The sequence below is a fragment of the Dermacentor silvarum genome, chromosome 3, assembly GCF_013339745.2.
Source record: "Dermacentor silvarum isolate Dsil-2018 chromosome 3, BIME_Dsil_1.4, whole genome shotgun sequence".
Taxonomy (NCBI): Eukaryota; Metazoa; Arthropoda; class Arachnida; order Ixodida; family Ixodidae; genus Dermacentor; species Dermacentor silvarum.
Window position 1 is genome coordinate 119,782,632 of NC_051156.1, and position 136,760 is coordinate 119,919,391.

General features: G+C 48.4%; 4 protein-coding genes across 5 annotated transcripts; 2 read left to right on the forward strand and 2 right to left on the reverse strand.

The window, feature by feature from the left end:
* Positions 1-18,506: 18,506 nt before the first annotated feature.
* LOC125943962 (histidine-rich glycoprotein-like) lies at positions 18,507-20,850 on the forward strand (the record flags this gene model as incomplete). Its single annotated transcript, XM_049663589.1, has 4 exons — positions 18,507-18,955; positions 19,379-19,810; positions 20,126-20,170; positions 20,576-20,850. Coding segments are annotated over 4 exons (978 nt in total), but the record flags the coding sequence as incomplete, so codon positions are not given.
* A 5,482-nt stretch (positions 20,851-26,332) lies between these two features.
* On the forward strand, positions 26,333-35,139 carry LOC119445749 (elastin-like). Of its 2 annotated transcripts, none has more exons than XM_049663588.1 (3): positions 26,333-26,632; positions 31,824-31,924; positions 34,552-35,139. In XM_049663588.1, the coding sequence occupies exons 2-3, from the start codon at positions 31,840-31,842 to the stop codon at positions 34,980-34,982; spliced, it is 516 nt and encodes a 171-aa protein (XP_049519545.1). In that variant the 5' UTR covers positions 26,333-26,632; positions 31,824-31,839; the 3' UTR covers positions 34,983-35,139. The 2 variants fall into 2 exon arrangements, with proteins under 2 accessions (XP_049519545.1, XP_037565963.1); XM_037710035.2 differs by having other exon boundaries at positions 26,338-26,632; positions 34,444-35,139.
* Positions 35,140-41,544: 6,405 nt separating this feature from the next.
* LOC125943963 (uncharacterized) lies at positions 41,545-47,423 on the reverse strand. The gene is made up of 2 exons (XM_049663590.1): positions 47,170-47,423; positions 41,545-41,742 (listed from the first exon to the last, which is right to left on the reverse strand). The coding sequence occupies exons 1-2, from the start codon at positions 47,392-47,394 to the stop codon at positions 41,644-41,646; spliced, it is 324 nt and encodes a 107-aa protein (XP_049519547.1). The 5' UTR covers positions 47,395-47,423; the 3' UTR covers positions 41,545-41,643.
* A 6,820-nt stretch (positions 47,424-54,243) lies between these two features.
* On the reverse strand, positions 54,244-80,342 carry LOC119444721 (sodium- and chloride-dependent GABA transporter ine-like). Its single transcript, XM_049664719.1, has 7 exons — positions 80,174-80,342; positions 79,337-79,468; positions 68,767-68,945; positions 66,680-66,750; positions 61,530-61,900; positions 58,423-58,523; positions 54,244-54,492 (listed from the first exon to the last, which is right to left on the reverse strand). Exons 1-7 carry the CDS (start codon positions 80,340-80,342, stop codon positions 54,244-54,246), a joined length of 1,272 nt encoding a protein of 423 aa, XP_049520676.1.
* Positions 80,343-136,760: the final 56,418 nt, after the last annotated feature.

The window sequence follows — 136,760 nt, forward strand, 5'->3', positions numbered from 1 at the left end:
TCGTGCCATTCATTCGACTTCTTCCCAGCAACTGGTCTTCTGCGCTGCATATGGTGCCAAAACAAGAGCCTGGTGACTGGCGGCCTTGTGGTAATTGTCGGGCACATCAATGTGGTGACAACGGCAGACCAATGTCCCCTCCCTCCACATCATGATTTCAGCGCCTCGCCTCGCGGGAACGACCATCTTCACTATGCGGATCTGATGGCCGCTTATCACCAGATTCCTGTACAGCCGAGCGACATCCCGAAGACGGCCTTAACAACACCTTTCGGCCTCTTGAATTCTTCGTATGTCGTACGGACTGAAGAACGCGGCACAAACGTTCCAGCGTTTCATGAATGAGGTCACTCGCGGGCTGCTCTTTGTCTTCGTCTATTAGACGACATTTTGGTCGCCAGCAAAACCGGAGAGCACGAAAATCCCTGCGCCTCTCCTTTTCGAGCGTCTTGACGAGCACGTCTGGTTTTGAAAGCCCAAAGTGCATTTTGGTGTTGAAGCACTAGATTTCCTAGGTCATCAATCACCCCGCAAGGCATCTTGCCGCTCGAACAAGGGTACAAGCTTTAGTAAATTTCCCACGCCTACCTCTTGCCGCAAGTTGCGCGAGTTCTCGGGCTGATCAACTTCCATAGGCGCGTCATCCCATCTGCGCACAACATTCTACAGCCGCTAACTGACTTGCTGCGCCGAGAGTCCAAGAAAACGCCCGAGTTTCACTGGTCGCGGAGCATGAAAAAGCGTTCCAGACGCCAAAACTCAGCTTGCCTCCGCAACACTTCTGATACACCCGCTTTCCGACTCGCCCAACGTGGCTCATGGTTGACGCTTCAACGACAGCATGGGAGCAGTGTTGCAACAATACGACGGCAAGGACTGGAAACCGATAGGTTTCTTTTCGAATGTCTGAAACAAGCGGAAGTGCGCTACAGCACCTTTGGAAGATAGATGCTGGCCATTTATTGCTCCGTAAAGCATTTCCGTTTCTTCCTCGAAGGTCGCACTTCCCACATTTTAACGGACCACAAGCCGCTGACATATGCGTTCAAGAACAACAGTTCCTCATATTCGGAAGAGAACTGCGCCAACTTTCATTCATTTCCGAATTTTCCCCCGGACATCCGCTAGATAGCGGACACTGAACATCAAGCAGCCGACGCACCCCCCTTATCGACAACGTTTCCGCGTCCGTCGACTTTGAGGCATTAGCCGCTGCCCAGCGGGAAGACCCAGAGCTAACCGAGATGCAGCAGAATCCACGGTCACTGTGCTCGCAGAGATCCCCCTACCATACACAGACGATGGTCACATGCGACACATCGCAGAAAGCTCCAAGACCCTTCGTCGCCGTCCAGTTTCGGCATGCAGTGTTTGACAGCCTTCACGACCTCAGCCACCCAGGAATCCGCGCGACGCAGAGGCTCGTCACGGACCGCTTTGTGTGGCCAGGAATTAACGCCGACATTCGACACTGGACGAAGACGTGCCTAACATGTCAAGCAGTCTAGGTGACTCGTCACACGCGCACAGCACTCCAAGCATTTCGGCCACCAGAGTCTCGTTTCGACCACGTTCACTTGGACTTGGTAGGACTTCTTCCTCCTTCCCAGGGTTACAGATACCTGCTCACCTGTGTCGACCGCTACTCACGGTGGCCTGAGGCGACGCCGATTCTGGACATCGCAGCCGGGACCATCGCACAGGCGTTTGTGGCCACATGAGTTTTACGCTATGGCTGCCCACTGCGCATAACGACTGACCGCGGCCGACAATTCCAGAGCAACCTATTCTCTGCGCTGGCAAGGCTTCTGGGAACGCGGCTCCAGTACACCACTGCTTACCACCCAGCGAGCAATGGAATGGTGGAGCGTCTACACCGCCAACTGAAGGCATCTTTAACGGCCAAATTGGATAGAGAGCACTGGGTGGAGAAGCTCCCTCTCGTTCTTCTGGGCCTGCGTACCGCGCTTAAAGAAGACCTTGGATTCAGTGCAGCAGAAATGCTGTACGGCTCTACAATCCGACTACCGGGGGGAAAATTCTTGGTGAGAAACCAAGCCCTACGCCGACAATTTCAGAACATATGGAAAGGCTACATTCCTGGTTGGAGCACCTGAAATCCAACGCGCCACGCGTCAGCCGCAACCAAAGAGCGTTTTCCTTCCCAGACATGATTGTGGCAACCCATGTGTTCGTGCGACGGGACACAGTGAAAGCGCCGTTGACTCCTGCGTACGACGGGCCCTACCGTGTGCTGTCGCGGTCGCACAAAACTGTGACCATTCGTGTGCGCGACAGAGATGACGTCGTTTCCATAGAGAAAGGAATTCAACAAGAGGGGACACTCCCATAGGGCCCAGCGGCCGAATTGACTGCAGCGTGCCAAGCGGTCGGTGTCGATCACTTGCATCACTTCCGGTTTCGGTTTTGGGCGCGCGTATTTTGAACGCAACCTAGCACGCCGGCTGCACCCCCCCCCCTCCCATTTCCCTTTTTTTTTTTTTGCTCTTCGTGCAGAATCGGTTTATTATTAAGTCAAAATGATTGCGAATGATCTCGTAAAGTCCCATCGAATCTGTGCCACGTGCAATTTCACATAGTAGACGCAAGACCTTTTGTGCAATGAGGAAATATTTATTTTGCTCTATAAAAGCTCGTTCCGCGCTTTTCGTGCGTTCATCCAACGTTGTGACACCAGCAGGTAAGGCAGTAGTTCCTGTATGAAGCTCCACCGGACGGTACCAGCTGAAAAAAAAAGTAAATTACAAGCATGTTACATTTGCAAGCACGTAACAGCATGTTACAAGCATGAGTCATTTTGGTATTTAGACATATGAATACTGCGAGGCGAAACGTGCGAAGGCTGTGAATGGGCGGCATTACACACAAAAGCAATTCGCTTTTACATACATGGCGTAGAAAATACCCGACTCATCCCAAACATATATGAAAACATCTGATTTCCAAGCGTTCCCCAACTTCCGGGCATTATTTCCTGCACTTAGGCAGCACAAATACACGAGCGACTTCGCGTTTCCAAAACTCGGCCTCGGGCGACGCAACGGTACGCGACATACACAGAGACGGACGCAACAGGCACTCAAGACAAATGCGTGGGTGCAATGCCTTTTTTTTCAGTCCTTTAGAAGACGTAATTTTCGAATTACAAGTTTCTGATATGTTCGTCGTTCGCGCGTTCTGCCGGCGCCAGCAGCACACCCCATGTTATCACTCTTGGCAATCGCCCATCGCGTTTCAAGAGGCGTGAGTACCGAAAGAAAGTATATGTTGTTGCGGAGCCACAAAAAACGTCACAGACTTGTCCCTCTAAGATTCATTACACGCCAAACTAACTTTATCACCACGGCCGAGCTGCTTATCGCTAACTGCGTCACAGCGCGCTGTGCGGCCAGCGTGCCTCAAAAGTACCCCAGAAAGTGACGAAATTACTTTTCAGTAATGTCTGGCGTCAGAGAAAGCGGCACAAACTTCTCCTAGCAAGATGCACTAGACTACACACCACGGCTGAGTTCTCGCTAACTGCGGCATGGCGCCCTGTGCGGCCAGTGTGGCTCAAAGACCGAAATAAGTTACAATAGTCCCCTAGGAAGCGTGGGAACCACGTCTCAGCACGATTCATTTACTCAAATTAACTGCGCCAGGATGGCCGAGCTGTTTTTCGCTAACTGCGTCTTAAGTCTCGGTCCCGTGCCGTAAGCCTAATTGCGTCGTAGACTGTGAAACAAGATTTCTCACCTTGCCGTAGTCCAATAGTGCAGTGGTGTCTTGTCCCAGTGCAGAAGGAACGCAAGAATACGCCGAGAGCCCAATAAACCAGGTTACATTTAAAAAAGAAAAAAAAGAATGAGACAGACGCGTCGCCGCGCGCGAGCGCTCAAACGCGCGCGCAGCCATCCTCGCTGGCTTCGGGGGAGTGTCTGGCAGATGACGCATGTATCTGGCGCGTCATTGACCTGTGGCTGTGGTAAGGCAAGGAAAATGAGTCGCAAAGCTTAAGTTCATTTATACGCAAAACGTTTTAGTTTTCGCGGCAAAGCATTAAAAAAATAAATGAATACCTGTTAACTTAAGTTCACTTTCTTTTTTTTTTCGATGCTCGCGGCAGCTAACGTTCGGTGTCAAAAGCATAGCGTGACGTATGGTGACGTGTTTCCTGTTGCCAGTTTTTGCCGAGTGTCCCCTCTTGTTGAATTTCTTTCTCTATGTCGTTTCTCTCGACCGCGTAAAACCGGCTCACCTCATGGACTAACTCGCACATTTGCTTGTTTTTTTTCTTGCTCCGCGGTCTAGTGGGGGAGCCCTTGTAGCGGGCGTTGATGCCCGCTGATCGTGATAATTTTTATTTGTGTGCGCATATCAATTCATACGACGGCAGCGCAAGGCGCATACGCTGCCAACATGCCTCACGTTATCTCCGGCGCGCCGCGGGAGATATGCAGCCTACACGCCTCTTTTGTGTTATCGTTTTCGAAGCATGTTTTTCTTGGAAAATAAACTAGTTCTTGTCCCAAACTTCAAGGAGTGTAGTCGTCTTCTTTTCGCTCCTGCTTGGGGCGAGTATGCTACAGGCTCAATAGCTGTTTCGGTTGGCGATGTTGTCCGCCACCGCCACCGCCGGTGTCCGTCGCAGCTATCGCCAGGAATGATAAAAAAATAACCAGTCAGTTACTGTACGAGTCAGTTACTGTACCACTGCGCTATTTCACCGCTTGGTAGCTACTGCAGAAACATGCCCTATACAGGCGCCCTAGCGCACTCACGCGATGTGAGATACACACCGCGTAGCGTCGATACGTGCACACTTTGCATTGCGGCTGCATATTATTGCACCAGACGGCACGCTATGTAGCAGTTACACGGGATGGGAAATGCGCGCCGCGTAAAGTCGATACGTGCAAACTTTGCATTGCAGTTGCGTTGTATTCTGCCATGTGCCACGACATGTAGCAGCTGCATCGTATCGTGCCACGTGTCAAGGGATGTGACATGTGCGCCGCGTAGTCTCGATATCTGGGTTTACTCTTCGGTATAAACGTTATGGCGCCTCCTCGCAAGGTACGAACTGCTGCTGAAGAAGCTAATAGTAGAGCTACGTGCGTGGCTGCACCCAGGGAATGTCGAGCTCAGCAGACCACTGTACAGAGAGCAGCACAAGCCGCAGCTCACCGTCAACGCTGGGCGGACCGTTCAGTCAACGCCCCCTTTACTAGGATGCCTGGCGCGTTAGCGCCGAAGCCCCCGATCAACCCTATACTGTTACGCGCGCCGCTGCCGCGCAGCGGCGCTGTGTTCTGACACTATCGTGCACCCCACCAGCACCACCAGCGCCCGCGCAGTCTCTGTGGTAGCCCATTCAGAATGCTGATTAACGTTCTAGGTCTTAGTTTTTCTCGGCGCCCGACGTGCTACTTTTTATCATGTCTTGCAGCTTCATTTCTCGGCCTAATAACTGCAGTCGAAGCCCAACCGCACGGTATTGCTGCGTGCCCTTTTGCATGTCGATCAGTGCAAAGAGCTCCCTGGATCTTCTGTCTTTTATATCTCGCGTAATTAGTGAAAAAATTGCGTGTGCGAACTGTGTGGCTTTAGTTAAGAAGCCAAAGGGAAACTCTGCTATGTATGGGTTGATTTCCCACCAAGATATTAGGGGTGGCCTCTATTACCCGACAGTAGAACTCATTAGTTCTTTGTGGTCTGAAGAAATATGTAGAATGCTATCACACCAAAAATCTCTCCTGTAACCTATGGAGCAGTGTTTGTAGCACAGCGTGACTGTAATCGCAGTCTTACCTGTGTTCAAATGTGGATGCTGCAACGACTACCACGGGAGGTTTTTGTAGAGCTCATGTTAAAAAAATTCATGAAACCGACATCTGCATCTAATCCCATCAATATTGAAACTGCATTTAATAACTGTAGACTTTGATACTCTTTATTCCTTTAGTGAATTGATTATATTGGACTGCAGACATGAAAAACTATGATGACAGCGGTATAAATTGGGGAGCCTTTCTTCCCTATTCCTTGCTTTCAATAATTGTTTGCTTCCTTCATAACTATGGCATAATGAATCCCCTCATTTCCCTACCCTTGTTTGTGATAGCAAAGTCATTTCCTGTTTTGCATCTCCATTAACTGTCTAGGAGGAGGAAATAACTTTAATGAGTCCTGAGGAACCCCTCCTCACCCACTCTTTGTTTAGTGGTCGGCAGGGGTCGCGGGCCGCACCCACGTTGGGACGGGAAGCCCGTGAGCCTCCGCCCTTTCGTGAGCCCTCTGGACAGCCCGGAGCTGGGTCTGGTGGACGTCGCTTCGCAGGGCGTCCTCCCAGTCTTCTTCTTTACGGAACATGGTGCCGCTTAACGCGGAGCATTGCCATAGCATGTGCGCTAGCGAGCAGTAAGATTCGCCACAATCCGGACATTGCGGCTCTAACTCTGGTGAATAAAGGCTCAGTCTGCCTCTCGAGGGGAACGACCCTGTCTGAAGCATTCTGAATATCGATGACTGCGTGGGGGAGCAGGAAGGCCCTCCTCGACAGCTGATAGTGCGTTGTTATTTCGTTGAAGGTGAGCAGCGGGTCTCGGTGCTCCCCTCCCTCCCCGTCACTTCGCTCGCCACGATCGCCGCGGGGCGTGAGTCCTCGCGCGCGGTCGTGCGCCAGCTCGTTGGCGTTGGGAAAGTCGGGGTGCACGTCGGCCCCCATGTGGGCCGGAAACCATTTGACGATGTGATGACCCGCGGCTCCCTCGTTGCCGAGGACGGCCGCCGCTTCCCGCGATATGGAGCCCGAGGCGAATGCTCTGGCCGCCGATCGAGAATCTGTGTACACGTAAGGACGTTCGGAGTCCCTCATTGCCATGGCTATTGCCACCTGTTGGGCCACTTCGGACGTTACCCCCTTGACCGATGCCGCGTTGATGATCGTACCATCCCAGCGTATCGAGACGGCGGCGTACCGGTCGCTGCGCCCATACTGGGCCGCGTCTACAAATGCCGCCAGTCCCGGGCAGTTGGCGGTCGATTTCAGTAGTGCTCGGGCTCTCGCCTTTCGGCGCCCCTCATTGAATTGCGGGTGGACGTTTCTCGGAAGCGGTTCAACCTTGAAAGTGCCCCTGACCGACGCGCTGAGCGCGACCTTGCGTGCGTTGCACTCTGCCTCTGCATTTATGCCTGCTTCTTCTAGGATGCGTCTGCCGGCCCTGGTGGTCGACAGCCGCACGACCTGTGCCTTGGTCTGTGCTTCGATGATTTCTGCTAGCGAGTTGTGGACCCCTAACCGATCGAGCCGCTCTGTGCTTGTAATAATCGGAAGACCTAGCACCCTTTTGATGCTCTTGCGCATCAGTGTCTCTATCTTGGCCGCGTCTCTCTTGGTCCATTTTAACGCCGAGGCTACGTAATTTACGTGACTCATGAGGAAGGCGTGGTAAAGTCTGATGAGGCAGCTCTCGCTGAGCCCTCCCCTGCGGTTGGTCACCCTGAGGATCAGCTGGAGCATGTTCTCCGTTTTGGACGTGCGTTTCATGACGGTTTGCGTGTTACCGCCTTTAGCCTCAATTAGCAGCCCCAGGATTCTTATAGTGTCCACTCTGGGGATCGGCTGGCCGTCGGTCGTATGTAATTTGATTGGGATTTGATCGATCGGCGTCAAATTCCTCATGCCCTGTTTCGAGGGCCTGTAAAACGACAGTTCCGATTTGCTGGGTGACAGGAGTCCCGTTTTCATTAGGTACTCTTCCGTTGTGTCCAGCGCCTCTTGTAGAGCCCGCTCGACATCTGCGTCGGACCCTCCCTTGCACCACACCGTAATGTCGTCTGCGTACAGGGCGTGATTGACATTGGTCACTCTTGTCAGCCGGTCCGAGAGCCCTTTCATTGCTAGATTGAATAATAGTGGGGAGAGCACCGCCCCTTGTGGGGTGCCCTTCGCACCCAGCGTGTAACAATCGGACGTGGCCTGTCCTATTTTGATCGTGGCCTTCCTGTCTCTGAGGAAGGAGCTTATGTAAGAGTGGAATTTCCGGCCGAGCCCCATCACCGAGATCGTTTCCAGTAGAAATCGGTGTTTGACCGTGTCGAACGCTTTCGTTAGGTCCAGGGCCAGTATGCCCCTGGTGTCTCTGGTCATGCCGTCGATTATATGCTTCTTGTGTAGTAGCATTACGTCCTGTGTAGAGAGGCCCGGTCTGAAGCCCAACATGTTGTGTGGGAAGAGGCCCTCTCTCTCTATGTACCGCGATACTCGGTTATGTATGGCATGTTCCGCTGTTTTGCCCACGCACGAGGTTAGCGATATCGGCCGCATGTTCTCCGGCGCAAGTGGCTTACCGGGTTTTGGTATTAGTATGACCGAGGCCTCTTTCCAGACCTCGGGTACTCGTCCCGTTTCCCACGCTCTGTTGATTTCTTCAGTGAGCTTCTCGACCGACTTTCCGTCTAGCTTTCTCAACAGTTTGTTCGAGACCCCATCCGGGCCCGTCGCCGAGCGTCCGTTGAGGCCTTGTAAGGCATCCCAAATTTCTGATTCCGTGAAAGGTGCGTCGAGTTCTTCGACCTCTGCGCCAGCGTATTGTGGATAGTCGCCGTCGCCCGACGGGCTCAGTGGCAAATACGTCTCCGCCAGCTCCTTTAGGAGCTCGCTCTCCGTTTTGCCCCGCTCCTTTTCCTTGTGTAAAATCCCATCGATTGCCAATCTCTGATTACATTTGGATTGCCTGTCGTCTAACAGTTTCTTTAGGAGGTTCCATTTGCCTCCGGCTCGCATTTGTCCGTCTACCGACGCGCACACCTCGTTCCACTGTTGCTTGGAAAGCTCGATCGAGTGCACTTCGATTTCCCTATTTAGTGCAGCTATTTTGTTTCGCAGTCTGCGATTAAGTCTTTGCGTTTTCCACCTGGCCGTGATGGAATTCTTTGCCTCTAATAGGTGTGCCAATCTCGCGTCCATCCTTTCCACGTTCAGTTCGGTTTGGACGACCCTCGTCGCGGTGCTAACGTCCTCTTGGAGCCTTCGAAAGAGGCTGTCTAGGTCCGCGTATTCGCTTGTGTCTTCCTTCCTTATTTTGCGGAAAGCGTCCCAGTCGGTGACCTTAAATTTTCTCGGTGGTGCCGCCCTGATGGGGATCGCGCCGGCAGAATGTAGTGGTCGCTGCCGAGGTTCTCGTGCAGGTTTCGCCATTCGGCCCCTCTCACGTTTTTGACGAAGGTCAGGTCGGGCGTCGTATCCCGCGCCACCGACGTGCCTAGTCGAGTCGGATAGCGGGGGTCCGTCACCAGCTCTAGCGAGCACTTAGTGACTGCCTCCAATAGCCGCTCTCCCTTGGGCATTGGCCTTGCGTAACCCCAGGCTTCGTGGGGCGCGTTAAAATCTCCAGCCACTATTAGTGGGGCACCCCTGACCATTGAGGTCGCCTTCGTTATTATCGATGCGAACGACTGTCTGTGGTCAGAGGGCGAGCTGTGGACGTTCACTACGAATACGCTGTTTTTCAGCCAACCATTCGGTATGATTTCGATCGCGGTTGCCTCCGCTTTCACGGTGCCTAATTTCAAATCTCGTTCCTGGAAAGAGCATTTGTTCGCGACGAGGGTCGCCACTCTGCGTTTACCCTGTTCGAATTTCGACGAGCCGACCCGGTATCCGGGCAGGGTCACCTCGCTACCGAAAGTTTCTTGTAAGATTATGACGTGCGGTTTGTCCGCCTGTGAGGCAAGGAACTGCAGCAGCGGAGCCTTGCGCTTTTTGAAGCTAGCGCAATTCCACTGCCACACGACCAGCTCTATAGTTGAGTTTTCGCCATGATTGACACCTTGGATTTGTTTAGCACCTGCAGGTGCCATGTGTGCTTCGATACGTGTCACTCTTGCCGCGAGCGCTACCATGCTTTCCGCTAGTTGCTGGACCATTAGCTGCAAAGAGCTAATCGACTGCTGAATTCCCAATAGGATGCTACTGGACTCTGGTTCCGCCAGGTTTCTCTCCTCCGTCAGAGGAGGGGCCCTGCGTTTGACCGAGCGAACCGACTGCTCCCCTTGCGGGGTCGGTGTATTTTGCGACGCCTGCTGCTGCTGTTGTTCGACTAGCTGGGGAGTGGAACCTTGTTTCCGAAACGATTCGAAATCCGCCCTCATTTGCTGAATCTCCGCCTTGAGGCGCGCGTTTTCTTCCGCAAGTTGAGCTATTCTAGGGTCTTCCCTGTTATGCTTTCGCAATGCTACCTGCGTTACCTTTGGTTGTGGTTTCGGCTGCGGCTTTAGCTTGACCCGGTCCGCCCAGGTCGGCCCCTCTTGAATGCGTACTTGGGAGCGGGAGCGCCCCCTGGAGCGGGAGCGACCTCTCGATCGGCTGCGTTGTCGTCGTGTCGGCGTTGTCGAACGTCCCCGTCTGGGGGCGCTTGCCACTCTGGAATCGCGTGATATGCTCTCCAGCCGTTGTGGCTGACTTTGCAGCTGCGGTTTCTTCGCCTTTCTGCGTCGGGGCCTCCGGCGCCGCACGGCGTAAGGAACTTGGTATCGTTGCTTGCACTTGCCGTCCGCCGTCGGGTGTGGGCCCCCGCAGAGGGCGCACTTGGGCGAGCACTGGTGGTCTTCGGCCGGGTCGTTGCCTCCGCAGCCGCGGCACCTCTTCTTGTCAGGATTTGGGCAGACGTCGACTCTGTGGCCCAAGTCACCGCACCCGTAGCACACGTCGTTCTGCCGCCTGTATAGCGTGCAGCGTATTAGGCTTACGCCACACATGACATAATCCGGCACTTTCATGCCGTCGAAGAGCACTACCACCGTCGGGGTGTTTTTGATCCGCTTGGCTTCCAAGACCTTGGGATTTCTTTGATTCACGATCATGGCCTGAAGCTGGGCCTCGTTGATTTCGGGGTCCACTCCTCTGATGACCCCCTTGCACGTGTTGTCCGGCGCCGCAATGTATGCGGCCACTTTGAATGCGCCTTCTCTTAGGTGAAGCTGGTGAACTCCGGCGTATGCGTTCGCGTTCTTCTCGGTCGGCGTGGACACGACGAGAATGTTCTGGGCTGCGTTCGGGCAAACGATGTCTTCCTCGGTCTCGTTCGGCGTGAGCGAGGACGCCATTGCTAGCTCTTGCGCTAGGCGAATTTGACTCACTTTTTTCACGTTGAGGCCGTCTCTCAGCCTCACTATGATGTGAATGTGATCCCTCGGTAGCCGGGGGGGTCTCGATGCGGCGACGAGGCGCTTGAACGCGCTCTGCGGGCCGGCCGTGTGGCGGCCGCCCTTCGTCTCTGCTCGTTCCTCGTTGCCTCGGTCCGGAACGGTCGGTCCCGGTTTGGCCTTCTTGTTTCTGCCCATGGCCGTCGTCCAGCCCGGGCGATTCGCTTCTTGTCGGGAGATGTCCTCTCCCTCCACTACTGTCTCCATAGCGGGCATACTGCCGCGCACACGTACGAGCGAGGCCTGGGCCTGCTCGCTCCTCACCGCCGACGATAGGCCTAGTCCGATAGGGCTAGCCGAGCTGCGGCGTAGTCCGAACTAACACGTCTCGAAACTTGAAAAAGAGTACACTGACCGGCAAACATCATTCATCGGCGTGTTCCTTAGAAGAAACTGCGTCGAATTGTGCACATTTCGCTGCTAGGAATCACAAAAATAAGTCCGAAAACGTGTGCAGAAGCGGGAGCCAAAATATCCACGTCCGCACTGGTCGGCTTCTTCTTCTTCCTCCCCATTAACTGTCTATCTTTTTCATTTTCTTCATAGCTGGGACTTCTGCTAATATGCATAACAGTGTCATACTTATTCCTGCGATAAAATGTTTACATATTCTTCTTATTGCGATAGCAATTATCATCATCATCATCATCAGCCTATATTTTATGTCCACTGCAGGACGAAGGCCTCTCCCTGCGATCTCCAATTACCCCTGTCTTGCGATAGCGTATTCCAACTTGCGCCTGCAAATTTCCTAACTTCATCATCGTGGAGCGTGGAGCAGAGGTAGAATACCCGGCTTCAAATCTGAAGGTCGTAAGTTCGAATCCTACTCCAGTCCACCACACTTTCAGGCATGGAGTGGTGCCTGACACCGGCAATATATATATATATATATATATATATATATATATCGCCGAGAGCTAGTGGGGCTATACTAGTTCAGGTGCAACCAAACTAGGAAGGCCCACTAAGCTTCATCAAAGTCACTCCCTCACCAGAACAGGAATTGGCCTCCCTGGTGCAGTTTTCGGCCACTACCTCCCTCATGACTCCGACAATTAACACATGGCCCTCAGTTCCCAGTGGCTGCGGAGCACCTGACCAAGGCGGCGATCAGACCTGCTACGCGGCAGAGGGTGCTAAGAATCTCTGCCAATGAAAACTGAACCTGGCAACGTTCAACACGCGCACCCTCTCGAGTGAGGCTAGCTTAGCAGGACTATTTGAAGAATTATCAGGCATTTCCTGGGATATTATTGGCCTTAGTGAGGCTAGAAGAACTGGTGAGGCTTACACAGTGCTGACTAACGGCCACGTCCTCTGCTACAGAGGTCTTCCAGATAAGAAAGAATCCGGGGTAGGATTTCTAGTTCATAACAACATAGCGGGCAACATTGATGAATTCTACAGCATTAATGAGAGGGTAGCAGTCGTCGTAATAAAGCTGAATAGTAGGTACAAAATGAAGGTAGTACAAGCCTATGCCCCAACCTCTAGTCACGATGATGAAGAAATATAAGTTTTATGAAGACGTTGAACTCGCAATGAGAAAGGTGCAAACTCAGGATACTTTAGTCATGGGTGACTTCAATGCAAAAGTGGGGAAAAAGCAGGTTGGTGAGCAAGCAATTGGCAACTACGGCATCGCTACTAGGAATGCAAGAGGAGAGATGTTAGTAGAATTCGCGGAAAGGAATAGGCTCTGAATAATGAATACCTTCTTCAGGAAGCGCAGCAAGAGGAAGTGGACCTGGAAAAGCCATAATGAACAAACAAGGAATGAAATAGATTTCATACTCTCTGCCGCTCCAAGCATAGTGCAGGATGTAGAAGTGTTAGGTAAGGTTAAGTGCAGTGACCATAGGTTAGTGAGGTCAAGGATTTCTCTCAATTTGATAGCAATTATATGATCATTCAAAGAGGATTTCTGCCGTCGCCGTCGCCGTGAGGTTCAATATGACGTCAACGGCGATGAAATCATCGCCACGCGCCGGACGCTGTATGTGCGAGTGAAAAGGCGCGAGGGACGCGCGCTTTCACGGGGAGCGAACGCGCGTTCTGTGTCGTGCTCCCTGAAGGGCTGCAGAATTAAGCGTCTCTTTCCTCCTTTACATATAGAGGAAACGCGACTTCTTCCGTCGCGCCAAAGGAAGTGGGTGGACAGGAGCGAGGGAGGGAGGGGAGGCAACGTTTAGCTGCGGCACCAAATGCGTATTTATATAAAAAATTTGTCGCAGTTTCACCCTAAAGGCGAAGCACCAATTGAGATAGCAAATTGGTGGAGAGCTACACGGAGTAAGGATAGTAGTTTTATCAGCTGTATTATTAACTTGGACATGCAGCAGCACCAGCAACGCGCAGAACTGTTGTCGACGCCATCGGCGTTTTGCCCGCGTTCGCACGGAACGCGCGCGGCGTTTTGATATAAATATGTATTTGGTGCCGCAGCTAAACGTCGCCTGCCCTCCCTCCTTCCCGTCTCCCCACAGCCTTTCGCGCGACGGAAAAAGTTGCGTTTGCTCTCTATCTATGGAAAGGAGGAAAGAAACGCTTAATTCTGCTGCCCTTCAGCGAGCACGGCGCAGAACGTGCGTTTGCTCTCAGACGTGCTTTCGTTCCCAGTGAAAGGGCGCGTCCCTCGCACCCTTTCACTCGCACATATAGCGTCCGGAGCGCGGCGACGATGTCATCGCCATTGACGTCATACGGAACCTCACGGCGACGGCGACGCCGACAGCAGAAATTGCTTTGGAATGTCCATATAATTGCTATCGCAGTAAAACGTTGCGAGGCGAGAAGGTGGTAAAGACTTCCGACTCTGCTCGACGAGTTTCCCGTTCTGATCTCGTCGAAAACCTCCGAGCCACCCCAGAGGCCCTGGCAACAGTCACCAACGCCGCGCGCGTTTGGTGCGAACGCGGGCAAAACGGCGACGGCGTCGACAACAGTTCTGTGCGTTGCTGGTGCTGCTGCATGTCTAGTTTATACAGCTGATAAAACTACTATCCTTACTCCGTATAGCTCTCTACTAAGTTGCTATCGCAATTGATGCTTCGCCTTTCGGGTGAAACTGCGACTTTTTTCTTCTTTGTTCATAATTTCCTAATCATTATGTGCATGACGCCGTATTTGACCTCGCTTTGCGTTATTGCTTTGTGTTTTTCATATTGAATCAATGTATGATCTGATTATTACCGTTCTGTGACAATACGTGATCAGCAACATACCCTGTTAGCAAAGAGCCTGCACTTCTGCTGCAGTAAATAAAAAGTGTGCTATTGTTATTTTACTTCATTTACTTGCTCGTTTCGTCTTCAAAACTACATAATTTCACTCTGTTTAGCTTCGCAAATCTTGAAGCACAATATTTTTCCGTAGTTCAGCGCTGCAAACCTTCGGAGAGGGACTGGAGCAGTGACTTTCTATTGCGGAGCAAGCGGTGCGTAGTCTTATGGAGCCTACATACAAGCGCTTGCATGTAGGCTCCCTACCACGGTGTAAGAAGATAGGTGTTCCGACGGCGCGGCCGCGCTGGGGCGAGAGAGCGGCCACTTCGTGTGACCGGAAGTGAGCACCGCCGCTAGGGGCAGCACGCATTCAGGAGGCCTTAGAGAAGCGGCACAACAGTGGATAATTTACGACCTCTGTCAGCATTTAAACAACCATAGCCAAAGATATGCACTTTTTCGTTATTTAGACGCCAAATCCTGAGCAGGTAGAAGGTTTCATGCCACTTACAGTCAAAATACCGTCATTTCGAACACGAGGGAGACGCGTCGTCTGCTCGAGCAGACGGCGCGCTGCGCTTACCACTGCTCGCCGCGTCGGAGTCAATCGGAATGTCGGCATAAATATAAAGGGACGTTCCTCCAACCAAGTAGAGTCGTTTCAAGCAGGCGAACGACATATATTCATCGAAATAAAGCACTTCTGCCGCGCGTGCCCATAAAAGCGCCAGCAAAGCGAGTGAAAAAGTGGCCGCCAGAACAGGCGCTGCCCCTTGCGGTAGCGGCGTGCGTAGAGTCACATTAAGTGGCCGCGCCTCGCGCCGCCGTCGGATCACCTTCCTTTTTTACACCGTGCTCCCTACGTAGTCTTAAAACCCCTATATATAAAAAGCATAGAGTTTCATATTACTATAACTAGAGGGCAATGTGGCGCTGCGATCGTTCAACTATCATGGGAATGATGGGAAGTACAGGCTACGGATTGGTATTCTGTTGACTGGCAAACTAGTCTACAGGTATTTTTTGTCAGTTTTGGTTTCGCTAGTTTTGCTCCAAGCGCAGTTGCTACAATCCGTAGAACACAAACTTACTTGTGGTAGGAAAGGTTGCTGCTTCCTGGCTGTAGTCTGCTGTCGCAAACGGGTAAGCGCAAAGCCACGACATAACAGTTGCTGGCGCGCACTTCAGAAGAAGCGGTACGTCAACATAAAATATAGTGAAGCATGCTCGTAAGAGGCCACAAGCGTCCAAGATAGCACTGCAGCAGATGTGTTTAAAAGTACTCGAAGACGTTCATCAATCGTGACAGCCGATGCAGCCTTTCGAAAGAGCGAGAGAGTTCGCAAGTGCGTCTGCGAGAAAAGTTCACTTTCCCCGCGTTTGCAGCGAGCAGGCGTCGTAGCAAACGACACTTGTAACATTTTTCTCAAAGGCGCAAAACTTTTCTCATAATACAAAACATTTATTCCCACAAATATTTGATGAGTATTTTTTATATAAGCACATGCACGGTTGTTATTGCTGTTGTGAAAGTAAATAAATAATTATTCAATGGCGCTAAATCAGGCAGAACGATGCATACCCTGGTGGTAAACCATGCTTCAATCTCAAAGTCATACAAACTTTATTCAATGTATTATGCATTATATAAAACACAACATAAATAAAACTAATTTTTGCACGAAAATGTTTTAATACAGCTTCGTTTACTGCGCCGCATGCAAACGCCACCAGTTTCAAGACAGAAGTCAATCCGAAGCCTGTACTTCCCATCATTCCCATGTAGGTTGAGGCGACGTTCAGGAGAACCCCCGTAGACACTAGCGCCACTTTTCCCTCTAGGTTTTTTATTTAGAAACTCTATGATAAAAAGTAACGCCATCCACTTCCCTCCTCCTCCGTTCCACTATCGCGCTCGGCGCGACCAGCGCTATCGAGGCGCGATATCGACAGTGGCGCCGCCTGCGTCGGGCCTGCCGTGGCAGACGACAGCTCACGCGCTACCAGAGGAAATCCGAGGAAAACTTCGATCGCGCCCTGCGAAGAAGTTTTTTAGGCGCGATTTTGCTTCGTCAGTCAGTAACTGGTCTTAATAATGCCGTTTTGGAAGTAGCAACGCAATGATGCGAAACGGCGCAAATATCAAGTGTGCAGCAAGCGTTTGCGCACGCCGGATGGTAAACAAAAAAAGCCTTTTGCCCTCGCCTTGTCGGTTGCGGCAACTTAAGGTGCAGCAGCATGCCATCACAACGAAGTTCTTGTCCATAACACGTTTGATCCGTTTGTGCGTACAGCACTTTCGTCGCACAGGCCCGAGAATGGCAGTTGGAGCACGCTGGAAAGAAAAAAATATACAAAAGCGCAACGCGTGCTTCCACGTGACACGGATTGGCCAATGGGGGAGCGGAGGAGGCTGGGGCGACAGGAGGCGGCAAGGAGGAAACGCCGGGGTGAGCGCGGTGGCGGCAAGATCTAAGAATGGCGCTACTTTTTATATATAGAGGTTTTACGTAGTCTCAGAAGTTAGCGCCACCTCGCGGAAAGCCGGAGAAACACAGCGGTCCCGGGCGAACAATAGGAGCGCGGCCGACATGTCAGGCATCTCAGAGTAGAGGATCGCGCTGGTTCAGTTCGTTCTCGTGAAAACAACGCAAAGAGACGGTCTCTTATGGAGCGGCTCCTCCAGCTTACGCTCTGACTGTGCTGCGTGTGCAGCGAAGGCCTGTGACTTTGTTACGTGCCAGCGTAGATGCCCCGCTTGTCAAATCGCCAAGATTATGTTTGTTGCTGCGAGGGAAGCGAGCGCCGGAGGAGGAAGGCGCCTGGAGGTGGAGAAGAGAATCGCCACGTTCGTGCCCTTTCCGTTTGTGCTTCGACGTCACGGTGCTCGCTGTGCATGTTCGCGACGTCCATACGCTTGCGCGTAACCCGCGTTTACGAAGTGAAACGTCACTGTAACCTTTTGTACCTGAAAGAGCATGCATTAGTAATAAGTTTCGTGAATTATCACGCATGGTAGTGATCGTCCGGTCACAACAGGACTGCAGTGAAAGAAAGCATTTACAACTGCAAAATTACGCTTGCTTTGATTCAACAGTATCGCGGATACATGTTTCCCATGTCTTGCATGTCGCAAAGTCACGTTGTGCTTTGCTATAAGTAAAGCTAGAAAGCACGCGTTAAACTGAAGCCCCTATGCGCAAGAAAGTGTCTGTATTTGCGGCTCCCAAGAATTTCTTAGATGATATGTCACTATGTCAGACACTAATACACAGTTAGCGAAGAGCGCCGTGAGACGCGTACGGTATACGACGATAAAATGCCACTTTTAATTACGTACAGTCGAATTAACGAGTCCAGGTTCAAGCGCAACCCGGTTTTTCTCTTTCGACTTTACCTATAAATCAATTATTCAGAAAGGAAATTTACTTGGTTATGTCGCGTGCAAGCAACTTGCTGGGCTGGTTGCTGGGCCTTTCAACAGGGACTGCGTACGTATGTTGGTAATGTTTTCCAACAGGTGTCCCCACAAAATTGCTTAAACCGCATTCCCCGTCGTAATAATTTAATGAGGAACGTTGTCATTCGCAAGCATCGCATCAAATTCTGTGTGACTTCGTCCTGCAGTGTACATAAATATAGGCTGATGATGATGATGAGGTTTCACGAGAGAGGGATAAGGCGCACAGCTTTGCCGCGCTATCGCTGTACGCTTTTCGCAACTTTCGATGCTCGTTGAGCCTGATGCATTGTTCTTGTCATATTTCAAATATTACACAGTATGCTATACTTTCGTTGCCTTACAGAAATAATGAAGAGCCTGGGAACAAGTGCTGCCGGTATAGTGAAAGAAATAGAATCCAGCCTTGGTCAAGGAGGAGCACCAGGTTCCGGTACGGACGGTAATGACAGCCCGCCAGGCGTAGGCAGCACTGGAACAGGGATTGCGTCCTTGTTTGGACTAAGTGGTAACGGAGGTCCTTCGAGTACGGGAAGTAGTGGAACAGCGGGAATTCCTGGCCTAGGTGGCGGTGGAAGCGGAATGATCCCTGGTATGGGAGGCACTAACAAAGGGACAGGCTCAGGTACGAGTGGAAGCGGAAGTTCGTCGGGAACGGGTGGTGCTGCAAGTGGTGCAGGAGGAAGTACTGGTACTGGGGGGATCGGAAGTACCCCAGGTGTCGGAAGCATCGCAGACATCGGAAGTATCCCAGGCATCGGAAGTACCCCAGGCATCGAAAGTATCCCAGGCATTCCAGGCATCGGAAGTACGCCAGGCATCGGAAGTATCCCAAGCATTCCCGGCACCGGAAGTATCCCAGGCATCGGAAGCACCCCAGGCATCGGAAGTATCCCAGGCGTCGGAAGTATCCCAGGAATCGGAAGTATCCCAGGCATCGGAAGTATCCCAGGCATTCCAGGCATTGGAAGTACCCCAGGTATCGGAAGTATCCCAGGCATCGGAAGTATCCCAGGAATCGGAAGCATCCCAGGCATCGGAAGTACCCCAGGCATCGGAAGTGTCCCAGGCATCGGAAGTATACCAGGCATTCCAGGCATCGGAAGTACCCCAGGCACCGGAAGTACCCCAGGCATAGGAAGTATCCCAGGCACTCCAGGCATCGGAAGTACCCCAGGCATTGGAAGTAACCCAGGCACCGGAAGTATCCCAGGCATTCCAGGCATCGGAAGTATCCTAGGCATCGGAAGTATCCCGGGCATTCCAGGCATCGGAAGTATCCCAGGCATTCCAGGCATCGGAAGTACCCCAGGCATCGGAAGTACCCCAGGCATCGGAAGTACCCCAGGCATCGGAAGTATCCCAGGCATCGGAAGTAACCCAGACATTCCAGACATCGGAAGTATTCCAGGCATTCCAGGCATCGGATGTATCCCAGGCATTCCAGGCATAGGAAGTACCACAGGCACTGGAAGTATTCCAGGCATCGGAAGTATCCCAGGCATTCCAGGCATCGGAAGTACCCCAGGCATCGGAAGTATCCCAGGCATCGGAAGTATCCCAGGAATCGGAAGTATCCCAGGCATTCAAGGCATCGGAAGTACCCCAGGCATCGGAAGTACCCCAGGCATTGGAAGTATCCCAGGCATTGGAAGTATCCCAGGCATTCCAGGCATCGGAAGTACCCCAGGCATCGGAAGTACCCCAGGCATCGGAAGTATCCCAGGCATTCCAGGCATCGAAAGTACGCCAGGCATCGGAAGTATCCCAAGCATTCCCGGCACCGGAAGTATCCCAGGCATCGGAAGCACCCCAGACATCGGAAGTACCCCAGGCGTCGGAAGTATCCCAGGAATCGGAAGTATCCCAGGCATCGGAAGTATCCCAGGCATTCCAGGCATCGGAAGTGCCCCAGGTATCGGAAGTATCCCAGACATCGGAAGTATCCCAGGAATCGGAAGCATCCCAGGCATCGGAAGTATCCCAGGCATTCCAGGCATCGGAAGTATCCCCAGGCATCGGAAGTACCCAGGCATCGGAAGTATCCCAGGCATTCCAGGCATCGGAAGTATCCCAGGCATTCCAGGCATCGGAAGTACCCCAGGCATCGGAAGTGTCCCAGGCATAGGAAGTATCCCAGGCACTCCAGGCATCGGAAGTACCCCAGGCATCGGAAGTAACCCAGGCACCGGAAGTATCCCAGGCATTCCAGGCATCGGAAGTACCCCAGGCATCGGAAGTATCCCAGGCATTCCAGGCATCGGAAGTACCCCAGGTATCGGAAGTATCCCAGGCATCGGAAGTATCCCAGGCATTCCAAGCATCGGAAGTACGCCAGGCATCGGAAGTATCCCAGGCATCGGAAGCACCCCAGGCATCGGAAGTATCCCAGGAATCGGAAGTATCCCAGGCATCGGAAATATCCCAGGCATTCCAGGCATCGGAAGTACCCCAGATATCGCAAGTATCCCAGGCATCAGAAGTATCCCAGGAATCGGAAGTATCCCAGGCATCGGAAGTATCCCAGGAATTGGAAGTATCCTAGGCATCGGAAGTATCCCAGGCATTCCAGGCATCGGAAGTACCCCAGGCATCGGAAGTGTCCCAGGCATCGGAAGTATCCCAGGCATTCCAGGCATCGGAAGTACCCCAGGCATCGGAAGTATCCCAGGCATTCCAGGCATCGGAAGTATCCTAGGCATCGGAAGCATCCCGGGCATCGAAAGAAGTGACAAGGACAGTCTTGGTGGATAGAAGATCGCTGACAAGGATCTGTGATACAGGCTCGCCAGATGTGCTAGGCATCGCGTCAATGCTCCACATGGAATGGGCGAATAATGCCAAACAACAGAGGGAAGGGTGACTGAGGAACAGGAATTTCTTGGAAACCAAACGAACGCCTCTGTTTCTTTGTTACCTGTTGTGTGAATAATAAATAAAATAAAAAAGAAGACCTAAAGGAACAGAGTTATTTGGTTTCTTGATGTTAACAGTGGTTCCAAGAACCACAAGCTATTATCATGCTTATACAGAAGAAGTAGTTTAATGATTTGAAAATGTAGAGAGGTCGGCCGGAAAATGGAACATCTGGCCTGCTACTCTATGTAAGGAAAGGGGAAGAGGGGAAGAAAGAGGGTCACAATGGGGGATGACAGTGGGAGGAACGAGGTGAGAGGACCCATTGCATAAATATTATCACACTCGTGAGCCCAGGTCCGTATCGCCTAAGAAACGTGAAATAGCACGCATTGTCTCTGTCGTCTGCCAACTCTGTGGCCATGGGCCCAGCAAGAGGTCTTCCGGCAGTGGTCCATTGTATAAATGCCTCAAGGTAGCTGCCAGTGTCAGTCTTGCGCGCGCATACTCAGGGCACACCACGAGCACATGGTCTATAGTCTCTATAACACCACTCACTGAACAGTCCAGGGAGTCTGTCCGTCCAATGATGTGCAAGTATTTGCGCGTGAAAGCGACGCCTAATCGCAGTCTGTGTATCAGGCATGTATGAGGGCGTGGAATTCCACGCATTTCACATGCAATAAGACGTGCACAGGCAATTTTCTTATATTTTTATTAGATGCGTTAGTTCACTGTATTTATTTGTGTATTTATTAATTGGTTTTGCGAGCCAATTCAACGAAGTTGAGAATTTACGGAAGCAGCATACATGCGCGAGTTTGTGTACAAGTAACATGTCGGAGTATTGGGGGCGAGCTCGACCACTGGAAAAGCTGGCGCCACCATCGGCGTGAAGTGGTACGAGGGATCACGTGGACACAGCAGCCGCGTCGTCTGCTTCGGAAGTGCCGAAGTGAGCTTATAACGGAAGTTTAGTCCCACCTGCGCTACAGTTCTGATTAAGTGGGGATGTTGTCTAGCTTCGCGTGTCTGCTTCATAACACTTGAAAGCACTATAACAGGTAGTGGCTGCCTTTGAAGGCGTTCGACATGCTACACTAATGCTCGGTACCGCAGTGTCGGACGCGCACGCAACGGAGCCCGGTGTCAGCCTTCACACGTACCCGCAGGCCAAGCTGCATGTAGCTTGGATTGCGTAACTTAGAACCGGCAAGCAGCCATTGGATACAACTCAGGTGTGTAGGAAGAGCTTCCGCGAGGAAGATTTCTGCTACGGTGTTGGGGCGGCGATGTTCGGTGAGTAGCCGAAAGCGTGCACTGAGAAGCTCGCTCGCGCGCGCTGCCCGGTTAATATCATGAAGATTTGGTCTATGAACTTGTTGATGCTAGATACTGGCAAGTTCACCAGAATGGAAAGGGAACGGTAAGAAGCACATTAAAAAGGCATAGCATAAGCTCATGTTTGTGATAGCACCAAACAATGAATGTACTGGATTAACAAAAAGAAGCAGCGGGAAATTCCTCGCTGAGAAGACCGATAAACATACAATGCGACGCAACTTGAGAAATAACGATATTGAAATGTTCAAGAATTTAGAAGAAAAGAAAAAAAAATGATTGAATCGTCGCGATGGCCCATCACGAGTTGCCGTATAGCGCCGAAGTCCCTAGTTATAACGAAATTATTTTTGAACAGCTCTGACAGCGTCCACGTAGCAATGGTTGCTTGTGTGCTGTCAAATGTTCATATGTTGCGGCTCACGCTACGGTCCGAAAACGCGATCGGCATGCAGACGCGCAGTCGGTCGCTGTGAACCCGTGCGCTCGCTGCATTAAGGCTTCATTCTGTTAGGCTCTATTTGGTTATAGAGACAACGCACTATAAGAAAATACTTCACATAGTCTGCTCTCAGCGATTGCCTGCCTTTCACGCAAGAAGTTGGTTCGAGGGACTCCATAGCGGCGACCGCGCGCAATGGGCGTTCACTGTACGTATTCAGGTAAAGAGATCGTGCCTGTAAACTATTGGGCGCTTTCTGTTTGCCCAAGATTATTATTTTGACAGTAAGATCTTCCCTCGCTTGGAGAGTACTTACGGAAATGGTCAGGGGGGCTCCCGCGTGGTTTTTATTGAGCGCCGAAAGTCAAACTTACGAAGAGCGTACCGCGTTATCACTCATACTACGTAAGCGAGGCGCTTCCGACAGATGGCGACTCCGTAACTCCTCGCCCCCAATAGGTGTAGGCGGACCAACATATAGGCACCAACCTTTACTTAAATACAGTTATAATTAAAGCAGAAAAGCTGGATTCATCCAACAGGGCTCCGTGGCAATGGCGTTCTACTGCTGAAGATGATGTCACGTGTTTGATTCCCGACTCCGGCGATCGGAGCTTGACAGAGGCAGAATGCAAGAAAGCTCGTGTACGCAAATTCGGAAGCATGTTGGGGTAATCCAGGTGGTCAAAATGAAATGCGTAGCCCCATGTATCGCGTATCGTGGCCTGCTACAGCATCTCTCGTCGCCCTAGTATTTCTTTAATAGATCAAACCTATATGATGAATGAATCAAAGCTGAATTGATACGACGGCTAGGATTGCTGATTCATCCCGCGTACGAGCTCGACGTGGCTGAGCTGCAGCGGATCGTGCCACTAGCAGCTCTTCTGCAGCGTCCTTGTGCGCTGATTGATTCGACGGCACGGAGATAGGTTATGCTGATCCGCGAAATTCAGTCCTTGATGGGATTCTAGTTTTAGGGGTGCGTAGAAAGACACTCTTGTTGATCATGGTTACTGCGACATACGTCTCGAATGTTTCTACCGGCGCACATCGTGTACTTAGTTTCGAGGCATTCTTGGTCCATGAGTGCCCGGAGCATACGCTGATTTTACGCACAATGCGTTCATAGGTAGCTATAAAAAAAGCATAGGAGGTGCTTGCTGCGCATGGCGTGCCCGAAATAGGAAAAACGCAGCCTCCAACCACTGATACCCCTTAAAAAACGATGAGAAAACGCAGAAAGGAGTAGCGCCAGGTGGTATATTGTAAAATAAAAAAAGGAGGGTTTGTCAGGTGAAAGTCACTGCGCATGGGCACTTTCCACTGCGCAGTTATTTGCCGCATTGCTAACTAAGGGAAACAGCCGCATACACTCACCGTTTCTCCGAAAAAAAAAACGATGAAAAAAAAAACTGAAGAAAGGATAACCAGTTATGTAAAAAGCTTCCGTAAAGCGAAACTCGCTACACAGAGGCCATTTAAACTGCGCAGTTATCTGTCGCATGTCTTTCAATGCAACGTACATTGTGACGCAGAGTAAGTTCTCCGGGCTACTAGTAAACAGAGATTTGTGTGCCGTATCACACGGCATGCAGTTACGTCTCGTTCTGGGAAGAGAGGTTTTAAGTACAGGTCGGCCTGAACAGGTTCACTGTAGCTTGTTACAATGCATGTGGGAAGACGGAATGAGAGCAAAAGTGGCGATGAATGATAATGTGAAGAAGGAAAGGAGCGGATGTATATGTACAGTGCAGACCTCTGTTAACGGGAGCACTGTAATGTGTGGCTCTTACTGCACTGACACTCTAGCTCCATGTGCTGGCTGAAGTTATGTCCATACACTGCGTAGGTGTGTCGAAAAGTGGCCGCGTCATCAACCATAAGTCATTCTGTTGCATATCTAGGCCATTGTACACTGGCTAGCGTTAAAGATATTCTCATGCTCTACAGATCACATGTCCCCTTTTTGTGTGGACCGAGATGTGCATTATACAGCGGACATAGTCACTTGTACATTCCCGTAACACCTAGGAGTTCCTATTACATTATTGCTGCCTACTTCACAGTCGTAATATCAGGCCATGGCCCGAGAAGAGTGCCGTCGACAGTACTTGGTTACCAGACTTAATTTGTACATGTATGTGACAGAAAACAACTGCAATTACTTCCTTCAAAAAGTGTGTACGATAACACTGACCAAATACAGCCACACAAAAGTAAGCGAGTAATTATTAAATGTTATCGATTTGTTTTACGATAATTTCTTCCCAACACTTATTACTATTGCACGAGTGCGGAAAACCGAACACGCTAGCCTGGCATTTTGGGTGCGTCGTCTACGGCACTTGACACGCTGTTTCTCCTCAATAACAATTGCTTTGCAAAAATTTTCTTTGGCTATCTTCCCTAGTTTTCTTCTGGAGACGTCATCAGCGACACTGAAAACTCGCTGGAGGGAATGCGGTCTCGTTAAATACGAACACCTTGCGCACAAGAATGTGGTTACCCAGTGGCGCGATGCTTGCGTCTGGGTATATACTCTATGCAGCATACCATGCTTCATTGTGGTTGTGGCTCGGAGCAGGCGCTGAACAAATCGTCCACCGCTGATTTCCCGGTGTCAGCTTTCGAAGTGGTCACCGCTATCGAGCCATACCAGCGCCGGTTCGAGTCGTCGGTCCAATATTTGGTGGAGAGTTAAGATGAGGAAACCAATACTGAGAGCCCGTGATCTGCCTGTCTGTACATGCGCATTCGCGAGGCTGCTGCGTGGCACGTGACTACAGGCGTTGAACTGTAGTTATGCCAAATTCCAGAGATGAAAGCTGCGCCACCTGGTACAGTTCGTCTTATCCATGAAGTGAGTGGTTGCATGTAATAGGTTAGATAAAAATTTAAGTGCACTACGTCAAGCATTAGGGAGTAAAATAGGTGATCGATCAATTACAAAACTGCACAAAATGTACTTGATTACAAGTAATTAATTACATGTATTTCGTTACGCACAAGTCAGGCTTATACCGGCGCTTTTATGCAGCTTCATCAGCGCCCCCCCCCCCCTTCCTTCCACCCTCCTCCTTCAAATATGCGCACTCGGGGCAAAAAGTATGGAGACCAATGGTACCACGTGAATTTATTTTCTTTGCGGCATGTGTATGGCGGCTGGCATCAAGTGGTACAGCATATATGCGCGTGTTTGACCAATGCTATGTATTGAAGCAACTCCACGTTGCGGAGCTGTGCTAGAAGCTTAATGTTTTTTTTTGTTGTTGCTGTGATCTCCAAACTTTTGCTCGCGAGGGTGAACGCTTGAAACGAGAGGAAGAATAAACCTCCACTACAAGTTAGTCTTGTTCCCACATCTTTTATGTTATCGATACGTCGATGGCGTAATTAGGGCATACAAGTCGAATTCCTTCAAAATGATTACGAGTGGTTAAAACCTAATACTTCATAACTGCGGGAAGTGCCGCCGCTGTCGACAGAAACCACAGGACAATAATCCGCCCGCTGTTCGCGTTGCACAGAGTTTAGTACGACTGAGCTACTTTACGGAGCTTCCGTATTACGACAGAGTATTGCACGCTACACACAATGATGAAGTACAGCTATTAGAAGACAGGCGCAAATTAACACATACACAGACGAAGAAGACAGGGAGAGCACCTCTCACGCACACGTCCTGTCTTCTTCGTCTGTGTATGTGTTAATTTGCGCCTCTCTTCTAATAGCTGTGCTACTAGCTATACAAGAAGTACTCCAAAAATAGTGAGCTTCTATAGTAAAGTCGAGCCTCGGTACACGCGACACATATGGTATAGCAAGGGTTGCGCTTGTAAACTTTACAGCTTGGACGTGGGGTATTTTTTAGCTGCACCTGCACGTTGGGAGAGGATTCAACGTGACTGCCACGTGATTTTTGCCGTCACTTGACTTGTATTCTGTTACGAATGTTTTCCCCCTCTCAGGTGACGTCATTCCTGGCAGGAAGTTTTTGTGCGTTAAAAGATGCGCGCAAACAAAAGTAGGGCAGCCCCGGCGGAGTGCGCCATCTCAGTGAATACGTCCGAGTGAGGACGCGGACCATTAAATCAGGTGAGTTACCGCACTATTTTTCGCTTAAAAGTTTCTTTCGATTAGTATTTTTTTATCCAGATGAGAATACATTTTCTGGCCAATTTATCTGCACGGACGTTTACTTCCTTTGTGGCGCATTAAATACATAGAAAGCTGCAACTTTGGCTAAGGTAATTAACTATGATGCTTGTTCTCATTCTGTGCGAAATTTCTTGTTAAAATTAAACTGCAACGAAGTGGCGTGCCGATTTTGCGCCTTTTTTGTTTTAGTTGAGTAACCTGAAATACTGATTATAAATAACGTTCTTCATAAATACGCACCGCGCTTCAGTGTCTGCGTGCTTTTGGGTGCACCTTCTTTACTTCGTGATCGTTGTTAAACGCTTACGCTAAATGACACTGATCAAAATAGAATCCCTATTTATGTTCTCTGCCGCTACTGTGAGCATACATCACTTGTGCGAACTTGATAACTTATTGACATCTGTTAGCAAATCTTGAAATTGCGCTAGTTGGATCCATCTTTTTAGCACTACGCGTTAGAAAACCAATTGGAAGAAGACGAACATAAAGAAACGGAACTGAACATGTGAAGAGCTAATTAACAACAGTTGTTTGCGCTTCATAGGTTCAGTGCTGTTTCTCTGTGTTCATCTTCCTCCGAGTAGTCCTCTAACGCTAACGCAAAAAAATATATGGGGCCCAGTAACATAAAACTATGCCAATCTGTTATTGCGATAGCAATTATATGGACAATCCAAGGGAATTTCTGCCGTCGGCGTCGTCGTCGTCACCTTGAGGTTCCGTATGAAGTCCAAGGGCGATATAATCGTCGCCGCGTCGTATGCTGTATGTGAGTAAAAGCGCGCGAGGGACGCGCGCTTTCACGGAGAGCGAACGCACGGCGGAGAGCAAACGCGACGTCTTCCGTCGTGCGAAAGGCCATGGGGGGATGGGAGGAAGAGAGGGGAGGCGACATTTAGCTGCGGCATCAACTGCGTATCTAGCGACCGGGCGCAACGGGAACTGGTGACTCAATCTCCCACGCGAAAGGAGGAAAGCGGGAAGGCCGCGCGGGAGGGAGGGGGTGCGGCTTCTACTCTGCCAGCAACGGCGTACTTGTACGTACTTTGCGCGGCTCCGGGCTGTCGCACGCACCGTATCTTGAAAGCGATCTACACACGGCTCGTATACCTTTGTATGCGCAGTACTTTTGCCGCTCAGTTTCCGTTGAAGCGATAGACCGCATGGCCCTTCGCTCGCTGCGGCCGACGCGCTTGCTCACGCCAGCGTTTCGACAGTGGTTGTCTGCGGTCATCGAGTGTGATCTTTTTATGTTTGCTTGGGCGCGCTGACACCAGGCCTTTTAATTCAGTTAAGGCTGATTCACATAAGGCTGACACGGCACCGATTTTGGTCAGCCGACTGTTGGCGACAGCGTTTTCCTTCCTTTAAACCGTTGGCCACAGCGTTTTCCGTCCTGTAAACTGCTCGCGCCATCAGTGGACAGACCTAGATTGTTCTCGTGTCGGCATAGTGTGAATCAGCCTTTATTAACCGAGTGTGTCCAAGTTTATGCAGCCGATAAAGCTACTGCCCTTACTCCGTATAGCTCTCTACTAATTTGCTGTCGCAATTGATGCTTCTCCTTTGGAGTGAAACTGCTACTTTTTTATTCCAATCTCCTGATGTCAAATTTACGTAACCGTCGACGCAAGCATCGGGCGATGACCGGCAGCGTTGTCTGAACCGCCCAGTCAAGTGCTCTCCTCATTCATAGGAGGTCACCTTTGTTCGCTTTCAAAACGAATAACATTGCCTACCCTGAGCGGTTTTTCTTATCTAATTCGCTGACAAGAGGCGAGGAGCACGCTCTAGTGGAGAGGGTTTCGATGGGACCGAGCCAGCGCAATGAAAATAGATAACCAGATGAAGAGGGTGGTGCCGGCGTCTCCGATTGGTCCGTTTCCTCTTAGCTTGCGGTGGCTCGGTCGAAATTCGCGGCGGCTTGCCAGTGGAAGGTTAAGAATGCCGCTGAAACTGGATCTTCAGCAAGGATGAATTGGCAGAGCGATGTCTTACACCTGCCGAAAGGGCTCGATAACGTTTTACTGTGACGCAAAAAGGTTTATTACACGCAAATAAATTCATGATCACCGGCAGTTGTGAGTAGCGAGTGCCTGAACTATCGGCCGGCAGCCATCTCCTATTCCTTTCGGAACGGGGCCGTCTCCGGCTATTAAAAAATGCAGGTTTGTTGGGCATATTAATGCATCTTCAAAGCATACACGTAGCTTTGACGTGGCGAGTTCCCGTAATTTTGGGACGTCATGTGACAGAAAGATGAAGTGGGCTCCCCCTAAAACTATTTACCAATAGCGGAGCGCTAATGCTGAAAAAATTGTGGCACCAGAAATCATCACTTTGCTTTGGTTCGGCCTAATCATGAATAATCAGTGTGCATACGCCCTATCAGATGGATAGCTTTCGCGGTTTTCGTGACGCCGCGTGACCGTCAGGAGAAACAAGGGTAGCCCGAAAACGTTTTGACCAATCATGGAGGGCTGATTGCAGAAACGGAATAGAAAACAATTTTGAATAGCTTTAAGTTATAGTACCGCCGGTGTACATGTGTCAAATGATATAAACAAGCATTTCGTTGCCGAACTGACTCCTCGAAATTTTTCATTCACTCTTTTTTATTGTGAGTATTCAGTATTTGATTCGGCATTCCCCAGTCGTTTTTCTTGCATATTAATATTTGATTCGATAAAAGAAATCACTATTCGAATGCCTCCACAAATTAGTACTGCAACCATGGACCAGGGAGCCCATTCCTTCCACCTCTTGAAATAACCTGCGCATGCGCCATGCGGACAAGTCAGTAGCCCTCTAGCGCGTCGCCATCATGTGACAAGATAAAGTTTACTTTGTCAAACTGGTCGAGGAACCGGTCCAGTGTTGCATACGTGTTGGCGAAGTGGCATAATATTTTATTTTTCCGAACCAGAATTGAACCTGAACGAAATCGAACCCGAACCGAACAGGTATTTTTTTTTCGATTCGACACTCGGATTGCAACCCTGTAACTTATTAATGAAAACGTGGTCACAAGTTTGTAAAGAGCACCTAATGAGGTATATAAATCGATCAAAATTAACGTATTATAGGGCGCTTAAAAAATGTACCACTACTAGGTGAATAGGAATTTTGCGAAACACTCCTAAGCATTGTAGCAACGTACCGGAATCTTTAGGCTTACAAATCATATTTTTACAATAATCCTTAACAGATATAATTTACGGTGCGCGGACAGCTGCAATTGTTGCACAGCTACAAATTTGTTAGTTTTGTGCGTATTTTTTAATCTCACCGATTCCTGGTAATTTTTGAAAAAAAGAACCCTAGCCCTAAATTGAAATTATACTAGTAACGGTCATTACTTCGCGTTTATCTCTTAAAGGGTCCTTAAACCGCCTTTGATAATTTAGAAACAATAGAGTGCTCCTCTCCGCTCTTTTCCGTTTTTTAAGCCATCGTGGCGTCGACAGAGTCATGGATGTGACGTGACCAGGGTAAAAGCTATCGATTGGTCCATATACGAGAGAAATCAGTCCCGTTCCGTTGGCCAGTGGTGCGCCGTCCACTAATTTCACTATGCGTGGCATTTTCTGCGCTGTAGTCTACATGACGGCAATTCGTCTGGTCAGACAACATGATCATTAATTAATGATCATTAAGTGGCGGTAACTAGCCAAGTCAACATGAAAAAGCAAACATACATTTCGGAAGGGTGACACCAAGGCAGACAGAGAAACGATCTGGCCTGCCTTAGTGTGACCAAGGAAACCGTATGGCCTCCGAAACATCTATGTGTCTTTGTTACGATAGCCATTATATAAACACTGCAGGCGAATTTTCGGCGTCGGCATCGGCATCATCGTGACGGTCTACACACACACACACACACACCACACACACACACACACACACACACACACACACACACACACACACACACACACACACACACACACACACACACACACACACACACACACACCACACACACACACACACACACACACACACACCACACACACACACACACACACACACACACACACACACACACACACGTATGTACTCGTATATATATATATATATATATATATATATATACGAGTACATACGTGTGTATATATATATATATATATATATATATATATATATATATAATTGTCACCTATGTCGTATATGCTAAGTACGCTACAATACATGCTATACTATTCAACCTCCAACGATGCTGAAGATGTTATTGATTGAGTTATTTCTTAGAGCGTTTGAACATCGCAGTGCGCAAGTGAAATTAACGAAACGTTTCGTTAATGGAGTATGTCTTTTATCCGACATTTTCTAACTATTAGGAAGCGCAAAAAATATTATGGCTCACAACCTGAAAATGGCGGAATTTTACTGCGCTGCTGTCTACGGGCAGCGCAGTGGTGCCTGTGCGGTGCCATTACGCGCCCTACACGGCGTGTTCAAGCTTTTGGGGGTGCCAGAAATTTTGGTGCCCCCGCGTATGTCACATCCGCGTATGGTTACACCCGCACATAGTTAGAAGAGTTGGAGCGCAAAGGTAAATCTTGCCATCTCAGTCAATGCTGCACCCTTCGGGCGAAACTGCCTATTGTGTCACCTTGATTTGGTCAGTGACCGCAACTTCATGTTTTGCATTGCGTGTGTGCAGGCCACAGCGTGTAGCCGAAAAGTACAAGTTCTGATAGGTGGTAATCGAAGGTGTTCTCAAAGAAAAAAAAACGAGAGTACCAATGTGACGTTTGGCTGTGACGTAATGCGTACGCGTCCTCTAGAGAAGTATGTAGCGAGAAAGAGAGATCGCCCGAGATGCGGCCAGCGAAGCCGAGAGAAACCACTCGCTCCTCTGCGTTAAGGGCACATTAATTGAAACATATGTGTTGAGCAGTGCTCTAATGAGAGCATTTTTGCGAATAACATGTATTTGAATGGGGAAATAGGAGCTGGCCTTGAGCGAAAGCTTTCTCTTAAGGTATATTCATGTAGTAAATACGCAGTGCTGAATGGTTTGAATAGCATCTTCACATCAAATAGCTGGCAGTTTTTCGTAGTTATGCTACGCTCACAATGTGATTGTTAGCAATCTTAATTAGCTGTTTTCCTGCAGGATCACTTGAGACTGCATGCGCTACACACCCAACATGCTTTCCTGGACGATCAAGAGTGGGAAGGGTGCCCTGCTATCGGCACTTTTTCTCCTCATGTGTGGTAAGCATGTCTTCACGTTAAGCATATCTAATAGGAACATGCGAGTTCTTTGTCCCGATAATATTTTAATCAGCACGAAACACTCGCCGAAAAGTGCTTCAGGATGAAGCCTACTTTCTTGACGGTTTAGGCCGCATACTCGGATCGCTGAAAGGCAGTTTATAAATATAATTGCTTTTCGACAAGCAAACGGCTTCACAGCAAATGATTTTTGACGTGCCGGATTTGCGAAATATTCCGGAACCAGTTAACGTGCGTGATCAGATCTGTCGCCGGGCAAGGCCGGTACGCGAGCTCGCGTAGATGTGTGTGCTTCGTGATTATCGTGATTATCTCCACAACATTTTACGTCAACTGTAGGACCAAAGCCTCTCCCCTCAACCTCCACTCGTAGCCCTGTCTTTCATCAGCGGTCTCCATTCATGCCTGCAAGTTTCTTAATTTCACGAAACCACTTTAGTTCTAACTATCATCCTCGACTGCGCGTCCCTTCCCTTGGCACCAATTCTGTAACTCTAATATGCTACCGTTTATTGATGCCAAAGCGTCAAATGGTCCATTGAGCGAGAAATCCGGCGTCTGTATCCTGTAGCAGTGAACGGCATCTAAAATCGCAGTGCCATCGGTTGCGACGCGACGTCACGAGCGCGTGCGGCAGGCCCTGCGTGAGGGGAGAGGGCATCGCCACGACGCCACGTCACCCTCGCTCTCGGAAGCCTGTGTTATCCGCGCCTTCTTTGTCCGCGTAAGCTCTCCGACACTTATAAACCCCTATCGGTTGTTATCAACCTTATCGGACTCGATCCGAGGCTTATCAACCCTTATTGGTCGGTATCAGCCTTATCGCAATCAATCTGATGCTTATCAATCCTTACCTTTCGGACATGATCCGACCCTTATCAAATCTTATCGGTCTTTATCAACCTTATCGGACTTGATCCGAGCCTTATCAACCCTTATCGGTGCTTTTTAACCTTTTCAGAATTGCTCCGACCATTACAAGCCTTCCTCGCTCTTTAGCACCTTATCCATCCGCGTCGAACCATAATCAACCGTGATGAGACCCACATAACCCCTCATCAGTCCTTATCATCCTTATCAATTCATTGATGGCTTGTTTGCGTGTATTGCGCGACGTGAAGTGCACGAGTCCTCAGAGATCGGTTGCATTTCGATCGGTGAAGGAACGCCCCGATAGAAGGCGCATCCCGCGACCACCGAAACGTATCGGTGATGTAGCGTTTGGCATTGAATTTTCGCAAAATCGGAATTTTCGTACGTCTACAATGCTCCTAGTCGTCTCTACATGTGGTCTGAGAGATGGATATTATTCCACTATCACCAAGTCTTTCAACAAAACGTTCATAGAAAGTGTTCCTTCATATTTGTTTCACAGATTTTACCAAATTTAAGCGTTTCACTGGACTGCGTAGCATGTGGACATTCGTTTTTCATGTGTGTCTAAATGTGTTATAACTAATTTTAGCATGACACTACTCATAATTCTATGCAATAAAGAAAAAATATTGCGTGTTTGCCCAGTGGGTAAGACACTCGGCCTCTGAGCGTGGGGTAGTTGATTCAAAACTCACCACCGCCATCGTTTTTCCTTTCAAATTTATTTTGCTTTCTACATTAATTTCTTTATAGCTATTAGTCTTATGGTACCAACAGATGGGCGGGTTTTATCGTTGGGCAGGCATAGAAATGCTTACGCATTCATAAAAAAAAATGCTGGCTCTCCCGTAATCGACAGTAGATGTAAGCATGAAATGGCTACCGGCAAAGCAGATTGGTTGGAGATGATACTAGCCACAACCTTCAAATAGGTATAGTGCATATTCGCAAGGACAAGAGTAAAATCGCCCATTAAATTTTTCTAGTGCAAAGAATATAAAAGCTAAAGCAATATGAATGCTGAGGTGAGCATAATTCCAACCACATCTCTTCAAGGCCACTATGTTGGAAAGCCTGCCAGAAAGTTTGGAGAGTTGTTCACCCGGAAAAGTTGAAATCGAAGACGACTAAAACAATCGAATTTAGAAGCAACGATTCTGTGACCAAGCACGTGAAAAAAAAGTGCTCTGCCAGCCACAACGGCTCGCGCCAAAGGGAACTGATAGTGTTTGGTATGCAAGTTGTGGAGGCTCTGGATGAATTCAGTGCACAAGCTGAAGCGAGTGCGCTCATGAAGCGTGCGTAGGGGCCCACATGGTCTATTACAAGTGCCTCATTTATAAGCAATGAATTGTGTTATTTTATTTTTTGGGTTGTCTCATTTTGCTTACACCACCTGTCTCATTTTGCTAGACCCCGGGGCAAAATGAGCAGACATTTCAATTCTGAATGTAATTTTTATTTAATACTTATGACAACTTGCAGCACCATAATTTTTGCTGTCAAAGAGTCAAGGACCTTAGGAACAATCTGACTGCATTTTTTTCACAAGTGTCAATATAAACGAAATATCTGCATCAATTTGAAAAAGTTTAATTTTGCCCCGCCTTATCCTACTACAGGCAGTGGTGGCTCCACTACCGAATCCGGAAGTCTGTTGGGTAGCAGTGGAAGTGATACTGGCAGCGCCAACAACAGCAAAATATCCGTAGAGGTCGTACTTGGTGCAGGTGGAATTCCCGGCAACGGAGGGACCTCAGGTATCCCCGGCATCGGAGGCAGTGTACCAGGACTCGGAAGTATTGGAAGTGGTGGAGCAGGAAGCGTCCCAGGAAGTGGAGGCAGCGCCTCGGGATCAGGAATTCCTTCCGGTGGCGCCGGAAGCGTGCAGGGACTCGGTAGTGTACCAGGACTAGGAAGTATTGGAAGTGGTGGAGCAGGACCAGGAGCGATCCAACCGGGCGTCGGATCTGGCGGTCCCGGAAGTCCAACCGGCGGCCTGCCAGGTGGCGGAGCAGGCGGAGGTGTTCCAGGTGTTGGAATTCCGTCGGGATCCGGAACAGGAGTGGGCAGCGATGGAAGCGGAACCACAGATGCCCACCAGGTCAAAGTCGTCCTGACAGTTAAGGGTGATGACAGTAACAGTGGAGTAAGCGGGTGAATGGAGCTTGACGTGAGTGTGGCATGGTCTTAAATGCGTTTGAGTAGAGGATATAGATTGTTTGGAGGGAGTCGAAGGCCTTGACAGACACCATGTTGAAAAGATGCTGGCGTTCTTGTAGTCTTTTGTCACATTGGGCGAATAAAAATGAATATTTAGTAAACTTTTGCGTATTGACTTGGAAGATCACTTTTCAAGTGGACCTACTGCTATGGCTCAGCAATTACGGTCCCCCTCTCCTGTGCACTTTTTCACGAACCAGGGGCCAGATTCACAACAGCCTTCTTACGCTGAAACTGTTCGTAAAATCAGGTGTCAGCCAATCGTGGTGTTGGACATATCATTATCGAAGGCGGCTGGCCATCGGCAAGGAGCACTTACGAACGAAAAGCTTCGTGAACTCGGCCCAAGGTTGCGGTGGCCGCGTTCCGACATCGACAGTCGCCTAAACGCGATCACCTGAAAGCTCCTGGTGGTCGGGAAATGTGGAGATACGTTGCAAACAGCCACTTAGTCTGAAATTGCTTTCGTGCGACTGAACGATCTGGCAATGAATAAATCAAACCTGTTTTAACGGAGCAATTATTTCGGTGGTTAAAAAAATGGCAATAATATTTGGCAGCGCAATATCATCTGCGCATACTACTGCGAAAATAGAAGCTACGAAATGGATAAAAAGTGTCCGCTTGTTCTTTCGTTCGCTCGCAGCGAACGAAAGAACAAGTACTCGTACTACCTGTGCCGCTTTGCTGAGGCTCGTGACGTGTGATCGCTGAATTTCCCTAACATTGTTCGACCGCGTCTTCGCTGAATCGTAGCACGCTATGCAGTGAAGGCGTAAAGTATAAAGTCTGTGAGAACCGAGAACAGCAGTCATGAAGTAGAAAATGGTCTAGACGTCTCCTTGTATTTTAAAGCATGAAATGCTTTTAGCTCTCATTGTCGGTGACCTTCAAGTGACCTTGAGCCAAAAGCCAGAGCCGTTATCCGGACACTCAAGTGAGAACAACCGCGCATCATTGCGAGAACAAAACGAGATCATCCGGGCAACCTGTCAAAAGTTAAGAAAATGCGGTCTCTGGCCCCCAATCCTTTGTACAAGACTACATTACATACAATAGATACTTGCCAAACAAGTTACAAAAAGTATTGCTTCCGATTTCTCCCCCCCCCCCCCCCTAATGCTTCTTCAGAATATTACGGAAGCTGTAACTTCTAGTACGCTGAAGTTTTATTTCTCATTTCCAATAGCGACGTTCAAAAGGCAGATCGATCACCAAAAGGCCATTGCTTTCAATGCTTCACCTTCGGGCGCAGCTGACAATTTATTGTCCTTCTTCAACTTATAGTTGTCATTTTGCTAGGACAACTGGGAATTTGGTCACATGAAAATGCCCTCACAGTTAATGCCGATAAATCTGAGGCAATTCTTTTTCGCCCCAAAAGTTAGGAGTGCAGTGAACTTGGTTCTTTATTTTATAATTCATAAAAAATGAATGCGTGAAATTGTCTAAATCACTCCGGGTAATATTCTCAGAAAACATCCAATAAAACGACGTCATGAACCATATAGCAATAAAATCTGCTAAAGCCAGGGGTATCATGCCACATTATAAAGCTGTATTGCCCTAGGAAACAAAAGTTGTTACTACAGGATGCTTTAGTCTGCTCGCATATGAATTACAGCACACCGGTATGGGGGGACGATTACTACACAAACTAACCTTCAAACACTAGCCGTTCTTGAAGACACTCGAAACACAAATAATTAGAGACCAAGCATGTGTGACCGTATTTACTCGTATACGTAAAAACTATTACACAAGAAACCAACAAAACAACCACTTGGAAAATATTTCTTGCTAAGCTCCACTGCATTTGTTTTAATCGCCGAATACCCACATCACTGCAAACCACACAGCTTGTTACGAGCTGTCAGAACAAAATGCGGGTACCCGACATTATGGTATCAGATACCATTAGCATTAAAGAAATTATTTGACGCACACTATAATATAAACAATGTCAGTAAATCGGTCTTGCATAAATTATTTATTTCATAAGGTTAGCCACCTCATCGCCACTTTGTTAAATATAATTCATCCAAAGTGTTGGCAATCTGCTTTAAAATGTTCTTATCAATGCTCTGTTTGCCATCTACATACTAGCCGTGTCTTCTTCACTTTTTAGTTTTTTTTTCATCGACTGCGCAAGCTGATGTGCAGTTTTTTTATTTCATTATTATTATCCTGTGGAAGTTCCACTTGTATTCAGAGCGAGAATGTCAGTCGTTGTCCTGCCGCTCCCTGCTGTAAAGGGGCTGGGAACGTGGTCAAGCGTTCTCGCTTTTTTTCTCACCTCGCCCATCCTAATGTATCGATGGAAATAAAAAATGCATTTCATCTGTGCTGCCACACGATGTCTCGTAAGCTAAGAGGCCTGAGGGATGCCCCGAGTTGTGCAGAACAGTGCGCAGTTGACGCAAAAAAGAAGAGGTTCTGGTATGATAAAGTTGTTAAGCAGTAAGAAGGAGCTTAAAAGCGAATACGTGCTCTTTAAGAAAGCCAGGTGCACTCAGATGCCAAAAAAGAGCCGCAGGTATGGCACTAGGAAATGAACTCGGTCGTTTTTAGAAGCAGACTTCCGGAATTCTTGGAGTTTCTTGCAGCTCACGAAGCTGACGAATTTTCATGCACGGGCGAGTGAGTGGCTACACTCACATAGCCTGCATGCATGCTGAGAGTTTCAGTTCGCTGTTCGCAGCCATCAAAAGAAATCAAAGAGATACTGTTAGTCGGTGTCATTGTGTCATATTCAAGAATGGCGCGTAACATATAGAAACGCATGCATGGCAGAATTTGTGCGGTTCATCAGTACAGCTTTCAAACAGGTCGCGAATGTGCCTTTCGAAATGGACCTTTCGAAATGGTTGGCCATCACAATATGCGTAACCTGCCAATAAAGTCAGCTTTCTGTGGCTTCCAGCGACTGGCCTTCCGTGACGCCAGAAACTAAATGTTGACTGTTACTCGTTATACCTCGTGCTTGTTGTAAAAGGCACAAACGATGCTAAGCGGCACACAAAAGCAGACGCTGGCACGAAATCCGTGGCTCACCATATCGCGTCACGCCCATGTGGCCTCAATCTTGTGGGGTCTCACACGTGCTCGTGGGAGAAAGGAACGACAACACAGTAGTGCAAAAAATCAAAAGGACATTTATTGCACCTTTCATAACACTAATGCCTGCTAGCTAGCCGAATTACTACGCCAATGGGCGTGCGAGAAATCGAGCAAGTCAGACTCACCTCGACCAGATAGCGAGCGAATATGTTCGCCCGCATGGTAGACACCAACGCCTAGTCGTTCACCTGTATGGTCACGCGAACGGTGGCGCGTTCGAACGATTCGCGTTCGTTAATTCCGGTGTCGTGATCTTAGCCTTCTCGGGACGGTCCCACGCAGCGTGTCGGCGCAGGCGTGGTACGTCCGCTGAGCTCGCCGATCACAAGCCAAAGAGGAACAACCTGCTCCCTTTTCGCGCCCTAGTAACCCCACCACTAGGTTGCGTTAGCAGCGCAACACTCGCGCCATCTGTCGCAATATGCCGCAAGCACACCGAGCGCCGCCGCCGTAAAGCTACGCGGCGAAGCCGAATTACCGGAGACGAGAGCCATGTGGGGAAAACAGCATCAGGGATGCGCGAGAGTCGCGCATCCCCACATGTACTGTGTTCATCTCGATTGCGATATGTTTGGAATGCAGCGTGGCCGGTTTGCTTGAGGTTAAGTAAAAAAATACCACTGGTATCCTCGTGAAATAACTACACCAGAGAGAGTGTGGGATCACCAGCTTTGTTTTAAAGGGCCCCTAATCCACCCAAAGGTCGAAATTTAGTTGAGGTGTTGCAGTTGTTCAGGAGTCCCCAATGAACACGTAGCCGTGAGAATTTTTCGAAATGGTGCCGTAATAGCGGAGTTACACGCGTTTGATGATCGAAAAATGGCCCTCACTCGTTTCGCTCTTTCCTTCGCTACTCTTCATGCCGGCTGGCCTCCCCTCCTCGCCGAGTGCTTCTCGAAACGTCACGTGACATACGTCATCGCCAACGCGTTTCTCAAAACACTGCCTACTTCGGCTTAAGGCACATCCACGCTAGCCATGCTAGCGGCACATATACCGACGGCGAACCGGCCTCCAGTGCCGTAAAACGTCTGCCGCGCGAGAGGTGTCCAATGTAGACGGCAGTTCGGCCGGCGCCCCGCCCACCGCACGATCAAAAGGCCAATCGACGACCGCGAAAATGCGCGCCTCCGCCACCTGCAACGAAAACATCGGCTGCAGTTAGCTGCTGTGCACGGCTACCGACAGGAGACGACCGGCTCAGCTGTGCTCGCATCGCAGCCGACGGCGCCGCTAGCGTATTTTTCTTCTTTGTGTACAATTATTGCGAAGACTGATAACAACGATAAGAAAATATTGCGGCTTGTGAGCGTCGGTAATTCATTTCGAAGCGCCGTCCGCTTTAGCTTTGAAGGGAACCGGAAAAGGCCTAGCGACGATATCGGCGCCGTCGAGCGATCAATGGCAGTGAGGCTGCCGCACAAATGAGTCCCGGTCTCATCCTCTCTACGTACGGCAAGGAAATCTCGCCGTTCGCGAGCAAAACCGCTGTCGAACGGCGGCCCGCGAATGGCAAACGGCGCGCGGCGAGTTACCGTGCCGGTAACGTGGACGTAGACTCAGCGCTTCTCGGCTACCCGCTGTTGCTGCGGTGCCGGTCCGTGTTATGCGAAGCGTGCGGGTGTAGATCCTGTGTTGCGCGCACGTCTGGAAAGGCCAGCACTGTCGCACTCTGTTCGCGCAGCTAATCATACCGCTAAGCACGACTGTGTTGGAACGCTGGCGATTTGGGACTTGCGTTGCGGGCTGTCATTACCGATTCGCAAGGGTGCACAAGCGAGCAACACGACGAGGAAGAGCAGGGAGCGCGCGTACCTGCTAGCAGACAAACCGGAAGTCGTAGGGTCTTGTTCGACCAATGGACATCGCCATCGCCGCTGACATCACCAGATTCGCCCTGCTGACATCTTGACGACCGCTGGGGATACCGGAAAGGCCAAGAGAGGAGGACGGCATTTTTTTTAACACGAAAGTGTTTTATGCCGGGGTCCACCAAGACTTCACTGACGTATTTCCGTCACGGAAATACGTCAGCTTACAATGTACACGAACATAATACAAAGAAAGAAACCAGAAGAAAAAGTTCCACAAACATGCAAAATTTGGAAATCGAACCCACGACCTCTCGGTCCGCGACGATAGATCGCCGAGCGTTTAACCCATTGCGCCACAAACGCATTTGCAGAGAGCTACACAGACGCGCCTTATATATCTAACACTCCTCCGTGTACACGCGCTCTTGCTCGGGGCGGTGCCGCCGCCTACGAGCAGAAAAGAGAAGTACTGCATTATGACACTAACGCGCACCGACAGTGAACGCTTCGGTGGTCTCAGCACTACGACGCCTCGATGCCAGCATTCGAAGGGACGCTGGCATCAAGAAGCACTACCAACGCCACCTAGGTGGCGTTCACCGTACTCAGCACAGCGGAGCGTGGCCTCCGCAATTAGCTCTGAAAATGTTTCTGAAGTTGATCGCGGAGGCTGCAATTACGACGCGCTGTACGCGCTGATTTGACTCGGTGACGATTCAGTTACGTGCTTTGTCTTGCGCGTTGTATTAGTGTGTCAGTTACGTGCTTCGTCTTTCGCGTTGTGCTAGCGTGTGCAGCGTAGTGCAGCTTCCATATGCACGACGGTTGCTCATGGTCATCGACGTTGGTAGTCGTGATGGAGGAGACGTGCCACCAGGCGTCAGCGTGGGTGCATCAACGCCTAAGGGCGCTTTAGCCACAAAACACCAATAGACATTATATATCAATGTGCAATAAACATTACCCTACTTCTGTGAAGACACGTTTCAATTTCGTGTTCTATACCGATTCCTATATAAGAGGGATCAACCACATTTTTTTTGTAGCGTGCCCGTGGCGCGTACCGCTGCAGCGTTTGGCATCGTTGATCGTGACGGCAATTTGAACTCGATGCGCGTGTTCACTTGAAATGTTCAAAAAATATCTGAGGTGGTTTAGGGGCCCTTTAAAACTGGTTTATAGCTGCGGCAGAAATATGGGTCATCGTTGCAATACATTATGAAGATAGCGAGTTCTTTAATTAGATATAGTTGAATTGGGATAGCGCTGCACGTATTTTGGTGGAACGCAAGCGACGTTCAAAAGCTTTCGATCATTTCCTGAAAAGCTGAGTACGTCACGTAGCAAATGGATGCAAATACCAAGATTTAACAGCGGTGAGTCGTCCGAGTGCTCTAAAAAGTTAATGCACTGACTGCAAAAGCGTATCGATAATGAGGATGCAATTATGTAAGTACATTTTAGAATAGCGAAAAGGTATGCACGGCCAGCACCAGTCTGCACTTTTTTTTTGTTGAAGTGAACAGACCAATGCGTATTCCATATTTTATTACATGACTGAGGCGCATATGAAACGTCCCTTAATAGGTGACTACAGTAATATATATATATACTACATTAAAAGAAACTGAACGGTGCAGCGCCATAAGGAAAAGATGGCACATGCTATGGATGTGGCTGTGCGACCACAGGTCCGGGGTCCGATGCTGAGAGTTGGTGCAGCTCCATCACGGACGACGGCACCAGGCACCGGCTTGTCGCGCTCTGCATCAAGGGAACGGACACAGCACCTCTCTAGAGGGAAGAATTACCAGCCGAATGACAGCACCGGATGAAAAGCAAGAACATACGCGCACACGTGACACTGGTCGCTTTTGAGTGTAGCACAAACGTAAGACGCATAAATAAGAACATGAAGACGAATGCTGCTATGTAGCATGCACAATTAGAGAAAGACGTCTGGCGCTGCGATTTTCCCCTGCTACTACAAGACATTCATGGACGGCTTAACGTGTTCGATAGACGACTAACTCCCTTCGATAGGGCCCTGCTTGGGTTATTCGAACTTTCATAAGGATCAGAGTAGGAGGTAGTTTTCGTTTTAATCCTGCAAATAGCGTCAAAAGAAAGAAGAATGTCATGAGAGCACGGTTAATTTTGCACGAACTGGCCCCGTTTGCTACGCTAATTTAGGCTGATTTGCTAACACGCCACTCTTATAGGTACTTTCGCACCAGCATCGGGTAGTCAATGAATGTGGTTTAAACACCCTCGTAGAAATCTTAACTGACATTGAATTGCATCTCAAAAGAAATTACGGGGAAGGCAGAAAAAGTTAAGAGGAAACTCAACAACATTTCTAGGACATTTTTTAAAGGGATATTTACTTTGAGGCTCGATTACGCAATAAAATGCGTGTTTGAAAGCGGAACAGTAACTTTCAGTGTGGTACGTATACGGTTTGCTTGCCTGCTTTCGATGCTGGGTTAAAAAATCTGATAGCCACCGATGCATTTATTCATGGCCGTATTAGTGTACTTTATGGTTGCCTACAGTGATAGTTTAGCTGCAACTACAGGTTTCTTTCCTCCTCTCTAAAGGCTGCTTCTCTGCCATAATGTTACTACACTTGATGGAACGAGATGCTTTGCTGGGCTAGTGGGTGTGTACAGTTTATTACTGTTGCTTATTTAGAAGCTCTTCTGTAGGACCTGTTCGCTGGAGCGCTTGTCGAAAACTGAAGAAAGCCACGCCAGAACTTCTTGGTGGTGCAAGAAGGCATAGAAACGAGATAGTCCAGCTGTAGCAAAGCTTACAAGCTGGCTTCTATCAGACGGGGACTGACACTTGTATCGGATATAAATGGTTAAGCACGTTTTTCTTCTTTGCCTCAGTTGGCTGACACACACGGAGAGCTTGAATGTGATCCCTTCTTCCTGATTGTGGTGCGTGGTAGTGCGCGTAAACAAAGTTCAGTGAATTGTGCGCGTATGAACGTGAGCATGATGAGCGCAAGACGACGACGATGACAAAGAGCGTCAAGCACGAGGCGCCGCGGCACAAAGAAACAAAGAAACAAACAAACAAACGAAGCGCCATCCAATTGGAAAGAACCACGGCGCTCACGGGGGCCAATGACCGATGCCCACGGGGCCCGAAGGTGACCAATCCGAAAGGGACACACGGGCCAGAGGGAAGAAAAACGAGGCAGTGACCGAAGAGAAGAGGAGTTCCAGAAGCGGCACCAGGACAAGGTCGGCCACCGGATCGGGAGTTGAAGACGGCCGTCGGGTTCCGGACCCGAGCCACCAGGACTTCACCCGGCCGGGGCCTCCTGCCAACCCATTCCTGGGCGCCGCCACTCCATCCGTTCGAGAACTGCTGCCCGAGGCCGGCAAGCGTCTGCGCCCGTGGGCAGAATGAGAGCTGTCGGGCTACGGGCCCGAGCTCTACGACCAGCTGCCCGGCCAGAACGCCGCCGTCGTCAACCCCTGCTGCCAAGCCGCCTGCCTTCCCGGGAATCGCCACCCTGACCGATAATCTACTGCTGCTGCCCGAGGCCGGTGAGCGTCTGCGTCCGTCGGCAGAACCTGAGCTGTCGGGCTACGAACCCGAGTGCCACGATCAGCTGCCCGACCAGAACGCCACCACCGTCGGCTCGTGCTGCCGAGCCGCCTGTCTTCTCCCTCCGAGCCAGAGCTGCCACGCCCTGGCAGCCTGTACGACGCTCCGACACAACGTCTTTTGGTGAGACCAACACCGCTTATCTCGTCGTCTCGTCTCCGCTTCGCCGCGTCGAGACTGTAGTGCATACGCACACCCGCAGCCTGCCCGAACTTGCCTCATAACATTAGCGATTCCAGCTACGTGTTTTCATGTTATCGTTGTGTGTTTGTTTTTATGGGTTAATTTTCGTTTCTAGTTTCATTAAAAGTTTGTGTGTTTCCCAACCAACGGCTTTGTCCTCGATTGGGTTCTGGGAGGCTTCGCCTCAGAGAACCGCCAGAAAATATTAGACAAAAGAACCTGCTCATCACAAATTGGCGTCCGCTGACAGGACAAGGCTGGCTGTTTTGCTGCGAGTATTCCTAAATATAGGACCTCACTGTAACGAGACGAAACCTTTTGCTCGTGGTTGCCCGAACTTACAGTAATGGCGATGCGTCTGGCAGAGCTGGTTGCATTGGGCGAGCGCATTGGGCTGCAGGGCGCGAAATTAAGTGCCTGGGTTGATGAACAAACCGCTCAAGCTCACGAAGAGGTGCTCGCTGAGCGAGATGCTGCTAAGACGCAGTTGGAATTAGAGACACGGATACTGGGGTTACAAATGAAACTGGCGGAGCAAGAGTTGAGGCAAATTGGAATAAAGATGGGATTGACCGGACCGGATCTAAAGTTGTGGGTGCAGTCTAAGCTAGAAGCATTGGAGCAAGGAAAGGATGTTCCTTTCGAATTTGTGAACGAGATCAAAGAGAGAGAAGAGCGCATTTTGCAATTGCGCCGTAAGCTTGATGAGGCAGAGCACATCCTGTCGTCAACGATAACTTCCTTTTGTGATGACGAGGAGGAAGCTATCGAAGTTCCTGGTCTAAAGCAGGTGGTCCAAATTGTTGAACTGGGGCACAACGCGGATGAACAAACAGAACTGAAAACTAGTGATCTAGTTTCATCAAACCGAGCACTTATAAATGTGTTAAAATATTTCTCTGACGAAAGTGTTTTGATGACAGCTAACGAGAAAACTACAGCCGGTAGTGAGAATAAGCAAATGATACCATTGAGCACTGTAGATGCCTTGAAGTATAACTACGCGAGAGTCGTTACCGTAGGTGATATTTTTCATACTGAACAAGGTGGTTCAGACATGAACTGTGGCAGACTGAAGACAGAGGGCCAAACGTACCAAACCAGAATAGAAGAAACTGGTGCACTTCCTAAAGTGAAAAATGGCAGGCTAACGATAAAGGCGAAACCAGTCACGGGCGGCGCCCTGTCATTGGCTGCTATTCATCGTATTACCCATATCAAATTGACTGACCGTGCTCTTCAGCACAAGCCCTCAATATTCAGCAAGCACAGTAATTTGTCCCCAGGTGTGCTACTTGGTGACAGCGTGTATTTTTTTTCCTGCCAAAAGAATTTGCAAATGGCTCTCTTGAATGCTGGCTTAAGAGAAACGCTTCTCAGCCCTCATCGAAAGAAGCAACAGGAAGTATCTTGATTTTCGAGATCTCTTTTGAATGGCCTAGGCTGAGAATATTGCGGGGCCTGAATGTGCCTTTCGAGAATGGTTAAGACCACTCACCAATGCACTTGCGAAAAGGGTGGCACTTCGGTTTCAGTTGCGTAACGCTTCCCTTGTCTGTAGTTGTGTCTGTCATAATAGGAACTGTGTTGGCATGTGCTAAAAGGTGTATCACTACAGTGCAGAACGATAATAGGTGTTACCCAGATGTCCAGTGCCTAAGGCCATGAAATGTATCTCGCGCACGTGCACGTTTTTTCTTCTGACGAAAAAAACTTTGAAAGGGGGGCTTTTGTGATATGTGAAGTGCGCGAGGCGATGCGAACATGGTGCGTAGGATGGCCGGAAGCAAAAGACGATGACAAAAATGAAGTGCTATATGAGTTTGACTGAAGAAAAGACCACGAGAGATTAGGAGAAAAGAAGAGGAAGAGAAGAACGGAAGAGCGGGTACGTGCCATGGTTTAAGAGCATCATCATGATGGTGAAAAAGGGGGAAGACACGTCGGCGGTTGGAAGAAGTGAAGGCGGTTAGGGTGCAGAGGTATGAGCTTGACGGGTGCTTGGACCCGGGCTCACGAGGCCTCTACCTGGCCGGCTCTGCAAGTGCCGACGAACCGGCGTCTTCCCACCGCAGGCTGCCGCTTGCTCAACAGTGAGCGCTCTCCGGAAGCTGGACGACGAGGCGCGGAAGAGTGGGCTGCCAGGCGACTGGGCCTGGATGCCTAGGCCTTCCACTCGATCACAGCGGACCTGCTGGAGAAGCTCGAGACAACCTTACCTCTCAGTGGCAAGACCTTGGTTGAGCCAGCGACACGTCGACCGTTCGAGACTTGCTCCCTTCGTCCAACCACAGGCTTCATTTTGCTGGTGCCACCTCAACATGCACTTCTGGACCACCAACCCCACCTATAACTGGTGAACGCACGCTTTACTTGCACGTGACCTCCGCTTGTTTGTTACCCTTAGGTATCTTGGTGAACTCTAGCTTTGTTCTTGAACTTATCCGTGTATCTCGTGCCATAACTGTCCTTGTAATTTCTTTGCTTGTTATTCCTAGTCCATGTATATAAGAGAGTGTTATGTTCTATTGATAAATGTTTCCCTTGCGTGTGGTTTGCAGCGAGCCTTGTCTTTTATTGGAAGCACCAAGGCGCAACACCTTGGATGCGTTTCCTATCACACTATAAAGAACCTTAATCATCACACTGATATCTTTAAAGCGAAGCTGTCTTTTTTTCACCCTTCCCTAACTTTGCGAGTACTGGCTGCTGCATAGTTGCTTGCTGCTGTATTGCCGAGTAGCCTACAACACATTCTATTAAACAGTTTCTCGCATTAGGTGTGTGCCGCTGGAAATGCACCATTTCTTAGTTAATCGCTTAAATGGGCATGTGACACAGCGGCACAAGGGGTATAGAATGAACTAGGAGAAGGGACACAGAGGGGCTCAATTTTTGTTAAACACGACTATATAAGCCAACAGCCAATGAAGCCAAGGAAGGGGTAGGAGTTCCTATATTTTCATTGACTTCGTTGCCTGTTGGCGTTATTATAGAAACGTGTATTTATACTCGTGTCGTACTTCTCTGTGCATACGTATCTCATGCTTCTATCAGTACGCATCGTACATCGCCCTGCTCCTCATGGCAAGATAGCTAAGAATTACGGGCGTGGAAGCTGTGCTCGTTTCATCTGCAACTGCTTACTTACTCAAACAAACGTTGCGTCATTAAGATTCCAACATAGCGTCGGAGTTGCATCATTTTTAAGTTTATGGACAAAAGTCTCTGTTTCCGAAACAAGGATTTAGTTCAAAGTCAGCACTTATCCTTGCGTTTCTTTAAGCTCATGTGTGCCAGTTATCTCTACTGTTTAAAAATAGAAATGTCCACAGGGTATCCCACTTCATTACGGCGGTGCTGCACATGCAAACCGACACTTACTCGCCGGACAGATGCGGCAGCCCTGGCGGCCCACAGCGGCACTTGAAGCGCTCCGAACGCTATAAGCACCCAGGCTGCGGCGCAGGCTTCCGGAAGATCCCATGGTGCCTCCGCGCCGCCGCATCCGCCACTGAACAATCCACCGACCAATGTGAAAGAGAGAAGCGCCGGCAAGAACCACGTCCACAGCGGCTCAAGAGCCGGACTCCATGGCTCGCCGTGCATAAGGAGCACGTCGAGGCGAAAGTGCTCCAGCCCTGCGTGAGCACCACGGCAGCGGCCGCGCATATATTTATTTATTTATTTATTAACAGAATACCTGCGTCGCCTTGAAGGCATTATCGCAGGGGGGGGGGGGCAGTTAGATAAAGATATGGTAAATCATTCACAGAAATAAACAATAAATACACAATGCAAAGTAACATCAAGGTGGTTCATACAATGAGTTAATTAACATTTTCAAGCGTAATAGAAAATTTAGACAAAGTTAATACAGTAATTAATGCATTGTCACAAACACAGGCGCGAAAAAAAATCGTGATTATCAGACACTGAAACACATTCTTCCGGCAACAAAGTCCAGTCTTTCACCGTATGTGGAAAGAATGATTCAGCAAAATGGTTCGTATTGCAGCTGTATTCACGCACCTTCCTTGAGTGGTCAAGTCGATTCGAGACGTAAGTTGGCTCCGATAGGTAGTTGCGGCTATCAATGCCTGTTTGATTATAGAAGATACGGTGGAAGAACTTGAGTCTCAATTTCTTTCTTCTGGTGATTAACGTTTCTCAGCCCAGCAATGCTTTTATTTCAGTGACACTTTCGAACGGGTTATAACTATTGGAGACGAAGCGTGCAGCTTGAGTTTGAAGTTTTTCTATTACTTGAATCAAATAGTCCTGATATGGGTCCCAAATCATAGAGGCGTATTCCAGGATAGATCTTACATAGAAAAAATAAACTGTTTCTTTAACATCTTTTGACGTTGATTTGAAATTTCTACGTATAAAAAACAACATTTTACTTGCCTTAGATATTGAATGCTGAATGTGTACGTTCCATTTAAGTTTCGGTGTGAAGAAAACGCCAAGGTACTTGCACTCTGAGACGCTTTTTATTGTTGTGTTTTCAACATTGTAACTGTGTTTGAGGTTCGAATTTTTTATTTGAAAAGCGGACGCGATTACATTTATTAATCTTCAGACTCATCCGCCAGCGTATACACCAATTTGCTATTTTATCAAGGTCCCTCTGCTAGATTGTTACATCTGATAGTGAATTTATCTTTCTGTAAAGAACACAGTCAACTTTAAAAAGTTTCATGGGGGACTGTATGTCATCTACAATGTCATTAATATATATGAGGAATAATAGTGGCCCCAGAACGCTGCCCTTGAACCACTTACAATATTGAACCACTTACAAAATAATTTCATAGAAATTTGTCTAGAAGTGTATACCGTACAGCATTATTACTTATGTTGGTTTATATACGCTGCAATTGTATTGGGATGTTGTGGCAGTAAGTGTTTGTCCATATATCCAACTGAATTCTTGAGTGTTCTTGTACTCGTCATTGAAGTCTGCTTGAGCCCAGTCACGGTGAATACATTTCGTTGATGGAATGCGACAAATACCGAGAAGGTTATTGAGGCCGCAACGAAGAAATGCTGAACGAAAGGAGTTGTCGGCCTTCTTTATCATACAGTAATGCTTCAGCCAGCCGAAGAATGGTTAGGGTTATACAAGCAACGGCATCGTTCTTTAGTGGCTTAGTGGGCAGTTACACTACGGTTGCTGAAGTGCCCTTCATATGGAAGAAACCGACAAAATAGGCAGCGAGAACATTATATTGTATTTGAGGAGCACCATGTACCATTAGTAACTTAAGTATCCTCTGTGACTTTGCCAGTTCTTTCACACGAAACGCTCTTGACCTGCTCGCAATTTAATGCGCACTACTTAAGGCTTCGCACAGCATCTTTGCGACATTGTTGCAGCGAAGTGGGCAGTAAATCATAAAACGTGTAGAACTGTCCATCAGCGGATCACAATAAACGGGGATGTCACATCACATTAGATTACGCAGGGATACAACACCGCGAAACATGATCGTAGTGCATTCGATCGAGCCTTTCCTGCGCCTGTAAGCTTACAATTACCCAAGTGTTCCCCTACGCGCAACAGTTGATCATCAACTTGGCCGACGAAAAAGCTCGCTCTTTACATGCCTATGCTAAAGTTTGTTAGGACGCGCGGCATTTGCCAGCTACCTTTGTCGCTATGTGTCATTGCGCAACTGTTGACACCAGTGCGGGAAAAGATACTTCAAAGACAATTTGCTATCAATGAATTCTGATGCAATCATCACTTTAAATATCTTCTTTGACATATTCTACGTGAATTGCTTATCGCGGGTCGCAGGAGTGTACTGAAATGGGATGGTTGGTGACAGTGGCGTACCAACTATATTACGGGTTTGGGGGGGGGGGGGTCAGTTCCTCCCATTGCTCCCTATCTCTCCTCATTTATATATATATGACTTCGAAGTAGCGTTATCTAGGGTTGCCGCATGGTCGTAATTGAAAAGGTGCTGCACTTAAAAAAGCAATTGCTTGTTGTCGACGTTCCGTAGAAAGGTTGGTCTCCAGCCAAAATGGCAATACTCAGTTTTTTAGTTTTTTAAAGTGCACCATCTTGTCAAGCACACACACACACACACACACACACACACACACACACACACACACACACACACACACACACACACACACACACACACACACACACACACACACACACACACACACACACACACACACACACACACACCACACACACACACACACACACACACACACACACACACACACACACACACACACACACACACACACATATATATATATATATATAATATATGTTTATTTGTTCAAATTTCGGTCGGTGGATCGACCTTCTTCGCGGGCTAGAGAGAACTTACTGTAACCCTTGAAGAAGGTCACACAAACCGAAGATAACCATAAAGTTGTGCTTCTTATCCTTCTTAATACGTTTGGCCCATTAAAAAAACTGTTACTATGTGTATAATGGGTGACCCAACTGTCATGCACCAAGATTTAGAAATACACAAGTGCCACGTAGCTGGACAGAACCAAGGTAATGTTGTTTGCCGTCGCTTGGAGATACTCAGATTATTTCTTGCAGTCCGCCTAATTACATAATTAGGCTTATTCAATTAATCAACTTCTCAAATATTATAATTACATGAGAAGTGTTAATGAGAAAATTGCAGAGAAGCATCAAAAACTCCCCATCGAGCTTTCTGTTGCTCAATAGGTGCTACATAAAAGTGTTTTCCAAGGGTGAAAGAAGCCCGCGAATACACGCAAAGTGCCTCGAGCGGCCAGTAGCGCGGCAATTTTGCATGTATTCGTGGGCCTCCTTCACGCTCGGAAGACACTTTTATGTACCACCTATTGAGCAACAGAAAGCTGGATCGGGAGTTTCTCATGTTGCTGTTGCATTCTGCCTTTTTCTGGTGGCATAACCGATGACAAAGACGTTACTATTGATATATTGACACGTATACATGTTTATCTTTCACCGGTGGCCGCTTTCCACCGGCTAACAAGTGTTAAACGTTATCGCTCGGCGCAGGACGCGCCTGCATCGGAAGCTTCTCGAACGTTATCGATGCTTCTATCCTTCGTCTGTGGTCACCGACACTCATGTAATCTGATCGTATGAGCGACGCGAATTCTCTAGAACTTTCTGGAAGACACGCGGGCATTAGGGATTAATCTGGAACCTTCGGTGACTCAGGTATAAAAGCCGACGCGTTTCGCCGCTGATCAGATTTTCGACGACCGCCGACTGTGACCGCCGCTTTCGTTGTGCTTTGAGTGTAGCTTGCTTTTGTGGGCACAGGTTCGCCCAATAAAGAATCAGTTTCGTCATACACAGTTTTACGACTGTTTCCTTCAGCGTCACAGCTACGTGACAATATCAGTGTTGTAGTGCCCATTAATTAGCAGGTAAAGAAATGAAGACCGACAGAGATTCCTCTGGGACAAAGTAGATAAATTAGCCTTGGCCAAATTAGCTGTTATTGAAGAGCATCCAAAACTGTTATATGTAAAGGAGACAGCATCTTTTGTATTTTCTATATTTTTGTCCATATCAGTTTTAGTAAAAGCATCCCCGTTTATAGAAGTACTCTCTGCTTGTGGTAAGACAACAGTTTAATGTGCTAGCAACTGAAGAGCAGTGGGTTTACAATTTGAAAACCTGTGAGAAAGAACAGTTTCCGGTTTGGTTTAGCTGCAACGTGGTCAATGTGCTTTGACAATTGAAGGGCATTATTGACGCAATGTCATAGCTATTTAAAGTCAGTTGTTTCAGCAAGAAGCAGAATATTTGCAGAATAGCTAAATTTTAAAGGTTTTTCTTGCATGGTACTCTAGTAAAAAAAAAAAAAACTCTTTAGAATTGACACCGTTTTATAATCTTCTGGAAGTTCTGATTCAGTTTGTGTTGGTCAGACGCACTTTTTATCTCCGAGTAAATAACAGAACCTTTCGCGTACAATTTAACTTAAGCTGACATGCACGTTCATTTGTAATTAATGAACATAAGGAATTAAAGCGGCCCAAGCACGGATCCCTGCGGTCTACCAGAGTCTACTGAAAGCCTTTCTGAAGAGTTGTGCTTTTAAACAACATATTGCCAGGTGGTTTCTTAGCTAGACTGAAAGCTAGGTTGTCAATTGTGTTGTTTGAGGACTTCAGAGCCCGAATTCACAAAAACGTCTTAAGCTAGAATTTTTCGTGAAATAATTTTAGCCAATCCGGGTGCCAGACATATCATTAGTGAAGGGGGCCAGCCAATGGTAAAGCGAACTTACGAAAGAAACGCTTTCTGAATCAGGCCCCAGTTATTTAAGATGTAACGTTTTGTGGAAAACATTGTCTAGTGGTTTGCTGAAATGTATAAGAATCACGTCAGTTTAACGTGGCCTTTGAATATATAAATGCGTTCTAGATGGCCAACTTTCCTAACTTCGAAGTCGCTAAAAAATCGCCAATTGTTCATTTAAGTTGCCAAATAAGCCTCGAGTCAGTCGACAGAAAAATGTCACTAAACAGATAAGACGCTAAATCTAGCGATAACATCGCTGAAATGGCAACCTTGATTAGAGACCGTTAAATTATGAAAAGCAAGGCTGATGTGTTTTCAAAGATGGTTAGGTTAGACGCCCCCATCAAACGCTGGGTTATAATTATGCAAGCGGCGGAAGGTACAACTTGTTTTGGACCACCCAGCGACAGATTGCTCTGCACGCCCTCCAGGCGGCTCGCACCGCAAAAGGCATACTCTTGACTGCTTATGCGTCATCTGCTACAGCGCGTGCTGGTGAGGCCCGAAAAACAATCCTTGCTGTTTAAGCAGGGAACAAGTAGCAAGAAAGTCATACTATACCTGGGCGCTAGTCTGCAAGACAACTTGGCCTCAGCTGCTTTGTTGGATTTTGCAGTGTGCAGCCGACAGCGCCGCTTTCGAAAGAGGGGGGGGGGGAGCAAATAGTCTACTTTGCCCCCCCCCCCCCCCCGGTTTCTGACCGTGGCGGGAGGGGGGAGGGTCCAAGAGGCCTTCCCCCCCCAATTAAACACCCCTGTGGTTGGCGCACTTGAAGGGCGTCGAACAGCGCGAAATACGAAACGTATAGTCACCGCTGTGCGTATCGTCTGCCGTATACCTCCTGTATGTTGCGCTCTGCGATAATCTTTATTATGGGTCGCATCTACTCAACTCTTAGCCAATGAGGAAACCGTCTTACTTATAAGCGAATTGACCTGAATGCGTGCCCTGTAGCGCATTTACTCTTAACGATGCTGGCCATTTTACGTTTGACTATGAAGGACATTATATGCCTTACATGAAGGGCTTGTGAACTCGATTAGGCACCGGGAACGAAACGCTCTGAGCACGCTTAGCAAGGAACCCTCTAAAATATGCTTTAGAGGGTTCCTTGCATATTTTAGAGGGTTCATGCGATCATTATGCGATGCGAATATGCGTTCATGCGATGCGAATATGCGATCGTTAATTGATCGAAGGTGTTCAATGTCTCGAAGCAACACAGCAGCTATGAGACGCACTCTATCCAAGGGCGGCTGATTACTTTCACCTACTGGAGACCTCGTGCGCCTAAATCACTGTATACGAGTGTTCTGCCATTCCGCCTCCAATGTCGCTGCCTGATAGCGAACGCAAGAGTTCGTGCTCAATAGCAGAACGCGATAGCCACTCGAACACCGCGGAGGGTGGGTAGCGGAAGCGACCATTCATCGCACTGCCTGTGACACGTTTCGAAAGCTGAGGGGCCTGGCAGCGCCCGGAGCGTGCGGACTCTAGAATTGGCATACTTTCACATGCAAATGGGCATAGCTGCCTTTAACGTGATTGCAGGTGAAACAATTTAAGGGGCACTTAGTTAACCCTACGTGGATTAATGCGAAAGCATTGCGGCCATGTCAGCAGAAGCGCGGCCACATCCGGTGGTGCCACTGGCGGAGTCATGTTACTCGAACGGCCATTTCAGCAGAAGCTCTGCGACGTCACGCGACCCACGTTTCTCGTCACAAGGTGCGCACAACGCAAGGTCGTGGGTTCGACTCCCACGAAAGGTCGTGGGTTCGAGTACCTTATGAGCTCTATCTTAATTAAATCTGCCCTAATTACTTTCGCCTTAATTAAGACCAAAGGTCGAGGTTTCGTAGCTTTTATGGACCATCGTGTGGTCACCCAACGCTGGATTTTCCGCCTCATCAGCTATACATTGCTTTCGCGTTAAAAACAACTAAAACCACAACGCCCCACGCTTTGGACCTTGTTGTTGTGCTGGAAGTCATGGTTAACGAGCGTTTCCTTGCCTTCCGTCCACGTTAGTTGGCACGACAGGGAATTAAACCGACGACCTCGTGCGTAAGAGCATACAGGTGCCCTTGGGCTTGTACTGATTCATAAGAGCAAATTAATAAGAATTAGGGAGGCGGAGAAAGTCAAGGTTGTCATCAAGGAACTTGCGTACCGTAGAACCAGGCGACGGCGATCACCTCGCAAAGCGCGGTATACGACAGTAAGGGACCGAGCACCTGGGCGTCGAGGAGGTGCAGCAGCTGCAGCCCCGCCCGGCGCGACACCAGCGGCAGGCCGGCTACGAAACCGGCTGCGCAGTGGGCTACGGCCAGTGACGGCCTCTGTGGAATCAACGCCGGGAACGTGTCCGCCCAGTGGGTCAGCGCCGACTCCACCAGGGCCGCCTGCGAGCGCGTGGCAGATAAGTAGGCGCCCGTGCGTTTTTCACAGATGAAGATTAAAATTTAACTTCAGGTAATTACTTGCCTACGAAGAAAATTGGCGTTGAAGCGCCATGGAAACGTGCGTGGTTACTGGCAGCCCAAAAATTTACGACGACACGAGGAACGCTGTACACGACCGCAAACTTCCAACTAAGGGTGATGTAAAATTTACTGCTTCTATATAAAATACTGGGAAAACCGAAAGAATGAACAAATAAAAGAGATCAGACTGTTTGGTCTGGTACTTTCGTTACCTCGCCACACACACAACGACAACATATGAAGTTGTCAACACTAAAGCTCTGCAGCAACAATCAGCCCCACTAATTGCTAACAGTCAACGAGCCCCGTGCCAATGTTTCCTGAGTTAACAATAATATTTCACTAATCTCGTAGTTCTATAGATGGCAGGCAGTGACGTCATCAAGGCCACCATAGTGCTGTACTGAACGCACGGTGAAAAGCGATGCATTACCTCTATCGACAGATCCTCTAGCAGTGCTGTGAAAGTTGTTTATAGAAAAACATGGAGCTCGTCACGCCACGTGAATTGCCCCTGATATGGTTGTCAAAGGACAACACAAGCTGCAGTTCTGTTGGTGCAACCCTTTTTATAAGCGAACACTTGTGGTAAGTATAGCAGACATCATAATCTGTGCTAAGATCTACTCTTTCTTCTTAGTTTTGACTTGGGTGGAAGAATGAAAGTGCGTCTCAATGGCACCGACTGTTCGCGGAGCAAGGTGACTGTGCTTCAGTATGTGCTGTCGCTGGCAGGTGCGTCGACCCCAACAGTGTTGGGATCGTCATTGTGCGGCGCTGCGCTCCCGTATTTTGCTGGAATGTCCCATTTCATGCGCCAAGCATAGAGAAAGGAATTCAACAAGAGGGGACACTCCCATAGGGCCCAGCGGCCGAATTGACTGCAGCGTGCCAAGCGGTCGGTGTCGATCACTTACATCACTTCCGGTTTCGGTTTTGGGCGCGCGTATTTTGAACGCAAGCTAGCACGCCGGCTGCGACCCCCCCTCCCCTCCTTTTATTTTTATTTTTTTTTTTTTGCTCTGCGTGCAGAGTCGGTTTATTATTTAGTAAAAATGATTGCGAACGATCTCGTAAAGTCCCATCGAATCTGTGCCACGTGCAATTTCACAAAGTAGACGCCAGACCTTTTGTGCAATGAGGAAATATTTATTTTGCTCTATATAAAAGCTTGTTCCGCGCTTTTTGTGCGTTCATCCAACGTTGTGACACCTGCAGGTAAGGCAGTAGTTCCTGTACGAAGCTCCACCGGACGGCACCAGCTGAAAAAAAAAGTAAATTACAAGCATGTTACATTTGCAAGCACGTAAAAGCATGTTACAAGCAAGAGTCATTTTGGTATTTAGATATAGGAATACTGCGTGTAGAGGCGAAACGTGCGAAAGCGGTGAATGGGCGGCATTACAAACAAAAGCAATTCGCTTATACATACATGGCGTAGAAAATACTCGACTCATCCCAAACATGAAAACATTTGATTTCCAAGCATTCCCCCCTTTCCGGGCATTATTTCCTGCACTTTGGCACCACAAATACACGGGCGACGTCGCGTTTTCGAAACTTGGCCTCAGGTTATGCGACGGTACGTGACATACACAGAGACGGACGCAACAGGCACTCAAGACAAATGCGTGGGTGGAAAGCCTGTTTTCAGTCTTTTAGAAGACGGAATTTTCGAATTACAAGTGTGATATGTTCCTCGGCGTTATCTTTCGCGCGTTCTGCCGGCGCCAGCAGCACACTCCCATGTTATCACTCTTGGCAACCGCCCATCGCATTTTCAACAGGCGTGAGTACCGAAAGAAGGTATATGTTGTTGCGGGGTCACAAAAAACGTCACAAACTTGACCCTCTATAAGATTCATTACACGCCAAACTAACTTTATCACCACGGCCGAGCTGCTTATCGCTAACTGCGTCACAGCGCGCTGTGCGGCCAGCGTGCCTCAAAAGTACCCCAGAAAGTAACGAAATTACTCTTCAGTAATGTCTGGCGTCAGAGAAAGCGGCACAAACTTCTCCTAGTAAGATGCATTACACATGCGCACTACGACCGAGTTGCAAGGTTCTCGCTAACTGCGTCACAGCACGCTGCGCGGCCAGTGTGCCTCAACAGAACCGAAATAAGTTACAATAATCCCCTAGGAAGCTTCGGAAACATGTCCCAGCACGATTCATTAACTCAAATTAACTGCGCCAGAACGGCCGAGCTGTTTTTCACTAACTGCGTCTTAAGTCTCGGTCCCGTGCCGTAAGCCTAAATGCGTCGTAGACTGTGAAACCAAATTTCTCACCTTGCCGTAATCCAATAGTGCAGTGGTGTCTTGTCCCAGTGCAAAAGGAACGTAAGCATACGCCGGGAGCCCACGAAACCAGGCTACTTTACAAAAGAAGGGGACAGACGGGTCGCCGCGGGCGAGCGCTCAAACGCGCGCGCGGCCGCACTCGCTGGCTTCGGGGGAGTGTCTGGCGGATGACGCATTTGTCTGGCGCGTCATTGACCTGTGGCTAGGTAAGGCTAGGAAAATAAGTCGCAAAGCTTAAGTTCATTTATACGCAAAACGTTTTAGTTTTCGCGGCAAAGAATTTAAAAAATAAATCAATGCCTGTTAACTTAAGTTCACTTTCTGTTTTTTCGATGCTCGCGGCAGCTAACGTTCGGTGTCAAAAGTATAGCGTGACGTATGGTGACGTGTTTCCTGTTGCCAGTTTTTGCCGAGTGTCCCCTCTTGTTGAATTTCTTTCTCTATGCGCCAAGCTACCTCTTCGGTGGCACTGTATTCTAGCTCTTGCCGTTTCTGTATTACCTCTTCCCGCCGTGATATTCGAGGTGAAATCACGTATACGCCAAACCCCCTGTTGGGTGCTTATTTGCAGTGCGATCATCCAGCATCGTACGTCTTAGTTGTTGCTTTTCAGCAAGTTGTCCGGATCCCTGTACGTGTCTGGCTGTGCTTGTGTTGTGTGGCAATTTGAAATCGCTGGACTGTCGCCTCGATCGTGCAGCAGCCTGCAGGCGGTGATAGCGATCGAGTCCTATGCGGTCGAAGCTAGGTGCACATTTCTGCTCAGTTCTTCGGATTATCTGATTTGGGAGTACAACTCCGGGGAGCAGTATTTTGTTCATCTCTTTACTCATTGTTCAGCTCAAAAACAAGTGTCTGCCGAAATACTATAATACCCGTCCAAAACCTTGTTGTTGGCCACACTGGAACGGAGGATTTCTAGCACAGAAGAGCGCTATTGAAACCATTACGGCACAAACGCGTGCTCTGACCGCCGTCATTAAACGCCCTTGCCCCTTGGCAAGCTAGCGCGTTGAGACACTTAGTGCGTTGCTATTTGGCCACCTCAACAGGCGGAGCCACTCGAATTATAGATATTATGCCTATTCGCAAGGTCTTATTGCCTTCTGCATTGAGAAAAATATAGATTGGTTTGAAATTAAAGCCAATAAAAACAGATACAGCTTAGTAAACAAAGCCACAAGCACGAAGATTAGATAAATCTACGTACTAACCCTAATTCCCTAGGTAGCTGAATGGTCGCAGTGCCATAGTTCCCTGTAGTAATTTTTTGTACGAATCTTGGTGGATCGGACTCTTGATTGCCATGAAACTCAGCCACGAAGCTCCCGTCGCGTGCTCGCCACGAGCGGCGACACTACATCGTCGTCTGCGGCTTCTGCTGCGGAATCTGCTTAACGGAAGCTGGTGGCTGCCATGGCGTGAATATGCCTCACATTCATGTTGCTATGGCGTGAGGCTGCCTTGATGAATTCACCGATATCGCTGCACTCGTTTAATATCTCACGCGCTCCAACTAGCCAAACGAGTTGATCCAGCTCACCTGAGAGTTTGCGCCTACGATGAGTACGAGCAGGAAGAAGACGCCTGAGTAGGCCCAGTGCACCGAGTACCCGTTGAGGGCAATGAACATGGCGCCCTGGCCTGCGTGCGTGGAGTGACCATGAGTTTTCGGGCAAAGTACACTGCTGCAGGGCGCAGCACGTCTGCAATATCGTTGCTGCACTCTGTATTTCGATACCAATCGTTTACAAAAGGGCATACTACAAGTTGAACAAGAGAAAGTTAAGCGACCACTATATGAATCCGGTTCACTCTATCAGGACAACCGTCTCAGTGCTCATATGCAAAACTTATTTCAAGAGCAATGCGTGATTCAATGATGCATTGACTGTGGTCTCGCTATAGCCTTGAGGGCTATCGCATTGGACGGCGTTTGTGCACCAATCAGAGAGCTTCCTTACATAACAAAATTTTGTGATTGTAGATGCATTTCTTTGGGATTCATCGGCTTCTCATAATCGGTTGAACTGAGTGACCGCGTCGGCGTGCAAGCCCGGGACAAAGGGTGGATGTGCTGCAACTTAAAAACCATGTGTAGACGTGCCGTTGGCCACATATGAACCTGGGATTTATCGGCTACGTCAACTGGGAAACGGGGGATGCGCACCACACTTGGCGTCCAATATGAAGTCCTGATAGCAGCTACATTTATGTTCTGTTTTATTCACCTGCGCAAGAACGCATGCGCTCGATAACGGCGATAATTTTTGTTGTGCTTTCGTTCGCATACGGTGCGAGTGGTATGGACAGAGCGTTTTCTGCCCCTGCTCGTGAGAAGCTGAACCGCCATCTTAATCTCCAGCGTCATCATCATGATCATCCGCCGTTTGACCATCACTTCGATTCAACACAGCTTATTTTCATAAGAATGGAGGAAGGCCCGAACCAAAAGTGGCAATGTTTCCACTTCACAGTGATTCGGACCCTCTGTACAAGGCATACAGCAAGTAGACAAATCGGTCACTTATATTCCTCCAGCTTTCTCCCAAGATAAGAAGCAGGCCATGGCATGACACTTGATATTTATGTCACCGCTATCCACTAAATAACACGTTTTCTCATTGCTGCTACTAAGCGCTGGCTGTACCTGAATGCAGTGCGCGTTCGACGGGTGCGTCAAGCTGCCATGCGAGAGAGCCGAGAGACGAGAACACGATGATCGCATATAGAAGACCAGTGCCTACGGTGAGCGCCAGAACCGTCGTCACCGTCCTGCGTCGAGTGCACGCCGTGTTTTAGCTAAGGAGATTGGCGTGACTACCAAAAAAAAGATAATTTAGTTTGCTGTATGACGTTTATATCAGTTTTTGTCTCAGACGTCTGTAAGAACAGTGTTCTATACAATATGAAATGAAGCGTAGTGTCTTGTCTTTCTATTCAACAGCGAATAAGTTCCCTGCGTCAATATTTGCTTTTAAAGGGGCCCTTAAAGGGGCCCTGGCTTGGTGAAATAACATAGTCCGCGGGTAACATACGCTGTTGTGAACATCTATGCCAAGTTCTGCTGTCGTACGCGGTCAGTGGAGCTCGCAAGCGGAACGCGAGGTCACATTTCTCTCAAACGCTCTCGTTTCAAAAGACCCCATGATCATCGTTCTTTTCTGTGTGCTTCATTTCGTAATAAAGCACACTCCAATACACGGGTGCTATTGGTCGCTGCGGTCGGCTACACCGCGGCCGCCGCGAGGTGCCGCAACGAGTCCAGTGGCTAAGCGCACTGCGGCTCGCTGAGGACAACCGCGTTTGGTTTACGTTTAGCGCTTCGTAGGTACCAAAATCGGCAAAATGAAATTTGAACTGCGCGCCACGGTAACGTTTCCGAGGCGGAGCGTTGTGGCCCCGTCACACTCCGCCGTAGCCTTCGAATTGCAAGGCATTGAAGGAGGAAGGGGAGCATAGCGGATGCCGTGTTTGATTGCCAATAACTCCGCTTCTGCTGAACGCATTGAAGCACTTTTTGCGGCAAAGTGATTCTGAAGTAGCCTGTTTTCACTTCAAATGTATTTCTGCACTTCGATAAAAAGTGGTTCAGGGCCCCTTTAATTATTGCTTCAGTGTACAGGGAGTTCCTTTTAATCTTAGCCAGAATTAAAATAAAATAGCGATGCGCCTCATCGCTCCAGAGCTCATACGATCTTTTCAGCAGCTTCTTGGTGCAATTAGGGACAGTTCCCGAATTCTGGCTAGCAATATATTTGCTAGCATTAATAGCCATATGAGTAAATATAATTTTCCTTTGGGCTCAAGTGGTAAATATATAAATCATTGAATCTTATTGTATGCTCAGTCACATTGCTTTTTAAGATGGTTTGTTTCTTTGGATGGTGAATACCAAGCGCGCGAATGGGAAAAATTACTCCAGCGTCGTCGGCCAGCGCTCTACAACCGCACATGCCCTTAGGCACACTGCCGAATAAAGAACTGTGCTATTTCTCTTACCGGGTGGCGCTATAGTACGACCTGGTTTCGATGATGCTGGTGGCTGCTTCATTTGTGTCAGTAACTCTGTCATCATGACGTCGCCTTTTTTCTATCTATTTACATCTATTTACGATCTATTTACATCAAATTCATATATCGATTATCGCAAGGTCATAAGACGCTGGGTACCACCAGTAAACGGGCACTTTTTTGGTGGGGATGTCTGAGTATAGGTACAGAGATATGTTCGTTACCTTGCCAGATGTATAAGCGCAACGCTGTCGCTGCAAACGGAGCAGCAGTTGCGTGGAATCTTTTGGGGGATTTCCTTAAACGCGGAAAAAAGAATGATCCATACACAAAAGGCAGCGTCATGAGAGTAATTCAGGTTGCTGTTTTCAACGAAGACCTAGCAACTTCCGCTGTCAAACGCAGGAGCAATAGAAACATTAAACTAAAGCAACGGAACAACAACAAGATCCTGAGTAAAGAAGGCCTATACTGACTGCAATAGTTCTATTTTTGAAGAGCCTGGCCAACGTTAGCCGCGTGACACACCCTATAAACTGCGGGGTACACTGCAACAACCGAGTACAAACTCAAACCACGATTTGCGCGAATAGTCGAGTGCAACGTTGGTGTTTTCTTTGTGCACGACAGTGCTACCCAGGCGGACCACTTGCTTGTGCACGTCGTGCAGCTCACGGCAGTAGCTTCCGTTGACCAACGCCGGTCCGTGCGCCAGGCCCAGTACCAGCAGCACCTGCTCAGTGGCGCGCGCCCACAACGCCGGCTTCACGATCTCGGCGAGGCGAGGCGCGAACAGGTACTTGAGTCCGTGGCTGGCACCGGTCAGCCACGCGGTGCCCACGGCCAACAGCGCGACCATGGCGATGGGAAGCACCAGCGCGGTCGACGGCGAACGCCGGCGCAGCGCTGCCCAAGCGATCGTCCAGGCGGCGGCCAGGCAGCCGATCAGCTCGGGACGGACGCCCACTTGCTGGTCGCTGCCTGTCACCATGCCGAGGGATGTGTGGCTGCAAGGTGCGCGGTGAGCGAGTCAGTTAAGACGTGTTAATGTTATTGCTGGTTCAATTAGTTTACCAGCATGGCAACACTTATCGGCAGCTAATCACGCCAAGTTAGATTGCGGCACTGTACCAGTATTCGCTGCCGCTAGGTGACGTGACACTCGCCTACGGATCTAACTACGGATCATAAAAAAGGAGTATACTTATCCGTTCATTTGTTATAGGTGGTGCGCGACGTGAATGTCTGTGTCGCTGTCACCCTCTGCCGTGCCGCCACTACAGTGGGTAGAATTCTAGCCACTATAGCGCCACCAAGTGTCGCCTAACTTAACTGCCTTGCACTCAGCCAGATGGCGCGAAGTGCCCGATAATGAAACGGAAGAAAGCTCGGTGGGAGAAGCAGGGTTACCGGTCGCACTCATTACAGCAGACGTTGAGATGTAGATTGATTAATAAATTCATGTGTAGAAATATAAGATGCGTATGCAATCATAACTAACATATTAGGGTGAAAAAAAGTACGGGCCAACCAAATGTCCACGGCGAAACAAGACAAGGGAAACGTAATGGTGTTGTATAAGACGCGCGGCGCTTCTTTTTTGTCGCGATGACAGATTGGATTTTTTACAAGTACTGCTCCAGTAGGGCACATGTAACCGACAAATGGAGGCCTCAGGAGCGCACCTGAGATTATTATAACGCTGTGTCTAAAGGTACGTCGGACGTACCTGCTTTGCTTCCGTTTCACTAGCTCCGCGGCTCCGGCCTACCGATTTTCGCACATGATTTCGCACTGAAGGACTTTAATTTAACTCAAAGAGGACCATTAAAAATACTATTGAAAAGTCATGAAGAGCAGCATACCAAAAGCCTGGCACCAGCGAAGATACTGTTCCAGGAGAGCTGACCCGGTCTGCACTACGGCCCCTATTGTTCCCCGAGAAAATCAGTGACGTTATTTTGAAGGTAGAGCGCCGTAAGGCGCAAGAAAGGTGTGATCCGGCATGGCTGACTGAGCACAAGCCCCGTAGACGCGAGAAAGTCGGTCCTACGTACACCCAGCACCGAAAAAAGCGCCCCGCGACTTCTACAACACCTGTCAGAACCTTGCAGACGTATTTGCGTATGACATATGACACGAATTAAATTGAATTATGGGGTTTTACGTGCCAAAACCACGATCTGATTATGAGGCATGCCCTAGTGGAGGACTCTTGACAATTGGGATCCCCTGAGGTACTTTAACGTGCAACTAAATCTAAGTACACGGGTGTTCTCGCATTCCGTGTTCTCGCATAGGTGGAGTCGTTAGGGCGGCGATGAGCTCAGAGAAGGCGTCAGCGTGTAGAGGACCCCAAGAGAACGGGACGTCTTGCTTGAGAAGTTCAGTGAGTGGACGTGCGAGCACCGCAAAGTTTTTGACGAAACGGCGAAAATAGGAACACAGCCCCACGAAACTACGAACGTCATGGACAGACCGTGGAACGCGGAAATTCATGACAGCGCGTACCTTCGTCGGGTCTGGTCGGACACAGGAATCGTCAACGAGGTGGCCCAGCACAATAATTTGACGAAGAGCGAAGTGGCACTTCGAGGAATTGAGCTGGAGGCCAGCTCATCGAAAAATTGCTAGAATGGTCGAAAGCCGCTCAAGGTGTGTTGCGAAAGTAGAAGAGAAAATTATCGCTTCGTCCAGGTAACATAAACACGTCGACCATTTAAATCCTTGAAGCAGTGTGTCCATCATTCTCTCAAAGGTGGCTGGTGCGTTGCAGAGACCGAAAGGGATGACCTTGAATTGGTAAAGGCCATCAGGGGTAACGAAGGTGGTCTTCTCACGATCCAGGTCGTCTACAGCGATTTGCCAGTAGCCAGATCGAAGGTCCAGGGATGAAAAGAAGGTGGCACCATGGAGGCAGTCGAGGGCGTCGTCGATACGTGGAAGAGGGTACACGTCCTTCTTGGTGATTTTGTTGAGGTGCCGATAATCAATGCAGAAAGGTCAGGAGCCGTCTTCTCTGCTAATACGACGGGGGAGGCCCAAGGACTAGATGGTTCGATGATGTCTCTCGCAAGCATTTTAGCCACTTCTTTTTGAATAACATCGCGCTCTGATGCGGACGCACGGTAAGGTCGACGGTGAATGGCCAAAGAGTCGCCAGTGTTGATTCGGTGGCTGACAATCTTAATCTGACCCAGGGGTCGATCACGAATGTCAAGAATGTCGCTGTATGAGGCCAAAACCCGGCAGCGTATTTCCAATTGCTGGTAGGTACAGCGCTCGACCCCTGGCGCCACGCTGCAGAGTCAGCAGAGTCAGCAGAGGATTGCAGCGTATTTCCAATTGCTGGTAGGTACAGCGCTCGACCCCTGGCGCCACGCTGCAGAGTCAGCAGAGTCAGCAGAGGATTTGTAGGGAACGACGGCATTGCAGCTTCACCTCCATAAGCTGCACTATCTAGTTTTCCTGCGGCGAGCGTCCAGAGAAAGATGGCGAGGAAAAGCGGCGAGGCTGCGGAGAGCGGGATTGGCGGCGTTGCGGCGACGGGGAGCGGGAGAAGCGGCGAACAGGAGCACTGGACGTCAGAATGAAGAGGCTCGTGGGAGGACGACGAGTAGTAAGTAGGGGAACCAGCGGCTGAACGTCTAGAATGAGTAGGGTGCATAGAGGTCTGGGGAGATGCGTAGGTCCAACGGCGACGGCAATAACGAGCAATGTGCCCCGGCCTGACGACAGGAGAAGCAGATGGGCTGATCGTCGGGCGTTCTCCATTCCGCAGGATTGCGGAAGGAAACAGGAGAGGTGTAGGATCGTCGAGCGGGTCCAGAGGGATAAAGCTGAGCGTCAGGACGAGTCAGTGGGCACGCCGATGAAGGCCGAGATTGGCAAACTCCTGCCTGACTACAGCTTGAATGAGGGACACTGATGGCTGCTTTGGGTCACTGGCGTGGGATGTAAAGACAGGTGGTTGAATAGGTTCATAACAGGCAGATTCAATCTCGCGACGAACAATGCGCGTAACGTGGTCAAAGGTGGGCGGCAGGCGAACGGCATCACATGATGAACTTGCAGCCGTATTGGGCAGCCGGGTGAATCTCCGGGCTATACGGCGGCTCTTGGCGTGTTCAAACCGCCGACACTCTTTCATGATTGTGTCGATGGTAGCGACGTTGGTATACACGAGCAGGTTAAAGGCATCGTCGGCGATACCTTTGAGCACGTGAGAAACCCTCTCGTACTCAGGCATGTGCTCGTCAACCTGGCGGCGAAGAGCGATAACGTCCTGAATGTAAGAGACGTATGACTCGGAGGATGTCTGTGCACAAGTCGCAAGTTCATTCCGCGCAGCATGCTGCCGGCCAGTGCTGTCACCGAAAAGGTCGCGGATCTTCTCTTTGAAAGAGTCCCAGCCTGTAATTTCTGCCTCGTGCGTCTCGAACCACACCCGTGGTGGGTGGGTCAACGAGGTAAAAAAGCACGTTGGCTAGCATAAGGGTCGGGTGCCACCTCTAGCTGGAGCTGATCCGTTCGTAAAGGTTGAGCCAATTGTCGACGTCAACCCCATCCTGGCCGGAAAAGATGCCAGGATCACGAGCAGGAGGCAGAACGATGTAGGTGGGAGCCACAGGAGGGGCAGGGGGTGAAGACGATATGCCTGCACCGACTGACATGGTCGGAAGCGTGATGAAGCGGCCGTTGCGGAGCTCCGTGATGGAAATGGGGAACTACCCAGCCCTTCCACCACAAAGATGTTACGTAAAACGACACAAGGCGGGACTATTTACACTGTATTTACACTACACAGACACAGTAGCCAAGATGGTGGACAGCCATCAGCACCCGACAGAACCGTCTTCTTTGTCGTCTGCCCCTGGCAGAATGTGTCTCCCGTAGCAATATAATCAAAATTTAATTATGAATAATTTGTACGTCGACCTTGTCTTCTTTAGCGTCGACACTTGGTCGACCCTTTCTTTTTTATCAAGCTCATGTTTGGTCATCTGGTTATTGCGCTAATTACGAAGTGTTCCGTCTTCGTAATACAGGCAAGTGCAGGCAAGTATTATAAACTGACAAGTTAAGCGTGCACTGATTACTTTGACAAGATTGCCCTGAGAAAGGTCTGTCCGCCTATCGAAAACTCCCTCCTGTATTTTAGAGGTGCAGCACTCCAGCCTGTACTCCCTTTTCGTTGTGGTCATTCAGAGTCGTGACGCACACAAACGTAAATTTTTGAGACGCGCAGGATAAGTGGAGCAGTGCTGTCAATCACCACGTACTACAAGGACCCAATTAACACACACAAAATATGCAGAATGAGTTAATTGTACTGCTATAACTGCGAGAAAGTGGAATGAAAACATGTAACGAAACAATCCTTGCAATTCATACAATGTTATTATAAAGTCTGCAACGAATTGTTAATGCGGCCGATTCATTGAGCAGCTGAAAAGGTCTTTGTGCGCCCAGGAGCACGTCATCGCTTCTGGACGAAGTCAGCTTTGTAGCGTTACTCTCTGTTGTAAGTGCTTTTACTGTCATCGGCGTGTGTACTCACTGAGCACATATGCGTGAGAAGTTGCAGACAAGCTCCTTGCTGGAGAATTATTTTTTTCCGTGACAGAAAAAAAAAAAGCACCTTGCTAGTGGCAAATTTCTGTCATCGCCCATCTTGAACTGATCTTCGGATCCCACGAACAGCCACCTTGGAGTGCAATGCGCAGCATAGGGAAGAAGATCGTCTATGTAAGAACCTTCAAGAATATACGAGCTTCAGTACTTACAAAAAGTGCTCGTTGACGCTTTCGGTGACGTTGACGCAGCCTTTTGTGGCTTCTCCAGGGGCACATAATCTCTGCATTGTTACAGATACATTACAGTTAATTGAAACGCAGTAGAAGCCACGCGCATTTAAATAAATAAATAGGAATCACATGCAGAGGGTCCTTGACTTTACTTGTGACTTCTCACAAAAGGCCTCGACTGCATGAGCAATCAATGGTATTATTAAACACAGAACATTTGCCATCGTTCCCACGGTGGGCGAGATTGCAAGACTGCAAGACCAGGTGCCACGCCAGAAGAGGTAATTTTCGCCTTTGTTAACGATTACTTCGTAATATTTTGGAAAGAAAACTGATATGTTATAAACTGTTCTGCGTAGGGTAGATAACCGGTGGACCATTATAGTTAAAGAATGGGTGCCAAAAGAAGGGAAGCGCAGTCGAAGACGGCAGAAAACTAGGTGGGGTGATGAAATTAGAAAATTTGCAGGTGGAAGTTGGAATCATCTAGTGCAAGGCAGGGGAAACTGAAGATCGCAGGAAGAGGCCTTCGTCCTGCAGCGGACATAAAGATAGGCTGATGATGATGAAACTCTTCTGTACTATACAAATAATAAGGTAAGAACACTTTTGCAAAACTCCCGTAACTAGGCTAACGGTTTCACGCAAGCTGAAAAGTATTAGTCATGTTCGTCCAGTTCGTGCGACCGTTCTACAGATTTTTGCTTTTCGCACAGTCAAACAGTTGGAAGCAAAGTACTTCGATTTTTTTCAATCACGAATTGATGAGCGCTACAGGGAATGCGTCCACGTGGAAAGGGTTAGGGGGGCAAAGTAACGGAACAGAATATGTCTCCCTGGCTAGCCTCTTTAGTCTACCTCCGTACTTTGAAGACTTATGTAATATTATGACCTCTTCCTGACAGTCGTGACGCGTAAAACGCTCGCCATAGGGGACGCATTTCATTTGTATTTTTGAATTTTGAGCCGTCCGACCTTGGCCCCTTTTGAGTGTATGCTGCTTCGAATACCTCGAGGGCCCATAATAAAGGAGTATTGCATTAGGCTGAGCTTTAATCCCAGTCGAGGTGTGTTTCGCGAGATTACCGACTGCAGAGTGAATTTCGTGGCTTCAGCCGCCGCAAGGTGACCTTGCGGCGCGTAATGGCCACGCCTTGGTATACATTTTTCGTAGCGTGATGGTGCCGTAGGGGCCATTATGTGACAGAATATCAACGAGCGACGTCTGACGCAAAAATACGCTAGAGAAACTTAGTAGACTTTTCTCCATAAATTCACAGAGGGGAATGTGGTAACCATCGCAGAAGTCGTGGGTAGTACATGGATTTTCCGAAGATTCGGTAGGGCTTCGTTTATCAAACTCATCACAGCTTCTTTCATCGTTCTTTGCCGTTCAGTAGTATACAGCATGCATGCTATCTCGACAAAGTTTATTTTTAGCAGTATAAGCGTATTGGTTTTCGAAATGAATCATTTGCTTGTATCACATAGGTACATCTCGACACCCTTGTGCATCATCATCATCATCATCAGCCTATATTTATGTCCACTGCAAGACGAAGGTCTCTCCCTGCGATCTCCAATTACCCCTCTCTTGCGCTAGCTGAACTTCATCTCGCCATCTAGTTTCCTGCCGTCCTCGAGTTGTGTATGCGCGTCGACGAGTATACACGATGTTCGTTTAGTGGCACTCACCATAAGTAATTAGCGTTTTTATAGGTTAAATATTCATTTTAGTTGTTAATGCCCTGAAAAACCATGGCATGATAGAAGTTAGAGGGAAAATGGGACTATTTCGAAATAAGTATTTTGATAGAGAACATGAGTTTCAGGAACGGTAATATCACAATAGGCAAGCTCTTTTGAAACCGGAATGACGTAGTACTCTAAGGAAATCAATCTACTGCTCACCGACCCCATACTGGATGAACAGCCATACTGGTGGTAGACGCACGTAAGTGCACGCGTAAACTATAGACATATTAACCTCTGCTGTTCTAAGAAATTGCTATATGAAATGAACGTTTCATGCAGCTAGCGCTTAAATGTCTGGGACCGAGGGTTACCCTGGAGCCTGGGTGAAAGCATGTCTCGAGCGGCCGCTTCTCCCAGAAGCCCTGGCAGCCAGCCCAGCGCGGAGGCAGCTCGGAGAAAGCAAGCAACAGGTGTAGCACGGCCTGAGCCATCACCGCGCCCATGGAGGCCGCGGCGCATGCGCACACCAGCGCTATGCTCACCTCGACCCCTGCGGCACAGGAAAATAAGCAAGGGCGCTGAAGGCTGGTCGTGTATGGTGAAAGGTTGTGCGCGTGCGCATTTACAGACTAGAACCGGTTGAGTGAATACTCATAACAAAGAAGAGGATGCAAAAATGGGCGAGTTGGTATTGATTCATGGCAAATAAGCAACAGCGCACTAGAAACGTTGACGAAAGAAGACGAAGGGCTGACTTATGAACAGGTGATTGATAAAATGATAATCTATAGCCAATAGAATACAGAAACACGCAGCACCAAATGCATCGAACCAAAATCCCAATCAAGAATGTTTCAAAGCAGTTTCGCCAGAAACACTCTAGGGTTGCCCAGGTTCGCGATCAGAGATCTTTGTTCGAAACGCGTTCTGTGCAGTTGCTGCGATGTCACAAAGTGGCAGTATGCAAGTTATTTTGAGAACGAGAGGGAGAGAGCAGCCAACCAGCAAGTGGTGAACCATTCCGTAGCCGTAGCCACCGTTTGGATCCAATCCAATCCACCAGACGTGCCATGCGAAGCCGGTCTCGTAGCGAGCGGATGTTCGCTCGAACTTCACATCTCTCGTCGCGTTCTGGTCCTAGCAGACAACGTGCTCGTAATCAATGTGGTTGACAGGAGTGTGTGTCACCATTTTGACGTCTCCAAAAACGACAATCTCCCCAGACGTTTGTCGTCCGGGGAGATCACCGTTGGCCGATTGGCTGCTCTCTCCCTCCCGTTGTCACCAATTTTTCATATTGAAACTTTGTGGCGTTGCAGGAACTGAACAGAACACGAAACGAACAAAAATCTCGGATTACGCCCCAGATCACTTCATAAGCTCAGCGCTGCCAGATGTAGGACTCCGTCTTATCAGCAATGTTTTGCGCCACTTCGAGAAAGATACTGCGATGATGATGCAGTTTAGGCTAGAATGGCCGCCCTCCTTAATTTCGCGAGTACAACCATCATTGTCATAATTACCCTCATTATATTTACATCCAATGCCCAGCAATAAATTTACACTCATCCAAACGCGTCTCTCAGCATACTCTGGTACACCCCTCTTACTTCGATCATCGGACTGCTTTCGATGGCCGCCAATTGGTTATCCTTCTGGTATTTGTAGTGAAGAAGACAGTCCCATGATCAACATGCAGGGAAACAGCTAAGAAGCCTCACATTTGCGTCACTCTCCCACCTAATTAGCATTTTCGTCAGGTGGAGGACAAGTAGTCTTACGCGTAAGAAGCCGTTAAAATATAGTAAATACGTCTACTACAAATAAACCGATTATGATTTTACAACCTGATGTTGAGCCGTCTTCGGCTGCGTTTACATTACCCCTTCTGCTTCTCTACTAGACTATCAGTTATCCGCTCTAGGAATTGCATAACCTGCTGAGCTCCACTGCATTTCTTATTGTCAGCTGGAATATCAGCTATCCTCTCTTGCTCTACAGTCCACACTGGCATGTTTCTCTCCCTGTTCTGTAAATCAGCCCTAGACCCCTTTGGAGCGTTAGCTACACTGGCCTAGCCAAGCCCGTTTCGCGCGGCACATCAAGAGCCGTGCTGCGCATGCGCAAGGATCAGTGATGTCACACGGCTTGCGCACCGGAGCCACCGGAGCCGGCACCTCTCGCGCACTCCGCCGCCGCCGCGCGCGACTCACCGCCGCCGGTCTGCGCATTCCAGAGGAGTGACGTCGTAGCCGTGGTAGACGCACTGGCGCCGGCGCGCGCTCGCTGTGCAGTCACTGCGCTGGAGCCGCTGCGCTTCTGACTGGCATTTGCCAGTGTGGTATAGCCATGGAGAAGGAGAGCGCAAATGCTTATGCCAGTCGTGTTGACGCTACCAGAAGCTCGGGAGTCTGCATCTATGTCAGGAATGGGATTGCTGCCAGTGAACTGCCAAACGTAGCGGTGCCTAAGGGTGAAGCCTGTGCCGTTCAGCTTGACGAAAGGGGTGTGATAATCGAAGCCGTGTACGTGCCACCGAACAATTCCGTTAAAGACACTATAGACGTAGTGGCTACGTGTATACCTAGTCGGGCGGCAAGTGAACTGTGTGGTGGCTGGTGACTTCAATCGTGCTCCAGACTCTCTTTGTGTTCCTTTGAAGGACAACTTTAACCTCGACTTAGCCAGTCTTCCAACTGCACAGACGACCCAATGGGGAAGCACCATTGATCTTGTCTATCAGAGACAGACAACTCCAAATACTGTGTTGGGGCCATAGAGATGGCAGCGTGTTACTTCACTGATCACCGAGCCGTCTTTGTGGCAATAGAGAAGCAACGTGACGTTGAGCAAAAATAAATATACATGTGTCACATAATACGTATACCGCGTGTGTGTCATTGGAGCAGCAGTAAGCATGAAAATCAAGCTAATCCTTGACAATCTAGACAACCAGGAAAGCTAAGAATAATCAGCTGAACCTTTGCTAACGCTACGTATATCCTGGCATAGCCGAGCTAAGCCACTGCAACTTTTTTTTCTCAATGTTTCAGCTCCATCAGTAGTAGGTATAGATAAGAGGTTTCGAAACTGCGTTCCGCGAACGGTGAACTCCCCGGACGACGAGTGGGCGAGACACGGGCAGCATTACGGCTATGTTCAAGCCATGTCTCTTTCTTACGCAGTTCCTGGCTTTCTTCACTGATGTTCGACCCATCACTTTCGTGTCACAGCATTTCTGCGTCGGCGGTGTATTCTGTACCACGGTGGATTCATGTCTGTGCAGTGGTGACTGCAGTCGTTGGCTTGCTGGCTGTCCAGATTTCCAAGTGGAGCAACGTCATGGTCTGGCATTCCAGAAACGCGCCACCCACTCAAGTGACGTCTCACTGGTGTGTCCAATCATCGACAAGCCGGGTTCCTTCACGTTGAAGGCCAAAGATATAAAAGCGTGCCAGATGTGCCGGTCCTTCAGTGGGCGAGACAGCGGCAGCATTACAGCTATGTTCAAGCCATGTCTTTTTTTTACGCAGGTACGTTACGTTAGCAATGCATATTGCATACGTTCTGATAATAAATTTTTGCTGCTGTTTTCTCGCCGAAGTAGGAAAACTTATTTTTTGGATGGACTGAGGTTCTTCTTTTCTTGTCCAGTGTTTTGCTTTAAGAGTATTTTGCTGTGTGGGGATGTTGAAGAAAACCCTGGTCCCAAGAGAAATAAGTCAGCTCAATCTACCCCAGGGCGTTCAACGCGCGCCAACAGCCCTTCAGTTTCTGGTGTAAACCAATCTCTGAGTGCCATAGGTAACACATCTATTGATGATTCTTTTCATACACGTGAGCATCAGAATGTTTCTAAATTGTTATCAGAAATACTTGCCGGTCAGAAAAAAATAGCGCAGGATATAGAAGAAATGAAGAGTTTTCACCAAGCGTTTGATGCAAGGTTAGGCTCACTTGAGGCTAGAGTGGCCAATCTTGAATCACTCTCTAGTGATTCTGACAGACAAGTTGACAACCAAGATGGAGTCGTTTCCGAGATCAGCTCCCTCATCAAAAAAGTCAATCGGCTTATCTCAAAAAACGAAGACTTCGAAAATCGTTTACGTCGAAATAACCTTGTTTTGTATGGACTTAGTGAACCGGCAGATGAAAGCAATGAAGTATTATTGAACAGTGTTTCGCGCTTGTCCGTCCTGTTATCCTAAAACTGCTTTATTATCGCGATAAAGTTCATATATTGCAAAATAAACCCAAGTTATCCGTCCTGTTATCATAAAATGCTTGGTTATCACGATAAAGTTCACATCTTACAAAATAAACCCAAGTTGACCGAGTCTGATTTCCGGATAAGTGAAGACTTCTCGGCTCATGTTCGTTCTATCCGCAAGAAGATTTGGGACGCCACGGCCTCTTTCGAACTAATTAAATTTAGACTTTCAAGTGTCCATTGTTCTTAGAAATATAATTTAGGCCTACGCGGATGCTGCAGAATTTGGCAAGATTAGTTAGAGGCATGTAAAAAAAAACAGAATACAGACAATTTTACTCGTACAGTGCATTGTGTTAAATATAAGTTTCCCTCGTTAAGTGACTAAACCCTCGTGGTCAAATCCTTGTATACGTTTTTTTTATCACTAGGTAGGTTCCCAGCAAACTTTCGTGAAAAAAAAAAGAAACGGCCAGCCATAACATATCCCAATCTGACCAAAAAAAAAAAAAAACATGCATTGCTCTAGGCTGTACATGGAGTGTGCTTATGGCCCTACGTGATAAGACAACAGTAGACAGAGTCGAACTAAGCTTATATTGCTAAACAAGGATTCGTAAATTCTCGACTGAAAAATTGACACCATTCTAATGAAGCCGATTACAGCAATACAAATGGCATGTTCCGTGTCACAATATGATTGCACATGAGCGTTACCAATGCAGGTCACCAATTTCTGTTTAACCTGGAACCTGGAACATTAAGAAGGGTGAGTGCGCCATTCCTGAATGAAAACAGCTTCTATTGGCCGTGTATTATGACATTTCAGAAGCCAATATACAGCATATTTTAATTTATATTCGAGTGACGTTTTGGCACGAGTTCCATAACTGTAAGTCGCAATGATTATATGAGATTCAAAAGCAAGATGAAATGGCTAGTGGTGCGTACGGGAGTGCTCACCTATTCCGCACAACTAGTTGGATAGTCAGGTATGGTTGTTCATATCACACTTTCAAAGCACGAGCGCGGTGATCAAAGAATTTTTTTACCAGTAACATTAGCAGAAAGGTTGATGCACTGAAAATCTTCCACTTGCAACTAATATTCAACTTCTCTGAATATATCGTCCTCCCTAAAAAGCAAGCCGCAGTTGTGCTACTTTGAGTGGCAGTTTCTAACCCTGATCCCTACCTATTTTCTGCGCTGTCCATTGTATACAAGTGTTTGCATATCGAATGATAATTTCCGCGGACTTAGCTAGTAATGATATGTTTATTTCCCTCAAAGTTAAAACGCAGCTAGGAAGAGGAGAGGCAAGGCAAAAAGATACTTTGATCCAGCCTAAATACTGTCCGCCGCTGGTTATCGACCACATGACAGTACCTGCACAATAAGTCAAAACTCGACCTAGCTTCGTATAGGCTCAAGGGATAACGTGTGGAACCGAACCGTGCCCGGGCCGGGTGTGGGCTATAGGTTTAAAATTGCCGGGCCTGGCACGGGCGGGCCGACAGATGACACTTTCGGGCTCGCGTCGGGCCTGGGTCTAAAAGAACGACCCGTGCAGTGCTCTATGCTTTTCTAAGAACCTCTTTCACGCCAACTTGGGTGAATGGGAATGTTCCCTGCGGTCCTCAATGAAAAAAAAAAGAAAAGATCAATCATTGATCTAGTGTTGGGCGGCTCGGAAGCTCGATGAGGAAGAAGACTCCGTCCGCAAGCTGCATCACGAGCTTGTGTGGTTACTGTCAAGTCTGTTTCCTATAAATGTAAAACATTTCTGTGTTCTATATATATCCCATTTACTTTCTCTTTCAAGTTTTCACTCCCTCCTTTCCGTTTAACCACCGGCTTCTTGGCCAATTGCCCGTATTAGGTAAGCGCCATGAAATCAGGAGCAAGCACGCAAACAAGCAAGGCTTCACAGGCATCTATGTGGCAATACGCTGTTTCGCTACTTTTCTTCATACCTTAACGCATTAACCTCTACATTCAATATGAGATGGGTTCTGCCGCATTTTACAGTGAAGCTGTTAGCCTCTAGTTGGTCGGGACTTTTCGTGTCCGCGTGCGCGGCTCTCGCTCACAGAAAAATGTGGGCCGATCCCGGAGATTGTGCAAAGAAGCGGGCAGTGCACAGTGTGCCATTGTCGAAAAGGCGTCAGATGACGTCATCAGGTGACATCAGGGGACAAGTTCTAAACAAAAAAATACACGTATGATCTACTGTATCTAAATATCTGTATATAATATCCAGCCTGTATATAACTTACTGCTGATAAAATAATTTCTTCGCAGAACAAGCTGCTATTTATTACTAATATTTATACCTCGAAAGCCACACTTCACATGTGCATACACATGGTTCATGAGCCAATCACACCAAGAATTCTTCGCTCTACGTAGATGTGAACCTGTTTTGCTACAAACTGATTGGCTTTCATTCGCGTTCTATGAGAGATGAACATCGCCAGAAAGGCCATTTTAAAAGGTCTTCCTTTTTTGTTTAGCTCCGTCGACCATAACTTTATATGCCCTTCGTTGGTCGGTGGTGGGACCTGCGCATCAAAAAGTTACATGACGGATGATCGCCGGTTTTGAGTTTACCGTTGTGCAGACCCACTTTTGTGCCTACAGCCACTTCCACAGCCCAAGTTCACTGCCAGATATTGCTACATTGCAACAACGTTGTATAGCATGTTGCATTTTTATGTAGCGCACGTAGTGCTGAGTTTGCAAATTGCGCACCTGGTCTTTTGGCAGCGATGAAAAACAGGCAGAAGGAACTAGACACGTACACGGAACAAGTGCGTAGTAGCTGCTAGACAAACAAATCAAAAGACAGAGACACAGGTGCAAAAAAAAAGAACTTCACAAGTAGCGTGTTTGCTCAAACCATCACTGCTGAGAGAGATTGCGAAACATCCTGAGTCATCATTGTTCCTCTTTTGTTACTGTGTAATCATGGCAATCTTTCATAGACTTCGCCGCATTCTGTCGTCTTGGGTTGCACGAAAGAAGTCAAAAGACAACCCTTGGCTGCTTTTCTTGGTCTGAACAGATTACAGTGTATTAGAACCAATCTTATATGAAAGCGCTTCCAGTTCTTACTTCAAGGTATTATAACTTAATTACAAATGGTAGGACGAAGCAGATCAAACAAGGCCGCTGGATTCAAGCACTAGGGAAAAGACAACAAGGATGGATATTTGAATCTTAAGACGGATTGGTGATTGTGAAAATTGCATGTTCACTAGCTCCATAGCGAAAAAATATTACTATTGGTAGCCCTATTACGCATGAGTAGCCGACCAAGATTGGTTGCCACTACGTGTATTACGGAAACATTCGTTTATGAAGCGGAAGTGTTTGATTAGAAAGCGATAAACAAATTGCTTGACTAGAAAAAAAAACCGGCAGAACCCACGCCCTGTTGGAATCAATGTTATGCGAAGCAGTATGCCGGGAGCCTACCAAGTTAACGAAACGACCATGAGAGCACAAAGACGTAGGCGGCTCTTTCATGACCTACATGAAAGGTATGTCATGACATTCATGTCATGAGTCCTCAGGAGTCCCTTTAGTTTCACCTAAGAGACCTTAGCTCGAATGCCTTAGTCATACTCGTAACTATGACTTCTACCAACATTCTTTAGTGTTTCCTTCACTTAGTGCCCACGTCCGAACCCATTTCAATGTTTTTCAGTGTTAATGATTTTTTTCGCTAAGTCATTGACGTGTTTTTCTGAGTCATGCTCATGACTATGACTTCTACCAGCATCCTGTAGTGTTTCCTTCACTTAGTACCCACGTCAGAACCCATTTCACTGGTTTATGAGTGCTATACTTTTTTCGCCGAGCCATTGTCATTTTGCTGATTCATGCTCATGACTATGATTTCTACAATAGTCGTTTATTGGTTAGGAATTGGTTACGCGTTGCGGAATGGTTGCGGAATGGCTGACAGACACGGACTTATTTCCGTGTCCGTTAGTGCAACAAACCATTGCGCAAAACTTTCTCAGACCACTGTGCGCTACATAATTATACAGAACGTATAAAGACAAGTTCCAGCGCCTCAGAAAAATGAAATTAGGGGCAGATACAAAAGCAACCTTTTGTACAGATACCCTTTGTACAGCTGTAGATCGCGTTACATACGCTAGCTACTCTCCAAACAAGTTAAAAAAATTATTGCTTCCGAGTTCTTCCTAATATTTCTTCACAATATCACTCAAGCTGTAACTTCTAGTACGGTAAAGTTTTATTTCTCATTTCCAATAGCGACGCTCAAAAGGCAGATACAGAGGGGACCTAAGGCCGCACATTTGCAGCCGAACACTTCGATGCGAGATGAAGAAAAAGTGGCGACAGACGCTGAGCATGTTGGACTGTTGCAAGAAGAAACACGCTTGAAAGCAGCGGCACCATACGCAGCAAAAGACGCCGGATGGTAGCCGTTTCATGCTTATATCTACTCTCGATTACGGGAAAGCCAGCAATTTTTCAAAATAGCGTATGGAGACTATTGCTAACTTATTTTTTTTCCATACCATGGCACATGTTCAGAAGCTTGCTATTTACTCGTCCCTTGCCTGTGATGTTTAAAATCATGATATGGCATGTTTTAAAAATTACAATTTCACGGAAAAATGTATGATTGACAAGTTTTTATCTTTTTTCTACAACTTCGCCGGGGCGTGCTCTTTACACATGAACATCTGGCCTGTGGCTCTGTTCAGTTTTTGTGTATTAAGCTGCAATCCTTCAGGTGACATGGCTGTTATAAAGCACTGCTGCACGCGGGCAAAGAAATATCTGTTTTAGTACCACACTGCACATTCGAAGAGGGTCGAAAGGGTGATTGCTGCGAACTGCACGAATTCTACCTTCAAGAAGTCGTGCCCTCACCAGAGTTTGTTTAGTTTTTAAAATCGGGTATGGGGACTATTGCCCATGGGCTTCCCTCATAGTGTTGCTAAAGCTGTTCTGCAGAAGCTAGAAGGTGGAGCAAACAAAGAACATTGAAGTAACCCCCACCTGCCCGCCTTGCCACCTTTTAAGGCAAAAAAAGCCGCAGTTTCGCCCGAAAGGCGAAGCATTGATTGCAATAGCAAATTAGTAGAAAGTAATACGAAGTAAGGATTTATTTATTTATTTTTTTATTGACACCTCAAGGGTGCCAGCAGGACATTCCATGAGGGGTGGACACGGAAATGGCGGGAAAAGGTGGAAAAGGATAGTAGCTTTATCAGCTGTATAAAGTTGGAAATATTCGCTTACTAACCAAATTAACAAGCTTTGTATCAGCGCGCTCAGGCAAACGCGGACACATCACACTTGATGAACGCTGACACTCGCTGTGAATATGCTCGCGTGAGGAAGCGCGGTGGCAGCAGCGAGCGAAGTGACCTTCGTTATCGCTTCAGCGCAAACTGAGCGACTAGAACATCGTACTCACAAACGTATGAGCTGCCTGCACACCGCTTTCAATATAAGCCGCACGCGGCCGCGCACACTACGCACTTGATGCCGGCGTAGAACGCCGCCCCCCCCCCCCCCCCCACCCGCCCCCTTCTTTTTCGCGCTGCCTCGCTCCCTGCGCGCGCCGCGCGAGATTGGGCCGCGATATTCGGTTCTCTGCGCGCGGTCGCGAAATGCGTAGTTGCTGTCGCAGAAGAACGCCGCCCCCTCCCTCTCTCCCATCCCCCTACGGCCTTTTGCATGACGGAAGACCGCTTCCCTCTCTTGCGCTTCCTTTCAGCTTCCCTCCCTTGCGCGCGCCAGATTAAGCTGCGATCGTCGGCTCCGATCGTCGGCTCCGCACACAGAGCACGGCGATGGTGTTATCGCCCTTGCACTCTGTACAGAACACCACGGCGACGGCGATGGCAGAAATGTGCTTGGAGCGCCCATATAATTGATATCGCAATGAAACTGTCCTGAAGGGTTGCATAATTCGCCCAAGAAGAGCCACAACGTCCAGAAAATGGCTTGCAGACACGGTGTGCCTGTTGGATTCTCTGCGATCGGCAAGCTCGAAAAGTTTCTCCTGTCATTGCCGATGATGACGGAGAAGAGCTGAGAGGTGATAAGAAACATGGTACGGCCTTCACCAAATGTTCTACGCGCGTGGTGCCTGATATTCGTTTGTCCTGTGGCAAATCCTATGTTTTGCAGACTGGGCATTGTGTAAATGACAGAATAAGGGAGCATGTGCAAAATTTAAATGGGGCTGACGGAGCACACTTGGCTACACAAGTTAATTGGTGCGAGTGTGAGCCGCCGGTTTAAGAACATAAAACGCGTAAAATTCTGTGCAGGTGCAATAACGCCACCCCAAGAGAAACACTTGAGGCGTTTTATATTAAGAAATTTATGGCGGTAAAATGTTCCAGTGATAGGTGTTTCTTTGCAAGCCGCTGAAATTGCTTTTTTGCAGCCACATCTGTGATTCGACACCAGGTGACGTCGCGTCCTTGTTAGCACCTTTTATATGCTAGAAGCCCACGCGGCCACGTCCTGTATAAATGTGCTATTGGCCGAAGATATACTTCAGTTGGCGGTGGCAGTTGTCCCCGCAATTTTTGTCCGCATTCTTTGCGCCAGGTTTACGATGACAAGTAAGCACAAAGTGCCTCACTTCAAGCTGTAACTCGGCGCATGTTTGTGTTGCAGTCTCGTCAGTTCACGCTGTTATTCGCTCACTTTGTTATAGATCTGCGTACCCTTCGCGATGGGCAGGCAGCGCGTGAGTGCACCCGGACCGAGGCGCGCGTAATGTCCCAGCAGCAGCTCGAGGTAGAGTAGCGGGTAGCCCAGCAGTAACAGGAGCACGGCGTAGGCCAGCAGGAACGAGCCTGCGCAACACGCGCGGGGTATATATGAGAACTAAGGAATTCTGAGTTAGCAAACCTACGGACGCTACTAGCAATGTAGTCTCCTGTACATACGGTGTCAGAGCGCGAAGTGGAGTGTCCAATTACCGACAGCGACGACCCCTCATAAAAACACACGTTGACATGCAAAATATTGTCGGCTGAGTTTCTATATCCTTCCAATAACTTTCTCTAGAGAATCTTTTAAATTTAGGAACTATTTTTGTGAGGAACCGTCCTCGGGTAAAGAAATGTAAGGATGACCGTGTACATGGGAGTTGGTATTAATATAGCTACATGTATCAATACTAGAAGTAAAAGATAAATAGCCAGGTAGGCAACTGCCTCCGGTGGATACACAAAACCCGTCTGCCTCCAAGGGAAGGTGGTAGGAAGAGAAGCGGCAGAAAAATTAATCGCGAAGAACAGAAGAGGAAAAGAAGACGCCAGCAACTATTCTAGGGCCACTAGAAGAACAGTGAATCAGCTAGTTCGAGAGAAAAGTCAAGGATGCTCCGCGGAAGAGACAATGGTTGCAAGAAACAGACACGCTGACATTTTAAAGAAAGTGATCACGGCGAAGTGAGGCGTCATCTGCAGTCTACCGATAAGGCGTCCATCGTAATCTCTTTAGTTATCATTGGCTTGTGAGACACTAGCCATTACTAGACGACGCAGTATACGTGCCTCCGCCGTTGTCGTAGAGTAGTGCGGGCAGGCGCCAGGCGCTAACCAGGCCGATGCCGATGCTGGCGCATGACAACGTGAGCTGGAGTTCCGAGCCCCACTGTCGGCGCTCGGGCCGCGCCGAACCCACCAAGGGCAAGCCAGCGACGGAATGGATGCCCCCTGACATGGCGTCTCGTTGTAAACCTGGTTCTTCTCCACTTGGCGGCGTGGTGAATGATGATAATCATGGTGACGACGACGACGCTGATGATAATGATGATGGTGCGGCCGCTGCCCTTCGAATGCTCCGGGCGGTGGTAACAATGATGCTAGCAGTGCTTCTAGAAATACGAATAATGTCGCTAATGCAGATGAATGTATGCCTAATTAAATGTTTTACTGTAATCTTTGTTAGCTCTACAATTAAGATATTATGCGCTGCATATATGCAGTAGTTAGCATTTTCCCCCACTCATGTCTAGTTACTACTACTGTTTAAATTTATGTTCGTCAAAGCTTTTTTCTTGGACATTCACACCGCCCAACTCATGGTCGATCCTCTAGAGTGGGTGCGTCATTTCTCTCAGGAAGAATAAACCAACCAATTTAGATTATCTCTAATGTGAACACAGTACAAGAGAGCAGCGGGCAGCGTTGGCAGCGTGTCGCAACCAGAGCGGCTCAGGCAATCTCGAGCTCGCGCTTCCCGGATGACTGGCGATGTGGCTGCAGCGCCGGGCATTCGTCTTCACTACAATCACCCCCCATCGGAAAAGGAGCCATCCTGGCGACTCATGGTGAACATAGAATCAAGGGGTCGTAATACGGCTTCAGGCGTTGTACGTGGACGGTTTCACGACCACGACAGCGTTGGTCCGTAGGTGGCGTGACAGGCTCGACAATATAGTTCACAGGCGATGTCTGCGCTACAACACGGTAGGGGTCCTTGATATTTTGATACAAGCTTGGATGAGAGGCCAGCAGGAACGGCAGGAACCCAAAGCCACACAAGGGAGTCCGGAAGAAAGTGACAATGCGTGTGATCATCGTCACGTCGAGATTTTTGTTGCCATTGGTCGACGGCTGTAAAGGAACGGGCGAGTTGACGGCATTCCTCGGCGCGGCGGGCAACTTCAGAGATGGGTGTACATTCGGATGAATCGGGTCTGTACGGAAGAATGGTGTCGAGAGTAGTCGAAGGTTCGCGGCCGTACAAGAGGAAGAATGGGGAAAAGTTTGTGGTCGCCTGTGGTGCAGTGTTGTAGGCGAACGTGATGAATGGCAGAATGAGGTCCCAATCAGTGTGATCAGAGGCGACGTATTTGGAGAGCATGTCGCCAAGGGTGCGGTTAAATCTTTCCGTCAGACCGTTAGTTTGAGGATGGTAGGCGGTGGTGGTGCGATGAACGATGCGACATTCAGTAAGGAGCGCGTTTACGACTTCGGAGAGGAACACACGTCCTCTATCGCTCAAAAGTTCGCGAGGTGCACCGTGACGGAGAATAAGTTTTTCAGTAGGAAGGATGCGATATCACGAGCTGTGGCAGCAGGCAGAGCGGCTGTTTCTGCGTATCGCGTCAAGTGGTCGATGGCGACGACTATCCAGCGGTTTCCGGAAGCCGTGCTCGGAAGGGGTCCATACAGGTCAATCCCAATGCGATCGAAGGGCCTGGCAGGACACGGGATTGGCTGTAGTGGACCAGAGACATGCTGAGAAGGAACTTTGCGGCGTTGGCACTGAGGGCACGACCGAATGTACTTGCACACAAAGGTGTACATGCCACGCCAATAAAACCTGGAGCGAAGCCGGTGTACGTCTTGAAGACACCCGCGTGTGCACACTGCGGGTCAGTGTGGAAGGCAGAACATATTTCACCACGAAGATCTCGCGGTATGACGAGCAACCACTTGCGGACGTCGGAGACGTAATTCCGGCGATAGAGAAGTCCATCCCGCATTTCGAAGTGCGAAGCTTGACGGCGCAAAGCTCGAGAAGGTGTAGGAACAGTCGAAGGGTTTGAAAGGAAGCGGATAAGAGCACTAATCCAGGCATCCTTGCGTTGCTCCGAAGCCATGTCGCAGCCTACTGGGAACGAAAGTACGTGGTCAACGGCAGAGAGGCAGGCATCGCTTACGGTTGACACGGGCGAACGGGAAAGCGCGTCGGCGTCGGTGTGGCGGCGGCCAGACCTGTAGACAACGCGCACGTCGAAATCTTGCAACCGCAAAGCCCAGCGAGCTAATCGACCTGAGGGGTCCTTCAGTGTGGACAGCCAACAAAGTGCATGGTGGTCTGTAATTACGTCAAAGGGGCGGCCATAGAGGTAGGGTCGAAATTTACCAAGTGCCCAGATTATGGCCAAACATTCTTTCTCCGTAACAGAATAATTTGTCTCTGCTTTGGTGAGGGTACGGCTTGCGTATGCAACGACGTACTCGTCGAACCCAGATTTGCGCTGCGCGAGCACAGCGCCGAGCCCAACACCGCTGGCGTCAGTGTGTACTTCGATCGGAACACTCGGGTCGAAGTGACGCAGTATAGGCGGCGATGTTAATAGACGACGCAACTCTTGGAAGGCATCGTCACAGGCAGGGGACCAGGCGTAATTGTTCAAGTCGCTCCGTAGAAGCTGATTCAAGGGAGCGGTGATGGACGCAAAATTCCGAATGAAGCGGCGAAAGTAAGAGCAGAGGCCAAGGAAGCTGCGAAGTTCTCGTACGGAGGAAGGTTTGGGAAAATCAGCAACTGCACGGAGCTTGGCGGCGTCAGGAAGAATACCGTGTTTAGATACGACATGGCCAAGGATGGTGAGCTGACTTGCGCCAAAGTGGCATTTCTTCAGGTTGAGCTGAAGGCCGGCGGCAGTTAGGCACTGTAACACTTCCTCCAGCCGACAGAGATGGGTGGGAAAATCGGGCGACAAAAATAACCACATCATCTAAGTAGCACAGGCACGTTTTCCACTTGAGACCACGCAACAGGTTGTCCATCATACGCTCAAATGTGGCTGGGGCGTTGCAAAGCCCGAAAGGCATGACACGAAATTCATATAGGCCATCTGGTGTTACAAAGGCCGTCTTAGGTTGGTCTTCGGGTGCCATGGGGACTTGCCAATAGCCGCTACGTAAGTCGATAGAAGAGAAGAACTCCGCGCCTTGGAGACAGTCAAGGGCGTCGTCAATTCTCGGAAGAGGGTAAACATCTTTACGAGTTATTTTGTTAAGACGACGGTAATCGACACAGAATCGAATCGATCCGTCCTTCTTCTTAACAAGAACAACGCGAGGTGCCCAGGGGCTATCCGAAGGCTGAATGACGCCGCGCTTCAGCATGTCAGCTACTTGGTCATCGATGACACGGCGCTCTGTCGCGGATACACGATAGGGTCTTTGTCGCAGTGGCGCACTAGTACCCGTGTCAATGCGATGACAAACAGTTGACGTGCGGCCCAAGGGAACATGCTGGCAGTCGAAAGACGAACGGAACTTGTCGAGAAGGCGTAGAAGCTGGGCGCGTTGGGAAACAGTCAACGTGTCGGCGATGGAGCTATGGAGAACATCGGGCGAAGTCGGCTCCTGCGCGGGGTTACAGGTCATTCCGGCGACCTCATGAGTGGCGGTGGAACCAGTTGGCATATCAATGATGGCAGCAGGGTCGACACACTGGACGCGGCCAACGCATTCCCCACGAAGCAAAGTGAGAGGACAGGACAATTGGTTGGAGACGAGCAGTCTGGTGATGCCGGCATGAACGTCCAAAACAGCGAAAGGCAGCGGGGAACATTTGCGACGAGCGAAAATGGCGGATGGCGTAAAAGTGCGCTGGCATCAGCAACAAGGTTGCATGACACCGTGGCTAGGGCAGAAGAGTGCGGTGGAATGGTAACGTCTTCGTCAACAAAAACTTTATCGTCAGGTTCACGAGCGTCAAGGAGCGGGGCGTCGCACAGCGTTTGAAATTCCACCTCAGCACGAGAACAGTCGATGATGGCCTTATTAGCGGAAAGGAAGTCCCAGCCCGAAATAAGATCATGGGAACAAGAACACAGCACCAAAAATTCGACGATGTAGAGGAGGCCGTTGATCACAACACGAGCAGTACACGCAGCTGCAGGCGTGATGCGGTCTGCGCTGGCAGTACGAAGGGATACGTTTGACAGTGGCGTCGTAACTTTCCTGAGCGAACGGCAAAGTGTGGCACTAATAACCGAAACTGCGGCACCAGTGTCAACGAGGGCGAGTGCAGCGACGCCGTCCACATATACATCAATAATATTAGTCGGAGAAGGGAGAGGCCTTGGTCTGTTCGTGGGTGACGCAGTTCTCGCCTCTGGAACTGCGGCGATTAGTTTTCCCGTTCCGGCGTAGAAGGACGACGACGCATCGGTGAAAGCGAGCGACGTCGGGGCGATGGCGAACGGCGGTCAACAAGAGGGCGGTGGTCCGAGTAAGAAGACATCTGGCCAGGGTTCTGAGGCACGGAGGACGACGGGTATGGTGAACCGTATGGTTCGGTGTCGAAGCTACGGCGGTAGGATGTTGGGCGGCGACGGCAAAATCGTGCAATGTGGCCAGGTAGACCACATGCAAAACATATTGGGCGGTTGTCAGGAGTGCGCCATTGTCCACTGCTGTGTGGGTACCGCGGCTGAACGAAGTGAGGGGCTGGACGCAGTGGCACGGCTGATGGGAATGGCGCAAAGGTCTGAGGTGGTGGCCGTGCGAGAGCCTCGGCATAGCTAAGAGGTGCAGTCACCTCGGGAAAAGCAACGGGAGTCGGCACTGGTGGAGTCTCGCGGGCAGAAGGGAGAGCTGCGCAAACTGTCTCTTGGATGACCTGGCGAAGGTTGGCCGGCAAAGACGAGGGTGGTGACGTGGCTGAGGACAGCAGCGAAAGCTGGCGAGCGACCTCAGCACGGACGAACTCTTTAATTTGGCAAAGCAGGGAGTCCATGTCAGGAGCCACGGCCACGCTCGCGAGGCTTTCATCGGACACAGGTGGGCGCCGTGTGAGAAGACGCTGCCTGCAGAGCTCGTCGAAACTCTGGCAAAGCTCAATGACCTGAGAAACTGTGTCAGGGCTTTTTGACAGCAGCATATGAAAGGCATCGTCGGAAATGCCCTTCATGATGTGACGTACCTTGTCCCCCTCCGCCATCGACGGGTTGACACGCCGGCAGAGGTCGACGATATCCTCTATGTAGCTGGTGAACGTTTCACCAGTTTGCTGGGATCGGCTGCGCAGGCGTTGTTCAGCGCGAAGCTTGCGCACGCCAGGGCGGCCGAAAACGTCTGCAATGCTGGTTTTGAAGCGAGCCCATGTGCGGAGATCGGCTTCGTGGTTTCGAAACCACAGCTTGGCGACGCCCGACAGATAGAACATCGCGTTGTTGAGCTTCTGGGTGTCGTCCCATTTGTTAGTGTTGCTGGCGCGTTCATACGATTCCAGCCAATCTTCAACGACTTTCTCATCGGTGCCGCAGAAGATGTCAGGATCCCGCTGACGCTGGGCACCGGCACATACGATGGCTGGAGTAACCGGTGGGGATGTCGGGCTGGGGTCGTCAGGCATGACGGACGGCAGAGTTCGGGTGCGTAATTCCAGGTTGGGGGAAACCGCAGCACCTCCACCAGAATCTAATGTGAACACAGTACAAGAGAGCAGCGGGCAGCGTTGGCAGCGTGTCTCAACCAGAGCGGCTCAGGCAATCTCGAGCTCGCGCTTCCCGGATGACTGGCGATGTGGCTGCAGCGCCGGGCATTCGTCTTCACTACATATGTAAAAATTTCCTCTAAACATAGCTAAAATACCAATAAGACGGTAATTCAATTATTCATATGGCGTTTTTTAAGCCAAATAACTCTAGAATATGCATAACACAGGTTACACATTTAAGTGAACCGGTGATCCGTTCAATCGAACCGGTTCATTTCAGTGAGCTGAGCCGTTCCGAGCCGCTCACTGAAGTGAGCCGTTTTGCCCGTCTCTACTTGCAGGAAAGCGAACCTTAATTTCTCCCAGCATGAGGCAGAACAAAGACGCAAGAGCCGAGAGATCCCTTTGACCGGCGGTGTAAAAGATTTCCTCGACCGGGAGTTGGCAGAGAATGTTAAGCCGTAAAAGTCAAAACATCACCCATAATCACACGAAAACCTCTGGAAAACAAACATAATCATAGAAACTCACACACAATCACAGAAACCCAGAGATAGTAACAAAAAATCAAAGAAAAACACAAGAGGACCACAGCTCCGCTGTTTCAGCAGATTTTTCATTGGGTGGAACTGGGTTTACTTTTAATTCTTCTCTATTTTTTGCTAACCTCGCAACTAGCAGCTCGCCATATATAAAAGGCGGACGAAAAAGGGGACGATGGCTGCTAGAACAATAAACACGAAAGGAAAGTGTTGAGGAACGGTACAAAGTTTTCTAATACGATATGACATGTATATTCTTGTTCGTATAGTCGGGTAAGCGAGGGAGATCAGACAGCACAACACTATTAAATATTTAGTGGATCATTATGTGGAATGCACCCCGCACAATGGGATAATTATCATTTGTTCCAACCGGTGGCGCACAAACACCTGGAAAGTCGTCGTACTCCGGGTTCATCACGCCGAACACCTCTTCCTCGTACTCTTGGTCAAGGGCCACTATGTTGTCGTAAGCGTCTTCGGCAGTGGTGTACGCAATGGCGTCCTCCCCTTTGCAAGCAAATTGGTAATTTGGATGAATATTGGCGCTGTCGGCATGAATGGTGGTCTGGTTCCACGACGAGTCCAGGATGTCGCACACTTCCGGCAGCGACAGGATGCCCGCCTTCTTGGTCAGAGGCCCTGGAGGCCCGTATCCCAGCGGCTGGATGTTGTACGGCTTGCTGCTGCTGTCGTTCTTGCAATTAGCCGGGTCGATCTTGTATGTGAGTGCCACAAATGGATATAGGTGGCAGAAGGTGGGGCGGTCTGTTTGGTTGAGTTTTTCAGAGTAGACTTTCAATTCGCGAATCGTATAGGTCGTCGCCTTGCGATTGGTGATGTTGCGTGGGTACTCATGATACAACACGATGGTGTGGTAAGCGTGTCTATGCGCCAGCTTGCTCGTATTGTATGGTGTGCGCACGTGGTAGCCGTACGGGAAAAGAAAGCCGAACGTGCGCTTATTATGCTGCATGAATACATCATTGGTGTCGTTGTAGAGCTCCGCCAGACTGCGGTTGAGCGAGTCCGGGGCGTTGTTCCACCACATTCGGATGGCATCGTAATCGTTGGCTTTCATCCAGGCGAGAGCGTTGTTTTGGAATGTGGCCTTCTCGTTGTTGGCGTTGGCCAGCAGCTTGAGAAACGCCGAGTCCGGACCCCGAACCACGAGCCACACCTCCAGGAAGGGGTTTTCCGCCTTGAAGTTGGCCATGCGGCGCACGGCATCCCTCGGCGGAAGGTCGACGTCCGGTAGCTCTGGCTGCAGCTGCATGTTGTCGTCGAGAGAGTAGCAGCAATACATGGCGTAGTGGCAGAACATGTACGGGAAGAAGGCGATTCCATACGTGCGACGGTGGCTGCGAAAGCCCTGCTTGTCCGCCCAGAAGGGACACAGGTACTTGTGCAGAGCAATCCAGATTGGCTGAGTGTAGTTCTGGTTGTGCTGCCAGCTGTCTTCTATGGGGGTGCTCGGTGTGGCAGCGGCCGTCGATTCTTGCGTGATACGTGAACCACTAGGCGGCTGGGCGCTGCCACTGCTGCCATAACTGACCTGCGTGGTGGTACTAGGTGTGGCAGCGGCCGTCGATGCTTGCGTGATGCGTGAACCACTGGGCGGCGGGGCGCTGCCACTGCTGCCATAACTGACCTGCGTGGTGGTACTAGGTGTAGTAGCGGGCGTTGGTGCATGCGTGATGCGTGAACCACTGGGCGGCGGTGCGCTGCCACTGCCACCATAACTGACTTGCGCGGTGGTGCTAGGTGTGGTGGCGGGCGTCGGTGCATATGTGACGCGTGAGCCACTGGGTGGCTGCGCGCTGCCCCTGCCGCCATTACTGATCTGCGTGGTGCTACCATCATCGTCGGGAATGAAGTCGTCGCTCAGTATGCCAAAGAATAACGTCAATAGCATGAGGGCGAGCAGAAGCAGAAAAAGGCAACAGAACACCACAACAAACAAGTGATTCTCGGAGCCCTCGTTGGTGGCGGCGTTGTCAGGAACACCGGGACTGGTGTCGTACATAGCGGCGACGTTGACGGGAGCACCGGGACTGGCACCGTACAAGCTCCAACCATCCGCGTTTACCAACGCGGTGTCATCTCCATACGGATAGTACGCCTCCATGGTTTCAGCCTTTCTAGCCTGAGATGTGACGGGCTTACGACAGCGAGAAAACGAACCTCAGCGCTGTAAACGAAGGAATCAGTAGTTTTACCGACCTGGAGGCCTTTGTTGCTTGCCTTCTCCATTCTCCACACAAAGGGCACTTGCCCACTACGGAGGACCGTGAAGACGATGGCCGTAAAAAGAAACAAAAAAGGAGAGAGCAAGAAAAAAAATGGTTGTGGTTTAGCTCTGGTTAAACCTACTCGAGTAGCGATAGCTACAGACCTCCGGCTGTGCTTAGGCGTCTAGCGGTATCGCTTTCACGGCGTTTGGCCAACCGTTCGGCACGCTCCTTTTGAGTCTCTTCCGCGCGCTGTCTCCTCTTCACTTCTTTTCTACGGCGATCCCTGGCCTCCTTCAGGCTGGCCGACTTCTCACCATCCATACTGCGGCCTCAACAATGGCTGCGGTTACGCGAGCTCTCCCCTTCTATATTCCCGGTTATCACAGCTGCGGAGCGCGGGTGTGTACACCCCGCGCTCCGCAGCTGTGATAACCGGGAGTGTAGAAGGGGGGAGCCCTCTGTATGACGTCATGGCGTCATACAGAGGGCGCAGCGAGCGCCCAATGGCAGGAGCGGTGGCCGCGCGGCGACCACTACGAGGCGAGTTGCTGGAGAATCGAGGCCCGTGGTGTGACGTCACAAAGAGGGAGCGGCGAGCGCGCCAGCTGTGGCGGTCGCCAGGGAACGGCGGACGCACGCCTGTAGGAACAAGCTATGTCGCCGGAGAATCGACGCCCGTGGTGTGACGTCACACAGAGGGCGCGGCGAGCGCCCAACGGCTAAAGCCCCTTGATGTTAGAAAGTGTCGACACGCTTTGATCTACGCCGCAAGACCCTCGCTGGCGCGGTCAACCTCCTCTTTTTCTCCCCCTCTTTCGCGGAGGCAGCGCAGCCGCCACGCTGAATGGCTGCTGCGCGCGAGACTACCCCGTCAGGTGACCCTGACGTCACGAAAAGGGCGCGAAACTTGCTTTCGCGCGCCTTTAGTTTCTCCCGCCCGTCATGCGCAGTCCAAGTGGTGGTCGCCCTGCCGCTCCGAACGTGTGTTTCCCAAGTTTTTCCATCCTTTCGTAGGAATCTGAGATTCGTTCTCCGTGAAAATGCCTTGCTGCTGCGCGTTCCAATGCAGCAGCAGGCCAGAGAAAGGGCAAGCCTTATTTTACATCCCCCGAGGTGAACGGAATGTCGTGCGTCGGAAGCAGTGGCGCCATAACATCGGGAGAAGGGATTTTGCCCCTTCTAAGCACGCCGTTCTTTGCGAGGTGAATGAATTGCAGCTTTCCTCATATTTGTGGATGAAGTTGTATGGAGATTTTAATGCTCTTCGCATAGCCGTACTCTTCGTTCAGTTCAATACAGAGCACCGATAACTGTGCATATAGTTTTTTTTAACACGAAAGTGTTTTATGCCGGGGTCCACCAAGACTTCACTGACGTATTTCCGTCACGGATATGACGTTCTTACAATGTACACGAACATAATACAAAGAAAGAAACCAGAAGAAAAAGTTCCACAAACATGCAAAATTTGGAAATCGAAACCACGACCTCTCGGTCCGCGACGATAGATCGCCGAGCGTTTAACCCATTGCGCCACAAACGCATTTGCAGAGAGCTACACAGACGCGCCTTATATATCTAACACTCCTCCGTGTACCCGCGCTCTTGCTCGGGGCGGTGCCGCCGCCTACGAGCAGAAAAGAGAAGTACTGCATTATGACACTAACGCGCACCGACAGTGAACGCTTCGGTGGTCTCAGCACTACGACGCCTCGATGCCAGCATTCGAAGGGACGCTGGCATCAAGAAGCACTACCAACGCCACCTAGGTGGCGTTCACCGTACTCAGCACAGCGGAGCGTGGCCTCCGCAATTAGCTCTGAAAATGTTTCTGAAGTTGATCGCGGAGGCTGCAATTACGACGCGCTGTACGCGCTGATTTGACTCGGTGACGATTCAGTTACGTGCTTTGTCTTGCGCGTTGTATTAGTGTGTCAGTTACGTGCTTCGTCTTTCGCGTTGTGCTAGCGTGTGCAGCGTAGTGCAGCTTCCATATGCACGACGGTTGCTCATGGTCATCGACGTTGGTAGTCGTGATGGAGGAGACGTGCCACCAGGCGTCAGCGTGGGTGCATCAACGCCTAAGGGCGCTTTAGCCACAAAACACCAATAGACATTATATATCAATGTGCAATAAACATTACACTACTTCTGTGAAGACACGTTTCACTTTCGTGTTCTATACCGATTCCTATATAAGAGGGATCAACCACATTTTTTAAGTGAGTCGGCTGAAATTTTCGTTGACTCTTCGAGCCGTGACAAAGGTTTTTGTGTTCTCGCGCGTGCGTTAGTTTTCAAATGTATGTAATTTGTGATTTAATGCCTGTAACTCATATTTTGTAGTTGTGTGCATGTGTGTGTGCGTGCTTGTGTATGTGCGTGCGTGTGTGCGTGTATGTGTGTGCATGTATGTGTGTGCGCGTGTGTGCGTGTGATCCTTGCGCCTGATACTTGTGAAGCCAAGGAACTATTTTACTCTTATTGCGTGCTTATTGTATATTCGCAAAGTTTCAATACTGCGAGCATTTTTTTTCTTTACGTACCTTATGTTGCGAAGGCATGAACCGCAATATATAGGTAGATAAGTGGTATTATGTACTATGGATTATTCGCGCATGCTCATTAAGTACAAGCCACGCGCTTCTGACAATCTCCCTCAATTCTGATAAACTTGACATCTTGAAGTCTGTAAGTTAATAATCAAGTGCCGGTCTTAGCAGTTTCCGTGTAAGCAATCAGCCTTTTTTTTTTTGAGAGAGAGAGACTTAGGTTACTCCCAGAGGTGATGGAATGTAATTTCTCGTCGTTTCATAGTGACGGAATACAGGCACGTGTGTAAAGTTCTATTTTGGCTGTTTCGCAAACACAGCACGTATTTTTACTTTGTACCAATGCCAATGCCTTTGTACCAATGCCACACAGTGGCATTGGTACAAAGGCTTTTGGCCCACTCATAATGGCGAATTCACTTTAAGTAAACTATCACATTTCTTCTTGGTTACCTTCTCTGAGCCTTTTAAGAGCGAAGATTGTGAACCAAATTCTCGTTTATACTCTACGCTGTTTATATTGTATGCACCCAATACACCTCCACGCTACGGACAACCCAAGTGGCGACGTAGAGGTAAACAGCTCAGCCACTGCTTGGTAATGATTTTTACGGAGCGCTTCCGCTTGTATTTATCGAAGCGTCCTCAAAAAAAATGTCACGACGTTCTATCAGAAACGTACTTTCGTCATGACAGTTTCACAAGGGATAAATTCCCCTATAACGCTTCAAAGGGCCGAATAAACAAGCGCGCGCATTGATTCTAATGCAGCTGCAGCGAGCCACTGGAGGGTTCAGCACCGCGCCGGCCCGGTGAGGGGGAGAAATCCGAGGAGAATTGAGGAGGAAAGCGCGCGCGCGGGGGAGAGTGTCGCTACTTTCTAACATCAAGGGGCTTTACCAACGGCAGGAGCGGCGGCCGCGCAGCGACCACGACGAGCTAAGTTGCTGGAAACCTGGCGTAATGTAGCTATCGCTACAAAAAAATAAAGGCGTAGAAAACATTGGAAGTAACGCAAAAAACGTCGTGCTTTCACAGATAAGTAAGGGTGCTGTTTTGTAGAAATGTTCTTATGCAGTGCCTTTTCGCGTGACGTCAACGGTTTTGCAAATGGTGGGTGTGTATGCACTACGTTTTTTTAAATAGTCCAATCAACAGCTCCCTCCGTTGGGCGGATGATTCTTTCGTGTTCTCTTGTCTTTTTCCGGGGCTGTATACCAAATTTGTTTTATAAAAGGACATTTCATGAAAGCACACGTCCATCCTACGTAATGCAAATTTGTTTTGTGAACTTACAACGCGAAATCTGCTGTAGCATTAAGTAAAGCACACGTAAGTGCTCCTATTTTTGAAGCCGTAGCCACATATTTGTCGAATCTATATCGAAGTCAAGCCGTCAAGCGCATGCAAAATGGCGGCCTCTGTTGAACCCGAACGCGTATATTGAAAATTTAGAAGGCACAGCGCCTTAGCAACCGCGGTGGAATGCGATTAGCTGAAACGCCGCCAGCGACGCTCTGATGTCACGCCGTGAGGATTATTGCTTTTGCGTGTCGCCCATGATAGGTTAGGTTAAGGTTAGATTAGCTTAGATTAGGTTAGGGTAAGAAAGGTTAGCATCGGTTAGGATAGGTTAGGTTAGCGCAAAAAGCTTTAGGAGGTGCGGCGTACTCTCACAGCGGTTGCAAAGGGCGTCGAACGTCGCCGGCGGCGTTTCAGCAAATCTCGTTCAACCGCGGTTGCTAAGGTGCTGTGCCTTCTATATTTTCGATATATGCAATCCACGTAGCTGACTGTCGCCTCACCAAGTGTTTACGCTAGTCCGTAATGTGGTGCAAGTCATTGCGACCGATGGCGGCGTACATTCGTCTGATAATTTCAGACGCTACTTCCGGGAGACGTGAGATACAACAGTGAGGCGAGTAAATATTGGTAGTGTAGCACTTTCATTGTCGCGAGGTTTTCGCTGTTTGTATTGTGTAGGCCGTTTCACATGGCGCGATTGGGGCGAAAAAAATCGTTCTCTCGCGCACGTCACCGAGCGATCTTCGCTGGCAGCTTTCACATGCGTCTTGACCGCGCGATTTCCGTCGCAGCGACGCCCAAGGTTGCTCCCTACTCAGAAAGTATCTATGCCTGCATGGTTAAATAAAAACAACATGGAAACTAGCCAAATATTACAATTTTATATTATTTTTCGGAAATAGAATAGTACTCAATTTTTCAGCCTATAAACGCCTTGAGACTGCGATCGCTTACTCCGCAGTTGCGGCTAGTGAAAATGCTGCACAAACCGCATAAGCGTGCGGCGTGGTTTTGTTTTGTGCACTCTAGTTGTGTTGTTGCGGTACGATGGAAGCCACAACTCTTCTCCTGAAGGAGCATTTGCCTCTCCAAAAGAAGAAGCTACTATTAAATATGCAAGTGCCTGGCACAATTTGTAGCAATGATGACGTTGACGACGGCGACGATCGTGAGGGTACGTGCCGTATGTTGAAGGCGGCGTCAGCTCCCGACCTGGATAGCATGCAGCTTCTCCTTTTAAAAGAATTGTGCGAGCTGGAGAAAAAAATTGATGAAACTCCTGAGCCACAGGCGCTGGTGGGTACGCTCTGTTAAAACATCGTTGAAACTGGTGCGCGACATTACTCCGCTGAGCTTCCAACACGCGTAAAACAAGAAAATGCCTATTTCGACGGCGCTTGCTGTTACGTCACGTTGCTCCGCCCACATCGCGCCGATCGCTGCGACTCAGCGACGGAAATTCCAACATGTTGGACTCCCGTCGCGGAGAGCCTGCGACTCCGCGACGGTCGCTGAGCGACGGAATTCGCTGTGTCGCTGTGTGAAAATCGCGCCATGTGAAACGGCCTTATTGCGTGTGATCCTGTTTTAGGGGCGGAGCTCCTTAGGGTCGAGCCTTGTCCCCTGTCGCGCCATTGTAGCCACGCTAGTACTCGCCGCGGTGGCGCAGCTGTGCTCTCTCTTTCTCTCTCGTTCCCGACGCGCGCTCTCTCTCTCGTCCGTAGCTAGGGGCGCTGCGCTGCACAAGGGCGTTCGTTCCCGACGCGCGATCTCTTTCTCTCTCGTTCCCGATGCGCGCTCTCTCTTTCGTCCGTAGCTAGGGGCGCTGCGGTGCACAAGGGTGTTCGTTCCCGACGCTCTCTCTCTCTCTCTTTCATCCGTAGCTAGGGGCGCTGCGGTGCACAAGGGCGTTCGTTCCCGACGCGCGATCTCTTTCTCTCTCGTTCCCGATGCGCGCTCTCTCTCTCGTCCGTAGCTAGGGGCGCTGCGGAACACAAGGGTGTTCGTTCCCGACACTCTCTCTCTCTCTCTTTCATCCGTAGCTAGGGGCGCTGCGGTGCACAAGGGCGTTCGTTCCCGACGCGCGATCTCTTTCTCTCTCGTTCCCGATGCGCGCTCTCTCTCTCGTCCGTAGCTAGGGGCGCTGCGGTGCACAAGGGTGTTCGTTCCCGACGCTCTCTCTCTCTCTTTCATCCGTAGCTAGGGGCGCTGCGGTGCACAAGGGCGTTCGTTCCCGACGCGCGATCTCTTTCTCTCTCGTTCCCGATGCGCGCTCTCTCTCTCGTCCGTAGCTAGGGGCGCTGCGGTGCACAAGGTGTTCGTTCCCGACGCTCTCTCTCTCTCTTTCATCCGTAGCTAGGGGCGCTGCGGTGCACAAGGGCGTTCGTTCCCGACGCGCGATCTCTCTCTCTCTCTTTCATCCGTAGCTAGGGGCGCTGCGCTGCACAAGGGCGTTCGTTCCCGACGCGCGATCTCTTTCTCTCTCGTTCCCGATGCGCGCTCTCTCTCTCGTCCGTAGCTAGGGGCGCTGCGGTGCACAAGGGTGTTCGTTCCAGACGCGCTCTCTCTCTCTCTCTCTCTTTCATCCCTAGCTAGGGGCGCTGCGGTGCACAAGGGCGTTCGTTCCCGACGCTCTCTCTCTCTCTCTCTTTCATCCGTAGCTAGGGGCGCTGCGGTGCACAAGGGCGTTCGTTCCCGACGCGCGATCTCTTTCTCTCTCGTTCCCGATGCGCGCTCTCTCTCTCGTCCGTAGCTAGGGGCGCTGCGGTGCACAAGGGTGTTCGTTCCCGACGCGCGATCTCTTTCTCTCTCGTTCCCGATGCGCGCTCTCTCTCTCGTCCGTAGCTAGGGGCGCTGCGGTGCACAAGGGCGTTCGTTCCCGACGCGCGATCTCTTTCTCTCTCGTTCCCGATGCGCGCTCTCTCTCTCGTCCGTAGCTAGGGGCGCTGCGGTGCACAAGGGTGTTCGTTCCCGACGCTCTCTCTCTCTCTTTCATCCGTAGCTAGGGGCGCTGCGGTGCACAAGGGTGTTCGTTCCCGACGCTCTCTCTCTCTCTCTCTTTCATCCGTAGCTAGGGGCGCTGCGGTGCACAAGGGCGTTCGTTCCCGACGCGCGATCTCTTTCTCTCTCGTTCCCGATGCGCGCTCTCTCTCTCGTCCGTAGCTAGGGGCGCTGCGGTGCACAAGGGCGTTCGTTCCCGACGCGCGATCTCTTTCTCTCTCGTTCCCGATGCGCGCTCTCTCCTCTGTCCGTAGATAGGGGCGCTGCGGTGCACAAGGGCGTTCGTTCCCGACGCGCGATCTCTTTCTCTCTCGTTCCCGATGCGCGCTCTCTCTCTCGTCCGTAGCTAGGGGCGCTGCGGTGCACAAGGGTGTTCGTTCCCGACGCTCTCTCTCTCTCTTTCATCCGTAGCTAGGGGCGCTGCGGTGCACAAGGGCGTTCGTTCCCGACGCGCGATCTCTCTCTCTCTCTCTCGTCCGTAGCTAGGGGCGCTGCGGTGCACAAGGGCGTTCGTTCCCGACGCGCGATCTCTTTCTCTCTCGTTCCCGATGCGCGCTCTCTCTCTCGTCCGTAGCTAGGGGCGCTGCGGTGCACAAGGGTGTTCGTTCCCGACGCTCTCTCTCTCTCTCTCTCTCTTTCATCCGTAGCTAGGGGCGCTGCGCTGCACAAGGGCGTTCGTTCCCGAGGCGCGATCTCTTTCTCTCTCGTTCCCGATGCGCGCTCTCTCTCTCGTCCGTAGCTAGGGGCGCTGCGGTGCACAAGGGTGTTCGTTCCCGACGCTCTCTCTCTCTCTCGTCCGTAGCTAGGGGCGCTGCGGTGCACAAGGGTGTTCGTTCCCGACGCTCTCTCTCTCTTTCATCCGTAGCTAGGGGCGCTGCGGTGCACAAGGGCGTTCGTTCCCGACGCGCGATCTCTTTCTCTCTCGTTCCCGATGCGCGCTCTCTCTCTCGTCCGTAGCTAGGGGCGCTGCGGTGCACAAGGGTGTTCGTTCCCGACGCTCTCTCTCTCTCTCTCTCTTTCATCCGTAGCTAGGGGCGCTGCGGTGCACAAGGGCGTTCGTTCCCGACGCGCGATCTCTCTCTCTCTCTTTCATCCGTAGCTAGGGGCGCTGCGCTGCACAAGGGCGTTCGTTCCCGACGCGCGATCTCTTTCTCTCTCGTTCCCGATGCGCGCTCTCTCTCTCGTCCGTAGCTAGGGGCGCTGCGGTGCACAAGGGTGTTCGTTCCCGACGCTCTCTCTCTCTCTCTCTTTCATCCGTAGCTAGGGGCACTGTGGTGCACAAGGGCGTTCGTTCCCGACGCGCGATCTCTCTCTCTCTCTTTCATCCGTAGCTAGGGGCGCTGCGCTGCACAAGGGCGTTCGTTCCCGACGCGCGATCTCTTTCTCTCTCGTTCCCGATGCGCGCTCTCTCTCTCGTCCGTAGCTAGGGGCGCTGCGGTGCACAAGGGTGTTCGTTCCCGACGCTCTCTCTCTCTCTCTCTTTCATCCGTAGCTAGGGGCACTGTGGTGCACAAGGGCGTTCGTTCCCGACGCGCGATCTCTCTCTCTCTCTTTCATCCGTAGCTAGGGGCGCTGCGCTGCACAAGGGCGTTCGTTCCCGAGGCGCGATCTCTTTCTCTCTCGTTCCCGATGCGCGCTCTCTCTCTCGTCCGTAGCTAGGGGCGCTGCGGTGCACAAGGGTGTTCGTTCCCGACGCTCTCTCTCTCTCTCTCTCTTTCATCCGTAGCTAGGGGCGCTGCGCTGCACAAGGGCGTTCGTTCCCGACGCGCGATCTCTTTCTCTCTCGTTCCCGATGCACGCTCTCTCTCTCTCGTCCGTAGCTAGGGGCGCTGCGGTGCACAAGGGAGTTCGTTCCCGACGCTCTCTCTCTCTCTCTCTTTCATCCGTAGCTAGGGGCGCTGCGGTGCACAAGAGCGTAAGGTCCCTCTCAAATTTTTAAGGTACCGACATCAGCCGCGCGCGCCACCTAGAAAGTTTCTGTAGCAGACGACGCCCAGGTTAAAGCGCGGCATTCAGCAGGTGAAAAAATATCTGCACATGCTAGGAAATAAAAGCTACTGATGCCTGACTGTAATGAAGACCGAAAGAAGGGCCCAAAATGCTAAAACTGTGCCTTTAATTTCAAATGAACACTGAAAGAAAATCAGACAAGAGAGCGGAAAGAGTGTGTGATCGCCTCGATTCGGCATGTTCGCATCTCGTTCGTTCGCGCTCGTAATACATTGCATTTTGCACCTAAATTAGCTGCATATAATTAATAAAAATGGAGGCGTGTTGATTCGCTTTCATTTCACAAAATAGTCGAAGCCCTTGACGGTAAACAAGCCAGAACCGAAGACAACGCGAGACGAGTTCATCCGCGTTAGTCTTGGTCGCTCTTACCGGCCGTACCTTGCAGACTGCGTGCGCTTAATCCGTTTGCTCTGCCACGGCCGCTGGATGTAAGCGCACACGGTGCGGCCTGCCGCGCGCTCTGAAAACTGCGTGAGGGGGCTTAGTTTTCCGCGCCACCGCCGCGGCGCCACCCGAGGGGGAGGGTTGTTGCGAGTGCGCGTGGGATGAAATGCGCCGCGCGCTGCTGTAGTTTTGCTTGGGCGCGTGCGTCATTCCACCACGCGCAAAATATTCGTTTAAAAGCAACCTAGAGCACACAATTGTCCATTACCACTCTTGCTTTACGACAGCTGCAGCTGTTGCGGAATTTACGGGCTTGCCCTGCATCTCCGAGACGCGACTTCGCGCACCGATTGCTGTTCGAAGAAGTAATCACGGGCATAATTTCCCGGTATCCAATAGAATCTCAGCTAGCGGTTCTAGAGGTGTTTCACCTTGCCTAACACTCCAAGTTCTCCATTTGTATCTTAATCTGTTTGGCCATTTGCGTTTAATCATTACAATCAGATAAAAACATACTTCGCAAGCAGCTGCAATTTCGAAAACTTATTCGTGCCTGCAGCTGCCTCTAAACCCGCTGATAGTACATATGATGAAATATCACGTACCACAGTCAAAAACTAATGCTTCTCATCTGTGTGCGACCATCTCGCAGAAGTGAATTCGCGTCACCTAAAAGGAAATCTTCCGCAAGATAACTTTCATTCCACGCATAATTCCAACAGTGAATATGAAATACGGACAAACGACACGAAGTGAATTTATTGAATGCCAAGTTCGCGCTCTTCCCTGCCCATGTTTCTTGTCTTTTGGGCTGCGCATGTTATTATAAAAACATCAAGCCCATTGACTCGCCTCAGAGTCTCAAGACTTTTCTTGATAGTGATTTTTGTACCAGCTTTAAAAGACGCTCAACCATTGCATTTATGTTGCCAGCCCAGTTGCAGAGCAAAGGTCGAAGTAACTTCCTCAAAAGCATTTCAGAAAGTTTCTTGGAATGCTCCGGATCGTTCGCTTCGCACATCAAGGCGGTACATCGGGTGAAGTGCGGCAGCAGTGCTGAGAGGAGCAACGTGCATAGCTTTCCGGTCCTTCTCACCTCCACAGATTGCATTACTTTGTTGATAAAGTTGCACGTCAGCTGGCAGATGCCGATGAGTTCTGGTGTCGGGTACTCCGCAGTCAAGGTTTTTTATCAACCCATAAACTGCCTTCGTCGGGTTTGACACTTGCAGGAATTCCTTGCATTGATGGCATAAGAGCTGTGAAATTCAATAAATTAAGAACAATCAATAAAGCAATGAGGCGAGAAAGGGATTTTACTTTCGTAAAATTGAGGAATGAGCCATGAAGCTTTCTTTTGCGCTAGAACAAGAATTGTTTCTGTTTTGCTTAACAAATGTGTCTGACAATCCTAAAAAAAACAAGGATGCCAATTGCAGCTCACGTGGTTCAACGAACCAGTTCTTTCAGATCGCGTAGCCGCGAATCTTTTAACATTCGAGTTCATACCTTTTCATCACAGGCACGGGCGAGGTATCCGGCCAAAAAGGCAATTGGAGCCATTTCGAGCTCATCTTGCGCATGTGACCAAGTAGTTCACGCACTCGAGCTCGCCTGAAAGCTCCCTGGCAGCACGTTTGATTTCAACTGGGCAACTAGGAACATCATTGTGTTGGCTCGGCAGGCTGACGACAGCGTTTGACTCAGAACTGGACGGTGCATTCCCTGTCTTTGCCGCATGCAGGATCCCAACCTACAGAAAAAAAAGTGAGCAATGTTATGGTTCCTTAGTATTTAATTATAACAGTTCTAACCTTTAGAAGTTTCTCCACGGAGAAGACAGCTGCCCGAGCATCGACTCTGTCGTTGCCCCCGTTGAACTGCCTCAGACAGCTGAAGAATGATTCCACGGGGTCACTGTTAAATCCCTGAGTCAGAACGTACCGGAACCTGGGGACAGTCGATACAGCTGAAGGAGTCGGTGAAATTACAATTGAAGCAGGGAGAAATTTAATGCTTACAAGAGAAAAACTTACTTGACATGATCTAGAAGGTATTCTATTACTGCCACTGTAGACCTAGTTGTCAGCAACGTCGCCTCGTAAGTCTCCTTTGTGATCTTCTGCTTTGATCGGCTGCCAGAAAGCTGTAAATCCTCAATATAGTTGATAAAATCCACTTCCAGCCATAAAAGCCTTTCGTCGTCTGTCGCGTAGAAGGGCTCCTCCTGCTGGCCACGCAGCTTTAAACCTCCAATGTCGTGAATGGCGTACCATTTAGCTACCATTTCCATTAAAAAAATGGTGGCGAGGCAGTCCTGGAATTCTGCCGCGTCAGGATGGCACTTCAGGTTTTCTTGGAGGAATTTTAACGTAGCTATAACTTCCGAAAATATTTGCTTCGCTCTTAGCACTTTCTGTTTTTCCAAGTTATTTGGTCCAACATGAGCACGGGTGAGGAATCTTACAGGCTTCACCAGCAGCTGAGACTGTATTTCGAACAGCTTTTTCATGTAGACACCGCCTTTGATTAGCTGATCCCCGTCTAATAGCTCTCTTTCCAGAAAATTCTTCCGGAGATTCTTGATCAGACGGTTTTGATCAAAAGAAAGGAAGAGCGGATCACCTACACGCACTGGGTGGGTCGCCACGTGGGAAAGCGTGCCGTCGTCGGAAAGGCTTTTGAACAGCGAGAGATTTGTTTGGTGGTTGTCGGTCACAACCCGCACAATCCAGAATCCCGCTTCCTCAGTAAGTTTCATCACCTCTGCTGTGATGTTACTCAGTTGCTCGCCCTTCAAACACCGAGTAAAAAAATAGCCAACAGGTATGACATATGGGGTTGAAAGTCCTCTGAGGGTAAAGCACAGAAAGCGGTTTGCAACCCGAGGTGCTGCCATTGCATCTTGCTGTGAGCCAGGTCGCATGTCGACGAGGCCAAAAATTTTGTCCACTTGGCGATCATATATAACTTTTCGATGTATTGACACTTCGTCAATAATAAGGGAGCCCATTCGCTCCTCCTCCACAACCAAGCCTTCTCTTTCCAAACGCAGGCGCTCTTTGATCAACGGGGTTATCCCAACCTCGCCTGCTGATTTACCCACGTACTTTTGCAATGTGGTGCGACAGCGAAGCTTGAAGAGAGCCCTCGACCGGACGTGACTGTAGCCTTTGTTAGAGCAAGCCTTCCAGAGAACACAATCCCTTAGGATAGCCTCGCTTTATGCCGGATTTTTCACATGAAAGTTAACTACTTGATTTTGAATGAACAAAGCCGCTTTCTCGCCTTGTTCGGCAGCTGTTAAGACGGTCAAAAACTGGTGAATTTCTTTACTCTCACCGTACGCTCTCAGGCGCCCGCGCGCTTCATCGTAGCCGTCTTGAAGCGTCTGCAGCGCCTTTTTGAGGCCAAAAAGTTTCATCTCGAGCCGATGAATGGTTTTCTTTAACTTCTCCATCGTGCCGTCAATGTCGAGATCGGTTTGCGATGCACCATCCAACAACAAAGCGTTCTGGTCACTATTTTCTCTTGCAGTTTCAGTCGCGAGTTCAATAACGGAACCATGAATTTCGCCTTCCGATTGATTTATCGCGCAGCAATCTCCACTGTCACTGGTCACAACATCACTGTGGTCATCTGGCAAACTTAACGACACACATTTTCCGGGATTTTTCCTACTTCTTTGTGTATTGTCCCTTCTCATGTATGCCGGATAATTAGGAAAAACTGAAGAAACTGCAGTCGGAAGCAAAACCCTATACTTTGTTGTCTTGCGGTAATCGTCTTCTTTAAAATGCAGGGAACATACCAGTGATGAGTCGTTAGGCTCCCACTTGCTTGCTTTGCCACTGGAACCTTGCCGTGAGATGTTGTGCAGCCATTGTGATCGTCATCCTGCATCTGGATCCTGCATCGTGGTAGCGGATGCCTGGATTCTTCTGCGCGTTGCTTGTGCACCGTGGCACACAACAGTTACGCGGCATAGTGCCGCATGGGCAGTACTACCCAGGAAGAATACCCGAGAGCGTACACAAGCTGGTGGCAGGCAAATAAAAGCTCCGCTGCGAAATCGTGGTCCTCCAAATGACTGATTTGCTGCGGCAGCATCCGTGAGAGCGCCGCCGGTACGCTTTTTCCCGCGTTTACCCGTCCCCGCCCCGTGGCGCCCAACAGCGGCCGCATATGCAACTACGGCCCCTCACACTCTCTCTCATAGGAAGCCGCCTGGCGCGGCAGCGGCCGTGGCTCTGCGGCTTTCTTGCTCGTAAGTTTGCTGTGTACATATAGCGGTTACTTCGGTCGAAGAATACATCGAAAACAGAAAGCTGACAGCCATACGGAAAGAAAAAATTTCGACATGGCGTAGCTAAAACATGCGATCCTCACGGAAAGTAAACATCCTGCGCACGTATGTGGAAACTAAAATTTAGTGGGAACGACTGCACCAACACTGTTCTTGTCACTGCGTGCGGCGATTGCCCGACCATTTGCTTGTTTGGCTATTCTGTGCTACGAGTCAGCGGAACTGTCGTGACATCCCAAAGCGGCGTTATTGATCGTGTCATCGCCGATCCTCGAATTTGTTCGCGTTGCTAACGTGACCCGGTCCGCAGCCGAGCACCGTAATCACATTAACTACTTCACCACGGTGGCGGACAAACATTTATCGCATGCACCACAATGCGGATATTTGTGAGCGAGCTAATGCGCTTCCGTCGCTCTATTTACTTGCATGCTAGGCTCGTACTGCATGACCTACGTCAGCGGGTTCATAATGCACTGAAATGAATAATATCTACAAATGTGGGCCATCAAAATCAACGTTCACGAATCAAGTACTATCGCAGCACGGCAGATGCACGCATATGCTTTTTCTTGCGTGTTTGTGTCGCGTCACTTACCTAGCATAGTCGTGCAGCGGCCGACGGTTCAAAGTCTTTCCGTCCAATTCTGTGCAACCACACTTTTGTTCTGGTTAGGTTCTGTTTGTCCCGCGTGATGCAAAATAACTTCTTGCCGCCCTCCGTCCGGTTTCGGCACCCAGTCGCACCGCAACAAGGCATATCGGACCTTCCGGAACGAAATCACCGCAGCAACGTGCATCGCGCTCTCCTCCCGGGGCGCGGGGACTTGCATGGCGGCAAAGGGGCGGGGCAAGGTCACGTGTCACAAATCAGCCTATCGCCGGCGCCGTCGGCTTCATGAAAGCCTTTCGATACATTGGAGTGTATTGAGGGACTTTACAAGAGCGTTCGTTCCCGACGCGCACTCTCTTTCTCTCTCGTCCGTAGCTCTGGTTTACCCGAAGGATCCCCCGGTGCTTCGCCCACTCATCATCATTCACGTCGTGGATATGCGGTGATTTTTTTCTCGTTTTGTTAAGGGCGAACAAGAATTATTCATAACACCGGAGGACTAAATTTGTAGCATAGTGGATCGACAACTGCCAAGGCACTGAGCCCGTTTCAATAGGGCACTGCCACGACAGAACAATAGCTTCATCAAAGGGATGGCAGCGACGGTAACTGAGCGGTGAATGTGAGCAGCAACTTTAATGTTTTTTTTTTACAATAATGGTATAAAAAGGTAAAACGTAAAGTAATGAAATCGAAGTGGGCAATTTATGCGGGCGCTAAGCTTAGACAAAATGAATTCCTCGAACTGTCTCGCCGTGTTGCGGCTCGGCTGAAATTTCCAAGTTTAGAAAGCAATAAAAAGTCGGCGAAAGGCCCACACGTGTCGAAGGAACAGGCCGCTATTCTGCTGCAGTTTATCGAGCAACATCTACACCTGGCGAGAGCTTCTACAGAGCTCTCGCCACTTATGAGTACTGCTCGAAAAATGAACTATGGAAGGTGATAGCGGCTGTTCGCAATGAACAGGGGCCAGCGGTGAAAACGACAAGCCGCTGGCGGAATAACTGGGCTAAGAAGGCCCACAAAGCCAAAAACGAGGCTGCCTGGGCAGCGAGCGAGAAGAGGTGAGCTCTGTAATAATCCTGACAGTAACGTCATTTCACGTTGTTGTTGTTGTTGACGTGTTTGCAGGGCTACGGGAAGCGGGAAAGTGGGCGGCATTGACGGCCGCGTCCTCGGCAGGACGGACGGCATTCTGGTCTCTCCCCCCCTCCCCCCCCCCACCCTTCAGTTCTTCACCGATAGCGAGGTGCGTACAGTTGGATGTAAAAAGTATTGTTTGGGGGACCTCACAAATTATGTATCTGTATAGAAGCCAACCGAAGAATGCACAATGTTTTCAGCCATTTTCTTGCTTTTTGTGCGATGTATAGTATAGGTATAGTATAGGTAAAGCGGAAGAAATGGAGCTGGGCAGGCCATGTAATGCGTAGGATGGATAACCGGTGGACCATTAGGGTTACAGAATGGATACCAAGAGAAGGGAAGCGCAGTCGAGGACGGCAGAAAGTCAGGTGGGATGATGAGGTTAGGAAATTCGCAGGCGCAAGTTGGAATACGCTAGCGCAAGACAGGGATAATTGGAGATCGCAGGGAGAGGCCTTCGTCCTGCAGTGGACATAAATATAGGCTGATGATGATGATAGTATAGGTTATGTACTTTCAGCAGTAACTTGTGTAAATGATGTGCATTGCACACAGTGTTCACAATGTCTAGACACAATTCTGGCTGCCGGACACGAGCGCTTCCCTCACGGAGACGCCAGCAACAAGCGTCTTCGTGATCCAGGGCCCTGCTGCTGTTGATGGGCCGTGTGTCCTTGCACGTAAGGCGGTTAACTATCTTTTGTAATAACATTGTTTGTAGTTTCTCTATGATCTTGTTATGAAATACTCCACTGTGCGTCTGATCTCACCTTCGTGTCCGGAATAAGTCACTGCACTTAATGATTGATCAGAAATGCAAGCCTAGAAATGACATGATGTAGCTGTCAGTATCATTCAGCATAAGTCATAGATACTGGCTATAAGGTATTCTGTTATGACAGAGATTCCCTGCGCTTCTTATAGGTTACTGTTAACAGCAACTTTCTATGGCATTTTTAATCTAATTACGCGGATGTTTTGTGTAATATTGTTGTAGCTGTGTAGCTACAATGATGTTTAAGTGGCCGGTCAGGATAATAAAGCTTTGTGGGTCGGAGAACAGCAAGTGAGCTATCTTTGCTTTTGTCTTACATGAAGATGGATGGATGGATGGATGGATGGATGGATGGATGGATGGATGGATGGATGGATGGATGGATGGATGGATGGACGGACGGACGGACGGATAGATAGATAGATAGATAGATAGATAGATAGATAGATAGATAGATAGATAGATAGATAGATAGATAGATAGATAGATAGATAGATAGATAGATAGATAGATAGATAGATAGATAGATAGATAATTAGCCTTAGTGAGGTGCAGGGGCGGGTCGATGCACTGGAGGTTACGTGGCCTCGGTGGTTGGAAACCACTGCCACTGCGCCTTTATTCTTCGTTCCGTACGTAACGGCGTCCGTAAAACGGGCCGTGGTATGGAACCTGAATGTTGTCTCTATGTACTGGGCCCTCGCTTTCCTCCTTCCGAAGTGTAGGTTAGGGTCCCTGTTGCGTGGTATGGGGGGAATCTGATACCTGTCCTGGACGTGACGAGCTATCGTGCAGGTTTCTTGGGTTCGTAGTGCTGTGGCTTTGAAGCCCAAGGTTTGTAGGACCTGCCGGCCCGTGTGAGTCCGCGCAAGTCTGTGTTGTTGTGAGACGTGAAGGGCTTTTGTGAGTTCGCTGATGGTGTTGTGTAACCCCTGCGCCAATAATTTCTTAGTCGATGTACTCATCGGCAGGCAGAGAGCGGTCTTGAAACTTCCTCAAGAGCGTGTCGGCCTGTTTCGTCTCGGATTGTGTGACATGGTAGTAGGGCAGGCTCTATGTTATTCTGCTCACCCCCAGGCTTTTGACCAGTCGGAGGGTGTCCCCTTCATTCATGTCTCTATTCTTTGATGTTATACGGGATATCATGCGTGATATCGCCTTGACACTGGTTTGGGGGAGCGTAAGGGTGTGGGTGAAGACCCACCAGCTGCTCGGGCGCCCTCCCAGGAGCCGCAACCCCACCAAAGACTGCCATCTTGGCAGGTGCCCCGGTGACAGCCGAAGCAGCAGGAGCTCGAAGACGCCGTCGGCAGGGCGACTGCCGAGTATGTCCGGCAGGGGCAGTTGGCTGAGGCGAGGGCGTAAGATGAGGCGAGCTACCGCCAGCAGCGGCTCGAGCAAAACCGGGAGGTATGTGTACGGCTCTAGGACTCCGACAATTAACCATGGCCCTCAGTCCCCAGTGGCTGCGGAGCACCTGACCAAGGCGGTGGTCAGACCTGCTACGTGGCAAAAGGTGCTAAGAATCTCCGGGTCCGGACAGGCCGCCAATGGAAACTGCACCTGGCAACGTTCAACACGCGCACCCTCTCGAGTGAGGCTAGCTTAGCAGGACTATTTGAAGAATTATCAGACATTGCCTGGGATATTATTAGCCTTAGTGAGGTTAGAAGAACTGGTGAGGCTTACACAGTGCTGACTAACGGCCACGTCCTCTGCTACAGAGGTCGTCCAGATAAGAGAGAATCCGGCGTAGGATTTCTAGTCCATAACAACATAGCGGGCAACATTGATGAATTCTACAGCATTAATGAAAGGGTAGCAGTCGTCGTAATAAAGCTGAATAGGAGGTACAAAGTGAAGGTAGTACAAGCCTACGCCCCAACCTCTAGTCACGATGATGAAGAAATAGAACAGTTTTATGAAGATGTTGAATTAGCAATGAGAAACATGCAAACTCAGTATACTGTAGTCATACGCGAATTTAATGCAAAAGTGGGGAAAAAAGCAGATTGGTGAGCAAGATATTGGCAACTACGGCATCAATTCTAGGAATGCAAGAGGAGAGATGTTAGTAGAATTCGCGGAAAGGAATAGGCTCCGAATAATGAATACCTTCTTCGGGAAGCGCAGCAACAGGAAGTGGACCTGGAAAAGTCCTAATGGAGCAACTAGGAATGAAATAGATATCATACTCTCTGCCGATCCAAGCATAGTGAAGGATGTAGAAGTGTTAGGTAAGGTGAAGTGCAATGACCATAAGTTAGTAAGGTCTACGATTTCTCACAATTTGAAGCGAGAAAGAGTGAAATTAGTCAAGAGGAAACAGGCCAACCTAGAGGCAGTAAGAGTAAAAGCAGCCCAATTCAGGCTGGTGCTCGCAAACAAATATGCAGCGTTAGAAAAGGAAGATAAAAACAACATAGAGGTAATGAATGAAACCGTAACTAGGTTGATCTCAGAAGCAGGGATTGAAGTGGGAGGTAAGGCACCAAGGCAACCAGTAGGTAAGCTCTCCTAAGAAACACAGGACCTAATAAAGAAACAACAAAACATGAAAATGTCCAACTCAAGAGATCAGATAGAATTCGCTGAACTGTCAAAACTGATCAACAAGAATAAAGTAAGGGATATTCGAAATTATAACATGCGAAAGATTGAGGAAGCCGTAAAATATGGACGCAGCATGAAATCAGTAAGAAGAAAGCTTGCCATAGGACAAGGCAAGATGTATGCACTGAAAGATAAGCATGGTAATATCATCAGAAATTTTGATGACATAGTAAAAGCAGCGGAAGAATTCTATACTGACCTGTACAGTGCCCAAAACAGCCAAGCTACTTTCATTCGAAATAGTGATGAACCGGATACAGAGGCTCCTTCTATACCTAGCGATTAAGTTAGAAGGGCCTTGAAAGACATGACCAGGAGAAAATCTGCTGGAGAAGATGGAATAACAGTAGATTTAATCAAAGATGGAGGAGATATGCTTGAAAAGCTTGCGGCCCTTTATACGCAATGCCTCACAACTTCAAGTGTACGAGAGAGCTGCAAGAACGCCAACATTATACTAATCTATAAGAAGAGAGACGTTAAAGAATTGAAGAATGGTAGACCCATTAGCTTGCTTTCAGTATTGTATAAAATATTCACTAAACTAAGTTCCAATAGAATCAGGGCAACACTTGGCTTCAGCCAACCAAGAGAACAGGCTGGCTTCAGGAAGTGATATTCTACGATGGATCATATCCATGTCATCAATCAGGTAATCGAGAAACCTGAGGAGTACAATCAACCTCTCTAATGCCTTTCATAGATTATGAAAAGGCACTTGATTCAGTAGAGATACCAGCAGTCATAGAGGCATTGCGTAATCAAGGAGTACAGGAGGCATACGTGAATATCTTAGCAAACATCTACAAGGATTCCACAGCTACCTTGATTCGCCACCAGAAAAGTAGAAAGTTACCTATTAAGAATGGGGTCAGGCAAGGAGACACAATCTTTCCAATGCTATTCACTGCATGCTTAGAAGATCTATTCAAGCTCTTAGACTGGGAAGGCTTAGCAGTGAGGTTCAATGGCGAATATCTCAGCGACCTTCGGTTTGCAGATCACATTGTCCTATTCAGCAACAATGGAAACGAATTACAGCAAATGATTGAGGACCTTAATCGAGAAAGTGCTAGAATTGGGTTGAAGATGAATATGCAGAAGACAAAGATAATGTTCAATAGCCTGGCAAGGGAACAAGAATTCAGGATCGCCAGTGAACCTCTAGAGTCTGTAAAGGAGTACGTTTATCTAGGTCAACTACTCACAGGGGACCCTGATAACAAAAAAAATGTGGTTGATCCCTCTTATATAGGAATCGGTATAGAACACGAAAGTGAAACGTGTCTTCACAGAAGTAGTGTAATGTTTATTGCACATTGATATATAATGTCTATTGGTGTTTTGTGGCTAAAGCACCCTTAGGCGTTGATGCACCCACGCTGACGCCTGGTGGCACGTCTCCTCCATCACGACTACCAACGTCGATGCCCATGAGCAACCGTCGTGCATATGGAAGCTGCACTACGCTGCACACGCTAGCACAACGCGAAAGACGAAGCACGTAACTGACACACTAATACAACGCGCAAGACAAAGCACGTAACTGAATCGTCACCGAGTCAAATCAGCGCGTACAGCGCGTCGTAATTGCAGCCTCCGCGATCAACTTCAGAAACATTTTCAGAGCTAATTGCGGAGGCCACGCTCCGCTGTGCTGAGTACGGTGAACGCCACCTAGGTTGCGTTGGTAGTGCTTCTTGATGCCAGCGTCCCTTCGAATGCTGGCATCGAGGCGTCGTAGTGCTGAGACCACCGAAGCGTTCACTGTCGGTGTGCGTTAGTGTCATAATGCAGTACTTCTCTTTTCTGCTCGTAGGCGGCGGCACCGCCCCGAGCAAGAGCGCGGGTACACGGAGGAGTGTTAGATATATAAGGCGCGTCTGTGTAGCTCTCTGCAAATGCGTTTGTGGCGCAATGTGTTAAACGCTCGGCGATCTATCGTCGCGGACCGAGAGGTCGTGGGTTCGATTTCCAAATTTTCCATGTTTGTGGAACTTTTTCTTCTGGTTTCTTTCTTTGTATTATGTTCTATGACGTATTTCCGTGACGGAAATACGTCAGTGAAGTCTTGGTGGACCCCGGCATAAAACACTTTCGTGTTAAAAAATTTACGGAAGAATAAAATTGGGTTGGAGTGCATACGGCAGGCATTGCCAAATCCTGACTGGGAGCTTACCACTGTCGTTAAAAGGAAAAGTGTACAATCATTGCATTCTACCGGTGCTAACATATGGGGCAGAAACTTGAAGGTTAACAAAGAAGCTCGAGAACAAGTTAAGGACTGGACAAAGAGCGATAGAACGAAAAATCTTAGGACTAACGTTAAGAGACAGGAAGACAGCGGTGTGGATCAGAGAATAAACGGGCATAGCCGATATTCTAGTAGACATTAAGCAGAAGAAATGGAGCTGGGCAGGCCATGTAATGCATAGGATGGATAACCGGTGGACCATTAGGCTTACAGAATGGATACCAAGAGAAGGGAAGCGCAGTCGAGGTTGGCAGAAAACCAGATGGGATGACGAAGTTAGGAAATTTGCAGGCGCAAGTTGGAATACGCTAGCGCAAAACAGGGGTAATTGGAGACCGCAGGGAGAGGCCTTCATCCTGCAGTGGACATAAAATTAGGCTGATGATGATGATGATGATGATGTGTAATGGCACAGATGCATTTTCTAGTGCATGGAACTCAAGTGCATATGACCCTTGTATTTATTGTATCTATCGGTAAACAAGCATAACATTTAGATGTAGTCCTGTCATGATGATTTCTTGTAGACATTTGCATGAAGTAATAACTGGCAATATCTAGGCACTTATGTGTCTAAAAGAAAGAAGTCTGCGTCAAATTCAAGGAAGCAGGTACAGCCATGTAAGACATCTTAATGAAACTGGACTGCACAATTTTGATGGGCCAGAAATATATTTTCTATGTCTCAATATAGAGTGACAATAGCATTAAATCCGTAACTCCAAAGCCTGCGAATGCGGACAATAACAACAAGCCAAGGCCTTGTTACTGAGTTTCTGTAAGTAAATTAATTTTACATCTTTTTGCAAACAGCACCATGAGGCACACATGGCAAGCATACGGCAGCTGACGGTTAAAGTGCACAGCCTGCGGGACATCCAGCAGCAACGCCTCGAACTGGAGCGCCGGCCTCACGAGGCAAACCGCCTCTGCTCCTGCAGGCTGCATTTGCTCATGGCGCCAGCCAAGCCCCCTCGCCCCTCTCAGTCCCCTCATTAAAAGTAAAGAAGCATCCGGAAGGAATTTTTCCAGCACATTTTTATTCGCTTTAAAAATTTTACTCGTGTAGCAATGATGATGTGAAGCCCGACTATTGCTGGTTGGCAACAAATAGCTTATGTCACCCTTTAATGCAACCGTAACTAGCATAGGAGATGCAGCATGATCTTGTGTTTGAAGTGATACTGCAGCAATAGACATGCCCACACCATAAGGCTAACCTGCACTAGTGCCAGTAAGCCTGGTGGTGCGGGCATTCTGGCTGTGGCACTACAATTTCCAGGCGCCTGATTGTTATGTCAATTTAAACAGGAGGCCACATTGCAATTGTTATACAATTTCATCCTGTCTCATCAAATGGTGGCATCCACTTGCTGAGCGGTGATTCAGACCTTAATATAACGTCGGAGGCAACCTATGAGCACACACAAAAAAGCCGGCAGATCTCACGCCCTGTGGGAAGCGATCTTATGCGAAGCAGAGTGTAGGGAGCCGACCAAGTTAAGGGAACGACCATGAGAGCACCAAGACGTAGGCGGCTGTTTTATGACCTACATGACTTACATGTCATGTCATGACCTATCATTTATGTCCGAACCCATTTCAGTGGCTTTTGAGTGTTAATCTCTTTTCGCTGAGTCATTGTCATTTTTGCTGAGTCATGCTCATGACTATGACTTCTATCATCATCTTTTAGTGCTTGCTTCACTTAGTGCCCACGTCCGAACCCATTGCAGTGGTTTCTGAGTGTTAATCATTTTTCGCTGAGTCATTGTCATTTTTGCTGAATCGCGCTCATGACTATGACTTCTACCGTCACCCTCAGTATTCCCTTCACTTAGTACCCATGCCCGAGCCCATTCCATTGATTTTTGGTTGTTCTCATTTTTGCTGAGGAATTGTTATTTTTGCTGGGTCATGCTCATGATTATGACTTCTACCATCATCCTTTAGTGTTTCCTTCACTAAGTACCCTCTAAGGGGCGACGACGCCGGATTTACGACGCAGCGCTCAACTGAAATGTTTGAGGTGTTCCTTGTGGTATTCATGGGTCGTCCATCGCCTGTCGGCTTTGTGGGACTGGTCGAAACCAACGTTACCACTTGGCTGCATCTTCGCATCATCAACGAACCTGTGCTCCGCTGTGAGCCGCCTTTGAACATTTCGAGCACCGCCACTGCTGGAAGATAACCGGAGTTTCGGCTGGCAACAAGGGACCCGGTCAGCTGACAGCCGGATAGAAAAGGACGGAAAAGGGCCACGACATCGCATTTACGGCGCAGCGCTCAACTGAACTGTTGTTTCAAGGTAAAGACTACGAGACCGAGTGTTACCTCGATAACGATGTATGCTTATTCGCGGTGTCGTGGCCACCTGATTTTCTGAAGCGTGCTCGTGAGTTTTCTGTGTATGTTTGGGGCATTTTATTATGTTGCGGGGATATTGAGTGTAATCCTGAACCTATGACTAAGGCCCAGGAAGAAAAGCTTGATTCTGTATTTTCAACAATGCAGCGCCTTGAAACTAATAACGCAAGCCTTCAAGATTCAATAACCAAAGTATTACAGCTTTATGTTTCGGTTTAACTAATCGAGTTGTCGAGCTCCAGTCAAAGCTTAAGTCAATGGCCTTGCTTAAGCTTCCCAGCAATTTTGTTGCGAACCTTTCGCAAATCCAACACACGATTGATGACCTACAATCTAATGCTCAGCTGGTAACCACTTCATCGCCAGCCTCTAGGAATGAATTCATTTCAAAAATACGAGACAAGGTTCATGACTTGGAAAATCCATCTAGAAGGTCGAATGTTTTATTTTATGGCCTAACTGACTCGCAACAAAATGAAATATTGGAATCTTCAGAGCGTCTTGTTACAGATTTCTGCGAAAACCAGCTAGGAATCAGTCACTTCAGTTGCCAGGGCACATCAATTGGGAGGTTTTTCTGCAGAAAAAAAGCGACCGATGGCTGTCAAATTTTTTAATGATAAAGAAGTAGAAAGTGTACTAAGCCGTGGCTATAAACTGAAGAACACAGCTTTCAGCATGGCCGTGACTACTCACGCGATGTGCGAGATAAACGTCGCAGGTTGTGACAATACGGAACAATAACCCCAAATGATGGTAACCGCATGATACTTGTGTTTAACAGGCTTGTGTTAAATAATGACACGTACATCTGGGACACTGATCTAAACCAAGCAGTCTGTTTTTCCCAGGGTCCGGCAGTTTGACAAACTTGTACTAACTTCGCAACGGCTGTGGTCCGCTTGTCTTCGTCATCATGTGCAGAGAAATCGCGCAGATTTACCTTTAATGAAGCAGAGGCGTCCCTGTGCATGTGCCGACTGAAGAGGAAGACGAAGGACCGTGCCGTGATCACGAGGGAACCCCGTGCTACGAGCAGCCCTTGCAGTGCCTACCTGTACCAAACGTCCTTGCAACGTTATCTACGACAATAAACCTCGTCGCATTTGGTGGAGGTTGCTCGGATAATTCGCCTCGTCCTGGAGCTCCGCACTCGAACCATGCCAACAACAACACGATCGCCCTGCACTATACCTGATCCAGTCACTTCGTTGCCTGCACCACCGGCTGCCACTGTCGTCTGCGCCGGCGTCCCTCTTCATCGCGACCCACCCATTTTCAGTGGGACCGCCGAAGACGACGTGGAAGACTGGCTCTTATCGTACGAACGTGTAAGTGCCCATAATAAATGGGACGACCAGTCTAAGCTGTCCCACGTGTCTTTCTACCTCGCCGACGTAGCCAAACTGTGGTTCTTCAACCACGAATAAGACTTTTCAAGCCGGTCAGCATTTAAGACTCTTTTTGCCGACTTGTTTGATCGTCCCGCTATGCGTAAGCTACGCGCTGAACAGCATCTGCGCTAGCGCGCACAGCAGCCTGCAGAGACATTCACCAGCTACATCGAGGATGTTCTCGATTTGTGCAAGCGGGTAAATCCCAGCATGTCAGAGGACGACAAGATCAAGCATCTCTTCAAGGGCATCGAGGACGGCGCATTCGAGATGCTGCTGGCAAAAAGCCCAACGAGCGTATCCGTCCTTAGTAACCTATGACAGAGCTTTGACGAGCTGCACCGCCAACGTTCCATCGCCCGCCAGAACATTCAGCACGCCGATTCCATTTCGAGCATCGCGTATTCTACTAACCTTCTGCCCAACTCGACCCTATCGCAGCGTATCAAAGATTTTATTCGTGAAGAGGTGACCAGGCAGCTATCGCTGCTGCCTCACAGCGACGTACTACCTACGGCAGCTTTGACTCCAACGCTACAGCAAGCCATCCGGAATCAGATATCGGAAGCGCTTCCTGTCAGTAGGTCATGGCAGTCACGAGATGGCGCCATGTACCGGTTGGTGCGCCGTCGCCGTTTCACTTTTTGAAATGCAACTCTTGTTCTTTTTTCCTCTCGTTTTCTTTGCACTGCGTTATTAAACAAAATGGCAGCTTGGCCGTCGGCTTCGGGCCAAATCTACTCAATCCGCAACCCCAAAAGTCTGGTCACCTTGGTACTCAACAAAACCAACATGTTATGGACCCAGGACGACGCATCGGCCATTTTTTGAAAGAAATGAGACGGATTGCCTTGGTTGAGTGATAAAAAGTGCGACCACGTTGAAGCAGAAAAACGTCAAGCTACACCACCTTCACTACGTCGTGCCGATGACTTCAGCAGTTTAAACAGGCGTGAGTATTGTGAAACTGTCGGGAAGAAGTGACTGACAAGCGGTGTGTGTCCGTGAAGAAAAGCGAGAAGTGCGTTTTTTTTTTTTTCGTGAGAAATGCGGACCGTCACGAGACGCCGGAGTTGCTGCTGCCTGTATCTTGGATGTGTACGGACGACGCTTAGACACGTCCGGCGTGAGGACGGCAAACTATCAGGAAGAACTGACTGACAAAATCTTTCAGTGGATGTTAGTGGCGAAATTGTTCGGGTAGAAGTGACCGACAAATCATTTTCGCGTACGCTAATTGAGAAACAGTTCCGAAAATGAAGTGTTTTGGCCCTCTTGCGTTCGAGGATCAGCGAACATGGTGGCATTAGACGAGTTTAGACTGCCGAAGTTGTCATCAGATAACTATCACACATGGTCGATAAGGGCAAGAGCGCCTCTCGTACAGAAGGAATGCTGGGAAACGATCGACCCTGGATTCTCGAATAGAGAAATGAACGAGCGATAAAAGCAGACTAACAACAAGGCCCTGACCTTTCTGTTCCTTATTGTCGAGGACAACTACCTGGATGACATCGGGGCTTGCAGAACTGGAAAAGAAGCCTGGAATACACTGCAGGAAATGCACTCAAAGTTTGGACTCTTGCATATACTCCAGCTGATGCGCGATTTTTTCAACGTAAAAATGAAGAGAGACGAGTCAATGCAAGATTACGTAGGAATAATGATGGTGCTGCATAGGAAGTTGTCAAATGCAGGCTATGCATTTACAGACAGAGAGGTTGCATTAGTGATGCTAATGGGGCTTCCTGACACATACGGACCGCTCATTCTGAATTTAGAGCAAGACGAACAAATCCTCACGACCAAAGCAGTGAAGACAAGGCTGCTGATCAAAGAAAAGAGAAGGCTGCGTCGTGACGAAGATCGGTTAAGCGACGAAGAGAGTCCGACAAGGGCGGCCCTGATCACTAAAGCTCGATTAACGACTGAGAGCAAGCAACCCAATGAGAAGGTGCATCATCAACTCACTGTCAAGAAGGACGAAAAGTTTCGTCAATGCACCTCAAGTATGCAAAAGAAGAAGGTGCAATGCTTTGCTTGTGGCAAAATTGGTTTCATCCAGCGCCACCGCGCTCTGGCAACGCTGTGCGCCGGCATCCGGCGCCCCTAGTAAACTTCCGGTAGCCGTTCCTTTTGCTCGTTATTGCTGGTATTTGTTCGCTCGCGCGTTCGTCTTGCGCATATTCTGTGTTATTTTTCGGGTATATCGATATAAGTGTGACTTGTGGCATTCAGTTTGTTGCGTGACGGCGAGTAGCTCTTGGAGCATCGACTGTTTTCGTTACGTTTACTCGTCAACGGTGTTTTTCAAATCTCGGAGCCTACCAGGAGCTCCCAGATTTGCTCTGCTCACTTCATCCAAGGTACGTTACTACGTGGAGTAGCCGGACTGCTATAATGCTGAATAATAAAAATGCTACTGCACAATTGTTTTGGGCGTATGTCGTGTAACTCGCGCGAGAGCAGCTCGACTCTCGCCCCGAGTTTGCCCGCTCGTCCAGTTTCTTGCCTCGGCGTGGATCGCCATGCTACGAACATGAGTTAAAATTATTTTTTAGCGGGTGCCATTCTGCCGCCGTTTTATTTTAATGTTTTTCGCATCTGGGGCACAAGTGCACTTCTGCAGCTTTACTACCTAGGTACATGTGCGCACTGGTTTATCATGTTTAACGTCCCAAAGCGACTCAGGCTATGAGAGCCGGACGCCGCAGTGGAGGGCTCCGGATAATTTCGACCACCTGTGGTTCTTTAACGTGCACTGACATCGCACAGTACGCGGACCTTTAGCATTTCGCCTTGATCGAAATGCGACGGCCGGTGCCAAAACGGCGTCTTTCGGGTCAGCAACCGGGCACCGTAACCGCTGAGCCACCGCGGCGGCATGTGAGCATTCGTATCGGTATCGCAGAGCAGAATCGCAGAAAAGTTAGCGATTTCCGTGCATGCATGTAGGAAGTTTCGGCCACATTCTAAAGGCATTTACGAAATAACGGAGGCCAATTATGGATTGCAATCTCGTGCCCAACACTACAGGTTTCATTTTGTTAGAAGTGTGGTAAATTCGTGAGCATTTAAGTTAGTGCCATTTCAGTCGACCTAGGCTTCTTGCACTAAACGACTTTTGAGAATGTACAGTTATTTGTGAATGCATATTGAAAAGCAGAAACAAGGCATATGACGCAGAAAACATGTGCATGTACACATGTACAGCTTGCCACTTCATCCTCCATCTTGCAGCAATAAAAGTGCCATTGCGAAATGCAAAAACGCCCGTGTGCTTGTGTTGTAGAGCACTAAAGAACCCCAGGTGGTCAAAATTAATCCGGAACCCTCCACTACGGCGAGCCTCATAATCAGAACTGGTTTTGGGCACATAAAACCCCAGAAAGAAGAAAAAAGTGCCATTAAAGTTTTTCTAGTTTTCGGCAGTCCCATTACCTACCTTGAAGACAACAGTCTGCGTTCATTGCATGTTCTCACTAAGATGCTCCGCTTGTTGCTCCGGGGTTGTAATTGAGGGAAGGTGTTTGGAGCTCGGCGAAAACGAAAATCGCACGATATCATCGTCCAGCGGATCGGCCAGCTCTCTGCCACTAAACATCAGCTTTTGGCGATACCGATCTTTTGCTTCGGTGCTAAGCGCCTGAAAGTAGTTGCTCGTCATCTCGACAATATTCACGATGTAGAATCAGATCATCACAGATTCCACCAAGCAGTTCAAACATCGAAACGCCGCCATCACGTCGCGCATGCCTTCAAATAACATAGTCAGAAGTGCTTCTAGCTCTCCTGCCGGAAGTTCCGATGGGGCAACCAATCAGCGGCAAGCGAGGTTTGTTTGTACACACTGAAACCGTCTATAGCCAGAGATTGGGACCAGTTTCAAGACGATGGGGATGACCAGAAGAAGAGAAACTCATCACAGGCAAAGAATGCAACACAGATGGCTTTATGTGCCAAAAATGTGATAATAGCGCATCCTCATGTGTGTCATATTGATAGCGGTGCTACAGATCACATGACATCGCACGAGGCGAAGGTCACTGACTTCAATCCATCCGAGTCAAGAGTAGAAACTGCAAACAGAGAATCCATAAGTGTCATGGGGAAAGGAAGAGTTCAGATTCAACTATCTGATGAGTGCGGTGGGTCATTCATCACGCTAGAAGACGTCCTTTATGTGACCGACTTGAACGGCAACCTACTATCAGTCGAAAGAATTGAAGAGCGAGGTTTGCACGTGACTTTCGCTGGGGGCAAAGCCGAAGTTACAAAGGACACCGGTGAGCTGACCCTTACTGCAACTCGAGAAGGGACTACTCTGTCAAAGAAGAGATAATGTCGACGAATATGGCAAAAACAAAAAAAAACCTTGTGGCACAGGAGACTAGGCCACCTTCACCAGGATGCTGTTCGACGCCTCTGTGGAGCTAGTGAAGAACCTGTGAAGGACAAATGGGAGACATGTTGTCAGGGCGAAGCAGTTTCCCAAAGGGTGAGGCAACACGGGCTAAGATTCCACTGGAGCTGGTGCATTCAGGTGTGGTTGGAAAGATCAACCCAACGACCAAAGGGGGCTCCAGTTACTTTGTAAACTTCACAGACGACTACTCAAGATACACTGTGGTGTACCCCATGAAGGTCAAAAGCGAAGTGCTTCAGAAGTTTGACCAGTACAGACGCATGGCGGAAAATCTGCACAACACGGAGGTGAAGACCTTGCGTAGTGACAATGGAGGAGAGTACGCAAGCAAAGAGTTCAACGAGTACCTGGCCAAGCATGGCATAAGGCACCATCTGACCATTCCTGGCACGCCTGAGCAGAATGGAGTCGCTAAGAGAATGAACCAAACATTGCTTGACATGACGAGGTGCTTCTTCATCGAATCAGGTGTGACCAAAAAGCTCCGGGCTGACGCCGTTGTCACTGCAAGTTAAATCAGAAATCAGTGCCCATCGAAGGCGGTTGCAGGAGAGTCACCAGAAGCTCTGTGGACAGGAGGAGAAGTGAAACTAGACCACCTAAGAGTGTTTGGGTGCAGAGCATGGAGTGTGCAAAACAGACGGTGCAAGGGGCGCAACTTGGACCCGCAAGCAGAGGAGTGCATACTGGTCGGCTACCCACAAGAAGTGAAGGGGTACATGCTGTGGAACCAGAAGGAAGATCGTTTCTTTGTAAGTCGGAACGTTACCTTTGAAGAAGAGTCCTTCCCATGCAAGCTCACCCAAGTTGCAAGTAGCAAGACTGAAGCACATAGCGACACTTACTGCACAATCACGTTACAAGTTGACAACTTGAGCGAGCCACATGATGTTAGTAGTTCAGATCGCAATGATACTGATTACAACTATGCTGAAGAAGTTGGCTCATCAGCTCATGAAGACGAGGCAACTACACAGTACGAAGGAGCTACGCAGCGACTGTCCAGCGTGACAGATTGTGGTACACAGGCATCAAAAGTGTGGGCGCAATGACAGTCAATTAAGGAGGAGTGTCAGTAGTGTAACGGCCAGTCACGAGACGGCGCCATGCATCCGTTGGTGCGCAGGGCAGTGAGCATAGGATACAGGAGGTTAGGCTGGAGGTAGTGGATAAGCACAAATATCTTGGAGTGTGGATAAACAATGGGGCTGAGTGCCTAACGGAACATGAAAAATATGTAACGACTAAAGGTAACAGGAATGCAGCTGTGATGAAAAATAGGGCATTGTGGAATTACAATAGGTATGAAGTGGTGAGAGGGATTTGGAAAGGGGTGATGGTCCCTAGTTTGACTTTCGGCAATGCCAAATCGGGCCAAATCTACTCAATCCGCAACCCCAAAAGATCTGGTCACCCTGCGTACTCAGAAAACCAACACTTCATGCAGTTCCCACAACCCCCCCCACCCCACCCAATCCTATGAGTGTGCCGCTGCCCTATACCGACCTTACGAATAACCCTACACCGCTGCAGCTCAGTTACGCAGCCGTGGTTGCACGGCCACCTCCGCCGACAGCTTCCTCTTCATCGCCCATGTATCCGGCTTCATCTCCAGTTGAACGACCGTCACCGCAGTTTTTTCGTTCAACCGCGACGCGGCGCACTCAAGAAAACCGGCCTATCTGCTTCGCCTGCGGCATTCCTGGCCATGTGGCACGCTTCTCTCACAGCCATGCCCCAACAACGCATACCACCTTTGAAACGCCCACCTACGCACTACAATACGGCGCCGCGTCTCCATTTTCACCGAGACGTCTTGACCCTGATCGTCGATCAGAAACTCGTCGGTCCCCTTCCCCTCGTCGGCGTTCGATTTCGCCCCTGAGTTGTCGAACTCCCACTTAAGAGGGAAACTGACTGTTGCAGTTCCTGAGGCAAGAACTGCAAATACATCGACGTTCTCAAGACCTCCATCTTCGCCGCAAAATGTTATTACCGTTTTTGTAGAGGGAGTACCAGCAGTTGCGCTAGTCGATACCGGAGCGGCTGTTTCCGTCATTCACGAGAACCTTTGTCGCAAACTCCGAAATATGACTATAGCTCCCTCTGGCCTGGTGCTCGCCACTGCCAGCGCGCAGCGAATTCCCCCTTCAGTTGTATGCATCACCCGCGTCGTCATCAACGAAGTTCTGTGCAAAATTGAATGTTTCGTGCTACCATCGTGCTCTCACGACCTCATCCTTGGTTGGGATTTCCTCTCACGTCATCACGCTGTCACTGACTGTTCGCGTGCAGAAGTGTCGCTTTTACCACTATGTCAATCACTGCTGACCAGCTCTCCTCACGTTGCCGATAAACTCATTGTTGATGCCGACACAACCATACCCTCTGAGTCGTCGATGGCTGTTGTCCTGTCGTCTCCTGCCGACTCTGACGCCACGCCGTCCGATCTGTTTGCTCAGCGCAAGGGCATCGTTCTTCCGTTTGCCGTGCTCACTATAACATCTGGGTCAACTGTGATGCTGGTCACCAACTACTACCAGTACCCGATCAGGCTACTGCGTGGAGAGACCCTTGGATACTTTCAGGCGGCCGAATACGTTGACGATCTCGATGTTCCTACCGACTCCCACCGTTGTTACGTTGACGCCATCGCTTCTGTCTCAGACTCATCGTCTTCAGTGGGTTTTCACAACGCCATCGACCCTGCTCTTTCCCCATCTCATCGCCGCCAACTTCTTGCTCTCCTTCACAACTTTCTTCCTTCTTTCGACTGCCATCAGACGTCATTGGGCCGTGCCACCGGTGTTTCTCACACCATCGACACCGGTTCCCACTCCCCCTTGCGACAGCCCCGTGTCGTGTCTCGGCCAAAGAGCGACGAGTCATCACGGCGCAAGTGGACGACAGGCTCAAGCGTGAAGTCATCCGTCCTTCTCAAAGTCCTTGGTCTTCACCTGTCGTATTGGTAAGAAAAAAAGATGGCTCCATTCGCTTTTGTGTTGTATACCGACGCCTAAACAAGATAACAAGAAAAGACGTTCATCCACTGCCTCAAATCGATGACGCTCTCGACTGCTTTCAAGGCGCAGAATATTTCACTTCCTTGGATCTGCGCCCCGGGTACTGGCAAGTTCCAATGGCCATACCTGACCATCCGAAAACCGCATTCGTTACACCTGATGGCCTCTACGAGTTTAACGTCATGCCCTTCGGGTTGTGCACCGCGCCTGCTACTTTTGAGCGTATGATCGATACCATCCTTCGCGGCCACAAATGGAATACATGTCTAGTTCACCTCAACAACATCGTCGTCTTCTCAACCCATTTCCCGACACACCTCGCTCGCCTGCATGACATTCTGACCTGTCTCGCCTCTGCCGGCCTACAGCTCAACCTCAAAAAGTGCCGTTTTGCTGCAAGCAAGTTAACCATCTTGGGTCACGTAGTCTCAAAAAACGGCGTCCTCCCAGAGCCAGACAAGCTCCGCGCCGTTGCAGACTTCCCAACACCCACGTCTATCAAATCCCTCAGAAGTTTTATTGGCTTATGCTCCTATTTTCGTCACTTCGTACGCAGCCGCATCCATCATGGCGCCCTTGACAAGTTTACTTTCCGCCAGTAACGGCATAGCAGCGTGGTCACCTGAATGTGATGCGGCATTTCAGAAGTTGCGCCACTTGTTGACCTCACCTACGATTCTTCGCCATGCACTAAGACCCTGCTGCTCCTACGGAAGTTCACACTGACGTCAGCGGAGTTGGCCTTGGTGCGGTCTCTTAGCGCAACGGAAAGCTGGCTATGATGAATACGTCGTCGCTTGTGCGAGCCGTACTCTAAAGAAAGCAAAATTAAATTACTCTGTGACATAAAAGGAGTGCCTAGCGTTCATCTGGGCACTAAGCAAGTTTCGCCCATAGCTTTACGGCCGTTCTTTCGCCGTACTCTCTTAGTCAAGTACCGTATAACGTCCGGTACATATGCGGTATATTTTCGTTCCCGCGCAAAGTACTGCATATAAACGAACTTTCAAGCGAGATTAAGCGTGACAATAGCGGCGCCGGCAGGCTAGGTCCGCTATATGCGGCCCCGAGCGGCAGCAACGTTTATATGCAGCCTGTCGCTATTTTTTGGCGCGAAAAACGGAAGGGCGCCGTGAAGTCTCTCGAAGCGGAGGAGGAGGCTTTCAGCATTAAACGCATTCTCTCCCTGTTCGGCCCTTCCCTCTTCTCGTCTCTCACCCAGCCGCGAAACGAACGCTGCCGACGGTTTCTTTGTTTCTTTCGCTAGCCTGCTCCGTTTGTGTGAACTATTCTTTTTGCTTTCGAGAGTCTCGCGCGCTTTTTGGCGGACTTCACTGTCGCAGCCGAGGATACGTGGAATGGTTTCGCAAGATGTACACTTCGACTGGTGTAAAGGGTGTTTTGAGGAGACAGTGCCGTTATGAGAACTCATGCGAGTGCGACGGCGACACGAGATCGCTCACGGAAGGCGGACAGCCGGGCGCGCCGTATCAAGCGGCATGGTGCGCGTACTGCGGACATAGCCCCGTGAACCACGTCCGACTAGGTAAGTTGGTTTCGATTGTCCTGAAATAGGATGATTACATGCTTCATTTATTGCGTTGTGCTATTTTTGAACTGAGCACCATACGTAACGAACCTCACATAATATGTGGCTCTTGTCAACGGCTGCTGAGAAGAAACTTTAACTCGGGGGCTTTACCTAGATACATGGGAACGGAGAAATCGTTTTTCTCGTAAGCCACTGAAGCAAATTTATGAGGTTTCTGCATCGAAAGGAAAAAAAAAGCCTAGTGACTGTCACGATGTTTGTTTTCTTTTTTTGGCGGGCGAATTCTTTTATACAAATTATTGAAGCATGGCTTCAGAACGGCGTAACAAGGAAGACGAAAAGACGAAAGAACACACGAACACAAGTAATTCATTGAATACATTGTAATTCGGCGCTTGTGTTCGTGTGTTCTTTCGTCTTTTCGTCTTCCTTGTTGCGCCGTTCTGAAGCCATGCATCCATACCAACTCGCCCAATTGTCAGTGCTACTCAAATTATTGAAGGTCGAGTATTGTCAGAAAACAAAATCGTCTAGCTCACAGCATTGTAACTCAGCAATGACAAGAAATGTCACAATTCTGTAAGCTACATCTAATAGTACACCGAAAGCGGAGAACATTGATGTATCATACATGCCTCTCAGTTGCACCACTAATGAGTGAGCAGGACTTTTCTAAAACCTACATAAACATTGTAATTCTTTTACGTAAAGTATCAATAATCAACCTTGTCTGCTTTAGATGCTCTATATAACAGAAGTTAACAGAATTACTATTTCTGCTTTTGGTGCAGTTTAGAAATTGTGAATCTCAGGCTCTTTCTTTTCTTCCTTTCTTTTTCTTTTTTTTTAGCTTACCGAAATTTGGCAATTTTTGTGAAAAAAATCCTAGCCCTAAATGAACATAGCGCTTCTGGCAGTCATCAGATCCCTTAAATGCAACGAGTTCCATTTAAATTGATCTAGGAGTTGGTCGTCTCCTACGAGCCTTTCTGCTTTTTACATGCATTGGAATAGGTGGCATCGGAGTTGGTCCCGAGCCATGGTCTCGCAAGGTGCTTCGAGACGTCAGACGTAGGTCATTTCAAACAGTTTCGTTTGAAATGACCTACGAAAAAAGAAAGAAAGAAAAAAAAGAAAGAAGTCACTTTTAGCAAATGAACTATTCAAAAAAGTTTTTCGACATCACGCCAGGTGACAATTACATAAAAATCAGCATCTGCATATCATGAAACCAACACTTTTGTCGAGACCAAATTTAAAAGGCGATAAATTTTACATTCACCTAAAGCAACAGTTTATGTAATAGAAATACCTTATGTAATACAAATAGAATCCCCTTTTGAAGAGTTTTTTTTTTCTTTTTTATGATAGAGGGCTTTGGCGCAGTGAAAAATACTAGGTAAAAGCAATAAATAGATGATGACACCACCTTCAGGCACCTGCATTATAGGCACAAAAAGGTCTGTGAAAAGTTTCTAACGTCAGCCATTAGCAACACCATTTATTGCACACATCTGTGTACACAAAGTAAGACATTTGTGCCTGCTAAAGTGGAATGCTGATGTTCAGTGCAATTTGTATTCACTCAGTGGCAGCTTAGACATTAAATTCATGTTGTTAAAACTCCATAGCAGGTTGAAAAACTCGAGCTGTGTTCCACAGCCTTACATTTTCCACTCTTCATGTACCATTTTCAGAGTATCGTTTGCTTCCTTGGTGCTATAAACAATTTTTTATTGTAGCCTTATGTATTTGATACCTATGCAGGGCCGAGTCAACCATCAACATCCGCAGCAACACTGACAGCTCAAGGAGAAGCACCTGCAAACCTCGCTACTGGTAAGCAAGAATCCTATCAGGATATCAGCGTGTTGCTGGATCTTACAAACTATGACTCATAGGATGAATAGCATAAGTTATAGATGCCGGTTTTTGTGTACATTGATATAGTGGGCTGCGCCAAAAAATTTACCTTTACCCACATACTGGTACAAACAGTCAAACTGAAGCAATTACCTAAAACTAGGGTTGCTTGAAAGGTGTTATTTCCGAATCGAATAAGCATATTCAACAAAAATGACCCCTGAATTTTGTACAAAATATTTTCTCATTTCTGAAGCAACATCAATGTTTGTGTATTTGCTGATACATGGGTGTATTGCCGTTCAGAATTAGCTGTTCGAATAAGGGAGGAGCTTATAAATAATACCTCCTCTGAATTATCTTGGCAACCTGACAGTGATTGTAATGAAATAATAGAACAGTATAACAGCTACATACATTGTGTTTACTGAATGAGAAAATGTGATACTACAGTTGTGCAATAGTGTGCAAACATTGTTAGACTAGTCAAATAACAAATTGGAACAACTTCATATATGGGCTGCTTCAAAGCAAGCCAGTCTTGCGAATGACTCATGATTGTTGAGCATTGAGCAGAATTTGTGTGTTTCATACGTTTGCTCAGGAACTGTAAGCAACTCTAGCTATCCTGCAGTAGCTTCACTTAGAACAGCTGTCACATCCATCATTCTCTCGCTCTTGAGGCTCCAATAAGTGTTTCACTTATACGGGGTGTTCTTATTGTTAGAAGAATTTTTAAAGATCACCCATGACATGTAGCACACTTCTACTTCTTGAGCTAGATTACTGCGTTCTAGGTAGAGATATTTCGTATAACGATGTTTTGCTAATATACTTTGAAACTAATTACTTTATCCCACATATTGCAATTTTCTCATTGTAGTCTGTGACACTGAAACTCTTATCCACTTGGTAGAAATCCTGAGGATCACCAGCTAAGAGAGATATGTACTCCTAAAGTTTGCTACAAAAGTTACTAGTGTTCTTGTAATTTTTCAGCTTCAGTGCACAAAAATGCAATTTGTTGAAAGTATTAGGGCAGTGTTAATGCATTTTTACTGAAAACTTTGACAGCTCTCAAAAGTGGCGCTAGTTTTAAAATTCATTCCAAGGGTATGCGCCTTGTCAAACCACTGGCTTTAGTTAGTATATTGCAATATGTGTGCTAATTAAATTAAATAGTTAGGAAGGCTACTAGTGTAATTTTGTTAATTTGTCACTTATATATTTTGATTTTCTTAAAGCATTGTCTGCCCCCTTCAGATGAATGAGTGGGCTGCATGCCGCAGGTGTTTTTAATTATGTGAACGTCAAAGAAAACACCCGGTGTATTTGAAAGAAAGAAATATTATGCAAATGCTAATTGTGATTCTCTTAAAACAAATACGAATCGAGTAGCAGGGACCATTGAATTCATGTTCAAAGTTTCGAATATTTGGACATTTCTAACTCAAACAAATGGAATGGCTTTTGTGCATACAGGTTCCAGTGTACAAAGTCTGTGCAACATTGACGAAGAAAATGAGCCAAGTTTGGCCACTACCCAGCGTGCAGAGAGACCAGGAGGTATGCCTTAAAAGATTATATTTAAAACTTTATTGAATTTATAAAACAAAATTGCATAATAATGTGAGAACGTCATAGAACCCTATTCCAAACGAGATAATCATCTTTCATCTTGCTTTCATACAGCAGTTCAAGGTGTAACTTAAAATAAACCTTGCAATTTTAATTGTGGGGCAATTTATGCACTCAAGTTCTAAGGTTACCGCTGTGACTCTGGAAAGCTTTCCGCATTGTTATTTATTAAAGGCATTAGTACTTCATGCTGATGGAACAGTCCTTGCCAATTCCATGAAAGTGATTTGATGTGCGTGCCTGTATACTGACTTACTTTCACTGCTTAAAAATGTATTGCTTACATTCATTTATGAAAGATGAGTATAGCATACGTTTAAGAGTGAGAGCAGTTGTGCACTGTATAAAGGACGTTAAATCAATAATTAGCATAGTCAAAAACATTATTTAGTAAAGTGTCCTTTGTGCCCCTACACCTATCAAAATGCTGGGAGAGATGGAACTGAAAACATCGCCTTGTCACAGCAAGCGAGTACATCTGAGACACAAGTGGAAAAGGAACTGCGTTCTCTGACTGGGCAGCATGTATGTTCTCAGTGTGGCTTCTTTTGCACTGCATTCAGCACATTTGCTAGCCACACAAAAACCCACCGAGGTGTAAATGTGATGTTTGCTTGCTCAATGTGCAACTCTCACTTTGCTTACCTGACACACTACCAGCAGCATGATAAGGTGTGCCGAAAAATGTGTACAGATCAAAGCAATCTAAGGCAAGAAAGTTGCAGTAATTAGGAAGAAGGTAATGTTCAGCTAACATCTGCAGATACTTGTGAAACTGATAACGCAGCTATAGTGTCTAAAATGCTGACAAGCCTGTGCAGACGCCTTGAAGGCCATCACAGTTGCCCTAAGACGGTCGTTGATGATGTAGTTCAGGAGGTGGACGACATGTTTAGTGCAGTTGGAGTTCCTGTCAACATTGATCACATCAAAAATGACCGTCTTCGGAAGAAAATCTACCAGAATGCAAGAATTTTTGTGCCCCCTACTGAAGTCGTGCTGACTGGAGGGGCAAAAGCCTATGTCATAAAGCTTCTTGACCTTCTACAAATCCTGCTCAAGCATCCAGACATTGTTCCCCATGTAAGAAAAATGCAGAGGACACAAGATGACTGTGTAATTGATGATTTCAGCGATGGGGCAAGGTTTAGTTCACACCTAGAGTTCCAAAAGCAAAAAGAAAACATTATCTTGCTCAGTCTGTACTATGATGATGTTGAACTAACAAACCCAATTGGCATGAAGAGAGGTAAAAAGGGAAAACTCAGCATGTTTTATGTGACTCTCTTGAACCTTCCACCTAACAAACGGTCCAAGTTAAGCAACATTTTCTTGCTTGGCACTGGCCTTACAGTAAGTTTAAGACAACATAGTGAACGGCTAAAGTTCTTCGATGATTTTTTGCATGCATTGAATTTGCTTGCAAATGAAGGCATCGTCTTTGAAACAGACAAAGGCCCTGAAAGGTTTTTTGGCGCACTCATGGCAGTAACAGGAGATGCTTTGGCGACTAACTTTTTGGCAGGATTCAAGCAGTCATTTAGCTCTGCTGTTCTCCGTTGCTGTCGCACTTGCCTTGTGCCTACGGCAGAGTACCCACAGTACACAAACCACGGCCAGTGCACTCTTCGAACAGAAGGCAGCGTCAGGGCACAAATGAAGGACCTCAATCAGTGTGAAAACCCTGCACAAAAACAAAAGTTATCCTAAGAATCTGGGATCAACAGTGAATCAGTTTTGGCATCAGTTCCTTTTTTCTCCTTGACAAAAGACGTATTATATGATCCGATGCATGTTCTGCTGGAAGGTGTTGTGCCAAAAGAAATAGCTCTTTTCCTTCGTATTGCTATCAAGGAGAAGAAATGGATCACAAGGAAACAAATGAACAAAGCCATCTCAAATTTTCAGTTTCACCATGCAGTCTCCAGCAGCGACAGGCCACGCCTGATTGAACGAGATTTGAATCTTGTTTCTTCTGCAAGCGCTTCTCTTGTTTTTATTCTCCATTTTCCACTAATTGTTGAGGAATTTATTCCAGAAGATTCGATGCACATGAAATGTCTTAATCAAGTTGCACAGATTACACAAATAATTTTGTTACTCGTTTTGACTGCAGAGGCTGTTGGAGATTTAGAGGAGTTAATTTCTAGCCACCATAAAATGTTCATTGAGTGCTATGGAAATGAAGCAGTCTTTCCTAAAATGCACATGTTAATCCACATTGTTGAGCAAATAAAGATGCATGGGCCAACACGTCATCACTGGACAATGCGGATGGAGGCAAAAAATGCCTTGCCGAAGTCTAAAAAACATTTCAATTTCAAAAATGTACCACTTTCCCTGAGTGATTTTCTTCCAACTAATACATCTTATGCCCTTTGGAATGACGATGGCACACCCAAAACAGGATACGCAGATACCAGAATGCCACCTATATATGGTACTCCTTTTGTGCTTAGCCAAAGCTTTTGTGATGCAGGATTGGCTCCTTGTGATGTGGGGCAATGTGGCCTGTCATTGCAAAAGGCACCCGTTGAAAGTGTTGTGATCAGGGTGAGCGATATTATTGTTACTGGGCGCGTCAGTGAGCAGCCATGCTTTTGTAGGGTAAATCAGATAGTGTACTTTAATGACCAGGTTTTTGTGAATTGCAAACTTCTGACAACAACTTATGTTCTAAAAGTGAATGCCTTCGTGGGAAGTGTTACAGACCATGAGGCCATTTTGTCAACTAAAGCTTGCTTCTCCCCTGGCCTGTATTTACATATTCAAAAGATAATTTTATTTTAAGCATTCCCTCATGCTATTTAGACTGCATCACATGTTCAAGTTACATAAGTGATATGTGTAGCTAACCAACAAGCAAAGAGAGAAAAACCATTTCATTTCGGCCCCCTGTGCGGCGGGCTACTGGGCATTGGGGCGATGGTGATGTGGGAAACGGGGGTGCAGGTGTGACGTCGGTGGCGTTGACTCTTGCTTGGGCTCTGTCTGCTTCTTGTGGTACAGTGAGCCCAAGGGCCGTTGTAAGCTGCATTATTGCGGTCACATTAGATGGTGTCAGGTCACTAAGCCACTCCTAAAGTGTGTGGGGTCTTTTGGTAGTCCTTTAGGTATAGATCGAAGTGCCTCTTGACTGCCTGTACAGTGCCACAGTGTAGGGGATGCATTTGGGCATTCGTTGTATTCCGTCCATATTGTGCAGGCCTCTTTTCCGGCTTGTAGTGCAGGATGTTCTTTGTGTGGGTAGACAGTGCATTTGGGCTTGGCATGTGTGCATGCAACAGCATCGTGTGTTGTCGAGCATGGTGGAAATGGAAGAATTGTTTTTGTTCATGCCATTCCTCTATTTTTAGGTGTTGAATGTATGAGGCTATTTGTTTTAATTCTGTATGAGTGAGTGCATCTGTTCACTAGTGTGGAAGTCCCTGAATGTTTACATGGGATAGAGCATGTGCATTTTCATTGCCCCCAATGTTACAGTGGCTAGGTACCCTTTGAATGGTGATATCAATGTAGCATTTCATGTAGCAATTTGTTGTACATCAATGTAGAATTTCATGGGTGTAGTTGGGCAGGCTTCCTGTGAGGAAAGCTTGGCATGCTGCTTGAGTGTCCGTGCTAATTATAATGTTTTACACGTGTTGTGGTGCTGTTATTGCCACTATTTCAGCTGTTGTTTGGGTAGGCAAACATGTGTGCAGGCCTTGGGTATATGCATTGGTCGCAATGTTCTATGTCACCGTGCAGCTTATTGCAGTGTTTGTACCCGGAGATGGCGTGTGTGTATTACGCTGTTCTGTTCAGGCAATCATGTTGTGCATGTGTTTGTCTTCTTCCTAGCCAGGTTTGTGGGTCCATGTTTCAAGGCATTGACATTATGCAAATGTCAGGCGTTTGTCACATTGGAGGTAGAAGTGTTATTTGAGGCATGTTGTCTTGAGGATGTATGTTCAATATCTCTAAGCATCCTTTGACCTTGCTGATATCATTTGAATCTAGTTGTTTGGGGTTCTGTGTAGACCAACAAAGAGCATAGCAACATAGCTTATAGATGTGTGGTTTCAAACTTGTGGCAAAGCAAGGAAGTAAAAGGGTGACAGACACTGAAGCCAGAGAACGCTAGGGAAAATAACTTCTCTTTTTTTTCATTTTAAGGGGGACAAGTACTAGCGAAAGAAAAAGAATGTGGAACACAATGCTGCTGCTGGAAATACAACATACTTTGTCCAAATTGTCATGTCCAAATTTACAATGTGATGCTATCTCGTTTTCCCTGCAGCAGCCAGCAGCCGCCATAGCTGAATTGGTAGAGCATCCCTTTGAAAATCCACTTCCTGATATGCCACTAGGCTCATTGCGAGGACTATTTATATTGTCTTACAAATGGCCAGCAATGGTTTAACTGTCCAAATTGTCATGCTGTGTCATCCCAGTAACACATATTCACGAATACAATACGGATAGCTTCACTGTTGTGACTTGTAGTAGTGACGGTCACTGTGTTGATATTCGTTATTTTTGTTTTTGTTGTAATTCAGTCAGAGTGTTGCGTTCTATGTTCTGTATGTATACTGCTCTTTCTTTTCTTTATTCTGATTTTGAAGTTTATACCAAGTGTTTTATGTGATCGAAATGTATTGTGTGCTTGTTGGTTCATTACAGCAGCAAATAGAGCTTGAAAAGAGGCAGGAAAGGAGAGTGGTATGATCACGAGGTGCCCTTTGATCATCGCAGTCTCCTTTCTTGTCTCTCTTCTTCTCCGATACCGTTTGCTGCTGTTTTATGTGACTACTGTGTTACTGACCAGCTGTACTATAGTATTACATATTCAAATAGCTTATTACGTGGCACAACAAAATATGTACAGAAAGCTACTTAGAATTAATGCTCCTTTATTTGATTTGGATTGTAATCGTGATGCTGTGGTTCCATATTCTTTATAGAAGCCACTTGCAAGTGTCCAGTGGTCACCAGAAAACAAGCTGCCTGTGTTTTCTTGTGTTGTTGAACCACTTCTTCATGGAATGGACATTACTGAGAGTATTCATCGTCGTCTTTCGAAACAACTACGTCATGAGTTGATTCATTTTCTTGAGTAAGTACTACAAGCACGAATAGTTTGCACGAATAGTTTGCACGTAGTTATCTGTTAATATTCTACTGCCCTGTAATTTGTACTCTGTGAAAATCTTCATATACAATGTATAGAATTGTACTGTATGCCCCCCCCCCCTCAACCTATGCCTCTTAGGGGGCCTGTGAGGTATTATCAAATAAATAAATAAATAAGTGTTACATCTGTATAAATACAGAACAGGGCACTCACATGAACATCACAAATTTTTATAAATTAAACAGCTACCCAGTTCATGAGAAGACATGTGTAAACCGTGTCTTTCACAAGTTGCATCAAACATGCTCAATCAAATCCTGTTTTCAGTGGAGGTTCTATGAGTTTCTGTTCTGAAAATTTAAGTCGGCGTTGAGTTAATTGCTACAGCTTTTACTGTAATTTCATTTCCTATTGATATTGTTACGACTAAAGAAGTCAACGAAGTGAGGGACACGAGCACAAGCATGTCCCTGCGCGTTATTTCTCGTCAATGTATCTAAGAAGCGGCTATTGGCAAATAGAAGTAGACGAAAGAGACCGCGAGAAAACAGCATTCGTGACACCTGATGGTCTCTATGAATTTAGGGTACTTCCCTTCGGCTTATGCTCCGCGCCGGCAACATTTCAGCGGCTAATGGACACCGTTCTATCAGGACTCAAGTGGCAAACGTGCTTAGTATATCTGGACGATGTGATTGTATTCTCTGCGACATTTGAGGAGCACTTGAGGTGACTACGTGCTGTTTTTCAAGCCATACGGTCCGCTGGTCTCACGCTTAAGCCGGAAAAATGCCATTTTGGCTTCGAAAAGCTTCTTTTTCTAGGCCATGTTGTCAGTAATGAGGGAGTACGACCTGATCCGGAAAAGACAGTAGCCGTTGAACATTTTCCTGTGCCATCCGACAAAAAGGCAGTGAGACTAATTTTACGGTTATGCGCATATTACCGGCGTTTTACTCAGAACTTTTCACGCATTGCATCGCCACTGACACGCCTCACCAGAGAAGACGTAGCATTCGTATGGGATGAAGATCAGCAGAACGCAATCGACGAGCTACGGCAACGCCTTCAAAACCCACCGGTCCTGGGACACTTTGATGAAGACGCCCCGACAGCGGTTCACGCCGATGCCAGCAATATCGGCTTAGGAGCTGTACTTGTACAGTGGCAAGACGGCGCTGAAAAAGTGATAGCCTATGCAAGTAGAAGCCTTTCCCGCACAGAAGAAAATTGTTCAACTACAATGCTTGCGGTGGTTTGGGCGGTGATCAAATTTCGCCCATATTTGTACGGCTGCTCGTTTGATGTTTTCAGTGACCACCACTCACTCAGTTGGTTGACGAACTTAAAAGTCCCATCAGGACGATTGGCGCGCTGGAGCCTTAAACTTCAAGAATTCGACATGGCTATTGTGTAAAAGTCGGGAAAGCCGCATACAGACGCGGACTGCCCTTCTCGCGCCCCATTAGAACCTGCAAGTGCAGACGATGACGACGCTACAGCGTTTGTTGCAGTTGTCAACACGGCTACGCTCGCACAGCAGCAACGCGAAGACCCAGAATTGGAGCCCATTATTAGCTTCCTAGAGGGTCGAACTTCTACTCTGCCAAAACGTTTTGGAAGAGGACTTTCATCATTTTGCTTACGCAATGACGTCCTCTATAAATTCAACTTTTCTGCAAACGGAAGCCCTTACTTGCTCGCGTCCCTCACTTCGTTGTCTTCTTTAGTCGTGACAATATCGTACTCACCAAATATCAGTCTGGGAAATGTAGACCAGGCAGGACCTGTAAATTGCTTTTTTTATGTGTGATTTTCAGTAAAAACAACCTTATTCAAGATGAGAACACTGCAATTAGGCGATGGAAGTACTATGCACTAGGGGAGACCTTAGCAGCAACTTACCCAAATATGCTTTGGGAAAAGGCAAAGCAAGACAAGGAAGGACGAATCAAATCACCTAAGGTAATTTAGTTTCTTCTTTACAATACACATTTAACAAAATAACTAAAACAAATGGCCTGCTGTCACTGTTTCGCTCATAACATAGGATACTGTGTGACTACATTAGGGAACTAGACCAATGTGATATTCTCAGTATTTTATCAATGTGATATTTTCAGTACTTCTCTTAAAATAATTACTGAGGCTAACCTGTTAATAATGAATGTCCTTGGTTTTTTAAAAACAACAATTTGCCATAACCTAGGTTATCATGGTTAGTGACTAACACCTTTTTGGCTTCTCCCTGGCATTGGGAGCTGATATTTGCATTCACATTACTGCTCTCCTGATTCACACTCCAGTTTATATGTAGCGCAAACATGTGACATATTAAAAGGGTACCTCAGTGTACTATGATAAAGCCACTACTGCCCAGTTCAGTCAAGAGACCTTGTGCCACACTTTAGCATGCCATCTGGATAGCCGGCACGCTTCAAGCTAGCCACCTGTGTCTGATCACTGCATTAAGCCCTGTGGGCATATGATCTCTCTAGTGCTGCACGTAGGCGTGATTTTAGTATGCCCCTCTTTACTAACTTCGAGGGTGCTAAATTGAATGCTATCACCGCAGAGTGTAGTGAAAGGTTTCTTGACAGAACTTCAGGGCCTGAAATTTTTTTAAATTTAACATTTTTTTTAGTTATGGCAATGCCTAACAGAAACTACATCAGTTTATTGACATGCTGTTCTGTTATTGCCTTAATTCTGCCTCATTACTGACGAGTTGTGCTCGGTCTGTGCTCTTAATAGTGATGCCATCGTGGGCATTCCATAATTGTCATTCCATAATCGTCATTTGACGTCATCCGATTCCCTTCATGCTATCGTCGCCATGCCTTCCGACACAGTGGACCAAGTGGCCAGAGTTGCAGTTTGGGCACGTTGGTAATCCATAAGAACGCCTAAAAAGCATGAACGGGAAACGGACGAAAAGGACGCATATATGCATACAGGCGTGGTGTGTGTATTTATCCTTTTTCGTCCGTGTCCAGCTCACATTATTTTTGGCATTCCTGATGACCCTGCAGAGACATGGTCGACTCCAAGAAAAATGTGATCGATTTGTGTTCTGAACATCTGGGTACTACCATTGATTCATCCCAGATAGAACGTGCGCACCGCCTCGGACGACATCAGCCAGATAAAATTAGGCCTATCATTGTAAAGTTCATGCACTTCAAAGACAAAGACAAGGTTATCGGTTTAGGTAAAAAATTTAAGGACACTGACTATGCTGTTCGGGAGGACTTTTCGCTCCAGACGCGTATCGCCAGGAAAAAGTTGCGTGAGTACGGCAAAGCTTTAAATGTACCTTTCAAGCTTAATGTTGATAGACTGCGCGTAGGCGGCACCTATTATATATATGATGCTGCGTCAGACGCTGTTATGAAATCAACAAGATAGCTAAACCATAGGCCGACTTCACGCACTACTCACAACTCCTGTCAAACTTACACCAGACAGTCTCAGTCACCTCTTTATCTGTTTCATTTACAAACAGAAGCTTGCTTCCGAAACGCGACCAACTTTGTTCGTTCCTTGTTGATAGTAACTCTGATATTGTTGTCTTAACAGAAACTTGGCTTACCCCCGAAATTAATGATACCGAAATATTTCCTGATAACAACTCTTACAATGTTTACCGACATGATCGTAGAACTAAAAGGGGAGGAGGTGTCCTGCTAGGTATAAAAAAAAGTTTCCTTCCTTTCTAATCGATTCGAACTCCGATCTTGAAATTGTTTGGTGTGCATGCTCATCCTCATCGACTAAGGTACTTATAGGTGTGTGTTATCGGCCACCTGACTTTCACCAATCCTTTGTTAAGGAACTTCGCAATAGTATAGCCAGAGCTGTGGAGCTATTTCCTTCTGATTACATGTACATTTTTGGAGATTTTAATTATCCCCTAATTGATTGGTCTTCCTTGTTTTCTTCCTGTCGTAAATCTATGAATTTCATTAACTTAGCTTTAGATTTTAATTTATTTCAGGTCATTAACGAACCCACTCGTGGTCAAAATTTGTTAGACTTAGTTCTTACCTCTGCTCCTGATACAGTCGGACAAATTCTCACCCTCTATGGATTCAGTGATCATAAATTACTACAAATACCGCTTCACATACCACTTGATAATCTCAGCTTTACATCCAAGAAAATAAGAGATTACAATAAAGGTAACTATAAAGATATGAATTCCGATCTTCAAATGTTCTTCCGCCAAGAATTTATGCCCTCTTTCTCTGTACGTGCCGTTGATGAAAATTGGACTATCTTCAAAGCCAAAATATCTCCGCTAGTTGAAAAGTATGTCCCATTAATTACCATATCTAATAGCAGGACTAACCAATGGTTTAACAAGCCCCTTCGTAGGTTAAGAAATAGGAAAAAACGCTTATACCAGAAAGCCATGCAAAACCCGACAGCTTGGGTTGAGTACCAAAACTTTTTAAAAACCTACTGCTCTGCTATCTCCACTGCCAAAGATAAATATTACAACCATGATCTACCCTCACTCCTCAAGTCAGATTGAAAAAGGTTTTGGAAAACAATTTCACCGGACAATGGCTCAACTCGCATTTCCCTGCACGGAGCCAACAATGTACCTTTAGCTGACCATGAGTGCCCTGTCGCTTTTAACGACTTTTTTTCATCAGTTTTTACTACGGAGGATAAGTCCACTGTACCCCTTATCCCTGATCCCGACTACCCTTACATTGAACCTACTAACATCACCGTCGAAGGTATTTCTCGTCTAATTACGAACCTTAAATTATCTACATCTGCCGGTATTGATAACATTAGCTCCAAGATACTAAAAAACACTGTATCCGTTTCCAGCCAAATATTCTTTCATATATTCCGACAATCATTATCATCCGGCCGCCTTCCTTCTGACTGGAAAATTGCCAAGGTAGTGCCTGTATTTAAGGCGGGAGATAGAACTTCGCCTGCTAACACCGTCCTATCTCCTAACTTGCATCTCTTGTAAATACTTGAGCACATCATCGCCTCTCATGCGTATAGCCACCTCGAGTCCCAACAATTCTTTTTACTAACCAACATGGCTTCAGGAAAGGGTTTTCATGCGATTCACAGCTATTTGAACTTACAACCGACCTACATTTTAGCATGAATAACAACAAACAATCCGATTGTATTTTCCTTGATTACTCAAAAGCCTTCGACCGTGTCGTCATTGTCGTAATCTCGAAATTATTTCTTCACTCCGGCTAGATTCGCTAACTCTTTCTTGGCTACGGAATTTTTGGTCACTTCTTCAGCAGTTCACAGTTGTTAACAATTCGTATTCACCCCTTGCTATGTCATTTTCGGTGTTCCACAAGGCAGTGTCTTAGGACCCTTACTATTTTAATTATACAAAAACGACTGTCTACTAAATATCTTCTTCCATCCGTCTTTTTGCTGACGATTGCATAATTTACCGTACCATTAACTCTATCGACGACCACATTGCACTCCAAAAGGACCTCAAAAACTGTTCTGATTGGCGTAGTACCTGGCAAATGCATCTTAACGAATCTAAATGTAACGATCTCCTTTAGCCGTAGCATGTTAGTTCTAAGTTCACCTACTATCTAAACCCACTCAGGTCTCGGAAGCATCTTCATATAATCTCTCAGAGTTCAACTTGCTCCAACTGTCCTGGGCATCCCCGTCCCGCATTTGCGCCAAAGCCTCACGAACTTTGGGGTATTTACGAAGAAACTTAAAAAAACGCCCCAACCAGCATTCGAAGCTTGCATATGCAATTGTCCGGCCTCACTAGAATTTGCAAGCCCTGTGTGGTCGCCTCATCAAAACATAT

Coding starts and splice junctions, on each gene's coding strand:
- LOC119445749 (XM_037710035.2), top strand. CDS start 31,840: ATGCGCTACACACCCAACATGCTTTCCTGGACGATCAAGAGTGGGAAG. Junction 31,925..34,443: donor ACTTTTTCTCCTCATGTGTG/GTAAGCATGTCT, acceptor ATCCTACTACAG/GCAGTGGTGGCTCCACTACC.
- LOC125943963 (XM_049663590.1), bottom strand. CDS start 47,394: ATGCACGGCGAGCCATGGAGTCCGGCTCTTGAGCCGCTGTGGACGTGG. Junction 41,743..47,169: donor CTGCCGCATCTGTCCGGCGA/GTAAGTGTCGGT, acceptor CCCTTGATGCAG/AGCGCGACAAGCCGGTGCCT.
- LOC119444721 (XM_049664719.1), bottom strand. CDS start 80,342: ATGTCAGGGGGCATCCATTCCGTCGCTGGCTTGCCCTTGGTGGGTTCG. Junction 61,901..66,679: donor AGCGTCAACGAGCACTTTTT/GTAAGTACTGAA, acceptor CGCACCTTGCAG/CCACACATCCCTCGGCATGG. Junction 58,524..61,529: donor CAAGCAAGTGGTCCGCCTGG/GTAGCACTGTCG, acceptor CCACGCACGCAG/GCCAGGGCGCCATGTTCATT.